At 39.3% G+C, this 144,179-nt stretch overlaps 5 protein-coding genes, 3 long non-coding RNA genes and 1 pseudogene across 13 annotated transcripts in view; 6 read left to right on the top strand and 3 right to left on the bottom strand.

Moving 5' to 3' along the window:
* The first annotated feature begins 16,221 nt into the window (after positions 1-16,221).
* LOC107767780 (leucine-rich repeat extensin-like protein 4) lies at positions 16,222-17,635 on the top strand. Its single transcript, XM_016586870.2, has one exon. The coding sequence runs from the start codon at positions 16,260-16,262 to the stop codon at positions 17,397-17,399; it is 1,140 nt and encodes a 379-aa protein (XP_016442356.1). The 5' UTR covers positions 16,222-16,259; the 3' UTR covers positions 17,400-17,635.
* Positions 17,636-48,768: 31,133 nt separating this feature from the next.
* Positions 48,769-51,388, top strand: LOC107767777 (L-type lectin-domain containing receptor kinase VII.1-like). The gene is made up of 2 exons (XM_075241497.1): positions 48,769-50,905; positions 51,006-51,388. The coding sequence occupies exons 1-2, from the start codon at positions 48,858-48,860 to the stop codon at positions 51,010-51,012; spliced, it is 2,055 nt and encodes a 684-aa protein (XP_075097598.1). The 5' UTR covers positions 48,769-48,857; the 3' UTR covers positions 51,013-51,388.
* On the bottom strand, positions 51,172-51,283 carry LOC142175616 (small nucleolar RNA U3; annotated as a pseudogene).
* A 579-nt stretch (positions 51,389-51,967) lies between the features above and the next one.
* LOC107767776 (transmembrane E3 ubiquitin-protein ligase FLY2-like) lies at positions 51,968-68,730 on the bottom strand. The gene is made up of 15 exons (XM_075241498.1): positions 68,118-68,730; positions 65,485-65,557; positions 65,076-65,203; positions 63,970-64,085; positions 63,138-63,198; positions 62,466-62,532; positions 62,310-62,387; positions 61,144-61,301; positions 61,004-61,063; positions 54,474-54,567; positions 53,879-54,046; positions 53,082-53,410; positions 52,842-52,958; positions 52,584-52,751; positions 51,968-52,349 (listed from the first exon to the last, which is right to left on the bottom strand). Exons 1-14 carry the CDS (start codon positions 68,265-68,267, stop codon positions 52,650-52,652), a joined length of 1,701 nt encoding a protein of 566 aa, XP_075097599.1. The 5' UTR covers positions 68,268-68,730; the 3' UTR covers positions 51,968-52,349; positions 52,584-52,649.
* Positions 68,731-70,694: 1,964 nt separating this feature from the next.
* On the top strand, positions 70,695-71,922 carry LOC107767779 (early nodulin-like protein 15). The gene is made up of 2 exons (XM_075242398.1): positions 70,695-70,907; positions 71,422-71,922. The coding sequence occupies exons 1-2, from the start codon at positions 70,736-70,738 to the stop codon at positions 71,790-71,792; spliced, it is 543 nt and encodes a 180-aa protein (XP_075098499.1). The 5' UTR covers positions 70,695-70,735; the 3' UTR covers positions 71,793-71,922.
* A 16,903-nt stretch (positions 71,923-88,825) lies between these two features.
* Positions 88,826-90,718, top strand: LOC107767778 (uncharacterized). The gene is made up of 2 exons (XM_016586868.1): positions 88,826-88,904; positions 90,018-90,718. The coding sequence occupies exons 1-2, from the start codon at positions 88,826-88,828 to the stop codon at positions 90,716-90,718; spliced, it is 780 nt and encodes a 259-aa protein (XP_016442354.1).
* Positions 90,719-96,062: 5,344 nt separating this feature from the next.
* Positions 96,063-108,533, top strand: LOC107767775 (uncharacterized). The gene is made up of 3 exons (XR_001643986.2): positions 96,063-96,202; positions 105,262-105,403; positions 105,807-108,533. It is a non-coding gene; the product is annotated as an uncharacterized LOC107767775 (long non-coding RNA).
* On the bottom strand, positions 96,465-105,251 carry LOC107767773 (uncharacterized). Of its 5 annotated transcripts, none has more exons than XR_012704536.1 (5): positions 100,182-105,251; positions 98,158-98,722; positions 97,954-98,068; positions 96,715-97,877; positions 96,465-96,624 (listed from the first exon to the last, which is right to left on the bottom strand). It is a non-coding gene; the product is annotated as an uncharacterized LOC107767773 (long non-coding RNA). The 5 variants fall into 5 exon arrangements; XR_012704537.1 differs by having other exon boundaries at positions 98,158-98,360; positions 98,655-105,251; XR_012704535.1 differs by having other exon boundaries at positions 98,158-98,375; positions 98,655-105,251.
* Positions 108,534-142,356: 33,823 nt separating the features above from the next.
* The window catches only part of LOC107811660 (uncharacterized), a 1,980-nt gene continuing 157 nt past the window's right edge, over positions 142,357-144,179 (top strand). Inside the window, exons 1-3 of one of the 2 annotated variants that reach the window (XR_001653957.2) lie at positions 142,357-142,463; positions 142,556-142,702; positions 143,927-144,179. The exon at positions 143,927-144,179 is cut by the window's right edge and continues 157 nt beyond it. This is a non-coding gene — a long non-coding RNA (uncharacterized LOC107811660). The remainder of the gene's footprint in view (positions 142,464-142,555; positions 142,703-143,926) is intronic. The other variant, XR_001653956.2, reaches the window with a different exon arrangement.

Genomic DNA, 144,179 nt, shown 5'->3' on the forward strand with positions numbered 1-144,179 from the left:
ATCAAAAGAAGACTTTATAATATCGAGATAGGTTCCAACGATGGTACGAACGAGCTTCAGATTTCAGGTATAGGTCAAACACCGAGTTCGAAGTCATTATCGAGCTCGGGTCCGAATCGAACTATGATGAGATGTTATAGAATCGAGCTTAAGGGGAAAAGGCCAACCGATACCGAGCCCGAGTCATTACCAGATCCCGAGTCGATATCGAGCTCAAGTCCGCATCGAGCTCTAAAAACAATACTGACCAGCACCGAGTCCGATCAAGATCGAGCTCACAGACAAGAGTCGTTGCAACCGCACTAGGGGAGAGAATCTCGGCGGGAATTAAGGAAAAGCTGATTTATCATGGGTTTCCCACTATGTATTTTTAATTATATCTAAAGTAGGATCCTCCACTATAAAGAGGATGGCTACATTTCTTTAAAGGGCAGTTTTTTTTATCTTACATTGTAACAAAAATATCATACATTCCTATATTGAAGGATTATTCTTTTTGGTTTCATAGATTGATTCATCTTGCTTAGTCCTTAAATCATCTTCTTTCCAACCTTGTGTATTTTCCATTCTTTACAATCCGTATTTGATAATTTTTATTTATCATTACGATTTGTGTTAAGTTATACCACATATCCTTAGAACTACGTACAAATTCAACTCTATCCGTTTTTTCGGGTAAATAATTATAGTATTCAATTTTGTGAATAATATCTTTTCTCGGGCATATTTTGGAACTGGAGATAATTGTGTAGTCTGTGATAATTGAAATCACTATCACGCTTTGGGTGCTTCTGAATGTTCCAAAATTATAAGGTCTCTTGTATCTCCTTTTGACTTTTCATCAATTTTTCGATGGCGTGACTTGCTGGATGCATTGCTCAGGTAATATCACTTCTTATTTTCACTTTGTTATTTTGCTTTTTGTTTGTTTTCGAATTATTCTTACTATTGGGATTTAATTACAAAGAGATTTGCATCAATTATTGTTTGTTGATAGATAATTGATTGAAGATATAAGTGTAAAGCACGTGTAGTTTACCAAAATATCCTTAGGATATTAATTGACAAATAATACCATGTAGGGTAAAACTGATATTTTAAACTATGCTTAATACTTCAATTTTCATGGACTTGTAATATTAATCAAATTCCAGTTTCTCGGCTATTTGAGATACCACATGTATACCGACCTCTGCACCCTTTACCAAACATATTAGGATTCTTTCAAAAAATTCACAAGAATAAAACATAACTAACATTACGATACAGTATTTTACAAGATGAGGGAAATAGAAGAGAATCTTTTTCTTCTAAAGATTAAAACATGACACGCACTATGATGCTCCTGGAATTTTTATTTTTGGCTTAATTGTTCCTCTAAAATTAAGTTGATTCTTTAATTAGCTTAATTATATTCTTATGCAAAATATTATTATGAATATTGAAATTAAAAATTTTAGTATTACTTTGAATTTTTGCCAATGCCAAGAATGTTGTTTGTTGTTTATTACAAAGTAAATTTCCTCCGGAAGAGTGCCAAAAACTTTAAGTTTGTACCATATAATATGTCAATGTCTATTGGTTTTACGTGCAAGGACGTTTTTTATTTTTAGGTTGGAGATTTGAAGAGTTAAAGCCGATAATATGGTAGCGAAATTTAAGATTATCAAAATTCTCACTACAGAAGGATACGAAAATCCGATTATAAAAGATCACGAAAGCTAAATATTACTTACACTATTCTTAACATAAATCTATACGATATTTTGGTAAATAGAATAAAAATAGATTTCTAAATAAATTCTACTTCCGAATTTAAATAAATTTAATGCAGTTTAAACTTGAATTCAATTTAGTCATGCTTTCTCTAAATTTGATGAAGTACCTTCTCCTGTTGAATAATAAAATGCTTGCAAGCTATATTATAGAATATTTTGTGTTTTTTGTATTTTTGTTGATATCAATTTGGATTATGTCCTTGGACAACTGATTTGGACGGTACTTATATCATTAATATAAATTAAATTGTGTGATATTTCTGTGTTGCTTCGACTTCTTCCACCATCATATGGAAATTTGCAGCGTCTATAAGGTAGAATGTTTCCCAACATTTATAATTATAATTTTTTACACTCTGAGTGTTGTTTTGTTTTAAATTACTTTCAGGTGTACATAATTACTTGGTATAATTTTTATTAGCACATTTATACGCACTCCAAGATTCAAGTAGGATAATAACATATAGATATACGGGAATCCATATTATTTTCTTTCCCCTAAAATTTTTGAAAGCTTTATGAACATAACACTATTGGTGAATCTGAATATTTATCTCCATAACACATCGAATATTTATAACTTTCAATGAGTAGTACACAAAAGCTATGGACATAAAATTGACCGGCTATGAGAGATAGAGCCGGTCTATTAAACTCTGTGGGTCCAACCTTTAATGTTTTTAATATGAAACGTGATATATTTTTAATTATGTCTTCGAATCTACTATGTGTGCAATATTAATAAATTTCTTAGTGTTAAATTCATGTCGTAATACTACATCCATCCCTTATTGGAGGTTTTATTTAAATTATGCGGGGTGGCCTTACTGCCATTCCTCGCTCTCTGAGGCCGGAACAAAGTGGGAATTTCTTGGTTCATTTTTGAGTAATGTGCTTCTTTTATGCGCTAGCAAATGTTTGAAGAATACAATGAAGAAAAACTCTACCCTAAACACTTCACATTTATTTGACCTCGCATAAAACTCTTTGATATTTAGCACATGCTTAGCACTACCATTATTTTTCATATATTATATTGATTTTTTTAAATTAAAAAGAGATTTTTGAATGTAACATAAATTATCACGATGTTTATTAGATGTGACATTCCTAACTAATATTGTTATCAAGTTGATATCTTCTTACTAATTTTAATATAACTTCAAATATATCTAATCAAAACAAATAGAACTAACAATAATGAAACTCTCACTATTTTTGTGCTTTAATTTATACTTATAATATTAGTATAATTTTAAAAATATTATTTAATTAAAACAATTAAAACAAACAAGATCTGGAACTCGCACTACCTATATGCTTTGGTTTTAACTTATAAGTTGAATAAATGTTTTTGAATGATATATTGTGCTAAAAGTTTATTATTTTTTATATATAAATTTAATAATAGGTGCAGGGATTACACGCGTGACATAGACTAGATTTAAAAAGTGGGAACCAGTGAGCTGGATCTTTTTAACAATTTGTGAATATTTTTGTATTGAATTTTTTTTTTATATGAGAATTACTATGAGTTTGTACGTTCTGTTATATAAAGGTAGAATTTAGGTATATTCTAATTGCAATTTTAGTTTAGGTATACTTCAATATTAGTGAGGAGAGGGAGAGAGTAAAATGGCGGCTGCCAGCTTGAAGAAAAGAAAAGTCCACACAGAAAGTTTGACTCTTTCTTTGGGTGAAAAAGTAAGCTTGTATTTTCTTTTCTATTTTTGTTCATGTAAATTCATTGAAATAAACAAGAAAGAATCCAAATAGTTGCGAAACAACATCTATATAGTCATTACACTAATATAATTATCCCATTTATCCCTGCAACTAAGTGCATACTAAAGCTTCATGTTTAAAGCTTAGATCTTTAAGGTTTGCCCAATGCAGTGTATTACCACTAAAATCAAACAGATCGTGCAAAAAAATGGAGATTCTACATAGCGTTCTGATGCAGACACCAAATTAACACAGAAGCGTAAATAACCAAGCTTAGGCACAATGAAATTTAAAGACCTAACTTCAACATATCAGTCTTCACAGTATAATTCTCCAAAAACACCTAAATGTCAAATCAAGCACCATTAAAAATATTTTCCCAATACCTTGATGAAGCCCGGATTTAAAGCGTTTGAATTTAAAATTCTAGTCCTTTTAAGTTATTATGATCTAAATTAATACGTTATACATATTCAATAAATTATTTAAGATAAATACAAAATTTAAATAAAAGGTACTCGATTCGGCCGAACCTTTAAACCATGATCTAGCTCAGTCCTGACAACTAGTACCAGCAGAGGAAGAATTTGGGTTTCATGCGATCCAAACATATTAGACTTTTCTGTACTAGATATATGGGTGCTCAAAGCAGATGCCCATTTAGGATTTTTATAATATTGGTGCACTACTAAAAATGGAAAAAATTAAAAGTATTATATGAGAATTGATAACATTCAACCAAGTGCACAATTTAACCTTTTTAGAGCATGAGTGCTAGTAGGTAATACTAAATCGATTTTAAAAAATATATACATAAAATATTTAATTTAACAGAAATTATGGGTTCACGTGTCCCATACATTGAGCTATATCCACCCCTGGCTCAAACTATTCATGGAGTGATTAAATACTATTCAACAAACTTGAGGTTTAGCTTTACTGTTGTGTATGGGCTTCACACAAATTCCGAGAGAAGCTCAGATTATTAGAAGGAATGCAACAGGGGCCATGGATGGTCATGGGAGATTTCAACATTGTTCTTAATGCTGATGATAGGCAGTTCGGGACTCCTGCACATGATACAGAAAGTCAGATAATTTAGTTAATCGGAACCAAAGTATTGCTTTTTTGGATTCAAAGTATAAAAATAGGTGAAAAAAAATCGATAACCATTTTATGTATAGCGCATGAATTACATGCGATATACCTTAACGACACGTTTGTCCGTTAAGGTAAAACGCATATAATATATGTGCTATGCCTGATTTTCAAAAGGCAGTCAAAGTACAGCTATATCGCATATATTAGATGCGCTATACCTGAAGTTGAAAAGACAGATTTGATGCGCTATACCTGTAATAAAAATGGCCAGTCTTCTTCTTCGGGACAGAAGTCAAGAAAACGGTCCCCCCTCCCTATTTTTAAAGCTTAAAGCTCCATTGGAGCCCACTCGTCCCCCAAAAATTGTGTCCCGTCATTATTTTAGCGAGCTAACACCTGATCCAAGACGTTGTCGTGTAGTGGAGCTCTTTTATTGCCCGTTTCGGTGGTCAAATCTTCATTCTTTCTCAATTCAAAAAACTCTAAAAAGAGTTATTCCGAATCACTTCTGTAGTATAACTCATGTATATAATTGATTAATTTGATATTTTGTGATTGTTTTTTGATAATTTATTTTTTTTGTTTTTTATCCGGATTAGTTTATTTATGTGCAAAAAGTTATGAAAATTGTATATTGTTCTTTTGTTGAATAATTAGTGTTATAGGTGACTTTAGTGTTGTACATATAATAATATGCGACTTTATTGTTGTTTAGTACCCTTTAGTGTTATGTTGTGCCTTTTATTGTTATGTAGTGCTGTTTAGCCTAGTAGAACTGATAATAAATTTTAATTTATGTTAGTTGATGTTGTTTATGGCCGTTTAGAGTAGTGTGACTTTAGTGCTCTTTAGGATTCTTTAGTGTGGAATAAAAACTACGTGCCCTTATTAACTAACCCGATTAGAGTACTCAATTATGGATCAAATGTTAATCAATTACTAAGTATTTATTAAATGTATTATTAGATAACAATCAAATATTAGATATGAATTATAAAATAATTAGTTGACAGTACAAAAGAGACGTTGCCGAATTTTTGTGTAAAATATAAAATTTAACAAACAAATCGTTATGAATGAAATAAATTGAATATTATTTAGTATTAAGTTTTTAGTATTTTTTATATGAATAATTATTAAAAATATCTTGATTAGTTAACCCAAAAATATCTGGAAAAAAATGGCAGTTCAAACATAACCTTGCCAAATTTTAGTCAAAAAATCGAAGAAACTAACATATAAATAATTATTTTTATTATCACCCTAATTAATAATATAGAAAATTTATCGATTAAATATTAATATAAAAGATATCATAATATATTTAAAGATGTTAAACGATTAAAGAGAAAAGTACTTTAATTAATATTATTCAATTTACAGACATCATCATGGATCCTCCCCCGTGCATCCTGGATCTGTTGTTCAAGAGTTATTGTTGTTCCAGGGTAGCCATAGGTCTTCACACATCTGAGATGGACAGTTGTTGTCCCATACCTTCCACCCCAAATGTATAGACGATCTTTGGGAGTTCATTAGGGACCACCCACTTCATCCCCGTATAGTTACACGCCTTGAGCGGACGGAATTTTACCGGATTATAGAGATCAATCGCTTGCAGTTCGACTAGTCCCTGATCACGGCTATGATAGAGCGGTGGTGACTCCCTTTTCATCTATCTATTGGCGAGACTACCATCACGCTAGAGGACATGTAGGTTCTATTCGGGTTGATCGTTGATGGTATGGATGTCAGCTAGGCTCTTAGGGATTATACAAGAGAGGACTATCTACATATGTTGCAGAGGCTCACCAGTTTCCAGCCTGCCGAGCTGACTGCTATGAGTGGTGCAAGTTGATTGCAGCTATCGCCCGTTAGGCAACATCTGGTGGCGCTGCACGTGGAGATTACTGATGACTCACCGGCAGAGGCTATCGAGAGGCAGACGAGGCTGTTGCTGCTGATGATGTTTAGTGGTATTCTGTTCCCGAACACTTCGGGAAACCTAGTTAGTTTGCGATTTTTGCATCATCTGGAGCGGCTAGATGAGTTACCTACTTACAGCTAGGGTATAGCTATTCTAGCCTACCTTTATAGGAAGCTGTCCATGGGCACCGTGAAAGACGCGACGGTTTTATTCTGCTGTTATAGGTGATAACATTATCAATTCTTTTCATGATTATAATAGAGATAGTACAAAATGACTTAAAATTTACGTCCACAATCAATATTAGGTTTGGGCATAGGAGCGGTTCATGTAGATCCAACCACCTTTCCCATCGATAGCTCTAGATGAACCACCTCCACCTTTTTTACTACTTGCCAGGAGGTGGGTAGATAGGCAACGCCGCCCCCGCGAGGTCGAGGCTCGACATCATCTCCCTTATTACAGGTATCTATTGGATTTGCTTGAAGACGCTCAGGTAAATATATGACTAAGTTTGTTTGATAATGCTTGATCTGTCTTGCGTCTACTCACAATTATTTTGTTTAATAAATAGTTCATATGGAGGCCATACGGCGAAGAGCTCATCGCTGGATTACTAGATTATTGCTCCCGCGATCGAGCTATGTGGATGTCTTCAGTCCCACTTATATGTCTCGATATAGTCGAGAATCATGCCACCAATTGAGTCCTTTGACAGTTTGGTCGACGCCATCTTATACCTATTCCTCCCAGTTGGCATTTCACACATTACGAGCGGGATAATCGCTGCAAGGTCGACCAGACATACTTGGCCTGGCTCGAGGCCCAGATAGAGGATTGGGATCAGAGATATGTCCTGATTACACCATACCCTCCACATGACCGTTTGGACAGTGGTCATGAGTACATGGTTTGGTATCGCCGTGTTACTTGCCTTCTGATCGGGAATCCCATTCATCACGACGGTGGTCGGTACGTTCCATAAGCTGGAAGGCATGAGACATTGGTATGTTATTTGATATACTTACTAATAATGTTACATTACTTTAACATCATTCCTTAATTAATATGTTATATGCTATGAAGGCTATTGGCTTACACCATTTCTACCAGTTGGGACTGGAGATGCTACAACATGCAAGTGACGGAGTGGCAATTGTGCACAAGTTTGGTCATCGGGTTGCTGATCTTGCTGCTGACACATTGAGAGCTGCCCGAAGGATGCACGATTAGTTTACGAGGCTGCATATGTGCTACCTGAGGAGTACCATCATGGGCCACACGTGGCCCCAATACGTGGTAGACGTGGCAGGCGTGGCCAGAGAGGAAGGGGTGGCCCACGTAGTCATGGTGGTCGGCGAGGATGGGGTCCCCAGCAAGGGGGCGTTGAGGCACCCGTAAGGGATATTGGAGATGATCAATCAGGTGACTACCCTGAGCCACACGATGCTCGTCATTATATGCCATCATTTAGCCTTCAGCTATCACTAGGGACTTCACAGTTGACCTCGTCAGCTCTAGTGTTGATCGCGGGCACCGCTATTACGCAGTATGATTGGGATTAGTATTTTCCTAGTGTCCAGAACCATCGAGGGTTGCTGAGGATAGTCCGATATGAGAGGTGCATAGTGGTCGATGACTGAGTTATGGCTCATCATTGAGGGCTGCTGAGGATCTTTCAGGCACAAATAGGGAGACATCACATCAGGTCAAGATGTCACAACCTTCATCTACTCCAGTGCACCTCGGAGTTCCCACTGAGCATTGTGTGGCTACTCAGGCGCAGGTTTGTTTGTATTACTATTACTTCAATTTTTTTTTACCTTATAGATTAGTCAGTAATATCTATATTGTGTATATTGTTTTAAAGATTTTATCATCACCCATCACGGAGGCCACATTGTGCGATACTCACATGCCGAAGACGGATGATCTTATTCAGTAGCCCGCTGAGACCATGGTTTGACCATTAAATTTTTTTGCTTACACGCACGTTAATATTCTATATTTCATATACTAAAATCTCTTATTATTTTGTAGGTTACTGATGGCCCAACGATTGCTTCTATTGAGCCTGCTGGCCTTCTTGACGATCATGCTGCAGTGCATCCTCAGATAAAGAGGCGACATGATGAGGATGATACCGATAGCGTAGCCGGGGGGATGGTATGCAACTCAGGCCAGCCAATGCTTTAAAGCATACAGGATGTCAGACTCATTGGTATGTATTTTGAGTTGTATATATGACATTAAATATCTAATAGTAAAATTATTGACGTTTTACATAATAAGCGCATGTGTTTTTATTTTTTGGGTTATTTATTAGTTTAAAACTAGAACATAAAAAAATAAGAGAGATTAACATAAATTTAAATTCGTTAAAAACTACACATAATACATGATACGTACAACATAAAAATAAAAAACTACACTTAACGCATCCATGAGTTTGTTTAGTGACTATCGCCTATTATTCTCTGCTTCAACCACTGAAATTTTTCTTCCAACCGATTATTTTCTTCTTCTGCCTCTTTAAGTTTTTCCTTTACTGCCACAAGTTGTTCTTGGAGTTTCAAGATCTGAAGTTCGTACTCACCGGCCAGATTCCAAATGTTTAGCAAACATGATTTGTAGTATTCCTGGTTAATGAATTCATCATGCCATTCTTCAAAACCACATTGATTTTTGTCCTACAAATGGGGATGACAACAAAAGACTATTAATTAACATGTTACAAATAATCTATTAACCAACATAACTTTCAATAATAATAACTTACCATGTCTACACATCCAACGTCTGCGACCTAGATTGCAATTTGACCAACATAGATTCAAAATTGCACGTTTGCCACAATAAGACCTTAGTACGTCATTGCGTCCAGACATGTCTTAATGCTCGAATTTGAAAAGTTTATGGAATGTTATATTCTTCGTTTGGTTAAGCCGCAAATAATAATGCAAAATGCACAGGAATTTTATAAGCAGATATGAGTGATTTTAGGTTACATAACGCATATTGTTGATGTGTTATGTTTCGCGTGCTAATGATTCTTTACGGTACAAGTCCGTACAGCTTGTTCAGGTCGACATGATAATACACATAATGCATATTATTGATGCGTTAGGTTTCGCGTGCTAATGATTCTTTACGGTGCAAGTTGATGCATCTTTTTTAGGTAGACAACTTTTTCAGGTAGACATGACAATACACATAACGCATATTATTGATGCGTTATGTTTCACGTGCTAATAATTCTTTACAGTACAAGTCAGTGCAGCTTTTTAAGGTCGACAACTTTTTCACTTCGGCATGACAATACAAATAACGCATGTTATTGATGCGTTATGTTTCGCGTGCTAATAATTCTTTACGGTACAAGTCAATGCAACTTTTTCAGGTCGACATGACAATACACATAACGCATATTGTTGATGCGCTATGTTTAACGTACAAGTTCGTGCAACTTAGTTTTTCTTAAATTGAACCAACATTCCAGTATTCAAAAACCATTTCAAAAACCATTTCAACATTTCAAAAATGCCACTAATATTTAATAAGTGATTTAAGAAGAGGCAAAAAGGTGAAGGTAGTTCAACATATCAACATGGAACATGTCATAACACAATCGATCCCTACCTTGAAAAACATATGCTAGGTTGCTATACTGATTTGGTGGATGATAAGTGGTATGGTGTTTAACGTCTCTTGGAAAATAAGTCTATCAATATACATACTGATCTCAAAGTTGCAGGGCACATTATTGAGGGGGAAGTACATTCTACAAAGCCTAAAGGTATGTGAATTTGGGGTAAAAAACTACAATGGGTTCCCCTTTACTCAAAAGGTGCGATTATGAATTACTATGCCATTGACATGCGCTAGTTGTACCACAAGCACTGTCTGCAATATTCCAAACAAACACACATAAAGATGAACCATAAGTGATTCGGCATTTGATGAAGGTAATTTTAGAGATGAAAAAGGCACTAGTCGTTCATCATGCACTAAATGATCTTAACTACATGTAAGGAATGGAGGATCAGCATTGGGATTTATTATAAAATGAAAAATTGCATAGAAACATTGATTATCTTGTATTTCCAACCGTTGTCGAGTAGGAGGGACTACTTATTGATAATAGCAATAAAATACGAGAAATGTGTGTCAACTGGGCATAGATTATGATGCCCTCGGTCCGGACGGATGCGTACAAGATGTTGAAGAAGAATATGAAGACAATAATAATGAAATAGTGCCAGCCAATGACGATAATGGCGAATGAAAATCGTTATTTATTTCTTGAAGTTATTTTTAATTGTTGTATTGAATCTTCAATGCTAAATGTCAATTATATTTAAAACTATTTGAAAATTAATTTTATTTCATAAATATTGCAAACAACACCATTACTGACATTTAGTACAATACAATTACTGTAACAAATCACTAAGTTTATCCTAAAAAATTGGGCACATTGGATGAACTGCCACGGAAGCTGAATTACCACCACTTCCCAAACCAACTGAAGGACATTTACGACGATCGTGTCCTGTTTGGGAACATATACCACATTTACGTGCATAAACGGTATCACCAACATCCATTTGGTTCTGTATCCGCGTTCTTTTTTTTACTTGCCGGCAACGCATATAATCCTTGTTACACACCATTTTAAATAATTCCGGCGGCCAATAATGCTCAGCTCCCACTGGTTGGAGTGGCCACTGTAGGTGTTTACGTATGCAACAACACTATATTCTTTATCAACGTACCTCGTCACCGCAAAACTATCATGTTAAAAGCACTTCATGGCATGTGAGTGATAGATCGATCATTTCTCACACGAACATAATTTTCTGGATTTATTGATGGTGTGGGTATTATTACCGCGGTTTTGTTGAAGACCAGTGCGAACTTCAAAAATATTTCGCTCGTTGCAATACTAAAAATATGCATGTCACTGTGCACACTTCCTATATTTCTCAAATCGTTTCATCGGCAGTGGCATAAATTAAACACCCATTTCCAACAAGGACGATGCACTTCAGGATCTTTCAACAAACCTCTCTATCATCTTCTTGAATGACATCTGCACCATGACAGTGACAAGCAATCCACGGGCAGACTTCAACAACTCGCTGAAAGGCTCTGACACGTTTGTAGTAAAAATTCCCCATCTTCTACCACCATCCTTATGAAAAGTTCACTTATCAAGCTCATGTTGCATCAACCAATGATAAGCTTCTGGGTCTTCCTGCCTAATCAATTTCACCTGCCTCCTGAATTTATACTCTTGATGATCTATTGCAGCCATCCACATTAAATTATGTATGCTCTTGTTTGGATGAGCCCGTTAGAAGTTGGCCTTCAAGTGCCTAACACAATAACGGTGGTAGGCATACGGTTCCTTCCATGCATCCAAAGTCTGTACAGAACTTAAAATCCCACCATGCCGATAAGATATTAGACAAATACCTGAACAATGTCTGACAACGTGCTCCTTCAAGTGGTTCAAAAACCATGTCCAAGTCTCTTGACTTTTATTGGCACAAATAGCAAATGCGAGGGGAAATATGATTCCATTAGCATCTACTGCAACGACAATCAACGTCTTAATATCATACTTTCCATAGATATGAGTGCCATCTATGGAGATTACCTGCCGACAATGTACAAAACCATAAATGACTGGTTTAAATGCCCATAACACATATCTGAATATAAATTCTGGTATTCCCGGATTCCGCTCAAACTTTCATTCAATAATAGTCCCGAGGTAAAATTATTGCAAAGCAGCCATGTACCTGGGTAGAGCGGCAAATGACTTATCCCAATTATCATAAACAATCTCAAACACACGTTTACGCCCGAGAAATGCCATTCTTTTGGTAATGGTACAACCATATACCTGATGGACATATGTTATACACTCTTTAATCCTGTACCTTATAGATGATTCAATGTGTGGAATCAAGACAAGAGAAATCAAGTCAACATTCAAGTTAAAATGATTCTCATTGAATGTGTCCATATCACAAGTGTGAGTGCCGATGTATTTTCCCACTATCCACATATTTGTTTTCAACTTTCTCGCACGCAACATCCATCTCTAACCTTGAAACTATCTAAGACAAATAACCTTATATACTTGTGTAGATGACGCATGAACCTCCAGCTCACAATACTCTTTTATGCTGTAAATTCGCACCACCCTGATAAGGCGCGCTTTATCAGCAAAAAGTCTATTCTTTGTTAGCACCGTTGGTCTAGATTCATCCCACATTATTGTCCGAATATCATCAAGATCCCTTGTGAGGGCATCTACATCCGACATACTGGGAAACTGATCAAGATAGGGAATCTCCGATGAATGAAATGACATATGAGACTCTTAAACTCTGGGTCTAACGGGAGGTGGAGTATGCATATATGGAGCATGCTCATTGGTGGCATCATGCTCCCTTGTCAAATCAGGTTGCTAATTCTCATTCTCATCAGCAAAGCATGTTTCCTCATCATCGCCGCCCTCATCAGGGAAGGATGTATCATCTCCAGACTCATCAGCATTGTTGTCATAATCACTATTATCTTCCTGACTCTGTGCATCTGCCAGATCCTGATTAAATATATCATCTTCGGGTAGCTGAGTAAGGACAAGACCTTTATGTTGCTCGTTTTCCCTGCACAATCAATAAAATAATGAGTTTCTCAAAGTCATCCCAACATTATATATTAACTTTATATCTTAACTTACAACTCATAATCTGTTGAAAGTCCATGATGCACATTATCGAGTTGCTGATGACTCATGGATGGATCAGCATGATTCAAACCACCAAAATTGGGCATATTCCAACTGTTTGTTGGTTCATAACTTATAAAATTCATATCTGGCCGGTACCCCCTTTATAATATATGAGTATCAGTATGAATATAATACATAAAAGAAATCATACTAATAAAAGAAAAATTGAAATTTACCATTTGGCGTGGGAATTATGTCCTCGCTCCTCATTCGCCCATGGGGATAAGTTTAGATCGGGCCAAACTCTTTGAAACGGAACCTGTTCGGATAACACTGCTTCAAAAACACCACCAGATTATTAAGGGTTATTCCTATTTTGTGGAACCTCAATATTGCAGACGTCTTCAGACTTGACGTACATTTCCAGCATTTTTATCACAAGAAGTTCCTAGTGTTCATCCGGAGTCAGCAAAAAACCTTTCAGAGTTTTATCGTCTTCGATGTTAAACTTAGCATAACAAGCAACCCCTTACGGAGTAAGAGAATATGGATATCTTCCCGTTACATTAATATTAATTGAACGTTTGCTCACACTCATTCTTTTACATATCAACGATACCAACCTATCGTACTCCAATGTAAGTGAAAACTTAACAATACACTGTGGAGAACAACTATAGTATACTGGGTTATTCTCCATGACAACCTCACCCCCCTCCAAATATAATGCAACCCTAATTTTTTGCTCTTCGGATATTATAGCAAAATACAGAAAAAGTTAAGTAAACAAATATTTCGGAATGAGTAAGGAAAATAAAAAGGATGCAGAAGATTGAATTTTTGGAAATGGATTTTTGAAGAAAGAATGAAGCTCCTTAAATAAGCAAAAGATCTGTGCGAGGGGTACAATGATTGGAGGGTATATCACATTTATTAAATGCGTTATATATATAGCGCAATTATTTTATGTGCTATACCCACCAATTATTGTGGGTCAGTCAATTAACATGTATAGTGCATGTAATACATGCGCTATACATAAAATGGTCACCAGTTGTTTTTCACCTATTTTTGTGCTTTGAGTCCAAAAACATAATACTTTGGTTCCGGACTCCTCCTTTCCTTCCTCAAATGGCAAGTACAAGGACGTCAAGTCTACTGCAATTTCATGACCATTTGTCCTACCTGGTTTCATTTGGCTTGGTTATTTAACGTTATTCAAGTGCGAGTCTAGTATTTGAATAATCAGAGCAAAAAAAAATATATGTCTCTTTGTTAATACTTCAAGTCTCGTCTTCGAATTTCGACAAGTTTATACCTTGTTAACCTTTGAAGCAAGGGACATCAAAATTTATTGGATAACGTCCATAAAATATTTTATTGAACGTAGCCAAAGTTAACATTTTCGTTCAATAAGTATGGATTTATTAAAGTTAAAATCAAATGATTTAATTTAAGTAGAGTTACATTTTAGGCTAGACATTAAAGTCGGGCCACTACAAGACAAGCCCAATCCATAGTCTTCAAGTCGAGGGATCCACTAGAATTACTTGGAGGCTATTCTATCTAAACCCTAGCTAACACTCATATAAAGGCCCTTCTTGGCTGGTGGAAGGAGAGGGCAAAAGGCTTTCCATATCTTCCTTTAGAAGTCTACGGCAAGAAGGAGAGTTCGCGAGAGGTCTTTCCCTCGAGAACAATCGGAAATGCTGCTAAAAGTTCTTGAAAATTCAACACATCACTGAAAGTCCATCCTTTGTTCGAGAAAGACGCTTCATCTGCCCTCAGATCAAGGCGAACAAATCGGGGATTATTATCGGGGGATACAAACAGAGTTGTTCTCATAAATACAAATCAATAAAATGATTATTTCTCATATTTGTTTTGTTACTGCAGTTATTTATTTTCTGTATGCAAAATTTGTGACGAACATATGCATCATTGCTTATTCGTAGATAATTGTAAAACAAAATGTAGTACTCCCTGATAAGATAAGTTTTGACGAAATAGACCTACCTGCATGATGACACTTTCGTATAACCATATGTACAAATATGAAATTCTTCCTTTAGAATAGGATCTTGATTGTCCTCGGAGTTGCTCAAAGGCTGGGAGCATATTGCCAGATTAGGCAGAGATGCAGTACTCATGATGTTGTAAAAGAAACCATTTGAATTATTCATACTTAAATGTGGATTCAGAATTTTAAGTCAGTGAGTTCGGAGTACCACTAAACTCATAACTCCTTGTATCAAGTGGTGCAAACCAAGTATACTTATGTATTTTTCTTAAAAATCATTGACTATATATATGTGTGTGTGTATGTTTCGAGTGAAAACAGTGAATGCACCTGCTGCAAGTACGTCGCATCCCTCCATGTTCATGCTTCAAATGGTATTTGACCAAACCAACACAAAAAGTTATTCCTAGTACAACTTTGATCTACTCAAGACCTTGTTATGAGACAAAGCTTATCCCTTCAAATTCAAGTCACCCCCTTCATCCATTTTGTCTTTCTCAAATCCCACTTCAAACAACTGAGAAAGGTACCTGTAAGGAGAGAGGTCCATCTCATGCACATCTTCTTCTACCTCTGTTTTGTCCACAAATAGCATGATCATTAAAATACATTTGAACTTATATGTCTCATTCTCAAGAAAAATTAGCTATCTACATTCATTTAAGGTTTTGCAGAGTCTAGAATTTTAGCAATTTCACATAAACCATCATAGAAAGGCATGACAACATAACTTAGTAATGTAAATGTGTTGTCAGTATTTTTGACAGTTAAGTGTCGCCATACAAGGTTGTTGCAGAATGCATTTTAGAGGTCAAATGGTTAGAGGATTATCATTTAAATTGTTCAGAAGCTACATGATTAACTAGAGGACTAAAATCTCTTTCCAAATGAAAGTAATTCACCCTATAAAAACCAAGACAGGCATATAAATGCTTGCATTGCAGACACTAATTAACAAAAATGGCTTCATTTTCCAATCCCATTACCACCACCACCACCTTTATTATCTTGATACTAAGTCTTACATCCTTGTTCAACAACTTAACAGCCAAAAATGGTCACAAAACCCCCCTGCACCATAATCGTCGTGGCCATTCTTCCTCCATTAAGGCTATAGCAAATCCAAGGCTCCATCAAGCCTACATTGCTCTACAAGCTTGGAAGCGCGTGATTTACTCTGATCCTAACAATTTAACTACCAATTGGATAGGTCCTTCAGTCTGCAATTACACAGGAGTTTACTGCTCAAAACTCCCTAATGACACAAAACTCCAAGTTGTTGCTGGCATTGATTTAAACCATGCTGACATAGCCGGTTTCCTGCCAGATGAACTTGGCCTTCTCAATGACTTAGCATTGCTTCACCTAAACAGTAATCGTTTTTGTGGAATCCTCCCGCTCACTTTATCCAATCTAACTCTCTTATATGAGCTTGATCTTAGTAACAACAGGTTTGTAGGTCCTTTCCCTTCTGTTGTCCTGTCTCTTCCTTCGTTAAAGTATCTTGATCTTCGTTACAATGAATTCGAAGGGCCATTGCCTTCTCAACTCTTTAGCAAGAATCTTGATGCCATTTTCTTTAACAACAATCGCCTCACGTCTGTAATCCCATCAAATTTAGGCTCAAGTTCAGCTTCTGTTATTGTTTTCGCGAATAACTTCTTTGGAGGTCAACTTCCACCTAGCATAGCCAACTTTGCAAACACATTAGAAGAATTACTCCTAATTAATACTAGTTTAACAGGGTGTTTGCCTCCTGAAGTTGGATTCTTGTACAAGTTAAGAGTGTTTGATGTGAGCTATAACAAGTTAGTAGGGCCAATTCCTTATACTATAGCAGGGTTAGCTCATTTGGAGATGCTAAATTTAGCACATAATATGATGAGTGGAATTGTGCAAGAAGGAATATGTGTTTTGCCTAATCTGTCAAACTTCACATTCTCTTATAACTATTTCTGTGAGGAGCAAGGCATTTGTAGCAACTTGACATCAAAGGGCATTGTGTCCGATGATCGTCGGAACTGTCTGCCAGATAAGCCTCTTCAAAGAAGCAAGAAGGATTGTGAAGCTGTGAATGAGCATCCAGTTGAGTGTTTTTAACTTCATTGTGGTTGTTGATGTTGTTATTCATAGTGGTATTGTTCCTCGTGATATTTGCTTCTGTCCTAGCTTTAAATTTTATTGTTTCTTTTTCTATTCAAATGAACCAAAAAAGGTAAGTGTGTTAATACAAATTATGGAATAATGTAAATATTGGTTTAAAGCAAACAGTGTAAATCTGGTGTGTGTTGAAGCTTGTACATATTGGTTTGAAATTTTCATTCTAATTGTTTGTATGTGGTACTAGCGGCTTGTCCAAAACAAAGATTTTTCAATCAATAAATCAACTAATCCTCAATGTCAAACTAGTTGGGATCAGTAATATGAATCCTCATATATTTCGTTCCGTCACATAATATGATTAACTCGAAACTGACTACCGACTTACTGCAACACTCCTTATTTATTCGAACTTAGATGGGCTGTGCAAAGTGTGAAGAGTCCCACATCTGTGCTTTAAGGGATGGATGATCTCCTTAATATGGTTTGGGCAATCCTCGACTCATGAGTTAGCTTTTGGACTTGAGTTAGGCTTAAAGTCTATTTCTTTAATATGATATCAAAGCATGACTCGTCCCAATTCTCGTTTTTAGGCCCAAGATTCATTTCTTTATTACAAAGCTCATCCAAGTTCACAAAAATGGGGTTTAAGCAAAATTCCTTCCCAAGCAAATTTTTTTTGTCAGGGTCGAATGTCAAACTTTGTGAAGTAAACAGAGATGGGGAGGTAACTGAAGAAAGCTTTCCAATTTTCCTGTTTCATTGTAAAGTTTTATGAGCTTATTTACTGGTCACCATAAGCAACACTGGCAACTTGATTTTTAAGCTCATCTATAGTTAGTCACTAAAGCTTTGAATAGTTTGGTTACGATAGGGGCGGCAAATGGGCTATTTGGGCTGGTCAAGATGGACTGACTCATTAAATAAGTCGTTACCCAAAGTTCACTTGAGTTAAGATGCGCTAAACAAAGGGTCGTAACCTAACCCGCACAAGATGACCCAAAATTTTGTAATATTATCAACTTTTAAACAATCATATATAAAAATTATCTTATGCTTTGGAATATATGGCAATTCATGCCTAATGATTTCTTTCTTCAATTTAGATTTAGAACTTTATTTGATAGTTCTTTATCTTATAATACTAACAAAGATCAGAATAATAAAAAGTAGTAAAATTAAAAATTTCCACCCACCCCAACCCCCACCCCACCCTGCATAGAAATATTATTTAGAGTACTTTCTTTTAATATTGTAGATAGAGTATTTTCTTTTTCATTTCAACAATATGAATATTTTCTTTTTACGATGTAGAAAAAGTATTTTTTTTTTGTTTCAACAAAAAGAGTACATTCTTTTTATGATGTAGAAAAAATATTTTCTTTTTCCCAAAATCAGTATTTTGTTTTCGCAATTTTTGTTTGTTATCTTATTTCCTTGCCATTGTTGTTGTTTGTCTATTGTGTCCTTTTCACTGTTCTTGAGCCGATGGTCTATCAGAAATATCCCCTCTTCCTTCACAAGGTAGGGGTAAGGTATACGTATACATTACCCTCCCAGACCCCACGCGTGGGATTGCACTGTATTTGTTTTTGTTGTTGTTGAGTACTTTTTTTCCTGTTGTAGAACAAATATTTTCTTTTATTTCAACAAAAAGAAAATTTTATTTTCATGTTGTGGAAAAGTATTTTCTTTCATTTCAATAAAATGAGTACTTTCTTTTATTGTATCGTGATAAAAATAGCCCAACACCCGTCCTTTATTTTATTGATATAAATTTTATTTGTTATTTTTTCTGTTGTGATAATGTGTTTCTTCTTTATTTTCAGATTTTTTTCATGTTTGATGAATACTTTTGTCAACAACAATTAGTTAAATAAATCATTCGACATCACGAAAAGAAAGTATTCATTTTGTTGAAGTGAAAGATAATACTTTTTCTACTTCACGAAAAGAAAATACTTATTTTGATGAAATAAAAGAAAATATTTTTTTTACATCATGAAAAGAAGGTACTCTAAATAATATTTTCATATATTTAGGGTGAGGGGAGTCGGGATAGGGGTGGGGGTGTGTGAGAGTGGGGGTGGGGATTTGGGATAGGGGTAAAGTAGGGGTTGGGTGGGGGTAGGGGAGGTGGGTGGGTGGGTTGGTGGGGGTTGGTGGAGATGGGAAATGTTGAAAAAACTTTTAAAAAATATTTTTCTTTCTCTTGATTGGGAAAACATTTTCATCCAATTGAAAAAAAATGAGTTCATAAAAAAAAAAATCAAACATTTAAACCAACTAAATATAGAAAAATTAGAAAATATTTTTCAGAACATGAGTCAAGGTAGAACTCTAAGATTGAGCATTTTTATGGGTCAAAGTTGGAAATCATCATGGGTCTATTTGGTCTGATGATTTTTTATGAATAAACTTGGCTAGCCCAAAACAGGCCATTTTCAAAGTGTTTCTAGCCCAAACCCATTAAAACTTGAGCGGATTGAATGGGTCAAATAAGTTTGGGTTAGTTTTGGCACCCCTAGTTCTAAACCAGCCACCTCAACTAGAGGAAGTGGGAGTACAAAGGAACACAACAGTGTTGTCAAATTTCTATTTGTGTGAGATGCCTTAAATATTGGAAAACAAAATCGAGATATCCTAACTCTAGTAGTATGCCTCACATGTACTCCTTCTGTTTCAATTTAGATGAGATAGTTTGACTCGGCGCGAAGTTTAAGAAAAATAAGAAGACTTTTAAAACTTGTGGTCTTGAAAGCTTAAGGGGTAAAAGTTTTGTGGGTTCATGACATTTATGTGGTTATAAAAACTTCTCATTAAGGATAAAATGGGTAAAATAAAGAGTTTAATGTTAAATTATTTCTAAATTTAAAAATGTGTTATTTATTTTTGAAACATACTAAAAAGGAAAGTACCCTGTCTAATTTGAAATGGAGGGAGTAGTTAATTCAAGTTAAAATCCCTTTTTCATCTCTATTTCTTTCTCTGAAAAATGGAATTATAGTGTTTGCCAACCATCTCTCATTTTCCGAATTGCTTTCGATGTCGATAGTGCGTCTATGTATTTACTTGCGAAAAAAGAGTTTAAACTATATACACTATCATATAATTTTAGGTTACTATATCAGACTTAATGTAAAAACTAGTACAAGTTAGAGTGTCTAACTTGATAATGTAGAACATAACTCCCTAAAATAACCCAAACCCATGTGACTGTGATGAACCGATATGTCAATTTTAGTTTTAACCTTCATTTATGTATTCAGAGACCTCAAATAGCTCCATTTAGCCTTCTTCGTTTTGCGTTCGTAATCCGTATCTTTTTCCGGAAAATTTTATGTGAAAAATCAAAGAAAATATGAAATTTTGCCTTTAAAACTCATTTGAGTTGATTTCAGTCAATGTTTTAAGCAAACGGATCCGGATCAGTATTTTTACGGTTTCAATGGGTCTGTATCATGATTTGGGACTTGAGCGTATGCCCGAAATCAAATTTGGAAGTCCCTAGCTTGGATTATCGCCATTTGACGAAAACTAGAAATTTAAAGGTTTAAAGAATTCTTAAATTAAGCCATAATTGAATTTTGTTGATACCTGGTCCCGATTTGGATTCCGAGAGTTCGATCAGCTTCGTAACAATATTTATGACTTATGTACAAAATTTGAAGTTATTCCAAGGTGCGTAGGCACGTTTTTCGTTAGTTTTAGAAAAAAATAAAAATAAAATAAAAGGCTTGATTTTATAAAACTTGAATTTTTAAAGTTTGAACGGAGTTTGACTTTTGAGCAAACGACCCCAGAATAGAATTTTGATGATGTCAATAGTTTCGTATGGTGATTTTGGACTTAGGAGTGTGTCCGAATATTTATTTGGAAGTCCGTAATTGATTTTGACTGAAATGGCGAAAGTTGAAAAATGAAAAATTTTTAGAATGTTTGACCGGGAGTTGACTTTATTGATATCGGGGTCGAAATTCAATTATGAAAATTGGAACAGCTCCATTATGTCATTTTTGACTTGTGTGCAAAATATGAAGTCATTCCAGATTGATTTGATATGTTTCGACACAAGTTATAGAATTTGAAAATTTCATAAACTCAAAAGTTTGATTCGAGGAGTGATTCGTAGTTTCGGTGTTGTTTGATGTGATTTGAGGCCTCGACTAAGTTCGTATCGTGTTTTAGGATTTGTTGGTATATTTGGTTGGGGTCCCGGGACCTCGGGTGTGTTTCGGGTGTTATCAGATCATTTTGGGCTACTTTGGATGCTAGTTTTCTAATGTCTGGTATTGTTCTTCGCATTCGCGAAGAAAGATTTCGCTTTTGGGATTTTGTTCTTCGCATTCGCGAAGAGACTCTCTCGTTCGGGAAGAAGGAATTCCTGTTGTCTGTCACTCGATTTCAGAAGCTTATTGCAATCTATAAGGAATTTGGAGATGATCCAAAAATAAAAGTTGTATACCTTTGTGTCTAGTTTTTAGAAATGTAAACCGTTTGAAATTTGGAGTTGTGTACAAAAGGTTATGGTGGATACACTACATGCTGTCTGGGAAGAGGTTAGAAATCGTGAAGAGGAAATTTCTGCTGCATAGGGTTGATTTTGGAAGCTTATATTTCGAAATATATAAGGAATTGGGAGATGAAAAAACACAAAAGTTGTAGCCCTTGATGTCTTGTTTTCAAAAAGTTATACCAATTTTCATTTGGAGTTTTATACAAAATGTTATGACCATTTTACTAGAAGCTGTCTGAGAAGAGTTTGGAAATGGATATGGAAGGATTAGTTCATCGCGAACGTGAGGGGAGGGTCACGAACGCGAAGAACAAACCCCTGGGCAGCAGAATAAAGTCCAAAAATGAGATTTCGTCTCATTCTTCCATTTTTGGAAGAAGAAAGCTCGGGTGAGGCGATTTGTCGAGGGTTTTTCAAGGAAAACATTGGGGGTAAGAATTCCTAACTCGATTTTGGATAAAATACATGAATCTACTGTTGTTTTTATCATGAAATTAGTGAATTGGGTTGAAAATGGTAGAAATTTTCTATACCTTAAATTGAGGATTTGGATGTCGATTCGTTATCGGAATTTGATAAAACTGATATGGTTGAACTCGTAAAGAAGAGTGTAAAGTACTAAGGGTGATGTCGTGCCATTTGAGAGTGTAAAGCACGAAGGGTGATGTAGTGCCATTTGAGAGTGTAAAGCACGAAGGGTGATGCCGTGCCATTTCAGTTATATTATCATGTGAGGAAAAGTATAAAGCACGAAGGGTGATGCTGTGCCATTCTTAATATGCATGAAGGATAATGACGTGCCATTTTATTTATATTATCATGTGAGGATGAGAGTAAAAGCACAAATGGTGATGCCATGCCATTATTTTTATATTATTATATGTTTATGTATACATTCATGCCTTTATCTTGAGCTATTATTGTGCACCTATGTTTTCTATGTGTCTTGTAGTCGTTGTTTCTTCCTGTGTGCCTCCCACTTTATTTCTTTTATTGTTATTGGCATTTCTCCCACCTAGTTTGTACTGTTATATCTATGCATGATGAGAAAGATATAATAAATGCACGAAGGGTGTTGCCGTACCAATTGATTTGATCTACATATATATATATCAGGTGAGAATGAGACAAGTGCACGAAGGTATTACCGTGCCATTCGATGTGATATGTTGAATATATTTCTCACACCCAGAAAGTTAAATCGGGTGTCACATTGTGAGTTTTACTTGAAAGAATTATATTCGAAAGGTATTTACTTGAACGAATTATATTCGAAAGATATTTACTTGAAAGAATTATATTTGTAAATATTTATTTGAAGGAAGTATATTCGGGATATATTTAATTGTACGGATTACATTCTAAAGAATTTTATTTGAAAAACTCATAGATAAAAGATGTATATTTTGAAGGACTTGATTAATTGGTTGTACTTTTATTTATTATTTGTTTGAGCAATATTTATGGTGTTCATGTTGCCTTGCTGTTTATGTCATAAGTTGATTATTGTTGCCATCACTGCTATTTGTTTTCTATTATTTTTGTATGCTATATTGCACAGGTTATTTGACTAGTGAGTATCTTGACTGTACCTCGTCACTGCTTCACCGAGGTTAGTCTTGATACTTACTGGGTACCGACTATGGTGTACTCATACTACACTTCTGTACATTTTTGTGCAGAGCCACGTATTGGTGATATCAGATTCGGGCAGAGATTAGTGTGTGATCGCAAGGATTCAAGGTAGGACTGCTTAGTCGTCGCAGTCCCTTGGAGCCTTTCCATTATATTGTATTATCAACTCTTATTCGAATAGCATTGTATATTCGATCTTTGAGATCATTGCATGTATTCAGTTAAAGTTCGCGACTCTGTATTACCAGTCTTGGGAGGTTGTTATAATTATATGTTTTTTTAAAAAATGGCTCGAAATGAAATTGTAATCGGCTTACCTAGTCTTAGAGACTAAGTGTCATCACGACGTCTGTGGTGGGATTTTGGGTCATGATAAGTTGGTATCAGAGCTCTAGGTTCATAGGTTCTACGAGTCACGAACGAGTCTAGTAGTGTCTTCTGGATCGGTACGGAGACGTCTGTACTCATCTTCGAGAGGCTACATAACTGTTACGAAATTTCTTCTTTTTTTATTCCTGTCGTGCGGAATTCGTTGATTTTAGAGTTTGAGACTTTGTATATCTATTCTCTCATGGATGGTGAGGAGACACGCTACCGGTTCAGCTAAGCAGACACCCGCGCATTCTGCTAGGGCCTCAAGAGGGCAGGGCCGAAGTAGAGGCCGAGGAAGGGCACGTACCGCAGTTAGAGCACTTGTCAAAGTAGCAGTTGAGGAGCCGCCAATAGCTCCGGTTGGGGGAGAAGTACCAGAGACACCTTGTGTTACCCCCGGACTTCAGGAGACTTTAGCATAGTTCCTGAACATGTTTGGTACATTGACTCAGGCAGGATTGATCTCCGTTTTGCCAAATATTTCACAGATTGGGGGAGCAGTTCAGACTCCTACCACCCGTACTCCAGAGCAGCAGGTTCACATTGGTCAGGTTCTGGGTATAGTACCGGTACAGTTTGAGTTCAAGCCAGAGGCTATCAAAAGAAGAACAAAAGAGACTTGAGAATTTAAGAGGTATAGTCCACTTACTTTCAGTGGAACAGCTACCGAGGATGCCCAGGGATTTCTAGAAAAAAATTTCATTGTATTCTCCGCACCATGGGCATTGTGGAAGTGAGCGGAGTTGCCTTTACTACATTTCCGCTGTCAGGAGCAGCGTATCAATGGTGGAAAGTTTATGAAGAGGATAGACCAGCCGATGTAATACCACTAACTTGGGCTCAATTTTCTGAGATGTTTTTTTTGAAAGAGTTTGTTCCTCAGACCCTCCGGGATGCGTGGTGCATAGAGTTTGAACGATTACGTCCGGAGATCTGACGGTGTCAGAATATGCCATCAGGTTCGGTAAGTTAGCACGTCATACTCCTACTTTGGTTCCTATAGCCAGAGAGAGAGTCCATAGATTTATTAAAGGACTCAATTATGATCATAAAATTTTGTACGACTCGGGAGATACAAGCTGATACTTCATTTCGTCTAGTCGTAGAAATTGCCAAGATGTTAGAACATGTTCGAAGTGGAGGACGGGCTGGTAGAGGGCGTCCTAGAGGTGGAGGCCCGACCCGTTGATATATTTTCTATGGTATGACTGAGGTCGTTACATCTGATGGTGTCGTTACAAGTACGATATCGATTTATTATAAAGGAATAATTTCCTTAACAAGATTTGGTTCTGAGTATCGAGGCAAGTCCTCCTATTATGCTCTACTTATGAGTGAGCTTCGTGATTTTATAATCTACTTATGTATTTACTCTTATTGGGAGATTCTATGGAAATAGCCATGTCTATCATTTTATAGTAGTCACTAAAAAGAGCTATGAGGCTGAAAGGGAGTTTCTGTTACTCATTACGGTGAGTTTGATGTAGTTTCCGGATAACTGACTACAATTTGTAAATTATATGCGCTACCGGTATGGAGGTTCATTATGTGTTGTGACCTTGTTTAACAAAAAATATTTTAAAGAAGAAAATGGAAAGATTTCGATTGGCACGATGTGCATATTACTTGTGATTCAGAGCTGAGGACGGGATCCTCGCATTTTAATATGATTTGATATGTTTAAACCTGGCTACAAACCATGGTGGAAGTTATATAAGGACGAAGATCCTTGTGGTTAAATTCATGTGTTTTAAATTCTCCCTTTGTGAAATTTAATTTGTAGTATAGTATTAATGGGGAGTCACGCCTGTTAGACTTATTTGATAATTCTTGTATATGTTTTTCTGTGCACATTTAGCCATATTCGTGTTGTAATTATTGAGTTTTAGCCTAAGATGTGAGTGCCCAGGTGGCGTTAAATGTGACTCGTTAATTCAGGTAAATAATTATGAGGTCTTCATGCCTCGTGTCTCATTGTTAGTAAGGTGAAGGTTTGAAACGAGATTTTTATTAACATGAGGTAATTGCCGATGTTATAATCGATTATGAGCAGCTATTAAGACCAGAGATGTGGTTATGGGCATACGTATGATGTGTGCGTAGGCACAAGTTGCTACCGCCAGTTGAGGATAATATCGTGCGTTGATATGAAAATCGGACTTTTTGAAAATGTTTGGAGTGTAAGAAATTTGATTTTAAAGTTATAAATGTGGATAAACGAAATAATCTCAATTGAGATGGTATGGTCAGACGTATGTTGATTGCGGTGACGTAGAATCACCCGCGAGTATATGTGTAAGAGAAAAACCAGCAATTTGATAACCTCAGAATAATTCTTGCCATGTTCGAGGACGAAAGTTTGTTTTAGAGATGGAGAATGTGATGAACCGATATGTCATTTTTAATTTTAACCTTCATTTATGTATTCTAAGACCTCGAATAGATCCAGTTAGTCTTCCTCGATTTGCATTAGCAATCCTTATCTTTTTCTGAAAATTTTTATGTGAAAAACCAAAGAAAATGTGAAATTTTGCCTTTAAAAATTATTTGAGTTAACTTCGGTCAATGTTTTGAGCAAACAGATCCGTATAAGTGTTTTGACAGTTCCGGTGGGTCTGTATCGTGATTTGGGACTTGAGCGTATGCCCGTAATCAAATTTGGAAGTCCCTAGCTTGAATTATCGCCATTTGACAGAAACTAGAAATTTAAAGGTTTAAAGAATTCTTAAATTTGGCCATAATTAGATTTTTGTTGATACCAGGTCCCAATTTGGATTTTGAGAGTTCGATCAGCTTCGTAACAATATTTATGACTTATGTACAAAATTTGAAGTTATTCCGAGGTGCGTAGGCACGCTTTCCGTTAGCTTTTGAAAAAAATAAAAATAAAATAAAAGGCTTGATTTTATAAAGCTTGAATTTTTAAAGTTTCACCGGAGTTTGACTTTTGAGCAAACGATTCCGGAATGGAATTTTGATGATATCAATAGCTTCGTATGGTAATTTTGGACTTAGGAGTGTGTCCGGATATTTATTTGGAAGTCCGTAGTTGATTTTGGCTTGAAATGATGAAAGTTGGAAAATGAAAAATTTTTAGAAAGTTTGATCAGGAGTTGACTTTATTGATATCTGGGTCGAAATTTGATTCCGAAAATTGGAACAGCTCCATTATGTCATTTTTGACTTGTGTGCAAAATTTGAAGTCATTCCGGATTGATTTGATATGTTTTTTGATTCCTTGTCATGCGAAAATTGTTGACTTCAGAGATTCTAAATTTCTGTATTTTGTTCTCTCACAGATGGTGAGGACACGTACAAGTGGATCTGATGAACAGGCACCCGCGCCCCCTGCTAGAGCCGCGAGAGGCCGGGGCCGGGGTAGAGGTTGAGGACGTCCACGTGGTGCAGCCAGAGCACCCGCACGAGCTGCTACAGAGGAACCCCCAGTAGCTCAAGCTGGAGGGCAGACACCTGAGATACCTGTTGCTGCACCAGCCCTCCAGGAGACTCTAACCCGGTTTCTGAGCATGTTCAGCACCTTAGCTCAGGCTGGATTGATTCCACTTGCTCCTGCCACATCTCAGGCCGGGGGAAGAGCACAGACTCCTGTCACCGGTACTCCATTGTAGCGGGTTCAGGTTGACCAGGTTCCAGAGATTGTACCAATGCAGCCGATAGCTCCAGCTCAGCCCGAGGTTAGGGCAGCAGCTTCTGAGGCGGAGCAGCTCAGACTTGAGAGGTACAAGAAGTACCACCCACCTACTTTCAGCGGATTGGCTACAGATGATGCTAGGGTTTTCTGGAGAAATGTCATCGTATTCTCCGTACTATGGGCATAGCGGAGACGAGCGGGGTTTCTTTTACCACATTCCATCTTAGAGGAGCAGCCTATCAGTAGTGGCGTGCTTATGAGTTGGCTAGTCCGGATGAGGCGCTTCACTTACGTGGACTCAGTTCTCGGACATATTTTTTAAAGAGTATGTCCCTCAGAGCCTCAGGGACTCATGGCGCACGGAGTTTGAGCAGCTGTGTCAGAGTGCTATGACTGTGTCAGAGTATGCAGTTCGCTTCAGTTATTTGGCTGACATGCACCGGCCTTAGTTGCCACAGTTCGAGAGAGGGTTCGACGGTTTATTGAGGGTCTCCATCCAAGTATCTGGAGTAGTATGGCTAGGGAATTGGAGATGGATATTTCTTATCAGCAGGTTGTGGATATTGCCAGGAGATTCGAGGGCATGTTTGCCCGGGATAGAGAGGAGAGGGAGGCCAAGAGGTCTCGAGAGGCTGGTTATTATTCTGGAGCTCGTGCCCCAGCAGCTCTTCTGGCCTCTAGCAGTATTCCAGCTCCTTCTAGACCCCAAGAGCCTTATTATGCACCGCCAGTATCTAGTGTGCCTCCTGCACGGGGTGTTCCTAGCGGCCAGTCTAGCAGACCTGGCCCGAGCCAGTCACAGCAGCCACGCCCTCCCAGATCTTATTTTGAGTGAGGCGACACTCACCACATGGTGAGGAATTGCCCCAGGATTAGGAGGGGTGCACCTCCACAGACTTTTCAGCCACAGCGTGCTCCACCGGGTCCTCAGGCTATGATTACAGCACCAGCTGCCACCCCACCTGCTCAACCAGCTCGAGGTGGAGGTCGGGGAGGTAGAGGTCGCCCTAGAGGGGGAGGCCAGGCCAGATATTATGCACTTCCTGCTTGTACAGAGGCAGTTTCTTCTGATTCTGTCATTACAGGTATTGTTCCGGTCTGTCATAGAGATGCGTCGGTATTATTTGACCTAGGCTCTACATATTCTTATGTGTCCTCTTATTTTGCTCCGTATTTGGGCGTATCTCGGGATTCTTTGAGTTCCCCTATTTATGTATCTACTCCTGTGGGAGATTCTCTTATTGTGGACTGCGTGTATCGGTCGTGTTTGATTGCTCTTAGTGGTTTTAAGACCAGAGCCGATTTATTATTGCTCAGCATGGTGGATTTTGATATTATTTTGGGCATGGACTGGTTGTCGCCCCATTATGCTATTCTTGATTGTCACGCTAAAACCGTGATGCTGGCTATGCCAGGTTTGCCACGATTAGAGTGGAGAGGTACCTTAGAGTATACTCCCACCAGAGTTATTTTATTTCTTAAAGCTCAACGAATGGTTGAGAAGGGGTGTGACGCGTATCTAGATTATGTGAGAGACGTCAGTATTGATACCCCTACAGTGGAGTCAGTTCCAGTAGTGAGGGATTTTCCAGATGTGTTTTCAGCTGATCTTTTGGGCATGCCGTCCGATAGAGATATTTATTTTGGCATTGATTTGTTGCCGGGCACTTAGCCCATCTCTATCTCTCTATATCGTATGGCTCCTCCTGAACTAAAGGAGTTGAAAGAGCAGTTACAAGAATTACTTGATAAAGGCTTCATTCGGCCCAATGTGTCACCTTGGGGTGCTCCTGTCTTATTTGTGAAGAAGAAGGATGGTTCTATGCGGATGTGTATTGATTACCTCCAGTTGAATCAAGTCACAGTGAAGAACATGTATCCATTGCCTCGTATTTGTAACAACACGGAAAATTTTAAAGTACTTAAGTATAAAGCCCGATAAAATATGCAAAGAAAATAATGTTTCATGGTGCCGGACTAGGCTTACGTGTTTGAGAAAATAATTCTGCGGTCCATTATGCGACCGCAGAATCACTCTGCAGGCCGCATAATGGCCGCAGAAGTGAGCAGGAGAAGGGCCAGTCCGAGGAAATTATGTGGTCGATTATGCGACCGCATAACAGTTTTGCGGTGCATTATGCTATCGCATAACAGTTATGCGGACCGCATAGTGACCGCATACACAAACATATTTTGTCCAACTTTGGACATCAATATGCGACCGATATGCGGTCCGCAGAACCTGTTCCGGAGCTTCATTTTTGGGTTTTTAAAACCCGACCCTACTTCGTTAAATACACGTTTTAGGCCCTTTTTGAGAGATAATCTGACATTTTAGAGTGAGAGAGGGTGCCCTAGAGTTAGAAGGTGTTCTCTAATAATTGTTATTCAATTCTTGCCCAAGTTTTGGAAGATTGAGAAGGGAAACTCACTAGGTCTTCATCCTAGAGGTAAGATTCTACACCCTAACCCTCAATTTCGAATTTTGTGTAGAAATGGATAATAAGCAAGATAATTTCTGGGCAAGAGGGTTGGTTATTGTACATGCATGTGTTATCAAGGGGTGTAGAAAGATTGTTGAGCTACAAATGGTAAAGGTTGGGTTGTGGGATGATAGAATCCTCCATAAAAGGATCTTGAAACCTTAATGCACATCTAGTATTTGATAAAATGCTCAAATAAGCTAGAACCATGATCGTCTTCCTAATTTTGGTTTAATTTGTATATTTCTATAATAGATTGAAGTTGCTAAAAATTTCGGAACATTTAGAGTGTAAGGAAGCTCAAGTGAGGTATGTTGGCTAAACTCTTCTTTAAGAATTGGAATTCTCATTATCCTTGTGAGTTTCAAGATGTTGATTATAAATCGAGTATTCCGATAAGTTTTGTGATGAAGATATATGTTCAATTTATATTTCAAATGCTCTTATCATATTGCATTATAAATTGAGGATGTGTCCCAAACTATAGATTATGTATCCACATGTTATAATTTCTAGTCGTGATTTATGTGAAAGTTATTATGCCAAGTTGTGTAGAGATTGTGATCGTGATACACCTCCACCCGCATACATTGGGGTGAGGCGGCATGACCGCTTTGTGTAGGGATTATGGTATAGAGAGTGTGATTGTGATACACCTCCACCCGCATATAAATTGGGGTGAGGCGGCATGACCGCTTTGTGTAGGGATTATGATATTGTGGGACTGCACCTCCACCCGCTTACATTGGGGTGAGGCCGTACGACCACTTTGTGTATAATTTTGGTAGTGTTGTGGCACCACCACCCAGATACATTGGGGTGAGGTGGCATAACCGCTTTGTGTAAGTTCTTAGTACTGTGGTTATATATCCACCCGCATACATTGGGGTGAGGCGGCAGGGCCGCTTGATTAGAGTTGTGGTATTGTATGTACACCTCCACCTGCATACATCGGGTGAGGCGGCGGGGCCTCTTTGTGTGAAGATGGTTACATAGGATCTCATCTTAAATCCTATAAATGTTGTTGATAGCTTTTAATAAGCTTTCTATGGTTGAGACAGTTATCTATATTATTCTACTGCCACACTGGTTCATCATAATTATCTTGTATTTATAAATTCTTAAATTGGTGTTTAGTTTTCATACTAGTACTATTTGACGGTACTAACGTCCTTTTTGCCGGGGGCGCTGCATCTTTAAATGGATGCAGGTGGTTCCACAGCAGGAGACATTGATCAGTGATAGCAGTACACCTTCTTCCCAGCTTACTTGATGACCCCCACTTCATCCCGGGGTCATGTATCTTTTGATCTTTATGTATTATGGTTGAGGTATAGTTGGGGCCTTATTGCTGGCATTATCATTGTACTCTTCTTTATCCATAGAGGCTTTGTAGACATAGTGTGGGTTGTGTATTGGTGTTGGGAAAAGACAAATTAGTTTATGTTGTGGTTGTATTACTTGTCCATTTGAGACTTTAAAAATGATGAAACTATTGGTAAGAAATTAGTAATTGCAGACATGACCACTTTATTATTTAATTAAGGAAAACATATATTCTCTTTATTCATGAATGAGTTTGGGTAGAAGGAATCTAATAGGCTTGCTCGGTTGAGCGCCGGTCGCACTCCTCGGTTTTTGGGGCGTGACAAACTTAGTATCAGAGTCTAAGGTTTTAAAGTGTCCTAGGATGTCTCGGAGCCGTGTCTAGTAGAGTCCTTATTATTGGTGTGTTGTCGACCACATCTATAATTAGGATGCTACATGGCCATTTAGGAATAATACCCTTCTTTCATGTTCTTGATCGTGCGATAAAGCTAGTTATAAGATTGTTCCTTCTTTAACTCCTGCGTTGCTCTAATTTTCAATACATGGCACCTAAGAAGAAGGCAAGAACTAGCCAAAGTGCCAATTTCACCCCAGGAGTGACAGTTGACCCTATAATTGATGATGCGGGTGAGCACCCGAGGAGTGAGAATATTCCTCCAGTTACTACACTGCCTGACTCTACTACAACTGATCAGACCGCATCTGTCCATGTACCTACTGAAGGTGCAACAGTCCCTCCAACTGATATACCAGTTCCACCTCCAGCTTTAGCTTCCGATTATGGTGTGTCTGATATTGATATTAGGGGAGCCATACAAATTTTGACACAGTTAGTGGCTTCTCAGGCCCAGAGATCGAGTGTTGGGCCTACTTCTTCTAGTCATCTAGGGGAATCTGCTTGTTCCAGGATGAACAAGTTTCTTCAGTTAGATCCTCCAGTGTTTACGGGTGCTGATCCCGAGAAGGACCCCCAGGACTTCATTGATGAGATGTACAGAACTCTCCGGGTTATGCATGCTACAGAGATGGAGGGAGTAGAATTGGCCTCCTACCGCCTGAAAGGGGTGGCCTACTCTTGGTTTGAGTTGTGGGAGGAATCCCGTGAGGAGGGAAGCCCTCCGGCAAGGTGGGGTGAGTTCACAGATGCCTTTATGGATCATTTCTTGCCTGTCGAAACTAAGGCAACTCGTGTCGCTGCGTTTGAAAGCCTAAAGCAGGGTAGTATGAACGTGTGGGAGTACCATATGGAGTTTGCGCGCCTGTCCAAGTATGCTATTCACATATTGCCCACTATGGAGGCTAGAGTGCGCCGGTTTGTACAGGGCCTTAGCCCCTTGGTTATCAATGAAGCCTCTACAGCTGCCTTAAATTCCGATATGAACTATGGTAAGATGGTGGCATTTGCTCAAGCTACAAAGACCTGCAAATTGAAGAATAGAATGGAGCGTCAGAGTAACAGCAAGGCCCTGTCCGCAGGCAACTTTGGTGGTTCTTCCGGTGGTGGTGGTGGTAGGTCGGCATTCAGGGGAGCATCATCAGGACCTTCCCAATCATTCGCCCAGTCTTCGATGGGTGCACAGTCATCTGTACCCGGTCAGGGCAACAGGGGACCCCACCAGCAGGGTCGGCCCGACAGAAGATTTCAGCAGCGGAGGCTTCCATGCCCTAAGTGTGGGAGGATGCACTTTGGGTCCTGCTTCATGGACCTACCAGTATGCTATGGTTGTGGTGTGAGGGGTCACATTCAGAGAGATTGCCGCTCATCCCGCCGAAATATGGGCAGAAGTGCGGCACAACCAGCTCATTCTGCAGCTACTACATCCACAGCACCTCCAGCTTGAGGTACCCTAACGCCCGCGGGGCGTGGTACAGCTAGGGGTAGTGCACAGAATTCGGGAGGACCCAGCATATTTTATGCTATGCGGAGACGTTGGGAATCAGAGGCTTCTCCAGATGTTGTTACAGGTATATTGACTGTCCAATCTCATGATGTATATGCTCTTATTGATCCCGCTTCCACTTTGTCATATGTCACTCCTTATGTTGCTATGGAATTTGGGATAGAACCAGAACAACTTCATGAGTCGTTCTCTGTATCTACTCCGGTTGGTGAGTCTATTTTGGCCGCACGGGTTTATAGGGATTGTGTTGTCACGTTGCGTGGTCGAGACACCGTGGCCGATCTTATTGAATTGAGAATGGTCGATTTTGATGTGATAATGGGGATGGATTGGCTTTACTCTTGTTTTGCCAAGCTTGATTGCCACACCAAAACTGTTAGGTTCGAATTTCCAAATGAGCCGATTATTGAGTGGAAGGGTGATGATGTAGTGCCAAAGGGTAGGTTTATTTCTTACCTTAAGGCCACGAAAATGATCAACAAGGGATGTATTTACCATTTGGTCCGGGTTACGAACACCGATGTTGAGGCACCTACACTTGAGTCTGTGCCTGTTGTGAATGAATTTCCGGGAGTATTTCTGGATGAACTCTTTGGGATCCTACCAGACAGGGAGATTGATTTTGGGATTGATGTGATGCCAGACACGCATCCTATATCTATTCCACCCTACAGAATGGCACCGGCAGAATTGAAAGAGCTAAATGAGCAATTGAGAGATTTGTTAGAAAAGGGTTTCACCCGGCCGAGTGTGTCGCCTTGGGGCGTACCGGTCCTTTTTGTAAGAAAGAAAGATGGGTCTCTAAGAATGTGTATTGACTATCGGCAGCTTAATAATGTCACAATCAAGAATAAGTACCCACTGCCAAGGATAGATGACTTGTTTGATCAATTGCAAGGTGCCAGGTACTTTTCCAAAATTGATTTAAGATCCGAGTATAACCAATTGAAGATCAGGGAGCCGGATATTCCAAAAACAGCTTTTAGGACCCGGTATGGGCATTTTGAATTTCTGGTGATGTCGTTTGGGCTAACAAATGCCCCAGCAGCCTTCATGGATCTTATGAATCGAGTTTTTAAGCCATTCCTCGACTCCTTTGTGATAGTATTCATTGACGATATTCTTTTATATTCACGAAGTCAGGAGGACCATGCTGATCATCTCAGGGTAGTTTTGCAAACCCTGCATCAGCACCAGTTATGTGCAAAGTTTTTAAAATGTGAATTTTGGCTTAAATCAGTCATATTCTTGGGTCATGTAGTTTCTAGTAAGGGAATTAAGGTTGATCCTCAGAAAATTTCAGCTGTGAAGAATTGGCCGAGGCCTACAACTCCAACAGAGATTTGCAGTTTCTTAGGCTTAGCTGGGTATTACAGAAAGTTTGTGGAGGGGTTTTCTGCTCTTGCCTCTCCATTGACTAAATTGACTCAGAAGGCAATTAAATTCCAATGGTCAGATGCTTGTGAAAAGAGTTTCCAGGAATTGAAAGCAAGATTGACTACGACACCGGTGTTGACTCTACCAGAGGGTATAGATGGATTTGTGGTGTATTATGATGCTTCAAGAATCGGGCTTGGGTGTGTATTAATGCAACACGGGAAGGTGATAGCTTATGCTTCTAGGCAACTAAAGAATCATGAAAAGAACTATCCAACACATGATTTAGAACTTGCGGCAGTGGTATTTGCATTGAAAATTTGGCGTCATTATTTATATGAGGTCCATGTGGATATATTCATGGACCATAAGAGTCTTCAATATATTTTCAAACAGAAGGAATTAAATCTGAGATAGAGAAGATGGCTTGAATTACTCAAGGATTATGACATTGATATTTTATACCATCCGGGGAAGGCTAATATTGTGGCGGATGCTCTTAGCCAAAAATCTATGGGTATCTTAACACACTTGGAGGCATACCAAGGCCATTGGCCAAATAAGTTCACCAATTGGCTAGTTTGGGAATTCGTCTTGCGGACTCTAGCGAAGGATGGGTAATTGTGCAAAATAGGGCTGAATCATTACTTGTAGTGGAAGTCAAAGAAAAACAATACAACGATCCATTGTTGGTGCAATTGAAAGAGGGGATTCATAAACATAAGACCATGGCCTTTTCTCTTGGCATGGATGATGGTACACTAAGGTACCAAGGGCGACTACGTGTTCCAAATGTGGATGGTCTCCGTGAAAGAATTTTGACTGAAGCTCACACTACTAGGTATTCCGTGCACCCAGGTTCTACAAAAATGTATCATGATCTTAAGGAAGTCTATTGGTGGAATGATATGAAGAGGAATGTGGCAGACTTTGTGGCAAGATGTCCGAATTGTCAGCAAGTGAAGGCCGAACACCAAAGGCCCGGTGGGTTGGCACAGAACATAGAAATTCCAATGTGGAAATGGGAAATGATTAATATGAACTTTGTAGTAGGATTACCGTGCACTCCGCTCAAGTTTGACTTAATTTGGGTGATTGTGGATCGACTCACGAAGTCAGCACACTTTTTGCCGGTTAAGTCTACCAACACAGCGGAGCAGTATGCCCAGTTGTATATCAAAGAAATAGATAGGTTGCATGGCACCCGAGTTTCCATCATTTCTGATCGGGGAGCACAATTCACTGCTAATTTTTGGAAGAATTTTCAGCAAGGTTTGGGTACTCAGGTGAATCTCAGTACAGCCTTTCACCCTCAAACTGACGGGCAGGCATAGCGGACTATTCAAACGCTTGAGGATATGTTGCGTGCTTGTGTGCTAGACTTCAAAGGTAGCTGGGATGATTATTTACCACTCATAGAATTTGCATACAACAATAGCTATCATGTTAGCATTCAAATGGCACCGTTCGAGGCTTTATATGGTAGGAGATGTAGATCTCCCATTGGATGGTTCGAAATTGGGGAAGCAGAGTTGATAGGGCCAGACCTCGTGCATCAGGCTATGGAAAAAGTTAAAATCATTAAGGAGCGGTTGAAGACTGCTCAGAGTCATCAGAAATCCTATTCGGATGTTCGTCGTAGGGATTTGGAGTTCAAAAAAGATGATCGGGTATTCTTAAAAGTTTCCCCCATGAAGGGTGTAATGCGATTTGGTAAGAAAAGAAAATTGGGTCCGAGGTATGTCGGACTGTACAAAATCATTCAGAGGATCGGTGAGGTGGCGTACAAGCTTGAGCTACCACCTGAGATGTCATTAGTACACCCGATGTTTCATGTGTCTATGTTAAAGAAAGTAGTTGGAGATCCAACACTCATTGTTCCGGTTGAGACTATTGAGGTAAATGAAGAACTGACTTATGAAGAGATTCCATTTTCTATTATTGATCGGCAAGTACAAAAGTTGAGAAATAAAGAAATTGCATCCGTGAAAGTGCTATGGCGAAACCAACAGGTTGAAGAGGCTACTTGGGAGGCCGAAGCAGAAATGAAGAAAACATATCCTTACTTATTTGAATAACCATGTAATTATGAGTCGTGCCTTATGAAAATACTAAGGGATATTCCTATGAAATATGTATGACTTGTACATTTGGTGTTAAGGGAGTTCCGTTCTGGTAATATAATTGCTTGTGAGGCCACAGTTGATGTAATTTTGTATTATGTTACATTGTTGGATTATATATATGTTGTTAGGATGTGTTTCTAGGGCTCTCTGACAGGTGGATAGGCCTAATTACAAAGGAAACTATGGCGAAAATTTTGAAAATTTAGGGAGTTAGTCAAATTTGGGGTTGTTGGTGCATGGTATGAAAGACTGAGTTGCATAAGATGCAAATAACAGAATTCGACCCTCATTCGAGGACGAATGATCCTAAGCGGGGGAGAATGTAACACCCCGAAAAAATTTAAAGTACTTAAGTGTAAATCCCGGTAAAATATGCAAAGAAAATAATGTTTCATGGTGTCAGACTAGGCTTACGTGTTTGAAGATTATAGAAATTCTTCGCAGCGAGCTTGCGAGCCGCGGCTCGGACTTATTGGGTTGAACAATGCACGAGAATGAAAAGGAAAATTTTTGGCAGAAAAATGTAATTCTGCGGTCCATTATGCGACCGCAGAATCACTATGCGGGCCGCATAATGGCCGCAGAAGTGTACAGGAGAAGGGCTAGTCCGGGGAAATTATGCGGTCGATTATGCGACAGCATAACTGTTTTGCGGTGCATTATGCGATCGCATAACAGTTATGCAGACCGCATAGTGATCGCATACATAGACAAATTTTGGCCAACTTTGGACACCAATATGCGACCAATATGCGGTCCGCATAACCATTATGCGGTCGCATATGCGACCGCAGAACCTGTTCCGGAGCTTCATTTTTGGGTTTTTAAAACCCGACCCTACTTCGTTAAATACACGTTTTGGGCCATTTTTGAGAGATAATTTGACATTTTAGAGTGAGAGAGGGTGCCCTAGAGTGAGAAGGTGTTCTCCAATAATTGTTCTTCAATTCTTGCCCAAGTTTTGGAAGATTGAGAAGAGAAACTCACTAGTTCTTCATCCTAGAGGTAAGATTCTACACCCTAACCCTCAATTTCGAATTTTGTGTAGAAATGGATAATAAGCAAGATAATTTCTGGGCAAGAAGGTTGGTTATTGTACATGCATGTGTTATCAAGGGGTGTAGAAAGATTGTTGAGCTAAAAATGATAAAGATTGGGTTGTGCGATGATGGAATCCTCCATAAAAGGATCTTGAAACCTTAATGCACATCTATTATTTGATAAAATGCTCAAATAAGTTAGAACCATGATCGTCTTTCTAATTTTAGTTTAATTTGTATATTTCTATAATAGATTGAAGTTGCTAAAAATTTCGGAACATTTAGAGTGTAAGGAAGCTCAAGTGAGGTATGTTGGCTAAACTCTTCTTTAAGAGTTGGAATTCTCATTATCCTTGTGAGTTTCAAGATATTGATTATAAATCGAGTATTCCGATAAGTTTTGTGATGAAGATATATGTTCAATTCATATTTCAAATGCTCTTATCACATTGCATTATAAATTGAGGATGTGTCCCAAACTATAGATTATGTATCCATATGTTATAATTTCTAGTCGTGATTTATGTGAACGTTATTATGCCAAGTTTGTGTAGAGATTGTGATTGTGATACACCTCCACCCGCATACATTGGGGTGAGGCGGCATGACCGCTTTGTGTGGGGATTATGGTATAGAGAGTGTGATTGTGATACACCTCCACCCGCATATAAATTGGGGTGAGGCGGCATGACCGCTTTGTGTAGGGATTATGATATTGTGGGACTGCACCTCTACTCGCTTACATTGGGGTGAGGCGGTACGACCACTTTGTGTATAGTTTTGGTAGTGTTGTGGCACCACCACCCAGATACATTGGGGTGAGGCGGCATAACCGCTTTGTGTAAGTTCTTAGTACTGTGGTTATATATCCACCCGCATACATTGGGGTGAGGCGGCAGGGCTGCTTGATTAGAGTTGTGGTATTGTACGTACACCTCCACCTGCATACATCGTGTGAGGCGGCGGGGCCACTTTGTGTGAAGATGGTTACATAGGATCTCATCTTAAATCCTATAAATGTTGTTGATAGATTTTAATAAGCTTTCTATGGTTGAGACAGTTATCTATATTATTCTATTGCCACACTAGTTCATCATAATTATCTTGTATTTCTAAATTCTTAAATTGGTGTTTAGTTTTCATACTAGTACTATTCGACGGTACTAACGTCCCTTTTGCCGGGGGCGCTGCATCTTTAAATGGATGCAGGTGGTTCCACAGAAGGAGACATTGATTAGTGATAGCAGTACACCTTCTTCCCAGCTAACTTGATGACCCCCACTTCATCTCGGGTTCATGTATCTTTTGATCTTTATGTATTATGGTTGAGGTATTGTCGGGCCCTTATTGCCGGCATTATCATTGTACTCTTCTTTATCCATAGAGGCTCTGTAGACATAGTGTGGGTTGTGTATTGGTGTTGGGGAAAGACAAATTATGTTATGTTGTGGTTGTATTACTTGTCCATTTGAGACTTTAAAAATGATGAAACTATTGGTAAGAAATTGGTAATTGTAGACACGACCACTTTATTATTTAATTAAGGAAAACATATATTCTCTTTATTCATGAATGAGTTTGGGTAGAAGGAATCTAATAGGCTTGCTCGGTTGAGCGCCGGTCGCGCTCCTCGGTTTTTGGGGCGTGACAGTATTGATGACTTATTTGATCAGTTACAGGGTGCCAGAGTGTTTTCCAAGATTGACTTATATTCAGGTTATCATCAGTTGAAGATTCGGGAGTCGGATATCCCAAAGATTGCTTTCAGGACCAGATATGGTCACTATGAGTTTCTTGTGATGTCTTTTGGGCTGACCAATGCCCCAACAGCATATATGCACTTGATGCACAGTGTGTTCCAGACTTATCTTGACTCATATGTCATTGTGTTTATTGACGACATTCTGGTATACTCCCGGAGTCGGGAGGATCATGAGCAGCACTTGAGGACTGCACTTCAGACCTTGAGAGAAAAGAAGTTATATGCAAAAATTTTAAAGTGTGAGTTTTGGCTAGACTCAGTGGCATTCTTGGGTCATATAGTATCGAGTGAGGGGATCCAGGTGGATCCGAAGAAGATTGAAGCAGTGCAGAGTTGGCCCAGGCCGTCCTCAGCTATAGAGATTCGGAGTTTTCTTGGTTTGGCGCGATATTACCGTCGCTTTGTAGAGGGATTCTCATCTATTGCAGCACCTATGACCAGGCTGACCCAGAAGGGTGCTCCGTTCAGGTGGACAGAGGAATGTGAGGAGAGCTTTCAGAAGCTCAAGACAGCTTTGACTACAGCCCCAGTATTGGTATTACCTATAGGTTCGGGGTCTTATACTGTATATTGTGATGCATCGCGGATTGGTCTCGGCGCGGTGTTGATGCAGGATGGTAGGGTGATTTCCTACACATCCATACAGCTGAAGGTGCACGAAAAGAACTATCCTATCCACGATCTTGAGTTAGCAGCTATTGTTCATACCTTGAAGATATGGCGGCATTATTTGTATAGTGTTCCTTGTGAGATTTACACTGATCATCGGAGTTTGCAGCATCTGTTTAAGCAAAAAGATCTTAACTTACGTCAGCGGAGGTGGTTGGAGCTACTTAAGGATTATGATATAACTATTTTGTACCACCCTGTGAAGGCCAATGTGGTGGACGATGCTTTGAGTCGCCGGCAGAGAGTTTGGGGAGTTTAGCATATCTACCAGCAGCAGAGAGGCCATTGGCGTTGGATGTTCAGGCCTTAGCCAACCAGTTTGTGAGATTGGAAATTTCTGAGCCGAATCGAGTATTGTCTTGTGTGGTCTCTCGGTCTTCTCTTTATGATCGTATCAGGGAGCGTCAGTATGATGACCCCCGTCTGCTTGTCCTTAAGGACACGGTCCAGCACGGTGATGCTAAAGAGGTTACTAATGGAGATGATGGTGCATTGAGGATACAGGCAGGCTATGTGTGCCCAATGTAGATGGTTTGCGTGAGTTGATTCTTTAGAAGGCTCACAATTCGCGGTACTCTATTCATACGGGTGCCGCAAAGATGTATCAGGACTTGAAACAGCATTACTAATGGAGGAGAATGAACATAGTAGAGTATGTGGCTCGATGTCTGAATTGCCAGCAGGTAAAATATGAGCATCAGCGACCAGGTGGATTGCTTCAGAAGTTAGAAATTCCGGAGTGGAAATGGGAGCGGATCACTATGAATTTCGTGGGTGGACTCCCACGGACTCAGTGGAGGTTTGATGCAGTTTGGTTGATTGTGGATAGGCTGACCAAGTCGGCTCATTTCATTCCTGTGGTGACTACCTATTCTTCCGAGCAGCTAGCTCGAATCTACATCCGTGAGATCGTCAGGCTTCATGGCGTACCGGTATCTATTATCTCTGACCGAGGTACGCAGTTTACATCACGGTTTTGGAGAGCTGTACAACATGAGTTGGGTACTCGGGATAAGTTGAGCACAACATTTTCACCCTCAGACAGATGGGCAGTCCGAGCGCACTATTTAGATATTAGAGGATATGCTCCGTGCATGTGTGATAGATTTTGGGGGTGCTTGGGATCAGTTCTTTCCACTTGCGGAGTTTGCTTACAATAACAGTTATCAGTCCAGCATTCAGATGGCACCGTATGAGGCTCTGTACGGTAGGCGGTGTTGGTCCCCAGTGAGTTGGTTCGAGCCCGGCGAGGCCGGATTATTGGGTACAGACTTGGTTCAGGATGCCCAGTCCAGACAGAAAAGTTATGCGAATCGGAAGGTTCGTGATGTTGCATTCATGGTTGGTGAGCGATTCTTGCTCCGAGTTTCGCCTATGAAGGGCGTTATGAGGTTTGGAAAGAAGGGCAAGTTGAGCCCAAGGTTCATTGGTCCATTTGAGGTATTGCATCGAGTTGGGGAGGTTGCTTATGAGCTTGCCTTGCCTCCCAGTCTAGCAGGAGTTCATCCAGTATTCCACGTCTCTATGCTCCGGAAGTATCACGGTGATCCGTCTCATGTATTGGATTTCAGCTCAGTTCAATTGGACAAGGATCTATCCTATGTTGAGGAGTCAATGGCTATTTTAGACAGGCAGGTCAGAAAGCTAATATCAAAGAACATTGCTTCCGTGAAGGTTCATTGGATGGGACAGCCGATCGGGGAGGTGACTTGGGAGGCCGAGCAGGATATGCGCAGCCAGCACCCTCATCTTTTCACAGTTTCAGGTATGTCTTTATACTCGTTCGAGGACGAATGATTGTTTTAAGAGAGGGAGAATGTAACAACCCGGCCGGTCATTTTGAGAATTAGAGCCCCGATCCCCCTAATATCTGCTTTCCCCACATTTGTTTCTACTTTTGGGATTTGCCGGAGTGATTCGTTATGGAATTCGGGGAGTTTTGGGACACTTAGTCCCTAGTTGTGAGTTTAAGCCTTAGAAATTGGACCGTAGTCGGAACTGTGTGAAGACGGATCTGGAATGGAATTTTGTCGACTCTGTTAGCTTCGTTAAGTGATTTTGAGCTTAGGAGCGCGTCCGGAATGTGTTTTGGAGGTCTGTAGTAGATTTAGGCTTGAATTGGCGAAAATTAGATCTTCGGCGATTTTGGCCGATAGTGAAAATTTTGATGTCGAGCTCGGAATGGATTTCCGAAAGTGGTTGTAGGTTTGTAGTGTCATTTGTGACCTGTGTGTAAAATTTGAGGTAATTCGAACTAGATTTGACGTGGTTCGGCGTCGTTTGTAGAATTTGGAAAATTCTAAGTTCTTAGGCTTGAATCCGTGCTTAATTCATGATATTTGGTGTTATTCGATATGGTTTGAAGGCTCGACTAAGTTCGTATGGTATTATAGGATTGGTTGGTAGGTTTGGTTGAGGTCCCAGGGGCCTCGGGTATGTTTTGGATGCTTAACGGAATGAAATTGGACTTAGGAAAATCTGGCGCTTTTGTTGGTTCTGCTGTAATCGCACCTGCGCAAGGCTACCCGCAGGTGCGAGCAAATTGGCGCAGAAGCGGGAAAATGGGGGAGTGCCATGGGTTGCAGGTGCGAGGTGATTTCCGCATTTGCGATGCCCGCAGATGCGTTAGGGGTCTTCGCAGGTGCGCAAGGTCCGCAGAAGCGGAAGGGAATTCCGCAGGCGCGCACGCGCAGATGTGGCCCTTTCATCGCAGGTGCGAAGGCAGAGGGGGCAAGTGAATTGCGCAGATGCACATAATTTATGCACAAGCGCACCCGCATGTGCGAGCCCAGGTTCCGCAGGTGCGGAAATACCTGGGCAGTGGTTAAAACCAAAGGACTTCGTGATTTTTGTCATTTTTGACTTTGCAAACTCGGTTTAGGGCGATTTTTGAGAGCATTTTCGAGGCATTTCTTGAGGTAAGTCCCTTGTGGTTATTTTTGATCAATAATCTTGCTTTGCCATATTTGTTTCCACGTAGTTAGTGTGTATTTAAGGTGAAAATTGGACATTGGAGGCTAGGGATTTGGAAGTTTGATTTGTGAATTTGGAGGACCATTTGGTATCGGAATTTAGTAATTTTGTTATGGTTAGACTCGTGGTGTAATGGGCTTTCCTATTTTATAACTTTTACCCTATTCCGAGACGTGGGCCCCACGGACAATTTTTGAGTTAATTTCGGGATTTTGTTAAAGTGTTGATTTTATTAATTAGATAAGTCTATTATTGTAGTATTTATGATATGTAATTGCTTTTGGCTAGATTTGGGCCATTCGGAGCCGGATGTTCGTGGGAAAGGCATTGTGACCGATTGATTGAGCTTGGTTCGAGGTAAGTGGCTTGCTTAACTTTGTGTGGGGGGAAATCCCCTTAAGATTTGGAACTATTGTGATATGTGAGCGTCGTGTACGTGAGGTGAGGAGTACGTACACGAGCTAGTTGTGGTAAAACCCGATTTTCTTACTGAGCAGCAACATGTTTTCCTGTTATTTTGAGTCATACCATTTTAATAAGTACTAATCTATTTTTATTCTTAATTGAGTTATTCCAATTTGTGTAGCTATCATGTTTGGTCTAATACAACATGTCTACGTGTCTTAATTATTTATATGAATTATGTGTAACATGCTTAGTGAATTTTCTGCTTCTTCCCTGACTGGTACTTAGTCTAAATTGTAAGAATTTCGTGATGTAGTTGTATTTCTATCATTCGCGCTGCATATTTACTTTGGGACTATGGAACGGTATTTCGGGAGATCCCCCTGTACTGCATATTTACTTTGGGACTACGGAACGGTATTCCGGGAGATCCCCCTGTCTTGCATATTTACTTTGGGACTACGGAACGGTATTCCAGGAGATCCCCCTGCATATTTACTTTGGGATTACGGAACGGTATTCCGGAAGATCCCCCTGCACATTTACTTTGGGACTACGGAACGGTATTCCGGGAGATCCCCCTCCACATTTACGTTTGGGACTACGAGACGGTATCTCGGGAGATCCCCTGTTGTGTTTTCTGTGTACTGAATTGTTACCTTCTATGATTTCATTGTTGTTAAATTTCAGCCTTTTTTTATTGCGGTATTTCACTCTATATTGTTTTATTATATATTTACCAGTAGGGCCTTGACCTGACCTCGTCACTACTCGACCGAGGTTAGACTTGGCACTTACTGGGTACCGATTATGGTGTACTCATGCTACTGTCTGCACATATTTTTCGTGTGCATATCTGGGTGTACCTTATCAGCCGCACTATCAGTGAGCCGGGATAGCTTTGGAGATTTCAAGGTATATCTACCGCATCCGCAGACCTCGGAGTCTCCTTCTACTCTTTCTCATGTCTATTATCTTCTGTATTATTCCTTGTTAGACTCTGATGTATAGAGACACTAGATTTTTCTTTCTATAGTTTGTGATTCACGATGTTCCGGATTTTGGGATTTGTTGTGTATTTTTGAATAATTGGTTAAATTTATATTTTTATTTTATTATTCCGCAAAATGTTAGGCTTACCTAGTTGTAGAGACTAGGTACCGTTACGACGTAACACGGAGGGAAAATTGAGTCGTGACAAGAATAATCCTTCAATATAGGAGTGTATGGTATTTTTGTTACAATGTAAGATAAAAAACTGCCCTTTATAGAAATGTAGCCATCCTCTTTATAGTGGAGGATCCTACTTTAGATATAATTAAAAATACACAGTGGGAAACCCATGATAAATCAGCTTTTTCCTAATTCCTGCCGAGATTCTCTCCTCTAGTGCGGTTGCAACGGCTCTTGTCTGTGAGCTCGAGCTTGATCGGACTCGGTGTTGGTCAGTATTATTTTTAGAGCTCGATGCCGATTCGGGATTTGGTAATGACTCGGGCTCAGTATCGGTTGGCTTTTGCCCCTTAAGCTCGATTCTATAATATCTCATCATAGTTCGATTCGGACCCGAGCTCGATAATGACTTCGAACTCGGTGTTTGACCTATACCTGAAATCTGAAACTCGTTCGTACTATCTTCGGAACCCATCTCGATTTACGAAGTCTTCCTTTGGTCCATTATGATCCCATCTCGATTAATCGTATGAAAGGTCGAAATCAATTTCGACAGTATACAATAATCGAGCTTGATAATGATTCTTTGTATTTATATTCTTTTTGAGACCTGACAAAGTATGGATACAGTCATACAGAGAAAAAGAAGATAAACAACTTTCACTAAATAGTTCATGAAATATTATAAATTGCAATTCGAAACCAAAAAAAAGGAAAAAAGAAAAGACAAACCTTCTTTATAGTATTTAGAGTTTATTTCAACAACAAAAGAGTGAATAGCTTTTTTTACTCTTATCAGTCCTATAAACCTAACATTTTTTTAACCGAAAGGAATACTTCTAAAATTAAAAGGGGTTGAAAGTTCTCGAAGGATTTAAAAATTAAAATATACAAACCTTCTTTATTAGCTTTTGTTTTAACAAATCTATAGTTTAAATAAGAAAGCATTTAATATGCAAAATTTTGCTGATTTTGAAATCGTGAACATTAAGAAAATTAAATAACTATTCACTAATATTAGTAAAATAGTTAAATAACTATTTTGTTCAGTGTAAAATTTATTTTTGTAATAGATCTATCCAAAGACCGTAGAATAATAACTTCTTCTATAAATGTATTTGTCTATATAATTCAGGAAAAAAATTATGTAAGGTAAAATTGTATAATTGAAATAGACAATCAAAAATAAAAAAGTAAGGACTCCTAATTCAAAAAGAATAAAAAAGAAATCTAAACTAAAGGAATAGAAAGTTCTCAAAATAAGAGATTCTCTTAACCGTAAAAGGAGTTGTAATAAGTTAAACTTATAAAGGAACTCCTAAAAACCGAAAAGAATGTAAATATTTAAGGTTATAAAAGTCGATCAATGTTTCGAGGATATTTTAGTCGTTCAACATTTAGCATAAATTATTCGTGCTTTTATAATGCAATACTACTTAGTTTGTTATTTTCTCAAGAATTGATAGTATTTTTCATAGGAATTTTTACATTCCTATACACTATTTGAAACTTTATTACCCTCCCTACTCAAGTTTCAATTTAATTACATCATATATACAAATTTACCAATTATATACACTTTAGGAATTAAATGAGTATCCCTTTATATTAGGAATCAATTATTTCTCATCCTTATCTCTCTCTCTCTCTCTCTCTCTCTCTCTCTCTCTCTCTCTCTCTCTCTCTCTCTCTACGTCTCTCTCTATCTCTCAATCCCTAATTCCAGTAATGTAGAGCAAAGGAAAAGAGAGAAGCAATTCCACCATTGACAGCCATTAAAAAGTTTTGAAGCTTTGAATTCGAATTTGGGTTTTTAAATACCATTATTTGTTTGGATTGGGTATTGTTGTAAACAATTAAAAATATTATTTGGAGCTTATATCTTAATTTTGAGGGTATTTTGGTAAAGATTAGACTTGATTTTGGCTGAATTTCAGATTGAAACTCGAAGAAGAAGAAGAAGAAGAAGAAGAAGAAGAAGAAGAAGAAGAAGAAGAAGAAGAAGAAGAAGAAGACATCACATACATTATACTTACGAAATTATAGTAAAGTTGTAGAAAAATTATAGTAAAATTGTAGAAAAATTATATTCTGTTGTTTATATTTTTTTATTTAAATATTGTATGAAAGTTGAACAATATTTGTATAAAAATTGTATTTAAGTTGTATGATATTGTAGTTGTATATAATTGGGTAGAAATAATGTATGAAAATTGTAGATAAGTTATATAATATATAATTAGTTGTATGAAATTTATTTTTACTATGTATAAATCAGATACAAAATATACAAAAGACATATTGTATAAAATTTGTAAAAAAATTATATTTAAGTTGTATAATATTGTAGTTGGAAATAACTGGGTAGAAATAATATATGAAAGTTGTAAATAAGTTGTATAATATATAATTATTATGTACTATATATTATACTTTTATACTTTATTTTTTCCATTAACTTCAACTAATTATTGTCCAAATACCTAGTAATGTATATTTCAGGTGTTGGATGGGCAGAAGGTGGTTCCATCGAGGGCCAAGAAGTTGGGTTTTCCATTCAAATACCGATATATCAAAGACTTTCTGAAAGCAATCATGTCATGACTCATGAGACCATCAATCATCAACTAATTTTCTATACATTTTGAAGTTGTCAACTTCATAGGGTCCAAAAGAATATTGAGCTAATGCATTTCAATGGCGTGGGAGAAAAAAGACGAAACAAATAATTGTTCTCTTTCTTGTCTGGGCGTAACACTTTTTCCTCATTTTTATTTAATTTGTAAACATCAAGCCTGTTTGAAAAGTATGTGCACCTTCATACCGGTCAACGCAAGTCCTCCATGCGTATTATAAATTGAGTCATTTACAATTAACTGTTCAAGAACTCTAGGGCGAATTCATAGTGGAAGTTGCATATTAGGCACAATTGAATTCGAATTTTTAACTCAAGCTATATACATCAGTTGAGATCTGAGGGATTAGATTCTCTAAATCCCTAAATATAAGTTCAATCTGGAGATGAGATCTAACAAGAAAATCAGAAAACACCTAGCAAGAGACGATACATGCGAGGGAAATGGACGATGAGTTTTTGTTTTAAGATGCAGTGATGTGTGAGAGTGGAGGTACAATCCACCAAAAAATGAAGGTTTTTGTCTTGATGTATGAAAATTGGTTTATTTCTACTTTTTCCTCCATGTTTACGGCTGGTAGTTTAACTAACTAAGGAATTTTTAACAAGGAAATCAGAAAAGGGGAGAGAAGAGGGGAGAGAGAAGAGAAAAAAGAAAAAGGGTGCAACTAAATCTCTTGATTGAAAGCACAAATAATGGATTGAGAGCCTTTTAAGGTGGATTGTATATATTTTGTAACTAAAATATGTTTAGGCCGGGTAAATACCAAAATATAAATATTTTCGTAATAAGATTTCAAATAGTGTATAAGAATAAAAAAATCTCAATATAGATATTGATAGATAGATATAGATAGATTTAACCATTTTAAGATTTAAATAGTGATTTATAGTGCTCATATCTACCTCATTTCTATGTTTTTTTTTTTGTTCGGCGCTAATTTTGAAAAATCACAAAATAAATCATTAGTTAAGTACCACTCATAAAAATATCCCACTATCTTTTCCTCTTTATCTTCACATCTGCATGTTGCAGCTTTTCTTTGTTGTCATTTTCTTAGTTCCTCGACTTTAGACACAGATCATTAAATTTTTCTTTTGGCTGAAACGGTCATTAAGAGTTCATTCCTTGTAATATTTCCATTATCCTGAAAAATCTTGGGATCTTTATACAAATACCATTATTTTTTTTAGCCGATATACACAAATTATATATTAATTCTATATGGTATACATATATAATACATGAATTATACATATATAATATAACTATTTTTAGTTGAAATGGTTTTTTTTTTTTTTTTGACCAAGTATTTTTTGTCAAATCTTTGACCAAGTATCCTTTCAATATTCCCCTTTCCCTATGTAACCACTTGCTTCTCATAATTTTTTCTTCCATGAGAGTTACACATGTGCTTCTTTCTGAGAATGAAGCAACACCTAAAAACTCTTCTTCTCTACCTACTAATAACCATACTTTCTTGTATTCAATCAGCTTCAGCAACTGATTTTGTCTTCAATGGCTTTAAACCATCAGATATGTCAGCTTATGGGGATGCTACAATTGAATCTGGAATACTTAGTCTTACCCTTGACGCAACTTCCTTTTCAGATGGTAGAGCTCTACACCCTTCAAAAATTGTCACTAAAGCACCCAATTCATCTCAAGTTCTTCCCTTTTCAACATCTTTCATTTTTGCTATGGCACCTTATAGGGACAGGCTGCCAGGACATGGCATAGTTTTCTTGTTCGTGCCACACACAGGTATCTACAGGGGGTCGAGTTCTTCTTCACAGAATTTAGGTTTCTTGAACTTCACAAATAATGGGAATCCAAATAACCATGTCTTTGGGGTTGAATTTGATGTTTTCAAGAATCAAGAATTCAATGACATAAATAACAACCATGTTGGAATTGATGTCAATTCTCTTGAATCAGTGTTTGCTCATGAAGCAGGCTATTGGCCTGATAAGTACAATAAGTATAATGATAATGGTATCCTAAATGAAGAGTTTTTCAAGACTTTAAAGTTGAATAATGGAAGAAACTACCAAGTTTGGATTGACTATGCAGATTTCCACATTAATGTGACTATGGCACCAGTTGGTATGAAAAGGCCTAAGCAACCTTTGTTGGATTTCCCTCTGAATCTTTCTCAAGTTTTTGAGGATGAGATGTATGTGGGGTTCACAGCATCCACTGGATCTCTTGCTCAAGGTCACAAGATTTTAGCTTGGAGTTTTAGTAACTCGAATTTTTCGATTAGTGATGCTTTGATCACACATGGGTTGCCTTCATTTGAGCTTCCTAAAGATCCAATCTATCAATCGAAGGGATTTATTGCAGGTATGACAATGTCACTCTTCTTTCTTGTTGTAGTCACTTCATTGTTACTGATTAAGAGAAATAGGAGAATGAAAAGGGAAAAGGAGGGTATGGAAGATTGGGAATTGGAATATTGGCCACATAGGATTACTTATCAAGAAATTGATGCTGCAACAAAGGGTTTTGCTGATGAAAATATGATTGGAATTGGAGGTAATGGGAAGGTTTATAAAGGGGTGTTGGCTGGGGGTTCAGAGGTTGCAGTAAAGCGCATTTCTCATGAAAGCAGTGAAGGGGCAAGGCAATTCTTGGCTGAGATTTCAAGTCTTGGTAGGCTAAAGCACAGAAATTTGGTGGCATTAAGAGGCTGGTGCAAGAAAGGGAGAGGCAGCCTGATTTTGGTTTATGATTATATGGAAAATGGGAGCTTGGATAAAAGGCTGTTTGAATGTGATAAGGGAAACATGTTGAGTTTTGAAGACAGAATTAAGATTTTGAAAGATGTGGCATTAGGAGTTCAATACTTGCATGAAGAGTGGGAGGCGAAAGTGTTGCATAGAGACATTAAGGCTAGCAATGTTTTACTTGACAAGGAAATGCATGCAAGAATTGGTGATTTTGGTCTAGCCAGAATGCATTATCATGGTCAAGTGGCTAACGAGACTCGAGTTGTTGGCACAGTTGGTTACCTGGCGCCAGAGTTTGCCAAGACAGGACGTGCCTCCACGCAAACTGATGTATTCAGTTATGGAGTTCTAATATTGGAGGTGATGTGTGGAAGGAGGCCAATAGAGGAAGGCAAGCCACCTTTAATGGATTGGCTGTGGGAACTAATGAAACAGGGCGAATTGAGTAATGCTTTTGATAATCAGTTAAGGAGTAATCAAGGATTCAATGAAGAGGAAGCCTTAAGGGTATTGCAATTAGGCATGATATGCGCGAGCCTAGACCCCAAAGCTAGGCCAACCGCGAGACAAGTGGTGAAATTCTTTGAAAGGAACTCTGAGGTAGCTGAATCTGAAGCTGAGGATATGGATTTTTACCTTCTGGAAAGTATGAGACCGAATACCATACTATCCAATTATTGTTCTTCCAGGCCTATTTCTTGGACAAATTCTCTAGTGGAGGGAAGGTGAGTTTAATTAATATCTCTGCAGACTGCAGAGAGGAATAAAATTGTTGGTTTTTGTTCATCACTCTGCTCCTTGTTACCTTCATCTCTATATTTCCAGGGCCTAGCGTTGGTTGAATTGGCAATGCTGCTTCCTGAACAAATTATATAAGATGGCTAAGGAAAAATGGTTGGTTTTGAGATATATATGTAATTTTTTTCTTTTTTTTTTGAAATGGTTGGAGCTAAAAACAATCATCTACGGCTACATGACCCGAAGGCGATGGGGGCTGGCCTAATGGCCATGATTCATCCACCAGACTTGGTTTCCTGTCTCCTTAGAACTCAAGGATATAGTGGTACGAGCCAATAGAACAGATCCTGTTCAAGTAAGGTTGTAGATATATATGTATTTGTTTTTTTTTAATACCTTAAGGGAACATTTGGTATGATGTATTAGAAAAAATAATCATGGCATCAAATTTTATACTTAATTAACTAGTGTTTGGTATTCCTTATTAATTTCTGCAAGTTACTCCTTGTATAAGTTATACATCAATTCATGTATTATTTCATGCAATATGAGATAACAATACATGTACAAGTCATACCATTATAAAGTTTTATAAGACAAAACTGCCCTTTATTTTAGGTTTTTTTCCTGATCAAACCATTTTTAGGATACTTAACTACAAATTTCTATTCGTTCTGAGTGTGTAAATAAATTGCAAATACGATCCAAGTAATAAATACCCAAATTTCTTTTGGGTCTCAAAGGTTAATCGTACTCTACGTAATATATAAATTTATATCAAATTTGAACTGGTAACTTACCCCAACATGGAAACACACACAAAAAAAAAAAAAAAAAAAAAAAAAAAAAACACTCAAAGCCAGAGACCCAAGTGGGAATAGCGAAAGAAAGGGAAGGGGAAGCAGCAGAGTAGAGGAATTGGTCGACTCATTAGGCATTAGAAATTTCTTTTGTTGTGCATGACATTGCCCGGGAGTATGTTGCAGGAATGAAACTCAAAGGAATTGACAAGAGCCCACACAAGCAGTGGAGCATGTGGTTTAATTCGATTGCAAGAATTCGACATTAATATACACATCACTTGTCCTTGAAAACCAAACATATATGCTATGTACCTGTAATTTACATCTGAAGATAGGACCCTGATCTTAGGCCTCCCCAGCCAAAGATATCAACTTTCAGTCTAGAATTCACAACTTGGAAATAACTACACATTTTCCCACATAATTTGCTCTAGATTCAAGTAAATGTATTTCTAAAGAAGTCTGTTTGTGTGGTGTAATACAAGAAAAGAATAGGCAGTTATCACTTAAACAAGATATTACATTACTAATGTACATTACAGGCCATCTGCGCAGCAGTCTGGTGAATCTGTGTTAATTTTTCAATAACTTAGTGAAGACTTCTTAAGTATGCTCTCAGTCTGTCAACCTGAAATAAAAAACAAAAATTTGTCAACACATTTTTTCCTTTTCGGTTATAGGAAAGAAAGGACCTTCAGATATCTAATTACAAGCATATAACATTTTACAACTTCAACCTTTTTAAAACTCCATTAGCAATGACTGCTGAATTTACTAAACCGACAGTGTCCACAAGAGCTAGCAAAGCAAAAGAGCGGTCATCGTCTGTTGTTCAAATATAATTTCATGCAAAGCCATTTACCTTTTTAAACAGGTTGAGCAATGTCAGTTGCTCTATATCAATGTGAATTCAAGAAATAATATCTATTCAGGCTGGTGGAAGAGGACGTCGACATGTTGGACACTCCATCTTTATGTCCATCCATCTTTGCAAACAACCGGAATGAAAGAAATGATCACAAGGTGTCACCTGAATATCAAGAAATTTTGTAGTTAAAATCACTTTCTAATAGGAACTCTAAATTAAGCGAGAAAATCTTTTTATGACTATATATATTACCATGCAATTATTTAAACGTTGAGAAAGATCAATAGCAGCCATACAAATAACACAATCAGCGGCACTATTGGCACCCTGATCAAACCTTCTGTTATAATTATACTTCTCGGGTAAAATCTGCAACACGACAATAAAGCTTACATAAGATTTGGTGAAAGGGCGGAATGAAGTATTTTCAGTTTTTCCTCCTTTCAACAATTAATCCTTTCGAGAGATTCAACTGATGGAGCAGTATCAAACCTGACGTGGAATGAACCAACGAGATCCAAGATAGTGCTGCAGAAGAAGAATTGCCGCCTGCAACGACATAAAAACTCCCAAGCAAATGCACCAATTCTTGTCAGGCTCTATACGCATGAAATTGTGAGGACAGCCAAAGACATATAATGGGATTGCCAGACGAGTTATACTCATTCCCAAGATGTAATGAGGGTGCAATGATTTTCTCGAGTCACGAATGACATTAGTTACAATTTGAGGTATCCAAAAAGAGTGTAAAAGGAGAAGAATAGGGCGTAGAAGCTTGTGAAACTCGTACATGACCAATATACCACCTAAAAGGATCCCATCTGCAAAAGATTCAGAAAATAATAAAAGAGGTTCTTATAAAAGAGCAAAAAAGAAAAAGGGAAAGTAAAAAGCGAGCAGATTGTTTATGACCAACTGCAAATACAACTCAAGCGGCCCAACTTTCAGAGGAGAGGGATCTGGGAAAGACCCGATGCAAATGCTTCAATGTTTCTTTAGGAAATCTTTCTCTTGTACTTGGTCAAAGTTCGTGGTGCACAAAAAAATATTGGGGGAAAAGTGATAGAACAAGAAAGCGGTTAATTCATTAGCCTGTCCACCAGCAAGTTGGACAAAGAAAGACGTAAAATGCTGGTGAAACCAGAAATGTTATTTGACTTTAACATCTAACTACCCTTTCAATAGCAGCATGCATATTGATAACAAAGGCAAGTGTACTAAACAAACCTCCCGTTGCTGATTCTGTTAACTATTTCTATTCAAGTCCACATTAAGTAAAAGATACTTACAGAAACGGCTGTAAAGTACTGAGAGTTCACGCCTCATTGCTTCCCAACCCTCTCCACTATTCATTGGCCTATTTGCTTTCCATATAGCAAGAAGATATCTCATCTCAAATATCGAGAAGACAACAAACTTGAAGAATGCAGCAGTTGCAAAAGCATTGAAAAGGGATTCTGCAAAAGAATTAAAGGGAGCGGCACACAGTACCATAAGAAAGCAGTGACCAGCTTCTACTTATAAGACTTTATTAACATAGCAAGAATTGGAATATAAGTTTGGAGAGACTTCTTTGAAGAAAAATTACATAAAAGTAATACTTGAGAGTCAAGGGTAGGGCTTCATTGACAATATACAACAACATAAGTTTGCTATCAGAAAAAATGAACATGTTAAGAATGTCATTCATTTGAAGAACCATCTACATAAACTTTTAACAGTGCTGCTTCCAAAGTGACAAATAAGACAGAAGAATATGTCATAGGTATGACTTATTAACATGCTCCTACAAGTCCATATGATATAGGTATGACTTGCATTCTGAACATAGAATGCCTGATCATAAGGCATGACACCAAGACAACAACTACTGATCAAACTTACCAACAAGTATTCCTGCGGTCAGATGCAAAAGACAAAGATAAGCATCCATGATAGCCTGTTGTCCAATCATCAGAATTGAAACTTTGGCAGCTCCCTACAAAAAGAATATCACATGTCAGTCTTCTACTTTATCACCAAAAAGAAAAGGGGAGAGAGAGAGAGAGAGAGAGAGAGAGCGCAAAATAGATATGCATGCTAACTGTCATGGGCGGCTTTCCAACCATGCCCCATGACCCCTTGGACGCGCCCCGTGGCGTCCTGGCCAGCCTCCCTACGCCCGTCGCCACGGTCGGCCCCGTGGTCTCGGCAGCTCCAAGTGACAAGCGCGCATGTGCCTCTGTCGCCCCACCGATAGCCATCGCCAGCGCCCAGCCACAGGCAGATGCCAACAGCGCCGCACGCGTAGATAATGTCGCGCGCGCAGACCCTGATGCTAAAGACAAAGTTGCTGCCAACGGACTTGTTGCTGCTTTGTAGAAGACTAAGTCCTTTTCATTGTAAATATAGAGTAGTTTTGCTGCATTTTCTTTAAGTGTGATTTTCCAGCTTTCATAGATCTAGTCATGTAACTTTGGTTTATTTTTTTTAAGCATTATTAAGGAGGACCAAGCAATCAAAACTTTCAAGCAAGCAAACAATTCTCTGTACTGGTGTCTCTACCCACCGACACCGTCTTGTTTTCTGTAATAGCTTTCACTCAATGCAATCAAGCTTTCTTTCATTCTCAATTCTCTTTTCTGCTCTCTTTCAATTGCTCATGACATTGGTTTTCCCGTACGGCACTGACAATCTAGTCTAGCGTACGGAGGGGACCTCAGTTGGCGGACAGCAACCGTACTGACATCGGTTGCTTAGCCTTACGTCGCCCTTCCAAGGAACTTCAGGAAGGCGCCGCATAACAGTTGGTATCAGAGCCTAGGCTCGACATCGGACGAGGGATTACATTGCAATTACCACCATTTCTGACCATGGTGAATTATGGGGATCGCATCGCGACCCTTGAGGGAACGGTTGACGCATTACGGCCCATCGTGGAAATGGTGCCCGATCTAAAGACCAGCCTAGTGCAAAGGTTGGACGACCTGGACCGCAGACTCATCCAGGCCGAAGTTGACATAGAAAACATCAGTCGCGACTCTGAAGGAGACCGGCAAACGGCAGCCACAGAGGCAGCTGAAATTTTTGGTAAATTTGAGGTCCTCCAGCAGGAGCGTGCCGAGGATTTAGCCAACATGGAACAAGAGGCAGACAGGGTGACTGCCATGCAACAAACTATAGACAACTTGACAGGCCAGCTCAACGTTGTCAATGCTGCTTTACAAGGCCTACTTCGAGGAGGCGGAAACCAATTTGGGGGTGGTGTGAACCTCGCCCCTATGGCACAAAAGCTGAAAATTCCTGAGCCAAAGCCATACAGTGGAGCTCGGAATGCCAAAGAAGTGGAAAATTTCATTTTCGACATCGAGCAATACTTCGATGCCGTGGGAGGCCTAGAAGAAGCTAAGAAGGTAGCAACTGCTGCCATGTATCTTCAGGGTGATGCCAAACTCTGGTGGCGGGTGAAGTACGAAGCCATCAAGGCTGGTGAAGATGCCCTCGAGACATGGGCGGAATTGAAGGCAGCCATACGCCTACAGTTCTTCCCCGAAAATGTTGAGTACAATGCCAGGAGAAAGTTGCGGGAACTCCGCCAGACCAAATCAGTGCGAGATTACGTGCGGGAATTCTCCGCGCTCATGCTGAACATCCGTGACATGGGGGGACAAAGACAAACTCTTCACCTTCCTGGAAGGGTTGAAACCTTATGCCCGGATGGAGTTGCAGAGACAAAGGGTAGACACGTTGCCTAAGGCAATCCAAGCAGCAGAGTGCCTTGGGGATTACCAAGTGGAAGCCCGGAAGGATAGTCCTCAACAGCCTGTCCGAGGAGGATACAAAGGGGGCCAACCAAACACTGGTGGCCCTAGCAGAAGTGGAGGAGACCGGAGTGCACCCAAATCTAAGGCTCCCTCTTCCGGCAGTACTAGTGCTGCATCTAACAACAATGATCGGGGGAGGAAGCCCCCCTCAGGATGTCGTCATTGCGGCGGACCACATTGGAATAATGAATGCCCACATGCACAGATGAACGCCCATCAAGCTTTTGAGGATGGGACGGATGACGACGCCGATGATGCGGACCAGACCGAGCCAGTAGGTGCATTCAATGCAATTGTTGGCTCCATTTCTGAGCCCTTAGCGGGAACCAGTGCCGGTATCCGCAAGAAGAAGGACCCCTGTCCAATTGTCAGGAAAGAAAATAAGAAGGCAAATTCGAGGACTCCTCCTCATCAAGAGAGGACCTTAATGTTCGTTGACATGAAGGTAAATGGCAAGCCCATTCGGGCAATGATAGACACGGGTGCCACCCACAACTACTTAGCCTCGACTCAGGTGGAGCGTCTTGGACTAGTTGTAGGAAAGGGCAAAGGTCGTGTGAAGGCTATCAACTCACCACCTCAACCAGTGGGTGGAATAGCCAAAGAAGTACCAGTGAAGCTTGGCCCTTATGAAGGAAAGTTCAACCTGCGCGTAGTGATCATAGATGACTTTGAGTTAATAGTGGGGTTGGAATTCCTGAGACAGACCAATACCATGCCCGCACCGTATGCAGACATGCTACTGATGATGGGAGCAAATGGGGCCAAGCCCTGCATTATTCCGTGCATTCCTATGAAGATGGCAGCCGAGAACATCTCGGCCTTGCAGTTGAAGAAGGGGTAAAAAGACATGAACCCACGTTCCTGGCTACCCTCTGCATGGAAGATATAGAACGCTCCTCGGGTCCCATTCCTGCACCCGTGAAGGAGTTGCTTCTGGAATTTGAAGACATCATGCCACAAGACATGCCAAAGCGCCTTCCGCCTAGGCGAACTGTGGACCATGAGATTGAGTTGGTGCCGGGTGCGAAGCCACCTGCCCGGGCACCGTACAGAATGTCACAACCCGAACTCTCCGAGCTTCGGAGACAATTGACGGAAATGCTAGACACAAGGATCATCGTACCCTCCAAGTCCCCATACGGGTCCCCTGTGCTATTCCAAAAGAAACATGATGGTAGTTTACGACTCTGTGTGGATTACCGGGCTCTAAATAAAATCACCGTGAAAAACAAGTATTCTATTCCGCTAATGGCAGACTTGTTTGATAGACTGGGTGGTGCGACGGTATTCACCAAAATAGAACTGAGGACAGGTTATTGGCAAGTTCGGATTGCAGATGGTGATGAGCACAAGACGACCTGTGTGACAAGATATGGGTCGTACGACTTCCTGGTTATGCCATTTGGCTTGACTAACGCGCCAGCCACATTTTGCACCTTGATGAACCAAGTCTTCCGAGAATACATTGATGAATTCGTCGTGGTTTATTTGGATGACATTGTGGTATATAGCCAGACACTGGAAGAACACCTGGAGCATTTGCGGAAGGTCCTAGCCCGATTGCGGGAGCACGAATTATATGCGAAGCTATCCAAGTGCTCCTTTGCTCAGAAACAAATTGACTTCCTCGGACATGTCATCGAGGAAGGGAGGATCAAGATGGACCAGCAGAAGATTCAGGCCATTACAGAATGGCCGCCTCCTAAGGATATACATGCCTTGAGGTCGTTCCTTGGTCTATGCAACTTCTATCGGCATTTTGTGAAAAGTTACTCCCTCATTGCAGTGCCGCTGACAGAACTTCTCAAGAAGGCCACCCCGTGGGATTGGGGCCCCAAGCGGGCAGAGGCCTTCGACGCATTGAAGATGGCTATGTCTAGTAGCCCAATCTTGGCCCTCCCTGACTTGGCCAAGCCATTCGAAGTGCAAACGGATGCCTCCGACTTTGCACTTGGTGGAGTATTGCTACAAGAAGGGCATCCCGTAGCGTACGAGAGCCGGAAACTGAAGGATGCAGAGCGACGCTATGCCGCCCATGAGAAAGAATTATTGGCAGTCGTTCATTGCTTACGCCCGGAAACTGAAGGATGCAGAGCGACGCTATGCCGCCCATGAGAAAGAATTATTGGCTGTCGTTCATTGCTTACGCCTTTGGAGGCATTATCTACTGGGAGCCCCATTCGTGGTCAAGACAGACAACACAGCCGTTAGCCATTTCATGACCCAGCCAAAGCTGAACGGTCGACAGGCTAGGTGGCAGGAACTCCTAGCGGAATTTCACTTCAACCTGGAGTACCGAAGTGGAAAAACCAATCATGTTGCTGATGCACTCAGTCGGAGAGCTGATCAAGGATCGATGTGTGTACTCGCCGCCCTAAAGGGAAGCGAAGTAACCACCACCATAAAAGACCAGATACAGATACAGGATCTACTCATCAAGGATCCTGCTGCACAGTATTTGGTTGATTTGGCAGGACAGGGCAAGACTCGCCAGTTCTACACCGAAGACGGTTTCCTGAAGGTGAAAGGGAACCGACTTTATGTTCCTAAAGGAGGAGATCTGCGACGGGCTCTTCTTGCAGAATGCCACGATACTTTGTGGGCCGGTCATCCCGGCGAGGAACGCACCATGGCATTACTTCGCCGTGCATATTATTGGCCTCAAATGGTCGATGACGTCGCTCAGTATGTGAAGACTTGTCTAGTATGCCAGAAAGACAAGTCAGACCGCTTGACGCAGGCAGGGCTCTTGGAACCACTAGCTGTCCCAAAAAGACCTTGGGAAAGCGTTTCCCTGGACTTCATCACCGGATTGCCCAAGGTCGGAGATCTCACAACTATCTTGGTTGTGGTGGATCGGTTTTCCAAGTATGCTACCTTTATAGCAGCCCCACAATATATATCAGCAGAAGATACAGCTCGGCTATTCTTCTCTCATGTCGTCAAATATTGGGGCTTACCTAAAGACATTGTTAGTGATCGCGACTCACGCTTCACTAGCAATTTTTGGACCCAACTCTTTAAGTGTCTCGGGTCAAAATTGAGTCATAGCTCAAGTTTTCATCCGCAATCTGATGGCCAGACGGAGCGATTCAATGGCATGCTAGAGGAATATCTCCGGCACTTTGTGACCGGATCGCAGAAGAATTGGGTGAAGCTTCTGGATGCTGCTCAACTGTGTTTCAATTCACAAAAGAGCTCAAGTACCAACAAAAGCGCTTTTGAAATTGTTACCGGACAGCAACCGCTACTCCCACACACAGTGAACGCACCAAACATGTCAAAATCTCCTCGGGCTGCTAGCTTCTCAAAAGAATAGAAGCAAAATTTGGAGATAGTGCGGAGCTATCTTGTCAAAGCCCAAAAGCGGATGAAGAGGCATGCTGATCAGAATCGCCGCTTTGTTGAATACCAGGTGGGAGACAAAGTGATGGTCAAAATCCCAAAGCGGTACTTGTTTGCAGGGGTCCATGACCCTCGCCTATTGCAAAAATATATTGGACCCTTGTCCATTGAAAGGCGCATTGGGAAAGTTGCATACCGGGTGGATACCCCAGCTTGGTGGAAAATCCATCCTGTTTTCCATGTCAGTCTCCTGAAACCTTTTCGGGAAGATATGGAGGATCCTTCACGAAGCCAACTCACAATACCAAGTATTCGAGGCCCCAATTCAACCGGGAAAAGGCGTGCTGAAGCTATTCTTGATGATCGAGTGATTCACGCCTCAAGAAAAGATCACCAGGAGTTCTTGGTGAAATGGCAGGGATGTGATGCAGAGGAGAATACTTGGGAGAGGGAAACAAACCTCAAAGCCTACAAGAGTCTGATTGATGATTACCTTGCAAGGAAGGCGCCGAGGACGTCGCCAACTCAGGTGGGGGAGAATGTCATGGGCGGCTTTCCAACCATGCCCCATGACCCCTTGGACGCGCCCCGTGGCGTCCTGGCCAACCTCCCAACGCCCGTCGCCACGGTCGGCCCCGTGGTCTCGGCAGCTCCAAGTGACAAGCGCGCATGTGCCTCTGTCGCCCCATCGATAGCCATCGCCAGCGCCCAGCCACAGGCAGATGCCAACAGCGCCGCGCGCGCAGACCCTGATGCTAAAGACAAAGTTGCTGCCAACGGACTTGTTGCTGCTTTGTAGAAGACTAAGTCCTTTTCATTGTAAATATAGAGTAGTTTTGCTGCATTTTCTTTAAGTGTGATTTTCCAGCTTTCATAGATCTAGTCATGTAACTTTGGTTTATTTTTTTTAAGCATTATTAAGGGGGACCAAGCAATCAAAACTTTCAAGCAAGCAAACAATTCTCTGTACTGGTGTCTCTCCCCCCGACACCGTCTTGTTTTCTGTAATAGCTTTCATTCAATGCAATCAAGCTTTCTTTCATTCTCAATTCTCTTTTCTGCTCTCTTTCAATTGCTCATGACATTGGTTTTCCCGTACAGCACTGACAATCTAGTCTAGCGTACGGAGGGGGCCTCAGTTGGCGGACAGCAACCGTACTGACATCGGTTGCTTAGCCTTACGTCGCCCTTCCAAGGAACTTCAGGAAGGCGCCGCGTAGCATAACACTTGTTATCATGTGAGTAAGATGGTGGTAGTCTTACTGATTGTGTGTTGCTGTGTTCCATTTGTCGAATCAAAAGGAGCACTTGCAGAAAAGATATCTGGTGGATCAGCAGTTAAAGAATCCAGACAAGTGCAGTTTATAGCAAAACTAATAAAAAAGAGAAGTACTTTAGGATACAAATGTGACCACCAATGTGTAGTTCACTGCTTTGTTGTAGTAAACCTCTATATTGACAGAGGTAGCATTCAATAGCATTGGTGAGAAACAGTCTCCGTCGGCATCCACTGACGGGCTCTCTATCAATCCTTCTAGGTGATAGTGATCGCGAGCACCATCTGAGGAAAAAATAATAAATCACTTCTTCCTGATATTTTGCAAATTTATGGATAAGTTCAATACAAGATTCCACTGAATTAGAGTGTGTGTGTGTGTGTGGTGGTTGGGGGGGGGGGGGGGGAAGAGAGAGAGAGAAAAGAAAACCACTCTCTCTCTTCCTGTTAGGGCAACTGTATCATGGTACATGTATAGATTGCAATCATTTGACGAACATGTACTTGCTCCGTTCTAATTTATGTAGCACTCTTTCCTTTATAGTCGGTCCCAAAAAGAATGTCACCTTTCCTTATTTAGAAATAAATTAGCTTTAGAATTCCTACTTTACCCTTAATGAATTGATTTACAGCCACACAAATATTTATGACTTATTTCAGACCACAAGTTTCAAAAGTCATCCTTTTTTTTATATAACCGTGGTGTCCCGGCCAGCTTGCACGCACCTCGACTAATTCCACGGGCTACCTGCCACCTCCCACCAGTAACAAGTACCAGGTAACTCGATCCACCAAGGCTTGGACAAATGGGAAGAAATCACCAAGTGTTTTTTTCCTCCGCTGGGATTTGAACCTGAGACCTCATGGTTCTCACCCACCTCATTGACCACTAGGCTCAAAAGTCATCCTTTCTTTCTTAAACTCCCCACCAGTCAAACACCGCCACATAAATTGGGATGGAGAGAGTACAAAAACATATGAAGATTCAGAAGGAATACAAAAGAAATTCTCTAGTAACACGGACATATTATACCTATGTTTTATGTCAATTAATTCTGTCAAATTAACTTTAGAACAACAATGGGCGTCAAAAACTAAAATACCCAAGACATGAAAGAGAAATAAAGAAAATCCTTTTTGTGAAGGATTCTGGGAGTTAAAATACTAAACAGAATTCATTAAATGATTGAATAGGCAGCAATAGATGGCATCGAAATGATCTGGAGAGGAAAGGTATGCTCAAGATGCTTGTATCATGTCAAAGGTGAAAGGTAAACAAGAAAACTGAAGTACCATTTGTGGAGGATGAGACACGAGCAATTTGTGCAGCAATTTCAATATTACACTGTTTCTCCATCTCATAAAACGGTGCTGCATAAACAAAAAGATACAGAGTTTAAGCCAGAAGTTAAAACATTAAAAACCGGATCGATGTTGAGTAAGCATTACAGTGTTTCTTTTTCCAAATCTTATCTCGAGAAGACTCCTGGAAGATCTGGGATGAGAAAACTCCAAGCTGTCAACAAAGATAATGGATGAAGCACGTCATTTTCAATAGACAAAAATCTTCTTAACTACTAAAAACTCAGATTATTGTCACTGGAAGAATGGACTTCCGAAAACATTTTTAAAAAACTAAAAAGAGAAATAAAAAGCAAAGGGTAAGGGGAAAGGAAAACAATCTGCAGGATATGAATCGTATTAGAAGTTCCATCTCATTATCCCCGCTTTTGAAAGAATTCTACTTATGGCTATCCAAATATGTGCTAAAGTTTCAAATTTTAATAAAGAGATATATCCTGCAATTTTCTTTAGAGAAAGAAAAATATAGTAGATAAAAGGAGCTCTACAGAAGTAGAAGAAAAAACTTTTGAAATTTGTTGTGCCATTACCAGAATATCATATAAATTCAAAGCGTGTCAAATTCTCAATGGAATTTAAGCATTGCGTTCTTCAAACATAAGGCATATAAATATGCGACACATCTGAAGAAGATTAAAGTACTTCAACCGATTCTAGCAGCAGCAGAACTCATTGTTATTGATGATCATAAGGTGACATATCAAAACTCTTTTCTATAATCCATGCTGAGGACAAATGACATATTGTTGTAATTAATACCAAGTGATACGGATTTGACAATAGATAATCATCTTCCTGCCCAAACTCACCATCTTTGCCACTGCAAATTAGAAACAGGACTGTGAGTTGATGAAGCATGTTAAGATAGCATTTCCAAGCATGTTATGTGATGTGTGAACCAAAATCTAAAGTTTAAATTCCATCTTCTGAAGAACACAAGATTTAGAAACTCTAAAGGTGAGTAAATGTCTTAATACAGCTACAAACTGCCTCGAAGTTAAAACAGATAGGATTATTATTGTCGCACTAAGAATAGCTTCGCTTTCAACTTAGTAAGTACAAGGAAGTAGTCAACTATAAGTACGTACACTGCTATTTGATTTGAACAACAAATCAAATTTAACATAGATGCACCAGTCATAACCATCCGTTGTCTTATGTATCATATTAAAGTTCTTATCTGAGTTCGTAAATACAACTTTAATCGCAATCCTCAAGCATGATAAAAGGACTCTAGCAATAAAAGTTGGAAAAAGTTGTTGTACACTCTTTTTATAACCGAGAAACCCCCAAGGGCTAGTGGTGCACGGTTCGAAGCTTGGTCGGATAATTGGCCCGCCCCTCTACCCTTCTCCACTTCAATTTCAGCAAAGACACCAGTCCTAACCATCCATTGTCTTATGTATCATATAAGAGTTCTTCTCGTTGGTTCTATTAAATAATACAATTTTTTACCAGAATTCTTCAGCAGGATAAAAGCTGGTTGCATTTCAAAGTTGGACAACAACTATTGTACAGTTTTGGCATGAGTACTAAAGCATATTTTTACATCAATTTCGTTCCGGAGTAGGTATCAAATAGCAACTAGTACCTGTAAGCTACCATTCGAAGTTGTCTGAATGGCCATATATATACACCTTCTACTCTGATTTGTGCACCATCAACTCCATGTTCATTGTCAAAAACATCATGGAAAATTATTGCACCCTGTTGTGTACGACATGAAGTTAAATCAAGATAAAACCATAGAAATGTGCAATTTCTGAATAAAAAGTATCATCATCTGAGCAAGATAAAACGCCTGCTAAATATCACTTTTAATAGGTAATCTGCAATAGAGAAAATATATTGGACTTCAATTTTCAAGAACCGGGTGTTTCACCACTTACGCAAAACTCATCAAAAGATAGCAAGACATTACAATAACGAAGCAAAGCTAGAATCGGCAAGTACATCAGACTATTCATAGTAAGGTGTTGAGCTTACAGCACTATAATTCACTGGTTTAAAATTTGCAGGTATTTTTGGATAAGTTACAATTTGTTAAGTGATTACCAGGAAGAAATTTGCACATTCAACAAACAGTTATTAGTTAAGGGTATGATAGAAATGCTAGGACAAATAAAAAGATGAAGAACAATTCGATTACACCACTACCACCACAAGCTATAGATTAATAGTAGCAATAGGCATTTGTTCCATAATACTGCTGGGATGAAATACCAAAGTGATTGTGGGGAACTTTGGGTAAACGACTGATGCTGTGTAAGACTTCTTCAGCTAAATAGTAGCACAGTCGTTTTCATATGACGGTGTTTGAATGGATGCAAAGTATAAAATGTTAAGTTGATTTATGTACTATATTAGTGGTAGTTGGACAAAATATTAAGGAAATTTTTTACTAGTTAGTTTGATAAAGAACATCACATCAAAGTTCAAAATTTTGTATAGCTAAATGAATTTGAATTCTTGAAAGTTGTAAACAATACCTGGTATGACTTATGAGAGAAGCTCTAATAGAAAGAGTGAGTAAACTACCCAAAACATCTACTTAAAATTAAGTAAACATATTGGGACACAATAACGTATACAACTTTATTTTTTTAACAGGTCAGAGAGAAGTACTAACATGAAAACAACGGAAGTTAGCACAACAATTTGTAAAGAAATTCACTTATTTAATGATGATGGGACTACCTGAACATAATGTACACCAGTTATTTTTGTTGGATTACTTATCAACTCAAGGACCGAGTTGCCATTGGACTTCCTAAAATCAGGAAACCTGGAAGAGCCATTTGTTGAATCTAGGAATCTCCAAGACCCTGCAGCTCAAATGTCCAGAAAAAAGGTATTATTAGATTCAAGACAGAATCAGCAACCGAGTTTTAGTAATTGATATGAGCATGAGATTTTCCTTTATGTTGTGTTTGATGAGTTCCATTCAATCACTTACAAAATTGGCTATAAGTTCTTAGCCCAGTCGGCTTAATAAAATAAATAAGGCGTTATTTTGAAAGGTAGAACAACAGGAAAGCATTCTTTCAAACTCATATGTAATATGAGCAATGCACTAAAATATCATATTTATCGCTAACTTACAAACCTCTATAAGTTCCTGTTATATTCCAAGCAGAAAATGGCCCCAATTCATTTTCATCCTTTCTCACAAGAAGCCACTGCAACAAACAATAAGGATATGATTAAAGGTTAGGCAGAAACAAAAAGATGGCCTATTCACTTTTGAAAATGATGTTATCTTCAGGTTCCATGTTCAGATGCAGGACTAATATCCTTTCCAGAGTTCCATACTCGTAAATGAGCTCCAAGAAGTCATAACTGAGTAGAACAATTTCATATCTCATTGACTGAATGCATCCATTAGAATAATTTCATATCTCATTGACTGAATTTATCCAGTCATTTCATCATTTCATCATCCCTGTGGAGGACAAAATGCAGAAATCGAGGCTGAGATGGTTGGGGCATGTTCAGAGGAGAGACATAGATGTCCCGGTCAGGAGGTGTGAGAGGTTAACCATGGTGGGTCTGAGGAAGGGTAGGAGTCGGCCAAAGAAGTACTAGGGTGAGGTGATTAGGCAGGATATATTATTGCTCCAGCTTACCGAGGCCACGACCATCGATAGGAAAGGGTAGAGGTCGAGAATTAGGGTCGAAGGTTGACAGGTAGTCGTTAGTTTCTCTTAGACTTAACGATAGTACTAGTACTATTCTTGTATTTTCTTATTCCAGGTTCTTTATTATTACATGTGGTGTCATTCTCTTCCATTACCCTATTTCATTGTTGTTGTTATTGTTTGTTGCTTTATTTTCATCGTTCCTTGAGCAGAGGGTCTATCGGAAACAGCCTCTCTACCTTCACAAGGTAGGGGTAAGGTTTGCGTACACATTACACTCCCCAGACCCCACTTTTGGGATTACACTGGATTTATTGTTGTTGTTGTAGTATGTAAACACCAGCTCTTTTATTGGTGTCAAGTGTTGATTGGAGAGGCAGATATATTGGTAGTAGGCATAAACATGAACAGTTCCAGAGAAAGTTCTACTTTATTGGGGAGTTTCTCAATAAAATTAGACAAGGTAATACTCATAAGACCAAGTTCCGTTTTAAAAATAGATAAGTAAAAGGAGATTATTCCTTCTTAGCTCATATAATTTTGTTACCACATCTCCTCAATGTACAATGTCCATGATGTAAAGACATCCTTGCTATTATGCATGCTAAACTTACATTTAGTAAGATTCAAATAGTATAAAGCACTAAACCTAGCAGCTGCAGGTTAACACAAATAGCTAAAATTCCTCTCACCAGCCTATAGTTGCCGCACCATGCCCACATGCGACATGTGAAAGAAACAAGGAATAATGTTTCTTTTAAATGGTACAAATGTTGAAGAATTTTTCATCATATACTAGATATATGCATTATTTCTATCATCAGATGTTTCTCCAATACACTACTCAGGCTCTTCATGTTTTTATTGGAGTAATCATCAGACAACAGATTTTTATAGCATCATTCATGAATTGGCAAGTATACAAAACTTTGTTCTAATTTCACATTTCACCTAGTGTTATCAAAGGCGAAAAGCATAAAAGAACGTTACCATCTGTTGAGACTTCAAAGACAAAGTATAAATAAAGTGTGGGTTAGTCAAACGTTTCACCTTTATATCATAGGGTTTTTTTTCCTTATTTTTTAAATCTATGTCATATAAAGTTCCATCAATGTTATAAAACGGTTCAGCCTTTGACTGACATAAGGTCAAGTTAGCTTAGACTTAACAAGAATAAAATGAAAAGTGAAATTTGCTCCATTAATCAACCCAATCAAACTTGAAGCATATGAACAACATTAACCACATTACATCTGCTACACCCCCACCCCACCCCCAATATATGCTGGTCATCACTAGCTTATCCAATTAACAACAAAACCGCATTGCTTTGACCCTCATCAGTCTCTTCTTCTTTCCTATCAATCAGCTTTCACAAAAGCCCTTTCGAGTTTCGGCCTAAACTTCAACCTTTTTCTTTTCAATCAGAAGCCTAAGGTTAAACTTAGGGACAGAAAATATTTAACAGAAACTCAGTGCCACACACCAATGTCAGAACTTTCCCATCAAGAATTCCAACAATAACAACAACAACTAGCTGGGGTAACTATATGAATCCCTAATATCTGTTCCATTTCACTACAGCCCATTTTATAAATATCCAATGTCAAGACAGTACATAGAAGAACCAATAGTTCTTTTCTTGCTCGCCAGGAGCCAAAGATATCAATTCCATTAACCACATAGCTCAAGCTACTTAACAGAAGGAAAAAGCAATTTAACATATCAGCAGAAATTAAACCATCCAAAGTCTTTCGAGTACATTTTTAAACACTGCAAAACTACACCAGCTAGCTAACATAAATTTTGCACTTAATGTTAGCTAAATTAGTAAAGCTTCATTTCTTAATATGCAATTCAGTATTAAAGTAGCAAACTTCACGGCGAGATACTTTTACAACATTAACCAATCCTGTTTTAGAACAGCAACAACAACAATCGACGATCAATCAATCAATCAACTGTGGCTACGCGACAATCGTAAACTAGTAAGAGCAGTACTTATTCCACTATTAGGGCACATCTCACTCCAATAAAAAATTATTTGTACTTACAGGCAAAAAACAAAGAAGAACAATAGAATATAACTCCAAATACAAACCTCATCGCCCCACGATCGATATCTTTCCCTGAGAGGCCTGAGGCACATTACTGGACAAAACCCACCAAAGATGAACCATAAACTGAATAAAACTCTAAGCAAAACCCCATCATTTTTCCTCAAAAAGATCAAATTTTTAGCCACACCCATTTTAAGATCAATTCAAAGTCTTCTCCTTTAAGCAATTCTTGAACAACCCAGATGAAGAAATAAAGCCCATTACAGTTACAAAGAAGAGATATTTAAGAAAAAGAAATTAAAAGAAGAATTACAGAAAATGGGGGTTGCTTAAAGTGAAGTCCAAACAACAAAAATCAAGAAACCAATCAACTTCAGAGAAAATGAGAGCTCAACATAAACAGAATCATTTGGTTTGTTGATTTGGGATTTACCAAGAATGCCTTCACTGGTCAATTCTTGAACCAGAAACTAAGAAAACCCCACTTGTATTTTTTTTATTCAAAAACAGTTATAAGTAAACATTTATCCCAATATTCTATTAATTAATTAAATATGTTCTAACACATGGATAAATAACATGGGGATACGGGGGGCGGGGGATTCAGTTCTGCAGAAAGTCTATTTAAGACTAAGCTAAAGAGCATTTGACAATAGTCTTCTCCTAATCTTCTTGGTAAATATGGAGTCTTGGTTCAGTGGTGTGGTCCCGTGTGGATGATAGTTTGACTGGTGGGTATGAAGCATAAAGCTACTGCCAACAGTTATGTGGCATTGGCCATGGAATCTTCAACGATTTTCTAAAGATCATTCTGAACGGTTGTGATTGAGCTGTCACCGAATGAAAGGGATGGAATCTGTTTCCTTATCTCTTATATGTTGTTCTGGACAGACAAGTTGTGGGCGAAGTGCACAAATAGCCGTTCCTAGAAACCCCATTTAGAGAGAGTAAAAATTAGCACAAAGTTTGTAAAGTTTAGCCTCATTAGAATTCCAATTAGAGTTTTTTTTACCCGCCATCCCTTTTTAACTATTATTTTAAAAAATAGCATCATTTATTATTTATTTCATAAATAACACTTTTTTTTCATTATTAATATATTATCAAAATTAGCCTCAATATTTAATAAGTTAACTGACTCACTAATCACATGAAATACTTTTTTTGTCCATCTCCATTCTCTTTTTCCAACATTCATCTTCTTCACTCCATTTTTGAAAATCTTATGCATATGTGAATGCCACCTAAATTCAAGATATATTGATTTATACGTCTTTTACATTTTGTATATCAAGTATCACTTTAATTCAAAATGTATTTTTATGTATATAATTTGGTATATTTATTTGTGAAGTGTCATCTTATTTTAAGATATATTTTTAATGTATATTACAAATATATTTTATATGTCAAGTGCCATTTTAATTCAGAATGTACTTTTTATGTATATTTATATGCCATCTTAATTAAATTTAAGATATATATTTTTATTTATATTTCACATGTCTAAGTGTCATCTTAATTGAAGATGTATTTTTTGTATATTTTATATGTGTTAATTCAATATATATTTTTTTATATATACGTTTTGTATATATTAACATATATTATTATCGAAGTAAGATCTTTGTGTTAAGAAAGGAAGAAAGAAGGAAGAGAAAAACTTAAGAAAGATAATTAAAAAGAAAACGAATGGAACAAATTTAGAAAAATATATTGACTTCGGCATAAAACAAAATTAAGAAGATGAAGAAAAAGAAGGAAAGCTAATAGATAAAGAGAAAAAAGGCATGATTTTTGTATAAAGAATTATTGGCTTTCTATTCAAATTGCTTATGTTTACGGATTAATAATTAATATTCCTATTTTAATGGAACTGTGTGCTACAAATATAAATTTTTTCCTGCCACAACTGTAATATTGGGTTTTATGCTAATAATTTGTTATATTTCTTTTAAACTGTGACAGTTATGTAAAGTTCCCATTTGCTTAGTCATACGGATGACCTGGGATCGATTCCCCCCTCAATGTCTTCTGGGTTGAACATGTCGCACAGGGTTTGCCTAGTGAGATTTACATCTCATGTGTGGTTTGCAGGCTATTACACAGGGGAGGTTTACCCAGTGCGCACAAAGTGCTCACCCGAAGGGCAGAGATTATGACAGGGATTGTAGCGGCCGCTGGTTTCCACTCTTACCCAAAAAAAAAAAAAAAAATCATCCAATTAGTTACACTCCTCAAAATAGCTTCTAACATTTGGACTATGACACACTAAATTCTGTAATTAGAACGGTGTTTTTCTTGTTTTTCTTATCTGTATAATTAATCTTTGAAGCAACATGCATATGATTTTGACTTTCAGATTATATGTAATTTAAATCTCCACAAACGGCCAGATGTCATTATTGATAGATGTAAACAGAAAAAAATACAGTTCAATGGTCAATAAAAGCTACTACCTCACTAATTTATGAGATTTTAACGTATACACAAATTACACAGCTAAGACTTACCATATATTCCCAATGTAACTCAACGGTAATCTCATACATTCTCTCAATAAATACTGCTAATCTTCCACTCATCAAACCCCAGTTTTCTCTTTGTGGTCATTTTTGCAAATTTCTTCTTTTGGCTTCTGAACTTTCTACTTTTCCTAATGGAGTCTTATTGGTCACCTAGCTCTTTCTTTCTGATTTTTCTTGGCTTTATGTGCTCATGTGAAGCTAATACATTCTACGCCGGTGGCAAAAGTGGCTGGGTTTTAAACCCTTCTGAGTCTTACAGTCATTGGACCGAAAGAAATCGCTTTCAAATCAATGATACCATTAGTAAATAATCTTTTCCTCTTCTTTTTCTTCTTTAAAAAATAATAAGTACAATTATATCTCTATTTGCAGTGACAGAGTTGCATGTTATTCTTGAATTGAATCCGCTTTGTCAGTAAATTATACGGTAGAAATAGGTTAAAATCAAATAATTTGTATAAATATAAACTTTTGAATTTTCCTAACATAAAAGAGTTAAACTATTAGTGTAGGGGTAAAAATGGTTCGGAAATCGTTTTTGAATTCTAGGCCGGACATTCTTTTGTTTTCTTAAAGGGGTCTTTATATAAATAGCCTGTTATATTCACTATTTACTTTTCATACTCCATATACATCGATTATACATATATTATATGAACTATATATCCGTCCACTATTTTAGTTTAAGCGGTTGGATGAACGACTATTTATGCTGATACTTTTTTTTAAAATCTCCTTGTTAGAATTTCTGGCTCAGCGACTGTCTAGGTGTTTTAAATGATTTGACACTTGGTATTTCTTTTTTTCAAACTTGCAGTTTTCAAGTTCAAAATTGGGTCAGATTCTGTTCTTATAGTTGACATAGATGATTATTCCAAGTGCAACAAGGACAAGCCAATTCGTGAACTAAAACATGGTGATTCAAAAGTCAAGTTTTACAGATCAGGCCCATTTTATTTCATCAGTGGACATGAAGATAATTGTGAGAAGGGCCAGAAGCTTAAAGTTGTTGTGTTATCTCCCAACCACAAAGCCCACAATGCCTTGAGCCCAGTCTCTGAGCCCATTGGGCCCGTTTCACCAGCCCCGGCTCCGGCCCAGTCTGCTGCAGGGTTTAGTGTTAGTCCAAGTGGTTTTGTTTGGGGCTTTAGTTTGATAATCGCGGCATATTTCTGCATCTTGGTCTAATTAATTCTTTCAGTTATTTTTTTTATTGATTCTTTCAGTTAAATGTGTTTTGAACAAAATGGTATATTGAAGCGTCATTGGTGTATTCTGAAAGATGTTGAGAAAAGCAAAAACTGGAAAAAAGGATAATTCGAACTTTTTAACTTTGGGTTTACTAAAAATTTAGAACATTTGTTTATCATCTTGTCTTGAAGTAACAATAGTAAAATAATATTTTTGTTAAAAGAATATAGTCCAACTATATGTCAAGCCACGCTAATAGTAAACTATAAATAGCTAATAAATTTTGAATTTCAATTTTGTTAGGACTATGAAATAATTGGTCTTTATTACGTTATATGCTTAGCAAAATTGCATTAATCTTTTACTTATTTGACGAATGTTGTGGATAGTTATAATCATGTTAATCATGAATGTAATCGTCTCCTACTGTATTCTAGATAATCGCAGAATTAACTTTATTTATAACGAGTGAAAATGAGACATGATGACCAAATAATGATAAATACTTGCCCCTACATGGGTGTTTACATCTAACTAAACAGTTAATCATAAGAATTAACAAATCAAAATGAAAATGCATATTACTTAACTATAGTTAAACATTAAAAAGTTCATATACAAAACATGTGTTTTACATATTTATTGGCGTGGTGTAAGACGTGACCAAATAACGTCTTTTTTTAAAAAAAAACTATGCCTAAGCGGAAGAACAAGAAAAGTTGTAATTTGTTTAGTGAAAAATAATTTTGCGGACGTCAAGGAGGTTGAAGGCTCTGAAAAACATAGCATGTATAGAGGAAATGGTCGTGTGTTATGTTGAGTTGACTCGCCTTTACGAAAATTTGAAGAAACCATGTGTTTTGCCCTTTAACATGAAGCCTCTTTTTCTTTTTTGTTTTTTCCTCAAAAAGATGAAACCTCTTGTTAGGGCCCATCTGGACATAAAATTTGATTGGAAGATTTTTTCAAAAAAATTTCACTTTTTTCGAAATCAACGCTTGTTCATAAAATTTCAAATTTTCACCTGAAAATGCATTTTGGAAATTTTCGAAAATTTGAAAAACTGAAAAAAAAAAAATTCAAAATTTTCACTCAAATCACTCACAAAAACTTCAAAAACAACCCAAACTGAAATTTATGTCCAAACACAACTCTAATTCTAAATACCATTTTCACTTGAAAAATTTTTTCACAATTTTTTTTCGAATTTTACAATTCTTATGTCCAAACGCCTACTTAGTGCGAAATAAAATGTAGTACAACCAGATCTATTTATAATAATTATTACTGTAATATATCTATAATAATATTTGACATTGAAATCTCATTTGACTAATTGTTATATACAAAAATTATTCAAAAAGGCAATATTTCATTTCTTAAAGTTATAAAAGATAAAAAAAATTATTTAAATTTAATGAAAATATTTTTAATTACCAGGCACGTATCGATATAATATTCTTTGTCAAAACTAATGTACTATAATACCTATTTCAACATATTGGATCAAAATACTAGACCTATTATGGTTAACTTAGACTTATAAATTCTATTTCAATATGTGGCTTTATGACAACAAAGCATTACAAGTGTTTTCTTTTAATTTATGAAAATAAATGACTTGCAATAGAAGAGAGGTAATTTTTACAAATGTTACTTAATCCTATCTTAATGTCAAGAATTTTTTCTGACTCGATAGAAAATCTTATAGAAAATTTTATATTGAAAAACTTTGTCTTTCATACCCCGCAATTATAAACCATCCGTGCATGGATAATTCATTTCAGAGACTAGAGGTCAAAAATTAAGGAATTCACCTTATTGCTAAATAATTTCATCTTGAATGTCCCTAACGTTGTAAATCATTGTCGTATTAATTGACTTGCGAACGTTACTTTATTATATTTCTATTTTCAGAATTTATATGCTACTAAGACGACAAAAGTTCAGAATTAGAGTACGAGAATGAAGACATTTAAATGAGTTTGCGGCGAATAAGTAGAGAAAAAAAATCTTACGAGATTAATAAGAAAATTAAACCGAAAATACATATTGAACAACAATTGTAAAATTCAAATTTTAAGTCTTAACTTAATTTACATCTCACGAAAAAAAAAAAAACAATTAATTAACAAAAGCTAGCACACACTTCGGAATGATCACTATGACTACGCCTCAGATCTACCAATCCAGGCCGCAACAAAAGGAAATAAAAACACGAAAACAAAAATACAAGACTATCTCCTTATCGAACAACTTGTGTAGGTAGATGTCACTGTACCGTGGAACAGACGTGACAAAATAAGACCCTTTTCACCTCCTAGTACAAGAAAAGGATCTAACTAACTACTCTTAACCAAAGTTCTGAACAAATTAAACAATTTCTTTTTAATAAAGCAGTCGAGAGATTCAAGAGTTACTCCTAGCACAGCGTGTAATTTGACTGCAACCACGGCGATAAGGATTAACTCTCTGTTGAGAATGACAATTGTAATAAGACGCACCTCGTACATTACAAGGTATATTATTTCTGGACATTGCTGCATAACTAATATGGCCATTTTGTCCTCGTAAAATTCGACGACTAATATCGGACTCCATCATCATTTCTTCTTCCTCCTTTATGCAATTTCCAATAAGGCCATTGCATTTCCTCGTTGAAGCTGCAGTTGCATGGCCGCCATGCATAATCGACAGTTGATCGAAGTTCTTGTACAGATTCTTGAAATCATTATAAGACGATGATATTGGATTAATTGTCATGGCTAGTGAGAAAAAGAAAAGTATACATAGGCGGAAATTCATATTTTTTTTTGTTTTGGAGGGGGGTGGGGGTGGGGGACTAGGGTTATGGGAAGAGAAAATGAAGTTGTGTCTCAGGCTATAGGTATTTATATTATTGGTTTCTTGGTATGTGGGGTGGAAAGTGGAAAAAAATGGGAATTATTTACTGGTAGGATAGGGTTATGGTTTTAGATAATTTTGGTTCATCTCATGTTATACGTGGTTTGAAGTGATTTACGCATAGTAGTACAGTAACGTCTGTTTTGAAATGCCCGGGTCTTGCTCATTATCTTGCTTGGATTCAGGACTTTATAGCTCATCCATTACTTCTATTTTTGGTATGCGGTGAGTATGGTCACAATTTGAAATTTATGTGTTCGAGATTCTAGTTCTTTTAAATTAATGAGTTCTAAATTAATAATTTGTATATATTCAATAGAATTTTTTTAAGATAAAATAAGGTTTCAATAAAAGCTATTGGGTTCGGCCGAATCCGTAAATTCTATGCTAACACCGTCCCTGCGGTGGTGGAAGAGTACAAATCTATTCGAACCTCGTATTTATGTCAAACCAAACTAATTACCATGGTTAAGTTATAAATTTATGTACTATTAATTAACTACGGTTTAGTGATTAGCGTATATATAAAGATATGTGTAATATCATTGAATTGGTGAAAATACTGGGTGATAAAAAAAAAATCATGGTGTAAGTTACATAATGATAATACAATAAAAAAAAAATTGTGACACAACCCTTAATTATAACAGCGTTTAGAAATTTGTTTTCTGACTCAGTGACTCTAATCACAATTTTATCTAACTTGTAAATTTTCTTTTATAATTTAATTAATGATAAAAACAAATAATGGAATTAATGATAGGAATCACCCTTTGGTCAGTACTAATTAATTTTTTGTCTGGAGGATATATGAGGGATCTAATTCTGATACATCTGGAACGGGCAGGAAGAAATTAAGCCAAGAAATGAGCGTGAATATGGGGCTATCAAAGTGTTATTTATGATGAAGAATCAAACACGTTATCATTTTTCATGTTCTTTGTTTAAATATTCTTATTATATATCATGAGCATTTATGACTAACAAAGCACTCTGCCAATGATAAAAAAATAAACAAAAGTTAGAAAGAAAGAAAGAAAGATCTCCTGCCGATAATTAATTATATCTGTAAATGTCGTTTAGTTATTTATATTAAGTTTAAATTATATGCATTGCAAACGTAAAGAATTTTTATATTTAAACTAGTTACCACAGGCTATTTACTATATTTTCTAAGTTACGCATCAAATTTTGTTATAAACATATTTATTTATGGGATTTTCACACAAAATAATCCACCCCTACAATAAGCTGATAAAAGTATATTTTTGTATATTAATGCATAATGTATGAATCAAAATCTATCTCTAGAATATTTTTAGTCGAAAAGGTATTAGTAAAACATTCAAAGGCCGCCATGTGTCGAAGTGATCTAATTAACAACGAAGTCCATGGTCGAAGAGTCAGCAAAGACTGAAGTCGAGGAGTCGTCAAAGATCGAGGCCGAGGTCGAATACCCTTGACAGAGTTATAACGGCTAGTTTCAAGATAGGACATTAAAGAGAATATTCTAGTGGATATTTTCTGTATTTGTACTATTAAAGTTTTTAGGAACATGTTCCCTATAAATAGAAAGAGACACAATGATAGGGAACATAAAATATTCATTTGAAAAATATACTTTGACTTTAGAGAGAGAATCTAATCTTATTGCAAGCCTACAAAAATAACATTTTCACTAAAATTCTTGTCCACACTTTTTCACTAGATCAGAGAATAACTCGAATATTCAAAGGCTTGTCCATCATTCATCATTGTCACAAAGAACATACATTGATTTCATCCTTTCTCGGGTGACTGATTAGTTCTATTTATATAAATGTCATTTATTGTTATTCATCACTATTTAATGCTATATTACTTATATTTGAGTCCTTAAATATTAATTATTGCACACCGTCATAGCTTTTGGAATAGATCTACGTGCTATTTATCTTTCACGACTTCAATTTCCTCTGTAGTATGTCGTGACGGTACCTAATCTCTAAGACTAGGTAAACCTAACAAACACGCGGAATAACTGAAATGATAATTTAAATATCAAAAACATCAACAACTATATGAAATAAAATCTGCAACTCAATATGTACATCTCCCAAAACCCGGTGAAAGTATAAGTCACAAGCTCTAGATACAATACTGAACACTCATATACATCACTATCTATAAGGATGCAAAGAAATAAGAAAATAACATGGTAGAAGGGGACTCCGAGGCCTGCGGACGCGGGCAGGTGTACCTTGAAGTCTCCAAAGCAAGCAACTCAACGCGCTAATACCGAGGCTAATAAGATGTACCTGGATCTGCACAGAAATATTCATTTGAAAAATATACTTTGACTTTAGAGAGAGAATCTAATCTTATTGCAAGCCTACAAAAATAATATTTTCACTAAAATTCTTGTCCACACTTTTTCACTAGATTAGAGAATAACTCGAATATTCAAAGGCTTGTCCATCATTCATCATTGTTAGAAAGAACATACATTGATTTTATCCTTTCTCGGGTGACTGATTAGTTCTATTTATATAAATATCATTTATTGTTATTCATCACTATTTAATGCTATATTACTTATGTTTGAGTCCTTAAATATTAATTATTGCACGCCGTCATAGCTTTTGGAACAGTTCTACATGTTATTTATCTTTCACGACCCCAATTTTCCTCTGTAGTATGTCGTAACGGTACCTAGTCTCTAAGACTAGGTAAGCCTAACAAACACGCAGAATAACTGAAATAATAATTTAAATATAAAAAACATCAACAACTATATGAAATAAAATCTGTAACTCAATATGTACATCTCCCAAAACCCGGTGAAAGTATAAGTCACAACCTCTAGATACAATACTGAATACTCCTATACATCACTATCTATAAGGATGTAAAGAAATAAGAAAATAACATGGTAGAAGGGGACTCTGAGGCCTGCGGACGCGGGCAGATATACCTTGAAATCTTCAAAGCAAGCAACTCAACGCGCTAATACCGAGGCTAATAGGATATACCTGGATTTGCACAAAATATGTGCAGAAACATAGTATGAGTACACCATAACGGTACCCATTAAGTGTCAAGCCTAACCTCGGTAGAGTAGTGATGAGGTCAGGTCGAGACCCTACTGGAGATAATAAGCAAGAAAGAAAATATAATGATATACTGAAATAACAATAAAGGGAAACAACAAAGAAATTACATAAAGTAACAATACGAAAATCAAGGAAGCTAATAAAATCATGAAAGGAAAACAAGGATTTTACATGTTAAGGAAATAACACCCCAACAATACAACAAATAGAGAAGATCAAAAGGGCACTCTTGAGGTACCAACTCGTAGTCCCGAATCATAAAAGTAAATCACAGTCTTTCCTTACATCACCGCGGGGGCCTTTACATTTAGTTTTGAAAATAATTTTTCCCAAAATAGCACCCCACGTTTTAACCCATCTTATCACACCGCATGGCTTCTAGTAATTCCCCTACTAACCACGCGTATCAAGCCCACTTTATCTCACCGCATGCATTTCATCACCTAGATCTTATACCACCGGATGCGTATTAATAATCACAACGGTACGACAGAAACCTTGTGCAAATGGTAACAACCGCACGGCAAAAATCTCCTGCAAATAATAACAGCAGCATGACAAAAAACTTATGCAACAACCAAAAAATAACCTCAATAATAACACGAAAACCAAAGCATAGCAACTAATAAAATAAAATTTCAAAACTTACACCTTGCCTTAACGGGAAACCACAACCTTTGTGCAACTCAGCGCCAAACTTAACATCAAGATACTTTAAGGATAGCAATTTCAAGTAGAGAATCCCACAGTTAAGTAATGAATACGGAATTGAGAAAGCAAATAATTCAACTAAACATGTAATACAAGTTGCAAATAAGAGATAAGACAAGTATACATGCGAAAATAGACTAAATATGGTGACTTTAACATGCTAAAGTAACTCAATTAAGGCATGAAAAAGAAAACTACATAGCTAAAATTGGAATTTTAATATTTATCCCATGTACGCACTCGTCACCTTGCGTACACTGCCTTCACATATCACAAACTATCACAACAATACCAAATCCTAAGGAAAATTTTTCCCACACAAGGTTAGACAAGTTACTTACCTCAAACCACGCTCAATCAATCAATTAGAAGGCCTTTCCCTCGATTTTTCAACTCCAAACGGCTCGAATCTAGCCAAAATAATTTCATACTATAAATATAACTATAGAAAACTAATTTAAATAATGAAATAATGATCTTAGCTAAGAATTAAAAAATCACTCCAAAAAGTCGAACCCGCTCCTCGGAACCAGATCAAAATTATAAAATCCGAACACCCATTTGATATCGAGTCCAACCATACAAGAATTACACAAATCCGATACCAAAATCTCGCTCAAATCCCAAAATCCAGCCTTAAAAGTTTCCTCCATTTGCCCCCAATTGTTCAACCCAAATCCCTAATTAAATGATGAAATCAATGATAGATCAGTGAAATTTAATCAAAAACGATTTAAAACATCTTACCCCAACAATCCCTCTGAAAATTCCTCGAAACTTCGCCTTAAACCGAGCTCTCAAAGTCCCAATTGTGAAATAATAAAATAAACCCTTGTTTTGAAATTTAAGTCTGTTGCTCAGTTATTTATGCTACGCGATCACGGAAATTCCTACGCGATCGCAAAGAACAAAAACACCAACAGCTCAAAAACCTACTGCGCGAACGCGGAGGATCGCACACGAATGCGGTGAGAAACGTTCCAGGGTTACGCGATCGCGTGAACCAAAACGCGACCGCATAAAGTAGTGCACTCACATCCCAGACCTCCCATTCCTTCTTCGCGAACGCGGCACCACCCACGCGTTCGCGATGCACTGAGCTACTCAGCCTCGCGATCGCACAAGCCATCTCGCGATCGCACAAGCCATCTCGCGATCGCATAGCACCAAACCACGCTTGCCAAATCGCAGAGCTTCGCGATCGTAACCCCTCTTCCACGATCGCATAAGAGGAACCCAAAATTGGGAGAACCAGAATTTTTGCAATTTCACAATGAACCGAAAAGTGTCAAACATGGTCTGAATTACACCCGAGGCCCTCGGGACCTCAAACAAATATACCAACAGTCCTAAAACATCATACAAACATGCTCCAAGTGTCAAATCACATCAAACAACGCTAAAATCATGAATTAGTCATCGATTCAAGCCTAAGCACTTATGAACTTCTGAATTCCGAAACCAACACCTATTCATACCAAAACAAGTATGATTAACCCCAAAATTTGCACACAAGTCATAATTGACATTACAGACCTATTCCAACTTCCAGAATCGAAATTTGAGTCCACTCCCGATCAAACTTTCCAAAATTCTACCAATTTCCAACTTCTGCCAATTTACGCCAAAACGACCTACAGACCTCCAAATCAATATCCGGACACGCTCCCAAGACTCAAATCACCATACGGAACTATTGGGACTGTTGAAACTCCATCCTGGAGTTGTCTTCACACAATTTAAACTACGGTCAACTCCTACGACTTAACCTTCCAATTTAGGGACTATATGTCCCATTTCACTCCGAAACTCCCGAAACCAAAACCAAACATCACGGCAAGTCACGTAACCACAATATAACACAGAGAAGGCAATAGATAGAGGATCAGGGATAATACACTCAAAATGACCTACCGGGTCATTATATGATCCCCCTCTTAAAGCAAACATTCATCCTCGAACGAGTATAGAGACATACCTGAAGTGGTGAAAAGATGAGGATAACGGCTACGCATATCATGCTCGGTCTCCCAAGTCGCCTCCTCAACTGGCTGACTGAAGAAATGTTCTTCGACCTTAACTTTCGGACCTGCCTATCCAAAATGGCCACCGGCTTCTCAACATAAGATAGATCCTTATACAACTGGATTGAGCTGAAGTCTAACACATGAGACGGATCGACATGATACTTCCAGAGCATAGAAACATGGAACACTAGATAAACTGCAGTTAGACTAGGTAGTAGTGCATGTCTGTAGGCCACCTCTCCAACCCTCTCAAGAATTTCAAAAGTTCCAATATACCTAGGGCTCAGCTTTCCCTTCTTCTCGAACCTCATAACATTCTTCATGGGCGAAACTTGGAGGAAGACCCGCTCCCCAACCATGAATGCAACATCGCGAACCTTTCGATTCGTATAACTCTTCTGTCTGGATTGGGCTGTACGAAGTCGATCCTGAATCAATTTAACCTTTTCCAAAGCATTATGAACCAAGTCTGTACCCAATAGCCTAGTCTCACCCGGCTCAAACCAGCCCATCGGAGTCCGGCACCGCCTACCATACAAAGCCTCATACGGGGCCATTTGAATGTTCGACCGATAATTATTGTTGTAGGGAAACTCCATAAGCGGTAAGAACTGATCCCAAGAACCCCCAAACTCCATCACACACGCTCGAGGCATATCCTCCAATATCTGAATAGTACTCGAATTGTCCATCCGTCTGAGGGTAAAATACTGTACTGAACTCCACCCATGTGCCTAATTCATGCTGTACGGCCCTCAAGAACTGCGATGTAAACTACGTACCCTGTCAGAGATGATAGATACCGGCACACCATGAAGCCTGACAATCTCACGAATATAAACCTAAACCAGCTGCTCTGAAAAGTAAGTAGTCACCACTAGATTGAAATGAACTGACTTGGTCAATCTATCTACAATCACCCAAACTACATCGAACTTCCTCTGAGTCCATGGGAGCCTAACAAAGTAATCTGCTCCCATTTCCACTCTGGGATCTCTAGCTTCTGAAGCAATCCACCTAGCCGCTGATGTTCATACTTCACATGCTGACAATTTAAGCACCGAGCTACATATTCCACTATGTCCTTCTTCATTCTCCTCCACTAGTAATGTTGCCTCAAGTCCTGATACATCTTCGCGACACCTGGATGAATGGAGTACCGCGAACTGTGAGCCTCCTAGAGAATCAACTCACACAAGCCATCTACATATGGCACACATAGCCTGCCATGCATCTGTAATAAACTGTCATCCCCATAATGACATCATTGGCATCGCTGTGCTAAATTATGTCCTTGAGGATAAGGAGATGGGGGTCATCGTACTGACGCTCTCTGATACGATCATAAAGAGAAGATTGAGAAACCATATAATCCAAAACTCGGCTCGACTTAGAAACATCCAATCTAACAAACTGGTTGGCCAAGGCCTGAACAACCAAAGCCAATGGCCTCTCTACTACCAGTAGATATGCTAAGCTGCCCAAACTCTATGCCTTGCGACTCAAGGCATCGACCACTACATTGGCCTTCCCGAGATGATATAGAATGGTGGCATCATAGTCCTTAAGAAACTCTAACCACCTCTGCTTCCACAAGTTAAGATCCTTCTATTTGACCAGATACTGTAGACTCCGGTGATCGGTGTAGACCTCAGAAGGGACACCGTACAAATAGTGCTGCCAGATCTTCAAGGCATGAACAATAGTGATAACTCGAGGTCGTTGACATGATAGTTCTTCTCATGCACCTTCAGCTGTCTAGACGCGTAGGAAATCGCCCTATCATCCTGCATCAACACCGTGCCGAGACCAATACGCGATGCATCACGGTATACAATATAAAACTCCGAATCCGAAGGCAACACCAATATTGGGGCTGTAGTGAAAGATGTCTTGAGCTTTTGAAAGCTCTCCTCACACTCCTCGGTCCACCGGAACGGAGCACCCTTCTGGGTTAATCTGGTCATAGGTGCTGCAATAGACGAGAAACCTTCTACAAATCGACAATAATACCCCGCCAAACCCAGAAAACTCCGGGTATCCGTAGCTGAAGACGGTCTGGACCAACTCTACATTGCTTTAATCTTCTTATGATCCACCTTGATCCCTTTACTCGATACTATATGACCCAAAAATGCCACCGAATCTAGCTAGAATTTGCACATTGGAAATTTTGCATATAACTTCTTTTCTCTCAAGGTATGAAGCATAGTCCTCAGGTGCTGCCCATGATCCTCCCAGCTCCGGGAGTACACCAAATGTCGTCAATAAATACAATGATGAATGAGTCAAGATAGGGCTAAAATACACTGTTCATCAAGTGCATAAATGTTGTTGGAGCGTTCGTCAGCTCAAAAGACATCTCAAGGAATTCATAATGTCCATTCAGAGTCCTGAAGGCAGTCTTTGGGATATCTGGCTCCCGAATCTTCAACTGATGATAGCCTAAACGCAAGTCAATCTTAGAGAACACTCTGACACCCTTTAGCTGATCAAATAGTTCATCAATACGTGGCAATATAGACATGTTCTTCACTGTAACCTTGTTCAACTAGCGATAATCAATACACATGCGCATAAAACCATCCTTTTTCTTTACAAATAAGATTGGAGCACCCCAAGGCGACACACTGGGCCGAATGAAGCCCTTATCAAGCAACTCTTGCAACTTCTCCTTTAATTCTTTCAACTCTGATGGGGCCATACGATAGGGTAGAATAGAAATGGGTTGAGTGCCCGGTAACAAATCAATACCAAAGTCAATATCTTTGTCGGGTGGCATGCCCGAAAGATCCACTGAAAATACATATGGATAATCCCTCACTATCGGAACTGACTCCATGGTAAGAGTATCAACACTGACATCCCTCAAGAAAGCTAAATAAGCATTACACCCCTTCTCAAGCATACACTGAGCCTTTATAAATGAGATAACTTTGCTAGGAACATAATCTAAAGTACCCCTCCACTCTAACCGCGGTAAACCTGGCATAGCCAACGTTACCGTGTTGGCGTGACAATCAAGAATAGCATGATATGGCGACAACCAGTCCATGCCCAATATAATATCAAAATTTACCATACTAAGCAACAATAGATCGGCTCTGGTCTCAAAACCACCAAGACCAACTAAACACGACCGATACACACGGTCAACAATAATAGAATCTCCCATAGGTATGGACACATAGATAGGAGAACTCAAAGAACCACGGGATACACCCAAATATGGAGCAAAATAAGATGACACATAGTAATAAGTGGAGCCTGGATCAAATAAGACTGATGCATCTCTATGACGGACCGGAATAATACATGTGATGATAGAGTCGGATGAAATTGCCTCCGTCCTAGAAGGAAGAGCATAATATCTGGCCTGTCCTCCCCCTCCAGGGCGACCTCTACCTACTCGACCTCCACCTCTAGTTGGCTGCGCAGATGGGGTGACAACTGGTACGGCGACCATGGACTGAGAAGCTTGAGGACCCGATGGAATATGTGGAGCCTGAGTAGTCGATGGAGGTGCACCCCTCCTGAGTCTGGGGCAATCCCTCACCATATAATGAGTGTCACCACACACAAAACAAGCTCTTGGGGGACGTGGCTGGCTCGAGCTTGATCGGCTGGACTAACCTCTGAAAGCACCCCGTGTAGGAGGTACACTAGATAATGGCGGTGCATAATAGGGAGCCTGAGGCCTAGGAGTGGCTGGAATACCGCTGGAAGGCGGGAGTGCTGAATGAACATGGCGACTTACATAGCCCCTACCATGATGAGCTGCAACTGTGGCATGGGTACCACTATATGTGCTAGAATCTCGAAACCTCTTGGCCTCCCTCTCCTCTCTCTCCCGAGTCAACATACCCTCCAATCTCCTAACGATACCCACTACCTACTGGTATGCGATATCTATCTCCAACTTTTGGGCCATGCTAAATCTGATATTGGGTTGAGCCCCTCGATAAATGGACGGATTCACTCTCTAACAGTAGCAACCAAGGCTGGTGCATGCCTAGCCAAATCACTACACCGGATCGCATACTCCGACACGGTAATAGAACCCTAGTGCAACTATTCAAACTCTGCGTGCCATGCATAGCTGAGACTCTGGGAACATACTCCCTAAATAACATATCTGAGAACTAAGTCTAAGTAAGCAAAGCTGCCTCGGCTGGACTACCCTACTCATATGCTTGCCACCACTGATAGGACGCTCCCTTAAGCTGGAACATAGTGAAAACAACCCTACTAGACTCCACAATACCCATAGTACGAAGGATACGATGACACTCCTAAAGAAAACCCCGGGCATCTTCTGACGCCAAGCCACTAAAAGTAAGAGGGTGGTACTTCTTGTACCTCTCGAGCCTGAGCTGTTCCCTCTAAAAAAACTGTTGCCCTATCCTCGGGATGAACTGGGGCTACCGGCTGCATTGATATGACCTCTAGGACCTGATCAACCGAAACCTGCTGCTTTGGGGTACGGGCGGCGGGAGTCTGTGCTCCTCTCCCAGCCTGAGATATGGCAGGAGAAAGTGGTATCAACCCTGTCTGAGCCAAGGTACCGAACATGCTCAGAAACTGCACGAGAGTCTCCTGGAGGGCTGGTGCAGTAACAGACGTCTCAGGTGCCTGCCCTCCAACTGGAGCTACTGGTGGCTTCTTTGTACCAGCTCGTGTGGGTGCTCTGGCTGCACCATGTAGACATCCTCGGCCTCTGCCCCGGCTCCGGCCTCTCGCGGCTCTAGCAGGGGGTGCGGATGTCTGGTCATCTGATCCAGCTGTACGTGTCGTCACCATCTGTGAGAGAATAGAAAGACAGAAATTTAAAATCCGAAGTCAAAGATTTCACACGATAAGGAATCAAAGAAGTGAAGCTTTTCCTAACAATTCCATAGCCTCCCGAAATAAGTACATGCGTCTCCATACCGATCCACGAGACTCTACTAAACCTGCTTGTGACTCATAACACCAATGAACCTAGAGCTGTGATATCAACTTGTCATGACCCCAATTTCCCTCCGTAGGATGTCGTGATGACACCTAATCCCTAAGATTAGGTAAGCCTAGCAAACATGCGGAATAACTGAAATGATAATTTAAATATCAAAAATATCAACAACTATATGAAATAAAATCTGCAACTCCCCCCAAAACCCGGTAAAAGTATAAGTCACAAGCTCTAGATACAGTACTGAACACTCCTATATATCACTGTCTATAAAGATGTAAAGAAATAAGAAACGAACATGGTAGAAAGGGACTCCGAGGCTTGCAGATGTGGGCAAGTGTACCTTGAAGTCTCCAAAGCAAGCAACTCAACGTGCTAATACCGAGGCTGATACGATGTACTTGGATCTGCACAAAACATGTGCAGAAGCGTAGTATGAGTACACCACAATGGTACCCAGTAAGTGTCAAGCCTAATAGTGATGAGGTTAGGTCGAGGCCCTACTGGAGATAATAAGAAGCAAGACAGAAAATATAATGATATACTGAAATAACAGGGAACGGAAATAATAAAGAAATTATAGAAAGTAACAACACATAAATCAAGGAAGCTAATAAAATCATGAAAGGAAAACACTGATTTTACATGTTAAGGAAACAACACCCCAACAATACAACAAATAGAGAAGATCAATAGGGCACTCCCGAGGTACCGCCTCGTATTCCCAAATCATAAAAATAAATCACAGTCTTTCCTTATATCACCGCGGGAGCCTTTACATTTAGTTTTGAAAATAATTTTTCCTGAAATAGCATCCCGCGGTTTAGCCCACCTTATCACACTGCATGGATTCTAGTAGTTCCCCTACTAGCTACGCATATCAAGCCCACCTTATCTCACCGCATTCGTTTCAACACCCAGGCCTTATATCACCGCATGCGTATCAATAATCACAACGGCACGGTAGAAACCTTGTGCAAATAGTAACACCCGCACGGAGAAAACCTCGTGCAAACAATAACAACAGCACGGCAGAAACCTCGTGCAACAACCAAACAATAACATCAACAATAAAGCGAAAACCAAAGCATAGTAACTAACAAAATGAAATTTCACAACTTACACCTTTCCCTAGCAGAAACAACGAACTTTTTGCAACTCAGCACCAAACTTAACATCAAGATACTTTAATGATAGCAATTTCAAGAAAGAATCCCACAGTTAAGTAATGAATACAGAATTGAGAAAGCAAGTACTTCAACTAAACATGGAGTACAAGTTGTAAATAAGAGATAAGACAAGTAGACATGCGAAATTAGGCTAAACATGGTGACTATAACATGCTAAAGTAACTCAATTAAGGCATGAAAAGGAAACCACGTAGCTAAAATTGAAATTTCAACATTTAGCCCGTGTACGCACTTGTCACCTTGTGTACCCGACCTTCACATATCACAAATTATCATAACAATGCAAAATCCTAAGGGGAATTTCCCCCACACAAGGTTAGACATGTCACTTACCTCAAACCACGCTAAATCAATCAATTAGAAGGCCTTTCCCTCGATTTTCCAACTCCGAATGGCTTGAATCTAGCCAAAATAATTTCATACTATAAATATAACTATAGGAAACTAATTTAAATGAATAAATTATGATCTTAGCAAAGAATTGAAAAATCGCCCCAAAATGTCAACCCGGGCCCGCACCTCGGAACCCGACCAAAATTAGAATATCCAAACACCCATTCGATATCGAGTCCAACCATACAAGAATTACACAGATCCGATACCAAAATCTCGCTCAAATCCCCAAAATTCGGCCTAAGAAGTTTCCTTCATTTTCCCAATATTTCAACCCAAATCCATAATTAAATGATCAAATCAATGATAGATTTGTGGAATTTAATAAAAAATGAATTAATAACTCTTACCCCAACCATCCCTCTAAAAATCCCTCGAAACTTTGCCTTAAACCGAATACCAACAGCTCAAAAATCTACTACGCAAACGCGGTGAGAAACGTACCAGGGTTACGCGATCGTGTGAACCAAAATGCGACCGCATAGAGTAGTGCACCCATCTCCCAGACCTCCCCTTCCTTCATCGTGAACGCGACACCACCCACGCATTCGTGATGCACTAACCTACCCAGCCTCGTGATCGCATAAGACATCACGTGGTCGCATATCACCAAACCACGCCTGCCAAATCTCAGAGCTTTGCGATCGCGACCCCTCTTCCGCGATCGCATAAGAGGAAACTAGAACTAGGAGAACCAGAATTTCTGCAATTCCACAATAAATCGAAAAGCATCGAACATGGTCCGAATTACACCTGAGGGCCTCGGGACCTCAGCCAAACATACCAACAATCCTAAAATATCATATAAACACGCTTGAAGCGTCAAATCACATCAAACAACACTAAAATCAAGAATCGCACATCGATTCAAGCCTAAGCACTTATGAACTTCCGAATTCCGAAACCAATGCCGATTCATACCAAAACAACTCCGATTTACCCCAAATTTTGCACACAATGAATAATTGACATTACAGACCTATTGTAACTTCTGAAATCGAAATCCGAGTCCACTCCTGGTCAAACTTTCCAAAATTCCACCAATTTATGCCAAAATGACCTACAGACCTCCAAATCAACATCTGGACACACTCCTAAGACTCAAATCACCATACGGAGCTATTGAAACCGCTGAAACTCCATTCCGGATTCGTCTTCACACAAGTAAAACTACGATCAACTCCTACGACTTAACCTTACAGTTTAGGGACTATATGTCCCATTTCACTACGAAACTCACCTGAAACCAAAACCAAACATCCCGACAAGTCAAATAACCATAGTATAACACAGAGAAGGCAATAAATAGGGGATCGGGGCTATTACACTCAAAATGACCAGTCGGGTCGTTACATTATCACACTGCAGAGAGTTTCATCTTTAGGATTCTATTACTAACTAAGATTAACCCTCATTTGTATAAATTTAATTAGTTTAACCAAGATCTATATTTTTGCTCAAATAATTTGGAACAGTCTATGGGGATTTCTTAGTTAATTTTTTAGTTTCCTTTAGATCTATAGCTAACACAAGTCACTAACCTCACAAACCTCAAGATCTCTTTTATTCTTTGTACGTACAAAAACCTACATGGCAGGTATCCAAGGAGAGAGGAAGAAGGTAACAGGTGATCTCGCTAGCAACCTCATGAATGCTATCAATGAGAGCTATGAAACTCTAGGCGAAGACATGATGCCTATTGCCTCCCCTAGGCGCGAGAGGTCTCCTCCCCCCATTGTAGTATAACAAAACCCAACGAAAAATGAGCTCTCATGTCCACAGAAGAAGGAACACCACCAGCCCTGAAGAAGCTCCTCAAGGCATGGCTGACAGATACACTGGTGAGCATGCTCAACATGCCCACTCCAAGCACGACTATAGAAATTGTAAGAGCATACATGATATAACAAACAAACAAACGATGCAACCGACCAAACCCTCCGACAACAGGTATAACACTAACAATATTACTCAAAATGCAAATGATATAGTGCCATCGCTGCCGTTCTAAATAGGATGGAGGAAATGGAGAATGAAAACAAAGCACTCCAAGACCAGATAAAAGAATACTTTGAATGAGTCGACAAGATACCGGACGCCCCTAAGTTACTGCCAGAAAAGGACACATGTAGGTTCGTAGAGCATCCATACAATGACAAAGCAGCCCCGTATGCCATACCAAAGACCTTCAAAATGCCAACCTACCTCAGGATATATGACGGAACAACCGATTTTGAGGATCATGTGACCCATTACGTCACCAACGTGAAAGGAGACGACCTCGCCAAGGAACAAGTGTCCTCTATTTTGCTGAAGAAGTTTGGCAAAACCCTTAGGGAGAGGTATTAACATGGTACTTACCGCTACCAGCCCGCTCCATAGAAACTTTAGAGGAAATGGCCGATAAGTTCGTAACTTCCTATGCCGGAGCCAAGAATGCCGAAGCAAGAGTAAACGACATATTCACTATCAAGCAGTCCTTGGGAGAGGGACTGAGGGACTTCCTAAGTCGATTCAACAGAGTAAGAATGACTCTGCCGAATGTGTCCGAAGGGATGACGATTGCAGCTTTCCAAAACGGGTTGAGTAGAGATAGTTCGAGAGCAACTAGAAAATTATTGAGCCGGTTAATAAAATATCCTCTAACCACTTGGGACGAAATCCATAATGCTTATGATGCCGAGGTCCGAGCAGATAAGGACAACCTTAACATACCAACTAATCAGCTAATCTCGGTACACACCAAATCCAGATAAGAACGAAGAGACAACAATATGAGGGATCACCCGGTCTCGCGACCCAATAGGGAATGACACCAGCCATACGTCAGGGCGCCCGCCGCACCTTCCCTCCGCTATGAAGAAGGTCCATCCAAGCCAAGAACAAGGACTCACCGAAACGAGAGAGGAATACCCCCTTATTATCTACTCACAATTTTTGTGTGTCACCTACAGAAATAGTCTATGCTCTTGAGAAACTGGGAACAAAGTTAAAGTGGCCGCCAAAGATGAGATCCGATCCGAACTCTAGAAAATCCGACGCCCTCTGTGAGTTCCACCAGGAACGTGGGCAAAAAATAGAAGATTGCATTGCCCTCAGACAAGGAGTCGTAAACATGTTACGACAGGGGTACCTCAAAGAGGTATTAAGTGACAAGGGGAAAATCACCTTCGATGAGTCAGATGCCGACATTTTGACTTTCCCTTATAATGATGCCCTCACAATTACTTTACGCATTTTAGACACTGATGTCAAACGTATCATGGTGGATGATGGAAGTGGAGCATGCATTATCCATCCCCGAGTCCTCACCCAAATAAAACATGTGGATAAGTTAGTGTCGCGCTGTATCACACTAACTGGTTTTAATAATGCAGTTGAGCGGATGGCAGGGGAAGTTACACTCCCCATCTTGGCCGGCGACATGACTATGGAGACGACATTCTACATCATGGATCAGGCCACCGCGTACAATGCCATAGTGGGACGACCATGGATACATCCCAAAAGAGCCATCCCCTCCAGCCTATACCATCTAATTAAATTCCCAACACCATGGGGAATATTCAGCATAAGCGGAGAACAACGCACGTCCAGGGAATGTTATTGCATTTCCTTAGAGAGTACGACAACCCAACAGAAAAAAGAAGCATAGCAATCAACAAGGCTGAGGTCGACGCAAGAAGAGACCAAGGACGTCATCATGGATCCCGAAATGTTCGAGGTAGCATATTCGACCATAGAAGACCTCGACCCCGTTCGATTGGACCTCAAAGACCATAGCAAAAAGGCCTACATCGGCTGTAAACTCCGGGAGCCAGGTAAATTCAGTCAATTCTTAATAACTAATGCAGATTTGTTTGTCTTTAGCCATGTAGATATGCCGGGTATACCCAGGGAAATCGCTACACACAAATTAAATGTCGACCCGTTCTACCCCCTCCACCCTAGTAAGGCAAGTCAGGCATAAGTTCAACCCCGCCATCAACGACGCAGTCCGCAAGGAGGTGGAGAAACTTTTAGAAAATGGCTCTATCAAGGAGTCAAAGTACCCCAAGTGGATCGCCAACGTAGTGATGGTCAAAAAGAAAAATGGGAAATGGAGGATATGCATGGATTTCACAGACTTGAACAAAGCATGTCCGAAGGATTCATTCCCATTACCCGACATCGACCAGATCATCGATGCAACGGCTAGGCACGAGGTATTAAGTTTCTTGGACACATACTTAGGCTATAACCAAATACTTATGAAAAAAAAGACCAGGAAAAGACCACGTTCATCACCCATCGAGGAACGTATTGTTATAGGGTCATGCCGTTTTGGACTAAAGAACGTAGGGGCTACATATTAAAGATTGGTCACAAAGATGTTCAAGGACCATCTCGGCAAGACCATGGAAGTATACATAGATGACATGTTGGTCAAGTCCGTAAAGGCAGAGGATCACATCGATCATTTGAAGGAAGCTTTCGACATATTAAGACAGTACAAAATGAAACTAAACCCAGAGATATGCGCATTTGGCGTAGCCTTAGGAACGTTCTTGGATTTTTCAATATTCAGAATTGAAGAGTTACTACATTTTTTGAAGCAGAATTAATTGTACACAAGGTAAGTTACAGTTTATGGTATTTTCATTGAAACGGATGGCCATGTGAGGCCAAAGAGATATTGTTTATTGTTTATGGCATGTGTGTTATACGGTATGTTTCTAGCTATTTGACAGGTATGAGATAGTGCTGTTTACCGAGGAGACTCTGTCAAAATTTTCATAAAATCCATAAGAGCTAGTTTCTCCTCTAAGAAGCATTTACATTCGAGGACAAATGTTCCTAAGGGGGGAGGACGTTACACCCTGTACTTTCATATTAGAATGAGTCTTAAGTGAATTAATATGAGCCGAAGAGTTAAAGGACCTTATAAGACTAGGTGCCATCACGACATCCTACGGAGGAAAATTTGGTTCGTGACACCAACTCCCCAATCCTTTCGTCAAGCCGCTCTTTTCTAAGCTTTGCCGTCGACAAATCATTTTCTCGTTCAGAGCGAAGAGTTTGGTTTGCCACTTCAAGAGATTCTGCCCTCCTATGAGCCTCTGACCGAGCGAACTTTGCCTTCTCTAGCTCCTCCATCTTCTCGGCAACCTCTCCACTAAGAGCCTCTGCCCTGAATTGTCATTCCTCAAGCTGGCCTCGCAGAAAGACTACCTGATCTTGGAGATCACTACACTAGGATTCTATCCCCCCGCTAAGCTCGATCTCTTCCTCTTTGCTCCTCAACGTCCCTTCCAGGACGCTGCACTTCCCCACTACCCGCACCATCTCCTTGTCTCTTTCCTTCAAGTCCTCCCTTAGTTGGCGCACATCGTCACTTTCACAGCACCGACATCGAAGCTCCCGGTACTTCTCAAGGCATTTGAAGTACTTGTCCTACAAATTTACATAAATATCTTTACATCTTTGTTCCTTATGGGCACTTTCAATCTCCAGGACGACCATATGAAAAAGTACGAAAAAGCAAAACGTAAGGAAGATAATAGACATCAAATGTACTTACTTGAAGGACGAGACCAGTAATATTATTTGACAGGGTGTTGTCGTTTATAGTCTCGAGGGTCGTACCCTCAATTTCAGAACAAAGAGGCCGAGGGAGCGGACTATCTCCTCGGTGTTCACAAGAAGTGTAGCGGTCGCCTTTCTGAAAGAGGGCACCGGTGTCCGGCTCCTCCGAGAACCCCTACCTGAGAAAAGACACCATTAAGTTAGCAAAACGAATCTGCACATAATCGGAAATGGAGTGACCTGATTAAAGAAAGGAAATTACCTATCGAAGTGAGAGCAGACCTGAATTTCTTGAAAAAACTTGGCCAATCACGGATCCCTATGATGTGAGGGAGGAGCCGCTTGACCCAGTCAGAAATATGAGCGTCCAAAGGAGAAGGGGAGGTCTTTTCTGCAAAAGAAGAAGGCAATAAGTCCGAATTTAGGACCGAACACGGGGGAGAAACCGGGTACTTACGAGTATAGTTCCTAGCCTCAGGAAAGCCGTTGATGTTGGCCACAATATCCTCGGTTTTGACAAAAAAGAAGTTTAACCAGAATTGATGACTGACCTTGCCATCCATCTTCACCACCTAGCATTTTCCCCCTTGGTGGTGAAGGTTCAACATCGTTCCCCTATAAAAGCTAGGGGAGAATAGATGTATTAATTGTCGTAGTGTTAGTTTGACCCCGGTCAGTTCAGCAAACTTAGTGAGCATCTTTATAATTTTATAGACATACGACACGAGCTGAGCAGGACAAACACCGTAGGGGCGACAGAACTCCTCCACCAACGAAAGGAGGGGGAAATAATAGTCGACTTGGAAAGGGTAGGTGTAGAGGGCGCAATACCCAGGATGGTGGACCTATACCGTGTCCCCCTCAGTAGAGATCAACTCGATATGATTGGGAAGGCCAAATTTGGCCTTGAGCTCTGCAATTCCTTCACCGTCACCACAGATCGAAAAGTTCTAGGCACGGCCTCTGGTGATTTGGTGACATCGGATCTGGAGTCAGGGATATGTGGGATTATTTCCTCCACCGACGGGAAGGTTTCATCCTCAATGGTGGCGTAAACGATCTCCCATGGGAGGGAAACACCACTGCCAAGGGAGCAAAACGACTCCCCTCACTAGTATTAGAAGACACGTTAGACATGATTTAATATAGTGGAGGAGAGTAACAAATGAGAGGGAATAAATAACAATACAGGCCAATGAAGCAAAGAAGAAATTCGGAGAAGAAAAGAGCAATAGAAAGGTATGGTGCTTCGAAACCTTAGAGGGTTTAAACTCCAAAATCAGGATCAAGGATCTCTATTTATAAAGGTCATGGCACCAAAACCGAAAAATAATTCATCATGACTAGCACCGGAACCGAAGCGGCAGGTCTAATCAAAGGTCACACGCGAAATGAAGTGACGCCTCGAGAATATGCATCATAATGACGCATGGCATCATGACATCATCCCAACCCGTGGACAACAGAACTCCAGCGAATCACCCGGGAAATTTGAATTATTTGAAATGCGCGGCCCACAAAGGGCCATGTCGCCTGCTCACCGCAACAACAAGAACTTGTTTAGTCCATCTGATTAGCTCGGCCACCAATGACATGATCCGCTCATCGAACCCGCTCGCGAAGCCGGACTTAATAAGCAGAGGGACTAACTGTATAAGTCAAAATCTATCTCTAGAATATTTTAAGTCGAAAAGGCATTAGTAAAACATTCCAAGGGTGTCACGTATCGAAGTGATCTAATTAACAACGAAGGTCGTGGTCAACGAGTCAGCAAAGACTGAATTCGAGGAGTCGTCGAAGATCGAGTCCGAGGTTGAATACCTTTGATAGATTTATAACGGCTAGTTTCATGATAGGACATTAAAGAGAATGTTCTAGTGGATATTCTCTACATTTGTACTATTAGAGTTTTTAGAAACATGAAATGGCATCGGGCGAGGGCACCGCTATGCCCCTTAATGAATCGAATGGCTCTTCGACCTTCTTTTGATTCTGACGGCCGGCATTGATCTCATGAGACCTGCCCACTATTACTATGAAAAAAGCCCTACCCCTTCCTTCGCTACTAGGAAGAAAAGCAACTTCTATTAGCGCCGGACCTTGAGCGAAGCAAACCTACACCCTAGTTGGCTCCAGGCCAAAGTGATAAAAAGGCGAACAATCGTATGTTCCCTATAATAGAAAGAGACATAATGATAGAGAACATGAAATATTCATTTGAAAAATATACTTTGACTTTAGAGAGAGAATCTGATCTTATTGCAAGCCTACAAAAATAACCTTTTCACTAAGATTCTTGTCCATACTTTTCCACTAAATTCGAGAATAACTCGGATATTCAAAGGCTTATCCATCATTCATCATTGTCAAAAAGAACATCAATTGATTTCATCTTTTCTCGGATGACTCATTTGTTCTATTTACATAAATGCCATATATTTCTATTCATCACTATTTAATGTTATATTACTTCTGTTTGATTCCTTAAATATTAATTATTGCACTTCGTCATAGCTTTTGGAATAGATCTACGTGCTATTTATCTGTCACGATCCCAATTTCCCTCTGTAGGATGTCGTGACGGCACTTAGTCTCTAAGACTAGGTAAGCCTAACAAATATGCGGAATAACTGAAATGATAATTCAAATATCAAAAACATCAACAACTATATGAAATAAAATCTGCAACTCAACATGTACATATCCCTCATTTATATAAATTTAATTAGTTGAACCAAGATCTATAATTTTGGTCAAACACATAATACACATAAGTTATACTTAATCCGTATATATTTTTATTTGGATAGCACCTATAAATATTTTTGGACGACAAAAATTTTGGGATGCGCTCCTGGAAATCGCCAAATGTTTTTATATGATGATCACTAAGATATGCCTCAAAACAGGACAATCGCTGAATTTTTCATATGGTGATACCTAAAATTGCCCCAAAATATTTCAAAGCCAGAATTTTATATGAGAACAACAACTCTTCCCAATATTCTGGCCGGAGGCTATTTTTCCAAGAAAGCTTTATCAAGGCTAAACTTAAACGGTGGTCCTAAAAAGTTCTACCCAACATAATTTGGGAAAATACACAAACAAAACCATTATTAGAGTTGTTATTTAAAATTTAGCCAATACTTATTTTATCCTAAAAATTTGAAATAAAATCTTAATTTCAGGACAATTTTGAATTTTTCTTTCCTAAAAAATTAAACTAAAAAATTAAAATTCAAGACAAATTGGTTAATTTTTAAAGCAGCCCAATATAGTGGCTACCTGGTGTCAATTCTACTCATAATTTGTACTGATGACAAGAGTTGCCAAAAAAGCTCAGTCCAACCTAACTCAGCCTCGTTGGTCTGTAGGCTAACTTGGGTGATAAAAGGCTAGCCCAACCCAACCTAAGGTGGAACTTTGTTGTGGACCAATTCATAAATAGATTTTTTTACCGGATGTCCTCACTAAGATAATAGATTTTTCTTGACTCAGATCGAATTCAAAGCAAGAAGAAAGTTCGATGTTACAAACTTACAATGAGATCTCGAGAATGGTTAAGAGTTGATAGGTTTGCTGATTTGTTCTATTGCTTTATATTACAAAGTTCTAAATCTGATGCACAATTAATGCTTGAAATATAGAATCGATGTGAAGTTCTACATAAAGATATATCTGCATGTTTTGTATGTTGGACCCGAATGGTTATAGACCATAGTTTGTGCATTCAGTTAATTGGCTATTTCGATGTAATTTTATGAGTAAAATAAAATAATCAATGTCAGGAGTTTTCAAAGTGGTGTCAGGTGACACCGTTTTGTATCACAGTCTAACCAAATTAATAAGGAAATGAATAAATGCGAAAAAAAATTGGGACAATTTTAGGACAATTTTCTGTTATATTGAAATAAAAGAAGAACTAAACTACAAGCTAAGGAGAAGAGAGTTGAAAAACTAAATGAAATAGTAAATCTCCATGACTGAACTCTAGACCTGCAGAAGAGAGAAGGGACTGCGTTAGAGGAGAAAGAGAAGGGAATCAGGAAGAAGAGAATTTGGGAGGAAGTGAGAGAAAGGAAATACCGTGTAGTCATTGCTCCTCTATGCAGAGTTTGTTAGTTAAATAACAAACTCCTCGCCATCTAGGCTGGTAGAATCTAGTCCCTTGAGTTTCAATAAGTAACTAATTATCTGAGCCCTCGATTATGTGATTAGTTAAACCTACCATGCTAATTCAAGATCGAACTCCGTTAGCTAAACTTATTTAGTTAATAACTTCTGGATCATAACATATCCTTCCCCTTAAAATAATCCTTCTCCTTAAGGATTAGAAACAAAATTAGGAAACTTAGCCTTAATGAAATCATAATCCTCCCAAGTCGCATCCTCAGGTGGAAGATTAGACCATTGAATAAGCACCTTCACAGCAACCACATTGCCCTTTCTGGTGAGCTGTCTCTATAAAATTGCGACTGGTTTGACTAAGAATTACCCTTCATTACTAGTCATAGGTAAGGTAGTTTGCACCACAGCCTTGGTGTCTATCTTTTTATTCAACAATTATACGTGGAACACTGGCTGAACCTTGGAGGTATGAAGGAGTAACAACTTATAAGTAACTTGGCCAATCTTGTCAAGCACCTGATATGACCCATAGTATTTGGAACTTAGCTTCAGGTTCTTCCTGAGAGCTAATGAGGTTTGTCTATAAGGTTGAAGCTTTAAGTATACCATATCACCAGGTTGGAATCCTGTTTCTATCCTTTTATGATCAACAAACAATTTCATCCTTTCTTAAGCCTTAAGGAGATTATCCTTCAGTAGTTGCTGCATTTGTTGCCCCTGCATAACTATATCTTCAGCTGCTGGCACAGTAGTGTCTAAGAGTCACCCCATTGAGATTTGAGGAGGACAATAACCATATAATGCTTTGAAAGGGCTTCACTGAATAATGGTATGGAAGTTTGTGTTATACCACCATTCTGCAAGGTATAACTAGTCCTTCCATTGTGTCGGTTTGTGGCTAGTCATGCATCTTAGATAGTTCTCAATGCATCTATTTAACTTCTCTGTTTGACCGTCAGTTTGAGGGTGATAGGATGAACTATACAGCAATTGATTACCTTTTAACTTGAAAAGAGCCTGCCAAAAGTTACTGAGAAAGATTCAATCTCTATCAGAGACTATCGACTCAGGAGTGCCAAGCAATGTATGAACTCGTTTCCAGAACTTATTAGCCACATCAACTGCAATAATGAGATAGTGACATTAAATGAGCTGATTTAGTCATTCTATCCACCACTAAAAAAATGACATCTTTACCTTTGGATTTAAGCAATCCTTCAATAAAATCCACCGAGATATGTCTCCAAACTTGATCAGGTATAGAAAGGGGTTGTAATAACCCAAGATAAGCTACATATTCCTCCTTACTTTTCTGGAAAACATCACATTCAGACACATAACTTATAACCATTTGTTTCATTAAAGACCAATAGAATAGTTGAGCTAATATTTTGAGTGTACCTAACTGCCCTGAGTGCCCACCTGTTGAAGAATCATGTAAAACTTGAACCAACTGATGCCTCAAGTTACAAGTTGTCCCAATGCATATCTTCCCTTTTCTTCTTAGCACTCCAAAAGTGAATTTCCAGATTTGTGGTCCTTATACATTTACTGATAGTTGTTGTCACGAACCGAAATTCCCACCTTCGGGACCGTGATGGCGCCTAACATTTCACTTGCTAGGCAAGCCAACGTTAGAATAATATTATCCATTTTAAAATAATTTTTAAATTTATTAATAACAAAGGAACAAATGCAGAAGTAAGGTCTGAAATATAGTGAATAATCCATTAAAACAACGGTGTCTAAATACCATCCCAAAATTGGTGTCACAAGTGCACAGACTTCTAGAATAATAAAAATAAAGGTCTGAATAAAATAAAGCTGTCTGAAAACAAACACACAGCTAAAGTAGAGTAGATGGAGACTTCAGAACTACGGGCGCCGTGCAGTTATACCTCAAGTCTCCTCTGGTAGCTGAAATCCGAACAAATTTATGGTGCGTCGCTGGGACCAACTCCGAAATCTGCACAAGAAGTGCAGAGTATAGTATCAGTACAACCGACCCCATGTACTGGTAAGTGCTGAGCCTAACCTCGACGAAGTAGTGACGAGGCTAAGGTGGGTCACTTACATTAACATGTACGCAATATTAGTAACAACAACAAATAATAGAAATAAATCAGGTAAATCATTTATAATAGTTGAAGCCAACTCAATAGTCATAACCAATTTCCGTTGCAGCGTGCAAAACGCTCCCACAATATATTCATTTTCAATCCTCCAATATATTTATTTTTAATCAATTATGTATATAGACTTTTAAATAAGTCTGTTACGACGTGCAATCCGATCCCCCAATATAGACTTTTTAATAAGTCTGTTGCTGCGTGCAATCCGATCCCTTAATAAGTCTGTTGTGGCGTGCAATCCGATCCCCCAATATATTTATTTTTAATCAAGTATATATATAGACTTTTAAATAAGTCTGTTGCGGCGTGCAATCCGATCCCCCAATATAGACTTTTTAATAAGTCTGTTGCGGCGTGCAATTCGATCCCCCAATATATTCATTTCAATCAATTCTGTTGCGGCGTGCAACCCGCTCCTCCAATATATCCATTACCAATTCTTATAGAATAAATTACCCCAATAAATGCAACAATTAATATAAAATCTTTAAGACAACAAGCATACAATAATTATAATTTATTTATGAACAAACAATGGCAATTAGCAATTAATTGTGAAAATCGTGAATAAAATAGGCATTTTAATATTTAGTATGCTAAATGTCAAATAATAATTAAGACACATAAATCAAATAGCATGTAACAATTATTGTAGGAATTCAAGAATTAATATTTGATAAATAATAGGAGAGAAATAATTATTATAACAATTAATTAGTGTCTTAGAACAATTTATGATTTTTAAATAATTATGCAAACAATTAATTTGACGACGTATAGACACTCGTCACCTCGCCTATACGTCGTTCACATGTATTTCACATAACTAATTTAAGGGTTCTATTTCCTCAAGTCAAGGTTAACCACGACACTTAACTCGCTTTGCAAATTCCAATAAATTATTCGACCACAATGTTTCCTTTTGAATTTATCTCCAAAAGTATCAAATCTATTCACAAACAATTCGATATACTCAATACGAATCATTGGAATTAATTCCATATGAATTTACTAATTTTTCAGATAAAAATCCGAAATTTATTTAAATATTTGACAGTGGGACCCACGTCTCAAATCCTGGAAAAACTTACGAAATTCGAACACCCATTCCGCTATGAGTTCAACCATACAAAAATTATCCAATTCCGATGTCAAATGGACCTTCAAATCTTAAATTTTCGTTTTTGGAAGATTTTATAAAAATCTAATTTTTCTTCCATAAATTCACGGATTCATGATGTAAATGAGTATGGAATTATGAAATATAATCGATATAGGATAAGGAACACTTACCCTAATATTTTCCATGAAAATGGCCCAAGAATCGCCTTACCCGAGCTCAAAATTTGGAAATGGTTAAAAATAGGCCGAAATCCTATTTCCAGAACTTAAGTTCTGTTTTTCAGATTTTTATTATCGCGATCGCGGAAATTCGTTTGCGATCGCGTAGCACAATTTTTGCCTAGGCGCAATTTACTCTTCGCGATCGCGGATAATTGTTTGCGATCACGAAGCACATTTTGGCTGCCCATTTTATTATCTCTACGCGATCGCATAAATGGCCATGCGATCGCACAAAATATTTTCTCAACCTTACGCGATCGCGTACAGGCTTATGCGATCGCGCAGCACAAATTTAGTGCTTTGGCTTCTGCCTCATTTCTTCAACGCGATCGCAACATTGCCCACGCGTTCGCGGTGCACTGGGAGTTAGCCTTCCGCGATCGCGTGACTATCTTCGCGAACGTGAAGGGTAAAACTCATGACTCATAATTTCCTCTTCGCGGTCGTAGGAATGGCTTCGTGATCGCGAAGCACAATGCACCAGATGACAGCAGAAGCTCAAAAACCAGATTTTCTAAGTTCAAAATCATCACGTAGCCTATCCGAAACTCACCCGAGCCCTCGGGGATCCAAACCAAATATGCACACAAGTCCTAAAACATCATACGAACTTGATTGCACGATCAAATCGCCAAAATAACACCTAGAACTATGAATTGAACCCCAAATCGAATGAAATTTTCAAGAAAACTTTAAAACTTATATTTTTACAATCGGATGTCCGAATCACGTCAAATCAACTCCGTTTCTCTCCAAATTTGGCAGACAAGTCATAAATATTATAGTGGACCTATACCGGGTTACAGAACCAAAATACGCATCCGGTGTCAATAAGATCAAGCATCGGTCAATTCTTAAAATCATCAAGCTTTCAAACTTTTAATTTTTCATCAAAATTCTATATCTCGGGTTAGGGACCTCGGGATTCGATTCCGGGCATACGCTCAAGTTTCAAATCATAATACGGACCTACCGGAACTGTCAAAATACTGATCCGAGTCTGTTTGCTCAAAATGTTGACCAAAGTCAACTCAGTTGAGTTTTAAAGCTCTATTTCACATTTTAATCTATTTTTCACATAAAAACTTTTCGAAAAATTTTACGGACTGCGCACGTAAGTCAAAGCGTGATAAATAGTGCTTTTTATTTTGGGTCATCACAGTTGTGCCATCAAGTGAGAAGCCAAAGTATCACCAATGTAGCTATCACTGATTTCCTGCATCCAACTTTGGACTGTCACGCTTATAGAATGAAGTGAACCTTGAGGGTAGTTGTTATCTGGAACCTGCAAGCCTTCATATTGTCTTGAAAGGGAATCAACCACTATATTCTCATCCCCTCTCTTGTACTGGACTTCACAGTCCAGTCCCAACAACTTGGTCAATCCTTTCTGTTGGATAACTGAAATGAGTTTCTATTCAAGAAGGTACTTCAGACTATGGTGATCAGTCCTCACAACAAAATGCCTATATGGTAGATAGTGTCTCCATTTGTCTATGGAACTAAGCAATGCCATATACTCCTTTTCATAAATGGATTTGTCCCTGTGCCGATGTGCCAGCAACTTGCTGAAAAAAGCTATTGGCCTTCCCTTTTGCATTAGGACAACACCAATTCCTGAGTGGCTAGCATGTGTCTCGACTATAAACTCTTGAGTGAAATCTGGCAAGGCAAGTACTAGGGCGGTTGTCATGGACTTCTTAAGTGTTATGAAAGCTTGTTCTTCCTCTTCATTCCACTTGAATGCATCCCTTTTTAAGAGGTCTGTTAATGGTGTAAAAATTATATCATAGTGAGCTACATATTTTCTGTAATAACCTATTAGGCCTAGGAATCCCCTGAGAGCCTTAAGGGTGGTTGGTCTAGGCCAGTTAACCATGGCTTCCACCTTGCTAGGGTCAGTTGTTACTCCTTGAATATTGATGGCATGCCTAAGGTATTCAACTTGAGGTTGGCCAAATGAACACTTAGACCTCTTAGTATAGAGAGTGTTCTTTTTCATAATGTCAAAAACCAAGGATAAATAGCTCACATGATCAGACAAGGATCTGCTATAGATTAATATGTCGTCAAAGAACACTAACACAAATTTTCTGAGAAAAGGCTGAAAAACTCGGTTCATTAAGGCTTGAAAAGTTGCAGGAGCATTGGTAAGCCCAAAAGCATTACTCTAAACTCATAGTGACCCATGTGAGTCCTGAATGTTGTCTTAAAAACATATTCTGCCCTCATTCTGATTTGGTGGTACCCAACCCTCAGATCCACCTTAGAGAAAATCATAGACCCTTGTAATTCATCCAATAAGTCATCCACAATAGGTATAGGGTATTTGTCTTTGACTGTAATGTCATTTAACTCTCTATAGTCCACACAAAATCTCCATGTTCCATCATTTTTCTTCACTAGTAAGGTTGGAGATGAGAGTGGTGATTGGTTGGGCTAAATGATCCCACTCAACAACATCTTTGTTACTTACCTCTCCAGCTCTTCATTTTGATAATAGTTGTATCTGTAAGGCCTCAAATTGACAGGAGTTTCCCCAGGTTTTAATGGAATTTGATGATCTAATAATCTGGCAAGGGGCAAGGCTTTGGGCTCTACAAAAATTTCTTGATAGTCACTCAGTACCTTCTGTATAGGGGCAACTATTTCATCCTCATGTGATTGGCTCAAACTGACCATAAACAGATGGACCATGAGTGTGTGTCCTTTTTTTAATAATCTCACCATTGAGCTGCTGCTGATCATATTTAGTCTTCCCTCTTTAGTAATGGAATGTAAGACAGTCTTATTGCATTTTCTTCCAATTGTCACCGTATTCGTTTCATGATCAAACTTGGTGGGGTTGTACTTTTTCATCCAATCATTGCCCAATAGCAAGTCACGACCACCTAAATTGATGATCCTCAAGTCCTCTACAAATGATTTTCCTCCCATCTTTTAGCTGAACCCCATGCAACTAGCATTGCACATCACATAAATTCCATCTGCAAAAGTTACTCTCATTTGGGAACTATAACCTGGTGCATATCCAGTTTCCTTCACAGCTTGTTCATCAATAAAGCTGTGAGTACTCACAAAATCTACTAGAATTGTGAGAGTTTTATTTTTAATAATCCCCTTGACTAGTATCGAGTTCACTCCAGAGTTGTTACCAGCTAATGCACTGAGGCAGATAGCCTCTAAAACCTCCTTTTGGATCTCACCCTCAATAACAATATTGGCCATTGCAGGATTTTTTTCTTGAGATTGTGGACTTGTTATCACTGCGGTAGGGCTATCTTTATCTTCACCCACTAAACAATTCAGCTGCCTAATTTTGTATTGGTGCCCAGGTACATATTTTTCACCATATCTAAAACATAAGTGATTGGATTTTCTGTATTCAGATACCTCTGGACTCAGTCCGTAAGCTCCAGTCCTGTTGGATGCTTGATTTGAGGTTCTGTTGGTAGTCATAACCCCAGTTTGTGAAACACCTCTCCCCATTTATCTGTCCTTCTTATGCACAACCTCAATAGCTTTATCCTGTATTCTAGCTTGCTCGATGGCTTCACTCAAGGTAGAAGGTTTGAACAGCTTTACGATGTATTTGATTTCTTCCTTAAGGGCCCCCATAAAGCTGGATAGGAAGTGAGACTCATTCAATACAGGGTTCCTCATTATCATTTGTGCCTTAAGGTCTTCGAATTTCCCCAAGAATTAACCTACAGATCAAGTTTGAATTAACTTGTTGAATTCTTCTACTATGTCCTCCACTAAGGTTTCACCAAATCTAATACACAGTTCATCTTTAAATTCCATCCAAGTTATCAATCCCCTACTCAAAATGAGTGAGTTATACCAAGTTTCAGCTACACCATTCAGGTATAATGCAGCATCATCTTCCTTCATATTTTCAGCAGTCCTATACAATTTAAAATACCTTTCGCATTTTCTGAGCCATACCTTAGGTTCAGCACATTCGAAACATGGAAGTTCCCATTTGGGAGGAGGTATTGTCCACCCTGGAATCCTGTTAGCCCTAGCGTAATAGCCAGGTACTGGTAGCAGACCATCGCCAAGTGGATTGACATTTTCTACTGCTCTAGCAGGCCTAGGTAACAAGCCCTAGCTATTAAGATTAGCCTCGTCCCCTGCTCTCACAGGCCTGGTAATAGTCCATCACCTTGAGGATTTGTATTTTCAGCTACTCCAGCAAGTGCTCTTTCAAGTGCAGTCAGTCAGTCCATGATCTGCTCTAGAGCTCCTCGTATAGCCATCCGCGTCTCGTTAAGTTCCCTACATGTGGCTGTAAGTTCCTCCATTGTTTCATTCTATTTTGCAAGTTTTTCAACCATCAACTTCATTCGAGTACCTTTCGCCATTATCGGGCCAAAAGGTATAGGTTCAGGCTTTGATACCAAATGTCACAGTCTAGCCAAATTAATCTGGAAATGAACAAATGCGAAAAGGAATTGGGACAATTTTCTATTATATTGAAATAAAAGCATAACTGAACTACAAGCTAAGGAAAAGAGAATTGGAAAACTAAATGAAACAGTAAATCTCCATAACTGAACTCTAGACCTGCAGAAGAGAGAAGGGACTGGGTTAGAGGAGAAAGAGAAGGGAATCAGGAAGAAGAGAATTTGGGAGGAAGTGAGAGAAAAAAAATACCGTGTATACATTGCTCCTCTCTGCAGAGTTTGTTAGTTAAATAACAAACTCCTCGCCAGCTGGCAAAATCTGGTCCCTTGAGCTTCAATAAGTAACTAATTATCTGAGCCCTTGATTATGTGATTAGTTAAACCTCTCCTGCTGATTCAAAATCGAACTCCGCTAGCTAAACTTATTTAGTTAATAACTTTTGGGTCATAACATTTTACCAAAATCTTTTACTAAATATGTTAGTATAAGTAATAAGTAAAATGAAAATATTTGGAATAAATATAAAAAAATAACAATGTTTATCATCATTGTGATTTGTTTATTTTTCAAATGTTAGATATTGCTTACAATTATTTTTGTACATGCCACTGATGAGCAGATGAGGAAGTTGTATGTGTTACTATCTGACTTGAACCACGTAATAAATATTGCAACAAGAAGATTTGGAATTGCAATGATGTCTACACTGATGGCAAACCCACCCAAGGTGGTTTTGCTAATTCCATGGTTGTTGATCAAAAGTAAGTCTCTTACCCTCCATATATATAGAGAAGTACCTTTCTTTCGATTACGAGTTTATCTTTTAGTTATATGCTGACAGAGATTAATCAAAGTATTAAGTTATATCTAAACATACTTGTTTATAAAATAAGATTTTAATTTATATGAAGTGACATTGTAAATTTTTTAATCTATAATAACATATAAATATGGTTGCTCTGTTGATGAATCATTTAATACCATTACTCTACAAATATGGTTGTAGAGTAATTCTCACCGTTGTTTGTTCTTTATATATAGTTGAGGCCTTGACTTTACTTCTTTTTTTGTGGTTAAATTAAAACTAAATGCTTTAAAATGAAAATGACAACTCATTGTGCAACACCTTATTTATCTTTACTTTGTCGGTGATGTGCGATAAAGCAAGTAAACAAAAAAGAAGTGGTTGAATCTGGAGTGGGTGATCGACTGAGAGAAACTGGCAAGGAGAAATAATAGAAGTAAATTTAAATTCTCCTATGTAAGATAAGAATTTGGACATTTTAGAGAAAGACAGAGGCATGAATTCCTGTCTCATTCTGTTGTGAAAGGTTTTGACTTAGCTTCAATTCACGTGCTTAAGATCATTGTCACGCGTTGAATTATTTTTTTATTTTATCCCAACCATTCACCTCAAATCAATAAATGCAAACTTTGTGGTACTATCTCAGTCTAAGGCTTTGGGAGCCTGTATTTGTGGGAGCTGAGGCCACATTCACTACCATCGCAGTCTGGGTCCAACTAGGACTTGAGAGGCTTGCTTCGGTAGGAGTAAAAAAAAAAAGGCTCAAGAAGGAACCGCACTCGAAGATATATATATTACAAATACAAAAATTTAGGATTTGAACTTAATTCTAGATTCCACTTCGCAATTTTACCACGACCTATTTGATTATTTGAGTTTGTAATCAATTATTCATACTTATTTACTGAACTTTTTAGCACATATAGAAGGTCTGAGTCAACACTATTATGTTCGGATAAACCCATCATTTACACTCCACATCTTTTGAACACAGAAAACAATTATAGGATCAACTCCTCAATTTAAGAAACTGATCATTCCATACCTCAAGCGTGTAATCTCATTTGTGTGGAACCTGATTTTTTTTCGGTCCTAAACTCTCTCTTGAATACGTATGATAACTTGGGCAGGGTGATAAATGAGTCCTTTTATTTATATCTTCATCGTTGGCTATTTGTAAACAAAGTCCGGCCCGCATCACAAGTAGAAAGAAAATGGATTACTTATAAGGGATTTGATACTCTTAGGGGTCATTTGGTAGAATACATTAAAGAAAATATTAATGCATGCATTAGCTTTTAGTATTACTAATCCCTTATTTGGTACACCTTTTCAATCTATGTATTACAATTGCAAGTATTAGTTATACAATTTATTTGGTATTATCCTATGTATAACTAATGCATAACAAACCATGGTATTAGCAAAAGCAAGACTATTAATGCAAGCATTAGCTTGATTAAATACAAAATTGTCCTTAAAGTCCCTTAAAACTAAAGAATATGGAGGGCATTTTTGTAAGAAACTAATTTTCTTAAAAATTATGTAATGCCTTTTTATTTTTAATACACCACACCAGAGGATAAGAAATAATCTCTAGATAACTAATGCTTGCATTACTAATCGCTGCATTACTAATACACCTTATGCAACACTATTCTTATACACCCTACTAAACGACCCCTTAATGGTGTGGAGCCTTTTGGGAAAAGTCGTGCGGGCTTAACCCAAAATGGACAATATCACACCATGTTAAGAACATCTTCAGTCATTTTAGCCAAAATATTAATATCAGAACCGATAGTTTGGCGGGATTATGGAGATCATGGAGTGTAGTGTAGGGGCCCGGCTTAGTGCCGTCTTGGGGGTTTACGGCCTTTACCCGTGTAGCTTTGAGAATGCGCACACAACCTTTGGGCTTCGATAATCGTACCGTAAATACTCAAGATCTAGTGGGTGTCATATAATTAATCTCCAAATTAGCTCATGCATAGTGATGGGTCATGTGAAACTTAGTTCATGGAGGAGACTGTTGAGTGTGTGAACAAATCCCACATGAAAAATAGAAAGGAAAAATATTTTACTTATAAGGAATTCAATACTCTTGATGGTGCGAGACCTTTTGGAAAAATCCGTACGGACTTGACCCACATCGGACAATATCACATCATATTAAAAGTATGTTTGAACTAATATAGCCCAACATTCACTTTAATTTTTAACTCTTATTATTTGATACTATTAAAATACTGATTGTAAATAAGTATTTTCTGTCATGCAATATTTCTTCCCATTTCATTTGATTTGTAATTCTCCCTTCGATTCCCCCATCCCCAGTCTTATCTTCCTTACGCCAACTATAGCAAGTCTGATTCACCAAAATATGGGTAGCAAATCAATGCCATAGCATATCAATCCATTATCGGTATCATTTTTTTTTTCCTATTTCACTCGCCAAAATAAAACTAGTTATAATGATCATATCTAATAACCAACGGCTGGAAAGACCAAGAATACACATGACGAAACAACCAACAGCTTTAATTGAGAAGATAGGTGTAGACTATCAACTACCATTGCTGTTGACATATTTATTGTAGTATCATGTTGATATGTCTTGTAGCCAGCGGGTTTTTAATCTCTTCCCCATTTCCAATAATCGTAGACGGTTAATTAACTTCTAATGGGTTTTATATACGATTAAAATCGAGCCTACCCAATTTTTCTATCTGATCGGGACGAGGGAGCTGCATCGAAGGTCGGCCCCGTAGTGGATCAGGCCAAGGTACGAGGACAAGGTACCAAGTTCGGGATTCGAGGTACCTGTCGAGATCGAGGACAACAGCGATCGAGACCGAATGAGACAGACATCGAGAAAGATCGAAGATAACATAATAACGGAAAGACGAAATATCTGTAACTGGTCGAAGATTATGGCGGAAATCTTGAAACGGATCAAATTAGGAACGGTTAATTAGCTAATCATTGGATTTCCTTTTGTAATTAGAGTTATATCATAAGTAGAATGTCTCTACTATATAAAGGGGAGTATTAACCATTTGTAAGATATATTGTTCTCGCATAAAAAAGCCAATATAATGCTCTCTCTTTAGCTTATACTCTCTTGTTCATTATCTTGCTGTATTTTTAGCTGTTTTGGTATCAATCAGTTCGAAGGCACCCTAGCTCGAGGGTTGAATTCCGTTTCAACACTGGTTTACTTTACTTTATAGTTCATTTTTGTTATTAATCTTCACATTTATCAATAGATATTAGGTGAAATCATGTGTCCTTAAAACTACATTATAAGTTTAATTGTTATCCAATTTTAAGGGTAAACAGTTTGGCGCCCACTGTGAGCTAAGGATAATAGTGATTACTTAATACTGATTCCGATAACACACACTGCTTTACATTTATTCTTGTAAGAATCTTTGTTTTCAGGATAAACATGTCAAACTCACAAGCAGCGTCCACACATGGTGACAACGACCTCGGATTTCACGGGAAAAATGACAATATAGTTGTCCCATGGATCGAGGTGCCTCAGGCTGACCTCGAGGGAACACCAACTGCAAATCCCATCGATGTCAATTCACATGTCGCCCTAAATGCAAATTTGGGCGTTGATCCCGAAGGTAGCATATGCAGGGAATTTCGATCAGGTGGTCGAGGTACGCAGGGCGGAGAAGATGGTGGAGTTAGCCTCCAATTGATATTCGAAATATTACAGGCTCAACAAGCCGCTATAGCACAACTACAAAATCAGCACCGAACACCGAGTAGGATCGAACCAGAAGTCGTCCACAGGACCGAGCCTGTGCCGGAAAGGACGAACGCCAACGAATCGGGGACTAACTCCGCCATTATGAAAATGCTCGAGGAGCTCACTAAATGGATTGAATCGGGAGAAAATAAAATCAAGGCAAATAACAAGAAAGTAGAGACATACAATTCCCGGGTTGACCAAATACCGGGGGCACCGCCGATTCTAAAGGGTATAGATTCAAAGAAATTCGTACAAAAGCCTCTCCCTCCAAGTACAACACCGAAACCCATTCCGAAGAAATTCCGAATGCCAGAAATTCCTAAGTACAATGGGAACACCGACCCTAACGAGCATGTCACTTCTTATACATATGCAATAAAAGGGAATGACTTGGAAGACGATGAGATCGAATATGTTCTACTAAAGAAATTTGGAGAAACCTTGTCGAAAAGAGCAATGATATGGTACCACAATTTGCCGCCTAATTTTATTGATTCCTTCGCTATGCTTGTAGACTCCTTCGTAAAGCCACATGCCAGAGCAATAAAGGTTGTGATTAGGAAGTTGGACCTCTTCAAGGTGAAACAAAAAGATAACAAAATGTTGAGGGAATTCGTATCTCGGTTCCAGATGGAACGCATGGAACTACCACCGGTAACAGACGATTGGGCTGTTCAAGCATTTACTCAAGGTTTGAACGAACGAAGTTCGGTGGCATCACAACAGCTAAAGCAGAATTTAATTGAATATCCAGTGGTAACCTGGGCCGATGTACATAATCGGTACCGGTCAAAGATCAGGGTCGAGGATGATCAATTGGGGACCCTTTCCGGTTCCGTTTATCCAATCTGGCTCGTCGGCAGAACTCAAAGGGATATCGACAGAGAACCCCGGTCGAACAGAGATCGGTATCAACAATACAACGTAGATTGTAGAAACAACAGCCCATGACTCAATCCCATCCGAAATGATCGAAGGAACGATCGAGGACAGAGCTCTCGAGGGCTTATGAGCAAAAGTGGCTTCGATAAACATGCCAATTCCACAGAAGCATCACGATTATCAGAATACAACTTCAACATCGACGCATCAGGTATTGTGTCAGCCATTGGAAGAATCAAAGATACTAGATGGCCCAGGCCCAACAAACCAATCCATCCCAAAGAAACACCAATCAAATATGCAAATACCATGGTACACAAGGTCATAGAACCGAAGACTGTAGACAACTTAGAGAGGAGGTGGCCCGTCTATTCAACGAGGGTCACCTTCGAGAATTCTTGAGCGACCGAGCTAAAAACCATTTCAGAGACAGGGATGCAAACAGGAAAAACGAACAGGAAGAACCACATCACGTGATTCACATAATCGTTGGTGGGGTCGATATTCCACAAGGGACCGTGTTCAAATGCACTAAAATATCAATCACCAGGGAAAAACGAACTCGAGACTATGTGCCAAAAGGCACTTTATCATTCAATGATGAGGAAGCAGAAGGGGTCTCTCAACCCCACAATGATGCTTTGGTAATCTCTATCCTTATGAATAAACTTTAGGTTAAACGTGTTTTAATTGATCCAGGAAGCTCGGCCAATATTATTTGATCGAGGGTCGTGGAACAGCTCGGCCTACAAGATCAGATCGTACCAGCAGCTCGGATTCTCAATGGATTTAACATGGCGAGTGGAACAACTAAATGTGAAATCATCCTACCAGTAAATGTAGCAGGAACTATTCAAGAAACAAAGTTCCATGTGATCGAGGGTGATATGAGATACAACGCACTGCTCGGAAGACCCTGGATTCATAACATGAGGGCGGTCCCCTCAACCCTTCATCAAATGCTGAAGTTCCCAACATCGTATGGAGTAAAAACGATATATGGGGAACAACATGCTGCCAAAGAAATGTTCGCGATCGACGAAGTAACACCGGTATCGGTGCTTTCGTCAATAAAAGGGATCAGAGTCCAAAGGAAAACAGGAAGCTAAATAGCAACCACAACCACCAGCCTCGACTCAATCGGGGAAGCAGGGAACAGATGAGGACGATGACTATTGGATCCCAAGATCCTTCATAATCCCCGAGGATTCCGACACCACCAAATCGACAGTCGAGGAACTAGAGAAAGTCATACTGATCGAGCATCTACCCGATCGAAAGGTATACCTGGGTACGGGGTTAACCCCCGAGCTCAGAGAAAAACTCATTAAATTTCTTATCAATAATATTGAGTGTTTTGCTTGGTCCCATCTAGATATGATAGGGATTCCGCCGGAGATCACTACACATCGACTGAGCTTGGACCCGAAGTTTCGCCCGGTAAAACAAAAGAGAAGGCCCAGTCCGAGGTAAAACATGCATTAATCAAGGACGAGGTAACCAAACTTCTGAAAATAGAATCCATTCGGGAGGTAAAATATCCCGAATGATTAGCAAATATAGTTGTAGTCCCTAAAAAGGGAAATAAAGTTAGAATGTGCGTAGACTATAAAGATTTAAAGAAAGTATATCCTAAAGAATTATTTTATTCTGCCGAATATCGATCGCATGATCGATGCCACCACAGGCCACGAGATCGTTAGTTGTTTCGATTCCTAGTCCGGGTAGAATCAAATACAAATGAACCCGGAGGAATCGAATGTTATAATGTAATGTCGTTTGGAGTAAAAAATGCTGGTGCCACTTATGAACGCTTAGTGAATCGAATGTTCGAAGAACAAATAGGTAAATGAATGGAGGTTTATATTGATGATATGATAGTTAAGTCCCTGCGAGCAGAGGGCCATTTGACACATTTGTGGGAGACCTTCGATATACTAAGGAAATACAACATGAAGCTCAACCCAGAGAAATATGCATTAGGGGTCGGCTCGGGCAAGTTCCTCGGCTTTATGGTATCAAATCGGGGGATCGAAATCAACCCCAATAAGATCAAGGCAATCGAAGACATCACAGTCGTGGACAATGCTAAGGCCGTACAAAGATTAATATGGCGCATAGCCACCCTAGGCCGATTCATCTCGAGGTCTTCAGATAGAAATCACAAGTTCTTCTCACTACTTAAAAAGAAGAACAGTTTTGCATGGACCCCGGAATGCCAACGAGCATTGGAAGAATTAAAGCAGTACCTCTCGAACCCGCCACTGCTTCAGACCCTGAAAGTGGACCAGCGACTCTACTTGTACTTAGCAGTCTCGAAAATCGCGGTAAGTGGGGTCCTAGTTCGAGAAGAGCAAGATACGCAATTTCCTGTTTACTATATTAGTCGAACTTTAGGTGAGGCCGAGACCCGGTACCCACACTTAGAAAAATTAGTGCTTGCCCTAATAAGCGCCTCTAGGAAATAAAAATCATATTTTTAGTATCACCCGATCTGTGTGGTGACTACTTATCCCCTTCGCAATATTTTGCATAAGCCCGAACTTTCGGGCCTATTGGCCAAATGGGCCATCGAGATTAGTGGGTACCATATCGAGTATGCCAGATCTCGTACCTGAGGTAAAAAAGGAACTATTATTAAAGTCAAGTACATCATCGGGGGTGTGGACCCTTTTCACAGACGGCACTTCGAACCTGAAGGGGTCCGGGCTAGGCATCGTTTTGAAGCCGCCCACGGGTAATACAATTAGACAAGCTATCAAAACTTCTAAGTAAACTAACAATGAGGCCGAGTATGAGGCCATGATTGCAGGTCTCGAGCTAGCTAAAGGTTTGGGAGCAGAGATCATCGAGGCCAAATGTGACTCGCTGCTTGTGGTAAACCAAGTCAACAGAACCTTTGAGGTTCAAGAAGATCGAATGCAGAGGTACTTGGATAAATTACAGGTGACTCTATGTCGGTTTAAAGAATGGACCCTACATCATATGCCCCGAGAACAAAACAACGAGGCCGATGCCCTTGAAAATTTGGGGTCATCAGTCGAAGACGACGAGATTAGCTCTGGGACTGTCGTACAACTTTCAAGGTTAGTAATCGAAGAAGGCCACGCCGAAATCAACTCCACAAGTCTGACCTGGCATTGGAGGAACAAATACATCGAGTACCTAAAGAATGGGAAGCTTCCATCGGATCCTAAGGAATAAAGGACTCTATGTATGAAGGCCGAATGATTCACATTGGCCAAAGATGGAACACTATATAGAAGGATGTTCGATGGACCATCAGAAATATGTTTGGGACCAGGAGATACCGACTACGTCCTACGAGAAATCCACGAGGGCACCTGCAGAAATCATTCCGGTGCCGAATCATTGGTTCACAAAGTCATCAGAGTTGGATACTATTGGGACGATATGGAAAAGTATACAAAAGCATTTGTTCAAAAGTGCGACAAATGGCAAAGGTATGCGCCGATGATTCGCCAACCCAGAGAACAACTCCACTCAGTCTTATCCCCATGGCCATTCGAGAAAATTAGAGAGAAAGAAGTCATAGACTTCATCTGGGACCACATTATATGCCGATTCGGGATGCCTGCCGAGATCGTATGCGACAATGGAAAGCAATTCGTCGGCAGCAAAGTGACAAAGTTTCTCGAAGATCACAAAATAAAAAGGATCCTGTCAATGCCATATCATCCTAGTGGGAACGGACAGGCTGAATCGACAAACAAGACCATCATTCAAAATCTAAAGAAAAGATTGAACGACGCTAAGGGATAATAGAGAGAAATATTTCCCGAAGTCCTTTGGGAGTATCGAACAATGCCAAAATCCAGTACGGGGGCAACACCGTTCTCTTTAGTATATGGCGCTAAAGCTCTGATCTCGGTTGATGCCGGGGAACCCAGCGTCAAGTTTTGATATACAACGGAAGAGTCAAATCACGAGGCTATGAATACAAGCCTTGAATTGCTAGATGAAAAACGGGAAGCCGCTCTCGTTCGAATGGCCACACAGAAACAGCGGAACGAAAGGTATTACAATTGAAGAGCCAATCTTCGACACTTTAAAATCGGGGACTTGGTTATGAGGAAGGTCACCCTCAATACTAGAGACCCAAACAAAGGAAAGCTTGGCCCGAACTGGGAGGGACCGTATCAGGTCCTCGATATCATCGGAAAGGGATCCTACAAACTTGGCACGATGAACAGCGAACAATTACCAAACAATTGGAACATATCACTCCTCAAACGATATTACTGCTAAGGTAAGACCTTCTCCACTTTCGTTTATATTTTATACTAATAATTTGCAGGTGTTTAATTGAAGACATCAAAGGATTCTTCAAACACAAAGTCCTTAGGTCTGAAAGCACGCGTTGCACTCTTTTTTTCTTAGACCGGTTTTTGTCCAAATGGATTTTTTCGGCGAGATTTTTAACGAGGCAACCATTGTTCGTGCTAACTTAGAGCAATTCAACAGTATCCGAGGCTCTTTTACAATCAACCTCGAATACTGGGGGGTATCACCCTCGGATAGTTACAAGAAAAATACTTCGTGCCGACAGGGTCTCGATAGGTAAATTTTGTATAGGTCAAAAAGTCGAACGAACCATGCCCATATAGATTACTCGAGCCCTAATGGAAAACATGTACGCATGTTAATCTATTGAAAAAAGTATTTTTCCTTACCAGATATTTCATGCCTTAGAGAAATTTTTACTCTATAATGTCGTGTTTGTGATCTATTATGAAAATTGGATTAAGGGCCGGTCACAACTAAAGTTCGAACAATTGACCCTGCACTTGGGGACTGCCATCCAAAAAATCAACATGATCGAATTACTAAAACTTCAAGATCGTAAGACCTTAAAAAGGCAATCCTTGATTTTATAGGCCATGGCCACCCCACTCGGGGACTGATACTTCGAACAAGTTCGAAGTATAACAGGGGAACAAGCCCAAAAGGCGAATCCCAAACTAAGGGCTACAACCAAATTAACACGGTTCGGAGACGTCCGATTTTTGTTATAAAACAGGCCTTCGAATATTTTCATAAACCAGTTAAAAAAGCTACCCTCGGCTGAATTACTAAGGGTCTCGATAATATTGACCCTCGAAAACCCTAATGGGTACAAAGTCGTTCGAACTCTCGAACAAATTCATTATTTTATGCTAAGGCATTACAAAATAAAGGGTCTCGATAATAACGACCCTTTAAAACCCTAATGGGTACGGAATCGTATGAACTCTCGAGCAAAACCCTTATTTCATGCTAAGGTACAACAAATTTTATATGATTAAATAATATACTTTTCAAGTCAAAAATGAGGATAAAGCCATTCTTTTTACTATGGCTGTATCGGCCTAATTCAAAAGCCTAAAGGGCGATTTTATTTTTGAGTTCAAGAAATCATCCTCACTCAATTAAAATCTAAGGGTCACCCTACTCCGAGTTCGAGCAAGTACTCACTCGATTAAGACTACACTAGTCCGACTTTGATCAAGTTGCCTAAGCGTCGAACTTATGAGCAAAAGTTTCATAAAGTATGAATGAAACAGAATTTTCATGAGGCAGGAAATAGAATAAAGACAAGTCAAAGAGAAAAAAGATCTTTTATATATACGAAGATATTTACAAGGACCGATCAGGGTCCCGCACAAAAAATCAAAAAAGAAAAAGCCTAAGATTCCTAATTTTTCTTAGGGGCAGCTTCTTCTCAATCGAGGTCCTCCCCATTCTCGGACCCGCTCTTGCTGCCATCATCATCATCATCATCATCGGAAGAGGCCAGCGCTTAGCATCAGCTTCATGCTCTCTAGCCTTTATTATCTTGTCGGTAAGATCGAAACCTTGAGCATGGATCTCCTCGAGGGTTTTCCTCTGAGATTGGCATTTGGCGAGTTCAGCAATCCAATGTGCTCGAGTTTGAGCGGTTTTGGCTGTGTCTCTCGCTTGGACTTGAGCGGCTTCAGCATCGGCCCGGTAGACTTCCACGATCGCATCTGCCTTGGCCTTTGCCTTTTCGGCTTCAGATTTGGCCTTTGCAAGTTCGGAAGCCAACCGAACCTCGAGCTCCTCTATTTTCTTTGCCTGAGCCGAGCTCTTCTCCTTTATGCCTCCAAGCTGACTTTTGACTGATGAAAATTGGGCTAGAGCAGTCTCTTTTTCTGTAGCAAAGCGGTCCATACTTTCTTTCCACCCCAAGGTCTCCGCCTTCATCATGTTGACCTCCTCGACGAACTGCTCGATCCTCTCGACCTTCTACTATAGTTGTGAGATTGAAATGTTAGCCACCGTTCTCGAATCGAGCCCATGAGCTTTTTAGATTTTCATTACCTGCTCGATCAGGTCGGTGTGATCTTTGTGAGCCATGGCCAACTCGGCTCGAAGGTCCTTGATCTTTTCTTATTTTTGCCCATCGAGAAGGTTGAGGGCATTCCTCTCCTCGGTAAGCCTTTGTATGTCAGCCTCATACCGACTCAGCTCAGCTCGAGACCGAGAAAATGCTTCCCGATGAAGCGCTGAGGCCTATGCAGAATAAAGAAAAGAAGTTAGACAGGAAGAGAAAAATGAACACAAGGGTAATAACAACAAGGGGAGTTAAGGCTTACCCGATTCAGAGCATGCTGCGCTTCGTTGAAAAGGCTCGATGCCTCGCCGGAGTCCTTCCTCGAGACCTCCAAGTCGCTCAGGCCGGTAGCATTTTAGACCCCAGTAAAGTAATCACGGAAGGGGTCATCCCTTCCGTGGGCCCCTTCAATGGAGGGGGTCTTCAAGGCCCGAGCCTCTTGAATCATCTTCTCAGAAAACGATGGGAGCAGCGGGGAGCCTCCAATTTTTATTGCCCCAAGTGTATCACTTGGGGCGTTATCTCTATCTCAAGGGGCCTCGAGACCAGCCCCTACAACCATACCCACCATTGACTCATTATGGTGGGAGGCATCTTCAATCCTCGATGACTCGGGGACTTCGCCCAAGTCTCTTCCCGAGACCCCATCATCTCGAGATGGAGTCTCTGCATCCTTCACCGATTCAGTGGCCTTTGGGGCCTCGGTGCTCATTCCCACTCGGGCCACCAGCCCGGAGTCGTCTTCTTCGTCTTCCTCCCTTAGACACCGAATAGAGTATTCGGTCAGAAGGATGATGTTCTTCTTCGGCATATGAGTCTTCTTCTTCTTAGGTTCTGGATCCTCGGAGGTTGAGGTCTTTTTTCCCTTTTTGTCCTTCATCGGTTTCGATGCTCGGATCGAAGTCTCTTCTTTACCAAATAGGGGCCTCATGACAGCATCTTTGCCAAGGCACGTATGAAAGGAAATTAAGTAAGAAATGCTTTAACAAAATCATAAAGGACGTGGAAAATGGGCTTACCATAATTTTTGGCCTCCCATCGGCCCTTGGATAAATCGCGCCATGAGCGCTCGACGTACGTAGAGGTCGAGGCCAGTTTCCGAACCGAGCTCTCGAGGTTAGGAATTGCACCGGGAATCTAATCACCCGCTACATCACGGAAAAGGATATCGATGAGAAGAAGCAAATGAGCAAAACAATAAATAGGAGCTAACAATGAGATTGTACTTACGCTTCATATTCCATTTATCGGGACATGGCATCTTCTTGGCTGGGATTAGGTTAGAAGTACTCACTCGAACGAACCGTCCCATCCAGCTTCGGTCCTTGTCATCATCTATGCTCGAGAACAATACCTTGGTAGCCCGATGCTGAAGTTTTATTAACCCGCCTCGATAGAGGCGGGGGCTGTACAACCTGATAAGGTGGTCGAGGGTGAAAGGCATCCCTCGACTTTGCTCACGAAAAATCGGAGCAGAATAACTATCCGCCAAAAGGAGGGATGGATTTGACCTAGGGTTATTTGATACTTGCGGCAGAAATCGACGATAATGGGAACGAGGGGGCCCATCATGAAAGGGTAAGTGTAAACACTCAGAAATCCTTCCACGTGGGCAGTGATGTCTTCCCCGGGGGCCGGAATCACCACCTTTTTGCCTTCTCAGTTGCAATCTTTCTTCACCTGGTTAAGGAAGCTCTCAGTTATCGAGCATATATACCTCGACATTGGCTTGCATCGACCAGGGACCGACGAAATTTTGTTGGTCTTAAAGTCAGAAGTGAGGACGCACCCTGGGAACACACTTCTCAGGGCGCGACTCCACCGGTGTTTTGTCGCCGGCCGACCTCGATGAAGAAGCGTTTTCCTTTTGAGGAATAATTTTTGACGTTTTTGCCATTTGGATTTGAAGTTAAAAATATATGGAGATGAAAAGATTTGGTGTTCTAAGAAGAGGTTAGCAGTGAAAATCGTAGATTTGCATATGAAGAACTTAGAAGATGTAAAAGGCTTTGGAGATTAGAAAAGGTTGAAGGTAAAGTTTGAAAAAGTGTAAAAAGAGGCCTATTTATGGGATTCACGGCGACGGTTCAAGGGCACTAGTGGCCGACCACCAACTGATACACATTAATAACTTAGGGAACTGTGCCAACGGAACGTTTCGGTCACTTCAGTTGCTTACGTCACGACAGTGACATCATGGTAGGTCGAGGTAAAAATCGAAGGCTCAATTCGTTTCTTGTCATTACACTCCAAAAAATGAGGGGACTATCTGTATACGGTTAAAACCGAGCCCACCCAATTTTTCTATCTGACCGGGACCAGGGAGCTGCATCGAAGGTCGGCCCCGTAGTGGATCAGACCAAGGTACGAGAATAAAGTACCAAGTTCGGGATATGAGGTACCTGTCGAGATCGAGGACAACATCGATCGAGACTGAATGAGACATGCATCGAGCAAGATCAAAGATAACATAATAACAAAAAGGTAAAATATCCGTGACTGGTCGAATATCATGGCGGAAATCTGGGAACATATCAAATTAGGAACGGTTAATTAGCTAATCATGGGATTTTCTTCTGTAATTAGAGTTATACCATAAGTTGAATTCCTCTACTATATAAAACGGAGTATTAATCATTTGTAAGATATATTATTCTCGCATAGAAAAGCAATAACGCTCTCTCTTTAGCTTATACTCTCTTGTTCATCAACTTGCTTTATTTTTAACTGTTTTGGTATCAATCAGTTCGAGGGCACTCTAGCTCGATGGTTGAATTCTGTTTCAACACCGGTTTACTTTCCTTATAGTTCATTTCTGTTATTAATCTTCACATTTATCAATTGGTATTAGGTGAAATTACGTGTCCTTAAAACCACATTATAAGCTTAATTGTTATCCAATTTCAAAGGTAAACAGATTTATTTGAAGTGCTGAGGAAGAGATACATGGCGTATTACTAAAATACGTTGATCGGGTATACTATATAAGGATTCCCCATTCAAATAATAAATAAAAAGATAAAAAGAAAAGTAGATCATTCCATTCGACAAAAGACCCACATCCAAGTTTCATAGCTTTTGGTTCGCTATTCCGATTGTGATTTTCCTACCCCCGATTCAATTAATCGAGCATTAGTTTTGAAAAATAAGATTCTTACACCGAAAAATGGTAGTAAATTTAAATTCTCCTATGTAAGATAAGAATTTGGATATCTATTAATATAGAAAAGGAGAGGCAAATCCTTTATATTATACCAAGTGTCAAAACGAAATATCAATACGTGTCAAGTTTTATGACAAAACTCCAATAAATTTGGAGATTCAAAAAATTTTGAAAATAAAAAAAAAACTTACAAATTTTTAAGGAATTAACCTATTTGGTATTCACATCTTTGGTCCCACGTTTTTGAGCAGATCTCTTTTTAAAATTGAAAACTAAAAAATTATAGTTACTCCAACTCCAAAAAGTAGACTCCAATTCCAATTCCAATTTCCACGTTTTTTCATTCCAAAAACTAACGTTTTTTCATTACTTTTTTTTATTTAATTTATTAAAAACCTGAAAATTCGACTAAACTTTTTTTTACAGATAATTTTATATAGAATCTATTAATATAGAAAAGGAGAAGCAAATCCATGATATTATGTCAAGTGTCAAAACGAAATATCAACACGTGTCAAGTTTTATGACAAAACTCCAAAAATTTTGAAAAAAAAAAAAAATTACAAAATTTTAAGGAATTAATCCATTCAGTATTCACATCTTTGGTCCCACGTTTTTGAGCAGATCTCTTTTTAAAATTAAAAACTAAAAAAATATAGTTACTCCAACTCCAAAAAGTAGACTCCAATTCCAATTCTAATTTCCACGTTTTTTCATTCCAAAAAGTAACGTTTTTTTATTACTTTTTTTTTATTTAATTTATTAAAAATCTGAAAATTTGACTAATATTTTTTTTTACAGATAATTTTACATAGAATCTATTTATATAGAAAAGGAGAGGCAAATCCATGATATTATGCCGAGTGTCAAAACAAAATATCAACATGTGTCAAGTTTTATGAGAAAACTCTAATAAATTTGGAGATTTAAAAAAAAAATTAAAAAAAAAAAAACTTAAATTTTTTTTAAGGAATTAACCCATTCGGTATATTCACATCTTTGGTCCCATGTTTTTGAGCAGATCTCTTTTTAAAATTGAAAACTAAAAAAATATAGTTACTCCAACTCCAAAAAGTAGACTCCAATTCCAATTTCCACGTTTTTTCATTTCAAAACTAACGTTTTTATTACTTTTTTTATTTAATTTATTAAAAACCTGAAAATTCGACTAAAATGTTTTTTTACAGATAATTTTACATAGAAATAAAAAGAAAGAAAAAAAAATACTCCACGATACTCTTCCCAAACGCGGACATTAAAACCTAACTCCATAACTTATTCTCTTTTTCATATGCTAGAAATTTGCAATATAGCTACAACACTTCATGAAATCAGTCAATTTTCAAGCAACTCGAAGCAATCTCAAAGTTAGATTTGTTCTAATGGGGGAAATTCCGGATCGTTTCAAGCCTGAAATACCATATTCCATAGAGTTGATTTTACAAGATGGAAAGCTAACATATCCAACTGGTTTTAGGGATAAATTTGATAAGGCTAAATGCACATAGTTTATCTTGATAGGTCTCTGTATTTAAAATTGTAACAGATTATATTTTTTCTTATTTCTAGGATTCTCCTATGTATAATAAACTCTCTCATCTACTGCTATTGTACGTATTTATACAGCTTTGTTGTACTCAATAAGAATAGAAGCCTTTCACAATTCAATCTCTTATCTTATATGGTATCAAGAGCCTTCTAAAAACTCACACGAGTTGCTCTTTTTTTTCTTCCAGAATGGGTGATACACAGACCCACTCTTCAGCCACCTCGTCTACTTCCCCCACCGTCATAATCAATCATGGGAACATTGCTCAGTCATCCCAACTAATTTCATTCAATCCAGCATCCCAACTCCCCTTGAAATTGCAAGGGAGTTCCAATTACTCTACCTGAAAATCACAAGTCATAACTCTTCTCTTTGGTTATGATCTTCTTGGGTATGTGGATGGGCCACTTCCCCCTCCATCTGTGCATATCCAAGATGGAGCAAACAATGAATATCCCAACCCCGTGTTCAAGCTTTGGCAGAGACAAGATAGCCTTGTCCGCAATGCTATCATGGCCTCAATCGATCCTACAATCGCTTCTCTAATTGCACATGCTGCCATTGCCAAACACGCTTGGGAAATTCTTCAAACTACTTATGCCAACAAATCCCAGTCACGTATCTTCAGTCTGTGTGAAACTCTTGCTAATCTCAAACGAGACTCACGCTCCATTACTCGCATTCAATGGCTCACCTCTCTCAAACGAGGAACTTGTCATCAAAATCCTAAGTGGTCTAGGATCTGAGTACAAAGAACTATCTGCTGCGATAAGGGCTCGAGATAACCCAATATCGTTTGAAGAGCTCTATAACAAATTGCTTGTGCATGAGATGTTTATTAAAAACTCGGAGCCAAAGCTTGAAACCCCAATCATCACTACCCAGTTTCATAAAAAATCAGCCAACACAAACTCAAAATCCAGGAACTATAATCCAAGCAACAACCGCAGGGTTCCCATTCCGAACACCCCAACCAACCAACGCACCAACTCCTACCAGAATTCCAACTCCTTCCACCCCAATAACCGTAGCAACCAACAGAGTGTCCAACACCAATTATGTGACAAATTTGGGCACATCACCAAAGTCTGTCGCTCAAAATCACATAGTGCACTTGAGGCTCAAGCCAACTTCACCAATCGCATATCCTATGCATCTAATCCCATAAATAATTGGATTGTTGACTCTAGAGCATTACACCATATCACAAATAATTCACAATCTCTACAAGTTGTAACAGAATTCCCTAGCACTGATGAAATAATTGTTGAAGTTGGTAAAACTATTCTGATTGCTCATATTAGTCACACTATACTTTCTTCATCCAATAATTCTTTTAAGTTACAGAATGTTCTTTGTTACCCTTATATAAAGAAGAAACTAATCTCTGTTGCTCAATTTTGTCGTCAAATCTAACATCCATTGAATTATTTTCCTTACACTTTTTTTGTGAAGGATTTGAGCACGGGGCATGTCTTCTGCAAGTGTCACGATCCAAAATCTCACCTGTCGTGATAGCTCCTATCTCAATACTAGGCAATCCGACAATCTCAGTAAACCACCATATCTTTTAAGTTTGAAAACATAATATTTAAATTTAGCGGAAGAAATCTCACAAATACAAATATAAATACTCCCAAAACCCGGTGTCACTAAGTACATGAGCATCTAAATGAATACAAAGTCTAATTGATAAAATCACTGTCTGAAAATATAGAATAGTACAATAACTAAAAAGGAAGGGAGTCAAAGTCTACGGGCGCCAACCAGCCACATTGATAGTCTCCAACAAAATAAACTCTGAAATCTAACAGTCGCCGAATCTGGGAGCACCTGGATCTGCACACGAGGTGAAGAGTATAGTATGAGTACAACCAATTCAATAAGTAACAAGACTAACCTCTGGGCTGAAAGTAATGACGAGTTCTGCAGGTACAGTCCAGTATAAATAATGGTATAGAAATGTAGGCATGCTTTCAAGTTCAACAGTTAAACTCAGTACAAGTGAAATAGATCAATACTGCATGATATGAGGAATATGTCATCTCAGTGGAAAGACCTCATGTAATACTGGTCACAAATCATTCGGTCACTCGGTACTGTTTATGGCCAATCCAGCCCAGGGATATTCCATTACGTATATATACACACATCAACTGACAGTCAGTCACTTAGTACTGTATAAGGCCAATCCAGCCCCGGAAAATTTATCCCCAATGTAAATGATACTGACAAGATCCATGTCCAGGGAAATTCATCACAATTTAAACAAGTAAGGAAAGTACATGCCCTGGGAAGTCCATCCCAAATATATAATCATCTACGCTCACTAGGGGTGTGTATAGACTCAGGAGGGGCTCCTTCAGCCCAAGCATAATATAAAACTGATATGGCCAACTGCAGGCGGGCAGTCCCGATCCGTATAATAAATAAGCCTATAAGGCCTACTACAGGCGGGCAGCCCCGATCCATATAATAATAATGCGTATAAGGCCTGCTGCTGACGGACAGCCCCGATCCATATAATAATAAAGCCAATAAGGCCTGTTGCGGCGTGTAGCACCGATCCAGAACAATAAGCCAATTTGGCCTGCTGCGGCATGCAACTCGATCCCATAATAATAATAATAATAATAATAATAATAATATATAAAACCAATATGGCCTGCTGCAGGCGGGCAGCCCCGATCCCATAAATATCCTTACAATGGATGAACATGACTTGAGTATGAAATGTATATTTTAAAATAATTAATTCAACAACAACACGACCATGTGGCTCCCAAAATATCGCCACGTAGCCTAAACGTGATCTTTAATATGAGTCTCTGCTAAATTTCTCTAACACGTGGAGAATGTGCGAATAATAACATGATTCTTAAATTTTACAACTTTACAGAATTTATTCAAATCACAACTTCTATGGTGCACGTCCACACGCTCATCACCGATCGTGTGCGTCACCTCCAATCAATTTATATAATACTAAATTCGGAGATTCATACCCTCAGAACCAAGTTTAGAAGTGTTACTTACCTTAAACCGTGCAATCCTTTATTCCAATATGTCTTTGTCTCGCGAATCGACCTCCGAATGCCTTGAATCTAGTCACAATAATTCGATACAATCAACACAAATTTTAGGAATCAATTCCATATGAAAATTCTACATTTTCCAATAAAATCCGAAACTCAACCCAAAAATCGAAAGTGGGGCCCACGTCTCGAAACCCGATAAAAATTACGAAATATTAACGCCCGTCCAACCACGAGTCCAACCATATAAATTTTATCAAATTCCGACATCAACTCGACCTCTAAATCCACAATTAAACTCTATGAAAATTTCTACCATTTTCAACCCAATTCACTGATTTAGGAATAAAAACAACAATGGATTCAGGTATTTTAACCAAAGTTGAGTTAAGAACACTTACCCCGATATTTTTCTTCAAAATCTCCTAAAAATCGCTTCTCCCCGAGCTCCAAATAGTTAAAAATGAAAAATGGGACGAAGTCCTATTTTCAGATCTTAAATATTCTATCCAAGTTCGCATTTGCGGACAAAAACTTCGCATTTGCGAATGAACAATACCTCCCATGAACAGTGTTAGCAATTGCGAACTGCACAAAAATCCAAAATCATCGCAATTACGATAAATTGTTAGCAATTGCGAGTGAACAATAATCTCCAATGAACATTGTTCGCAATTGCGTTAAATTGTTCCCAATTGCGAATGAACAGTACCTCACTAGAAATCAGCAAACTCAAACTTCTCCGAAATGGTGTGAAACCACCCTGAAACTCATCCGGAACCTCCTGGACACAAACCATATATATGAATTTCAATCATAAAATACGCAACACACCTGCTCGCTCACTCAAAACACTGAAAAGGGGTCGTCTTGACCCGATATTGACCATGGTCAAACTCTAAATCCTTAACTTAACTAGTTTCTCAACCAGTGATCCAAAATACACCCGAGCCCCTCGGGACCTGTCAAATCATACCAACAAGTCCTAAAACATCATACTAACTTAGTCAAAACTTCAAATCACGTCAAACAACGCTAGAACCATAAAGCATACATCAATTTAAGCTTAATGAAACTAAGAAATTCCAACTTCTACATTCAATGCCGAAACCTATCAAATCATGTCCGATTGGCCTCAAAATTTTCACACAAGTCATAAATGACATAACGGAGCTATGAAAATTTTTAAAACTGGATTCCGACCCGATATCAAAAAGTCAACTCCCCGGTCAAACTTTTCAAAAATTCAACTTCCGCCATTTCAAACCAAATTCCACTACGGACTTCCAAATAATTTTTCGGACACACTCCTAGGTACAAAATTACCATACGGAGCTATTGAAATTATTAAAACTCTATTCCGGGGTCGTTTACACATAAGTCGATATCCGGCCATTATTTTAACTTAAGCTTTAAACCTTGAAACTAAGTGTTCCAATTCATTTTAAAACCTTACCAGACCCGAACCAATCACCCCGGCGAGTCACATAATAATTTTAAAGCATAAATTGAGCAGTAAATATTGAAACAAGGTTGTAATACTCAAAACGAACGACCGGGTCATTATAGCAAGGTCGGAGTAAAGGTGATCTCTATGAATGGCCACCAACCAGTGTCTCACCCCCTTCGCCACAAGCCAACTTTGCTACTCGAACATCACCGTCCCTGAACCTTTGGCATGCTCGTCTTGGTCACCCTCAACCTTGTATCACCAAAGCATGTGTGTCCACATTCAAGCATCCAGTGTCAAATAATGATCCGTTTACCTTTTGCAATTCATGTCTATGTAATAAAAGTCATAGTTTACCATTTGGTGACAACTCTGTCTCTAGTTCTAAGCCATTTGATATTATTTATTCAGATGTTTGGGGTCCATCTCCAATTCCCTCTTTTGACAACTTTCGATTCTATTTTATATTTGTTTATCACTATACAAAGTATACCTGGTTGTTCCCGCTCAAAAATAAATCAAGTGTTAAAAGTGTTTTTATCAACTTCATTCGAATGATTCATAATCAGTTTAGTGCATCCATCATGACACTATACACTGATGAAGGAGGTGAATACATTGGTCTTAAATCTCTCTTACTGGAAATGGGTATTCAACATCTCATGAGTCCTCCATATACTCCTCAAATAGTTGGAACTGCTGAAAGAAAACATAGACATGTCATTGATACTGGCCTGACCTTACTTCATCATGCCTTGGTACCACTCAAATTTTGGTCCATTGCATTCCAAACTGCAGTATTCCTCATTAATCGACTACCAACACCTTTGCTCAACTTAAAATCACCATTTCAGTGTTTATTCAATACCACACCTAATCATCACAAGCTTGGTTTTTGGTTGTCTTTGCTATCCTTGGCTTAAACCTTACTCTAGCTCCAAACTTGATACAAAATCAAAACCTTGTGTCTTTATGGGTTACTCCTCTGTCACTAATAGTTTTACTTGCCTAGATCTCTCTATCTCAAAACATTTTCTCTCGCGACATGTTGTCTTTGTCAAACATATTTTTCCATTCAAGTTGAACTTTCCTTCCCTTGATCGTGCTTCAACCTCCAACGTGGAGTCTTGGCACTGTCCAGTAGCTTCCTCCTCCTCCTCCGTTTCCCTACCTTGTACCAATGAATAATGCATTCTACCTCCTATACCTCAAGCCATCGACCTGGTTGTCCCAAGGACTACTCAAGAGACCACTGCAACTCCAACTACTATAGAAGACGTGTCATCCAGTACCACTGTAAGTACCTCAGCTAATTCATCCTCACCCTCTACTTCAGGAATGCCCAACACTATGTCTCCTGTTGCACAATCTCCTTTGTCTCCACCACAACATTTTCCACATGTTCCTACTCTTTCTATGGTCACGAGATCCCAGAACAATATCTTCAAATCAAAAGTTATCTTTGACTATCTTGCTATCTCTTCCACCAAACTGCTTCCTCTTGCTCCGACAACTTTTGCCCCCACAAACAAGTATCCTGAATGGAAAACATGCACGAAGGATGAATTTACTGCCCTTATGATAAATTTCACTTGGACTTTGGTTCCCCCATCTCCATCTCAAAATGTAGTTGTTTGCAAGAGGGTTTATCGTGTCAAGCATAAACCTGATGGGTTTGTGGATCACTACAAATCGAGATTAGTTGCAAAGGATTTTCATCAACGACATGGCGTAGACTTTCATTCCACCTTTAGTCCTGTGATCAAACATACTACAATACGTTTAATTCATGCACTTGCGGTATTGTTCAAGTGGCCCTTGCGACAATTAGATGTGAACAATGCCTTCTTACAAGATATACTTCATGAAGTTATCCACATGAATCAACCACCCGATTTTAAGCATCCTAAATTTCAACAACATGTATGCAAGCTTCATAAGCCAATATATGGCCTTCGTCAAGCACCTAGGGCATGGTACAACGAGCTCAAACAGTACCTTATGTCATGTTATTTTCAAAGGGCTAAATCTGATGACTCTTTATTCCTGAAATGTACTACCAACTCATTACCTTTTGTGATGGTCTATGTCGATGATATCGTTGTTAGTGGTTCCAATTCTTCTCATGTCCAAACTACCATCAAACTACTAGGTGACAGGTTTTCCATTAAAGATCTTGGTTCTTTACATTTTTTCCTTGATGTTAAAGTCTTGGCAGCATGCTCATGGTTTGGTTCTCACCCAAAGCAGCTTCATCGCTGGTCTTCTGGAAAAATTCAGCATGCTTGATGCGAACAGTGTCAGCACTCCGATGTCAACCAATGAACCTCTTTCACTTGATGACGGATCATCATCTGCAGATGCCAAGTTATACAGGCAGATTATTGGTTCCTTACAATATCTAACATTCACTCGTCCAGATATATGTTTCGCAATGAACAAACTTGCTCAGTTTCAACATCGACCAAGCCTGAAACATTGGCAAGCATCCAAGAGACCTCTACGCTACTTGAAGGGTACCATTACTTATGGTCTTCACTTTACGTCCACCACCTCTTTCAAGTTGCTAGTTTACTCAGATGCTGATTAGGGTGGTATACCAGACACCACGCACTCAACTTCTACCTATGTTATACTTCTTGGCAATAATCCAATATGTTGGTGCTCCAAAAAGCAACACACAGTTACTAGATCGTCTATTGAAGCAGAATATAGGCATGTTGCTTCTGTTATAGCTGAGCTTAATTGGATCACAAAATTATTGAAGGAATTGCACGTTTCCATGTTCAGCCATCCTAAGGTACTCTGGGACAATATTAGTTCTACCCTTTTAAGTCGAAATCTAGTCTTTCACAGTCGAATGAAGCATGTGGCCATTGATTTCCACTTTGTCTGTGATCAAGTAGAAAGAAATGAGCTTTTAGTGAGTCACATACCTACTGGGAATCAACTTGCTGATGCTTTGACAAAGGCACTGCCTAAACGATCATTTGGAAAATTCATTCACAAGATTGGCCTCAAGGAGATTGAGCCCATCTTGAGGGGGCATGATAAGGCTAAATACACGTAGTTTATCTTGATAGGTCTCTGTATTTGAAATTGTAACAGATTATATTTTTCCTTATCTCTAGGATTCTCCTATGTATAACAAAATCTCTCATCTACTACTATTGCCTATTTATATAACTCTGTTGTATTCAATAAGAATAGAAGCCTATCACAATTCAATCTCTTATCTTATAAAACTGTCCACAATAAACTGTACTAATTAAACGATTATGTGTAGTACTAGTATTCTATTTCTGTTTCTGAAAGTTTATCATCGGAAAGTTTGTTATTAATTTCTTTAGGACGAACACACAAAAAATATTTTGCTTATATATGAAACGATTATGTATAGTATGAGTATTTCTCTATATGTTTGTTAAAATTGGATTCACAATTGTGTTTCTCAATTGTCTAAGAAAAACGCCAGTAACTCAATGCGGTCTTAAACTTTACATGCTGCAAAAATCATAAATTAATAATTTTTCACTCTCTTTGCAGATTATAAAGGCCATGAATCTCTGTTATTAGTTATTACATTCTTTTCATTTATTTGCCTTGTATGGTGTACTAATTTAGGGTACTGGTCTTTTCGTTGCCCTCGAAATAAATCAGGTGAAGCATATATACTTCTTACTTCTTAGGTGGCGTTGCTTCTGCTAAGTGCTTCTTACTCATATTTTAAATATATCTTCTCTTTTATTTTATAAGGTTAAGAATATCTACCCTTAAAGCACTTTCCTTTTAGACATAGTAACTGATCCCAAAACTGACAATCATTTTAGTACGCAACACCGAATTCTGGCTTAGGTTTCCCTGGAGCTTATGAACTTGTCTCTCAGGTATGTGGCGTGTGTTGCAACTTGGCTCTATGTTCTTTCTCTTTCTTCTTTATTTATTGCTTTTCATTAATTTAGGGATATGGTACAACAGTGTAAAAGCAATGGTCTTAAAGTTGCTGTTGAATCTAATGCTGATAGGATTAAAGTTGATGGCAACTTGGCTGCAGCAGGCTTACCAATAATGATGTGAGTTAATGTAGTGCGCTTTAGCTGTGAATAGTACTATCATTCTTTCTATAACCACTATATAAGAGACACTGAATTGTACTGAATGAACACATGGTGAGATCTCATTTTATTTGAAATTATCAGTATAGATATATTTTATTGCAGCATCTTACCTGATATCTATTCATGAGACGCTTGGCTTTGTGAGTATAACTACTGTTGTGGACATTGCTGGAGATAAACTGTTTGTTGAGATAATGAATCTTTAAGTAATGGAATCAAGAGCTCAGACTCCAAAAGAAATTAATATGCTTGGATCTGATCCCAAGAGATTTTTGTGACTATTTTATTGTTCTATATCATGATAACTATAACTTTAAAATTGCTTAATAAGTTCGACTTGTCTGTTAGTACTAATCTCTTGGTTGTATGTATTTAGGAGTTTATTTATGGGCTGTTATTCTTATCAGACAGATAAATGAAAAATGGTCCTAGTTCTAAGACAAAAGTATCAAAAGGGTTGTATGTCTGGGCACATAATAGTGTACATGCATTTATATGTATGAAAACACATGATCTATGAGTTGGTTGGTAAGAACATAGTACTTTATTGTGGTTTAAAAGTGGGAGTTTACACTTGTGATGAGAATGACGGGTTTGCAGTGAAATAATTGAAAGCCCCATCGCCTTTATCTTTAATTATCTTTTTATTTATATTTGACCTTATTTCATGTTTCTTTCATTGACAGGTTTGTTGCCTTTATACTATGACGCATTCTTCCATCCATTGTGCTATATGACTTTTTACTGCTTCAAATATAAGAATAAATTATTCTACAACATCTTTCCTTTAAATTATATTATTTTAAGAGTTTGGAGATTGAAGAAAAAATAAAGAATACTCACTTGTGTTTGATTGGTCTTTCAAAGGTTTTAAAGGAAAGACCAATCGATGATTGAAATTCTCATATTTTAAAAATATCTACTCTTTTTTTTATAATGTTAAGAATATCTACCCTTAAAGCACTTTCCTTTTAGACATAGTAACTGATCCCAAAGTTGACAATTATTTGGTGCAGCAAGGCTCATGAGGCATATTGAGACGGAGCATATGGCTATGAAATATATTAAGAGAAAGGAATTTATCTAACTAAACATTTTCAAACTGATTTAAATTTCTGATGCTCATTATCTAATTATTCTGTTTTCATAAGTTAAACATGTATCTGATATCATGTAATGTTCTCAGATTTCATTGTACATTTATGAGAATGCAGCAAGAGAGATCGTTAATCAAAAATCGCTTCGACAACCAAATATAATTCGATTCAAAGATGCAATATTGTTAGCTTATATTTTATTTTTATTTTTATGAACCTGGTATATTTATTTGCGGGGAATATATAATGTAAGTTGAAATTCTCTGGTAGGAGAGCCTCCAGGCTTGGTGGAAAATGAGCTTGGAGCCTGTTTACCCGAAAAATCGGATAACGTTAAATTTAAATATGATTCTAAGGGTATGCAAATTTCTTTGATATAAAATGACAATACAGGTATTTTTGCTGTGAAAATGGAAAATGATGGAAGGGAAGACTGAAAAATATTAGAAGAACAAGCACAATGAAATCTTCATCCCTTGCCTATTGCAGTCTATCTCCCCTTGTATAGTAGAGGGTCATTACTGTATTTGTAACAACATAAAATAATACATATAGTGGAGAACCCATGATGGTTTGTCTCTACCTTGATTCTCACCAAGATTCTCTCCCTTGGTGCGGTTGAAAAGGCTCTTGTCTTGCGAGCTTGGCACTGACTCGAGCTTGGTGCTAGATTAAATCCCCAGTCTTAGTTCGAGCTCGGTTCTGCCTTGGAGCATCGATATTCGGGGCCTGTGTCGGTCGTCGTTACCATGTAGTCCAATCCGGATGCGGGTTCGATAATGATATCGAGTTTTGCGGTTGATTGGTCTTATGGCTCGAAGCTCGACATCTCCACTTCGAATTTGTCTGAGCTCGCCATGCGGATACCCTTCGACTGAAACGTTATTATCTCGACCGGTCTTTATGACTGAGAATCGGTTTTGACCGTATACAGATAGTCCCCTCATTTTTCAAAAAGGATGTGGCGAGGAACGATATGATTTCCCTGTTGCTCGATCAAATTTATGTTGACGTTTCTATCGAACCCGATCTCGATGTATGTGATGGCTATCCCATCGGCTCGGTTTTACCGAGGCATTTAATGTGTGTCAGACAGTGGCCGGCCACTGCTGATACCGAACCGTCAGGCCTTAGTCTATAAATAATCTTTCCACACAACTTTTACCATTTTTGCGCCTTCTCTTCCTCCAGACTTCCTTATTTATCCTCTCTACTTTGCTGCTGCGGGGCCGTTCATACCAAAATTTTGGTGCTGTCTATTTCTTCCCTTGCACTCTTTCTCTTCAAATCTATGGCGAAAACTTTCAAAACTGTACCTCAGAAGGAAAAAGTCTCTTCCTCACGACTGTCTGATGATAAGGCACCGGTGGAGCCGTCAGTTCATGACTATGTTCCTGGCCCGTGCATTTTGAAAACCGATTTTAAGGTGGAGAACCCTTCTTCCGTTCCGGGTCGATGTGAACACGTATCGATGTATATATGCTCTATAATGGAGGATCACCTCGTGGCCGTCCGAAAGGACTGCAACTGGGGTTCCGAGGTCGTGCTGCAAATTCTGTCTTCCGACGAGGATGTTACCACTTACGTGGAGGGTTTTTTAAGTGTTTACACTTATCCCTTCACACTCGGACCCGTCGACCCGGTGATTATTGATTTCTGCAAAAGGTATCAAGTCACCCTTGGCCAAATCCATCCCTCTTTATGGCGTATAGTGATCTTATTGCGCTTTTTCTCTACCAAAGCCGGAGGGTTGGATTTTTCTCTGAACCACCTCATCTGACTGTATCGGCCTCAGATCTTTCGAGGACTAATCAGACTTCATCGTCGGGCATCGAAGGCATTGATGTCGAGCATCGATGAAGACAAAGATCGAGGTTGGATGGGTCGTTATATCCGAGTGAGGACCCGTGATATCATTCCGGAGGAGAAGATGTCGTTCCCTGAGGAATGGAATTTTGACCGTAAGTGATTTTTGTTCACCTTTCAGGTGCTTTTCCGATTTTTTCTAATGTCCTTCCCTGATGTTCAGCTGCCCCTTGGATGCCACAAGCGGTGCCCGACCTCGAGGACTAGGTTCGGAAGTTGGCCTCGACCTCCTCTTACGCCGAGCGCGCTTGGCGTGATTTGGCAAAAGGCAGATGGGAGGCCAAGAACCATGGTGAGGTTTGCTTCTTGTTTCCTTCGAAGTATTCTTTGCGTTCTATTCATTATCGATTTCCTCTTGTGCAAGTGTAACCAAGGATGCCGTTTTGAGGCCTTTGAGCGGCGAGGAAAAAAACAAGTCCCTGGTCCCTAAACATGGGGAGGATAAGAAGCGAAAAGCTTCCTCTCGGTCAGAGGACCCCAAGCCCAAAACTCACAGGGTGAAGAGAAAAATAATTGCCCTTTCGATTGACTCGGTCCAACGACTGAGAGAAGAAGAAGAAGAAGAAGAAGAAGAAGAAGAAGAAGATAGCTCCTCGGCTTTGGTAGTTCGGTCTACGGAGGCCATCAAGGTTGCCAGAGCTCCCGAACCGATGGCGGTTATACCTATCGGGGTTGTTCCCGAAGACCAGAATCTCGACCGGAGTACTCCGAGCGATTTGCTCGGGGCTATGACAATGGGTGATTCGCCTTCTCTTCCATCTTTTTCTGAGGAGGCGCTGAAGGAAGCTCGAGAATTGAACACTCCTAATATCCGCGCAGGCTCTGGTGTAGGGGATCCTTTCGGGGATTGCTTTACTGGAGTCGACGACGGTTCCGATATCGGTGACGCTTCTCTTTTATTGGAGGAGGCTCAGTGTTTCATTTTCCTCGAGTAATGATTCTTCCATACTTCGTTTATTTGTTCTTTTCCATACTTGACTTCATGTTTCTTATTGTGCAGGCCATTGGTAGGTTTCAAGTTGATTCTATCCATTGTGAGGCCGAGCTCTGGAAGGTCTCAGGTGAGAGAGATGCCCTGCGACTTCTTTGCAGCCAAAAGGACGAGGCTATAAAGGACCTCCAAGCGGATTTGGCTAAGGTCCGTGAAGAAGGGATCGAGCTTGATAAGCAGGTGAGCCTCGTTCTGTTAAAGTATGGGTCTGACTCAACCATGGAAGTTAATCCTTCGTTGTCTCAGTTGCAGCAAAAGATCGAAAAGATCGGGTTACTTCGAGAAGAATTCGATCAAATCCGAGCTGAATGCAATCAGTGGAAGGAGACCCTCGACCGCCTGGCAGTGGAAAAAGAAACCATCTTAGCAAAATTATTATCGGCCGACGTTCAACTTTGAAGTGTCAAGCAAAAGGGATCGGTTCAAGCTAAGAAGATCGAGGAGCTTGAAACACGACTTGTTGAGGCTAAGGCGGAGGTTGAGTCGTCGAAAGTCTTGGCAGATAAGTTCATTGCTGTATATCGGGCTGATGCTGAGGCTGCTCAGATGGAGGCCCGGGAAGCGGCGAAGACTACCGATACTCGAGATCATTGGGTTGCCGAACTTGCTAAGTGTAGGTCTCGGAGGGAGATCCTCGAGGAGATACACGCTTGAGGTTTTGACCTTGCCGAAGAGGTAAAAAAGGCAAAAGAGCTCGAAGCGGAAGCTGAAGCCTTGGCTTCTGACGACGATGATGATGATGGTAGCGAAAGCGGATCCAAGGACAGGGTAGAGCTCGACCAGGAAGCTAAGTTTCTATTTCTTGATGTTCGTACTTTAATCTCGTAGGCAAATTTTATAAATACATGTGTAATCAGGTCGACTTGTTTTTGTGAAGATTTTTAATTGAATGTTGGCCTTGTAGTTTCTCCGATTGATCAGATTTGTAGCCCCTGGGTTTGCTTGTTGAGTCGATGATTCAAACTTTGAAGGAACATAATCCGTAGGTGTAATGTAATGGTTGAGTTAATGTAAACTCAAGAGTAAAAGTAGCTTATTAGCCGTCGAGTGAATGTTTTGAACTTGAGATCATGTGGCCCGTATGCTTAATATTCGAGTGATTATTTCGAACTTGGAATGAAAGTAGCCCGTAGGCTTAATGGTCGAGTGAGAGCTTGCTTGAACTCGGAATAATAGTAGCCTGTAGGCTTAATGGTCGAGTGAATATTTCGAACTCGAGATAATGTGGCCCGTAGGCTTAATGGTCGAGTGAGTGCTTGCTCGAACTCGGAATAACAGTAGCCCGTAGGCTTAATATTCGAGTGAATGTTTCGAACTCGGAATATAAGTAGCCCGTAGGCTTAATAGTTGAGTGAATCTTAATTCTGGTTGAACAATAAATCTCAAGTCATTGCACATGTGTTTATGTTTGGGCCAATCTAAGTAGCCCGTAGGCTTAATGGTCGAGTGAGTGCTTGCTCGAACTCGGAATAACAGTAGCCCGTAGGCTTAATATTTGAGTGAATGTTTCGAACTCGGAATATAAGTAGCCCGTAGGCTTAATGGTCGAGTGAGTGCTTGCTCGAACTCGGAATAACAATAGCCCGTAGGCTTAATATTCGAGTGAGTGCTTGCTCGAACTCAGAATAACAGTAGCCCGTAGGCTTAATATTCGAGTGAATGTTTCGAACTCAGAATATAAGTAGCCCGTAGGCTTAATGGTCGAGTGAGTGCTTGCTCGAACTCGGAATAATAGTAGCCCGTAGGCTTAATAGTTAAGTGAATCTTAATTCTGGTTGAACAATAAATCTCAAGTTGTTGCACATGTGTTTATGTTTGGGTCAATCTATATAAGCATGGTTCATTTTGACCATTTGGCTCTTACAATATTTCATGTTGGAACCCTATTGTTGTGAGATGACTTTCTTGTATCTGAACTCGATGTATTTGAGGGCCCTGATGCCCCCTCAGTATTCGAGGTATGTCAGAAAGAGGCCTCGGATATTGTTGAAAGCGTAGCACGATCGATGGTTGCCTCATTAAAAACCTTGCCAAAAAACACATTTGGGAGAAAACCGGTCTAAGGGAAAAAGAGTGCAACGCATGCTTTTGATTGGAAGATCTTCTTCAGCTCTCGTTCGGACTTCTGCATGGGTTAGTTAGACGAATATGGAAAGGCCGTGCCTTAGCAGTAGTACCGTTTTAGATGTGATACATTCCAACCGCTTGATAGCTGTTTGCCGTTTATGATGCCAAGCCTGTATGATCCTTTTCCAACGTTCTCGAGCACCTGGTATGGTCCTTCCCAATTTGGTCCCAATTTTCCTTCGTTTGGATTCCGAGTATTGATGGTGACCTTTCTTAACACTAAGTCCCCGGGCTTGAAATGGCGGAGTTTAGTTCTTCGATTATAGTACCTTTCGATTCGTTGTTTTTTGGCAGCCAGTCGGATGAGGGCAGCTTCTCGTCCTTCGTCTGATAATTCAAGGCTGGTGTTCATGGCCTCGTTATTTGATTCTTCTGTCATGAATCGAAATCTGGGACTAGGTTAACCGACTTCAACTGGTATCAATGCTTCGGAACCATATACTAAGGAGAACGGGGTCACCCCCGTACTGGATTTTGACGTTGTTCGGTATGCCTAAAGGACTTCGGGCAGGATTTCTCTCCATTTTCCTTTCGCGACGTTCAATCTCTTCCTCAGGTTTTGAAGAATAGTCTTGTTCGTTGATTCGGCTTGACCGTTACCACTGGGGTGGTATGGTGTTGATAATATCCTTTTTATTTTGTGATCTTCGAGGAATTTTGTGAATTTGCTCCCAACGAATTGCTTCCCATTGTCGCATACTATTTTGGCGGGTATCCCGAATCGGCATATGATATGATCCCAAATAAAGTCTATGACTTCTTTCTCTCTTATTTTCTCGAACACCTGTGCTTCAACCCACTTAAAAAAATAGTCAGTCACAAATAAAATAAATTTGGCTTTACCTGAGGTCGACGGCAGAGGGCCAACGATGTCCATCCCCCATTTCATGAATGGCCATGAGGATAGGACCGAGTGAAGTTGCTCCCCGGCTTGATGGATCATTGGCATAAACCTCTGACATTTATCACATTTACGAACAAATCCTTTCGCATCTTTGCCCATATCGATCCAATAATACCCCGCTCTGATCACTTTTCGGGCTAATTTGTCGGCGGCGGAGTGATTGCCACAAGTGCCCTCATGTACTTCCCGGAGGATATAATTGGTATCTCCTGGACCCACACACACCGCCATCGGTCCATCGAATGTTCTTCAATATAGTGTTCCGTCCGCAGCCACCATAAATCGAGCAGCTTTAGTCCGTAGGGCCCTGGAATCTTTAGGGTCTGAAGGGAGCTTTCCATTTTTTAAGTACTCAATATACTTGTTTCTCCAATCCCAGGTTAAGCTAGTAGAATTTATTTCGGCGTGCCCTTTTTCGATTACCGATCTTGAAAGTTGGACGACAGTCCCCGAACTCAAATCACCTACCTCGACCGACGATCCCAAATTTGCTAGAGCATCGGCCTCATTATTCCGTTCTCGGGGGACATGCTGTATGGTCCATTGTTTGAAATGGTGTAAGGTGATAAGCAGTTTGTCCAGATACCTTTGCATCCTACCTTCTCTGACTTCAAAGGTTTTGTTTACTTTACTCACCACCAGCAAAGAGCCACAGTGCGCCTTAATGACTTCTGCTCCCAAGTTTCTAGCTAGTTCGAGACCTGCAATCATGGCTTCATACTCGGCCTCGTTGTTAGTTAACCTGATAGTTTTAATAGCTTGCCTAATAATGTTACCCATGGGGGTTTTTAAAACTATGCCTAACCCGAACCCCTTTATATTCGAAGCACCATCCGTAAAAAAGATCCATACCCCAGACGATACGTCTGATTTCAAAAGGAGTTCCCTTTCGACTTCGGGTATGAGGGTTGGCGTGAAGTCGGCCACGAAGTCTGCCAAAATTTGAGACTTGACGGTCGTGCGGGATTGATATTCGATATCGTATCCACTGAGTTCGATGACCCATTTGGCCAATCGGCCTGATAGTTCGGGCCTATGTAAGATATTTTGGAGTGGGTAGGTGGTTAATACGCTTATGGGGTGACATTGGAAAATACAACCTTAATTTTCTAGACGCGCTTACCAAGGCAAGCACCAATTTTTCTAAGTGCGGATACCTAGTTTCAGCTTCTCCTAAGGTCCGACTCACGTAATAAATGGGAAATTACGTACCTTGCTCTTCTCGAACTAGGACGCTGCTTACGGCGACTTTTGATACCGCCAAGTACAGGTAGAGCTGCTCGTCCACTTTCGGAGTATGAAGCAGTGGCGGGCTCGAGAGGTATCGTTTCAATTCTTGTAACGCTTGTTGGCATTTCGGCGTCCAGGCGAAGTCGTTCTTCTTTTTGAGTAGGGAGAAAAAGTTGTGACTTCGATCTGATGATCTTGAAATGAACCAGCCTAAGGCTGCAATTCTTCCCGTTAACCTTTGTACAGCTTTCACGCTGTCCATGATGGTGATGTCTTCGATGGCCTTGATTTTGTCGGGGTTGATTTCAATTCCCCGATTTGAGACCATGAAGCCGAGGAACTTACCCGAACCGACCCCGAAAGCACATTTTTCGAGGTTGAGCTTCATATTAAATTTCCTCAGAATTTTGAACGTTTCCTGCAAATGGGCCAAATGGTCCTCTGCGCGTAGGGACTTAACCAGCATGTCATCAATATAAACTTCCATCGTTTTACCTATTTGTTCTTCGAACATTCTGTTTACTAGGCGTTGATAAGTAGCTCCTGCATTTTTTAGCCCGAAGGGCATTACGTTATAACAATATGTTCCATATCGGGTCACAAATGAGGTCTTCTCCCGATCGTCCAGATTCATCTGAATTTGATTATACCCGGAATAGGCATCGAGAAAGGTGAGAATCTCGTGGCCGGTCGTGGCATCGATCATACGATCGATGTTGGGCAGTGGGAAGGAATCTTTGGGACATGCTTTGTTCAAATCCTTATAGTCTACACACATTCTAAGTTTGTTTCCTTTTTTCGGTACAACAACCACATTGGCTAATCATTCGGGGTATTTTACTTCCCGAATGGATCCTATCTTGAGAAGTTTGGTTACCTCGTCCTTTATGAATGCGTGCTTTTCCTCGGACTGGGGCCTTCTCTTTTGCTTCACCGGTCTGAACATAGGGTTCAAGCTTAGCTGGTGCACCGTTATGTCCGGCGGGATCCCTGTTATATCTAGATGGGACCAGGAAAAACAATCGATATTATTGATAAGAAATTGAATGAGTTTCTTCCTGAGTTCGGGGCTCAACCCCATTCCCAGGTATACCTTTTGTTCGGGCCAGTGTTCGATCAGTACAATTTGCTCCAGTTCCTCAATTGTTGATTTGGTGGCATCGAAATCATCGAGGGTTACGAAGGATCGAGGGATCCATCGATCATCATCATCCTCTTCAACATTTTATTTACCTGGGCGGGTCGAAGTCGATGTCTGTGATTGCTATTTGGCGCTCAGCTTTGAACCTGATCCTTTCATTGGTGAAGGCGAGGATATTGATTTTGCTTCTTCGACGGAGAACATTTCCTTTGCGGCCGGTTGTTCCCCGTACACTATTTTGATACCTTTCGATGTTGGGAATTTGAGGACCTGGTGTAGGGTCGAGGGTACGACTCTCATTCTGTGGATCCACGGCCTTCCGAAGAGGGCGTTATATCTCATATCACATTCGATTACGTGAAACTTTGTTTGCTGGATGGTTCCGGCTATGTTTATCAGTAGGGTGATTTCGCCTTTAGTGGTTTCACATGCCATATTAAATCCATTTAGAACCAGAGTTGCGGGTATGACCTGATCCTGCAGGCCGAGCTGTTCTATGACCCTTGATCTGTTGATATTGGCCGAGCTACCTGGATCAATTAACACACGCTTAATCTTAGTTTTATTCATGAGTACGGATATTACCAGCGGGTCATTATGGGATTGGATCATTCCCTCTGTATCTTCATCACTGAAGGATAAAGTCCCTGCGGGTGCATGAACTTGGGTTCGAGATCGCTTCACAATCGACGTTTTAGCGTGTTTAAGCATCGGTCCCTGGGGGGCATCGACGCCGCCGACGATCATGTGGATGACGTGTTGCGGTTCTTCTGGCTCGTTTCGCTTACCGAATTCCTTGTCTCTAAAATGGTTCTTCGCCCTATCGCTCAGAAATTCCCGAAGGTGCCCTTTATTAAATAAGCGGGCCACTTCCTCTCTTAGTTGCCTGCAATCTTCCGTTTTGTGACCATGGGTGCCATGATATTCGCACATTTGATTGGGATTCCTTTGGGCAGGATCGGTTTGCATGGGTTGAGGCCATCTGGTGTCTTTGATGCGTCCGATGGACGATACGATGGCGGATGTACCAATGTTGAAATTATACTCCGATAGTCAAGGGATTTCTATAGGATCCGTATATTTATCAAAGCCGATCTTGCTCATAAGTCCCCGAGAATTTTGCCCCCGATCAATCCTTCAGTTTTTTCGAACCGTGTCACGTGCTGAACTGTTGTTCATCCGATCCGTGTTGACGGTTGGTATCGATCTCTGTTCGACCTTTGCTCTATGTTGGCTTCCCTTTGATTTTTAGTGGTTTTATGGTTCTGTCGTACGGGCCCATATGGAACTCCCAGTTGATCATCTTCGACCCTGATTTTTGATTGGTACCGGTTGTGTACATCTGCCCAAGTTATTGCAGGGTTCTCGATCAAATTTTATTTCAGCCAACGTGACACTGTCGAGCTTAGCCCGTTCAGTCCTTGGGTGAAAGCTTGTACGGCCCAATCGTCTGTGACCGGTGGCAAGTCCATACGCTCTATATGAAATAAGGATACGAATTCCCTCAGCATCTCGTTACCCCTTTGCTTTACTTTGAAGAGGTTCGATTTTCTTGTTGCAACCTTTATTGCACTAGCATGTGCTTTTACGAACGAGTCCGCTAATATGGCGAAAGAATCAATGGAATTCGGTGGTAAGTTGTGATTCCAGATCATCGCTCCTTTTGCGAGGGTCTCTCCAAACTTTTTCAACAATACGGATTCGATATCATCATCCTCCAAATCGTTGCCTTTGATGGCGCATGTGTAGGAGGTGATGTGTTCGTTAGGATTGGTCATACCGTTATACTTGGGAATTTCGGGCATACGGAATTTTTTGGGGATTGGTTTTGGGGCCGCGCTCGAGGGAAAAGGCTTTTGTATGAATTTTTTCGAATCGAGCCCTTTTATCATTGGCAGAGCCCCCAGAATTTGATCGACCCTAGCGTTATACGTTTCCACTTTTTTGTCGTTGGCTTCGACTCACTTCGTGAGTTCCTCGAGCAATTCGGAAATTTCAGGAGCAATCCCCGATTTCCGCTCGTTTGATTTCACTACGGCGGGTTCCGTTCTGGGTGTGACTTCTCGAAGAAGCGGATTGGAGTTCGGCCCACTTTGCGTATGGGTTCGGCTCTGCAACTAAGCTATTGCTACTTGTTGGTCTTGCAACATTTCGAAAATCATACGCAAGCTGACCCCGATTTCCCCCGTGCTGTAGGTGTCTCGGGATATAGATCGAGCGCCGCCCTGAACGCTCCTCTCTTGTTCAGAACGCTGATTCGCTTCTAGAGCTATTTGCGAATTGATATCCAGTGGTACTTCGGCTCGAATTTTGGGTTCTTCGATTCGAGCCTCGTTACCGTTGTTAGGTAGCCTTCCGGCCCCAGGCACCAAGTTGTTGGTTTCATCTTGAAGGCCGGCTTCGAGGTCGATAGGTAGAGCCATGGCTAATTCGAAGTTGTAAGCTGAAGTGTACTGTAGATTTATATCAGAAAATCACCGTTACCCTCAGCCCCACGGTGGGCGCCAAACTGTTTACCTGAAAAATCGGATAACGTTAAATTTAAATATGGTTCTAAGGGTATGTAAATTTTTTTGATATAAAATGACAATACAGGTATTTTTGCTGTGAAAATGGAAAATGATGGAAGGGAAGACTGAAAAATATTAGAAGAACAAGCACAATAAAATCTTCATCCCTTGCCTATTGCAGTCTATCTCCCCTTTTATAGTAGAGGGTCATTACTTTGTCTATAACAACATAATAAAATAATACATATAGTGGAGAACCTATGATGGTTTGTCTCTCCCTTGATTCTCGCCAAGATTCTCTCCCTTGGTGCGGTTGAAACGGCTCTTGTCTTGCGAGCTTGGCACTGACTCGAGCTTGGTGCTAGATTGAATCCCCAGTCTTAGTTCGAGCTCGGTTCTGCCTTGGAGCATCGATATTCGGGGCTTGTGTCGGTCGTCGTTACCATGAAGTCCGATCCGGATATGGATTCGATAATGATATCGAGTTTTGCGGTTGATTGGTCTTATGGCTCGAAGCTCGACGTCTCCACTTCGGAATTCGTCCGAGCTCGCCATGCGGATACCCTTCGACTGAAATGTTATTGTCTCCACCGGTCTTTATGACTGAGAATCGATTTTGACCGTACACAGAGCTCTTCTACCATTATCAGTGTGAGACTGCTCGACCAAATCTAAATCATAATATTTATGCAGATGCTAATATATTATATCAAATCTGTTGTGGGGAATATACTTAATAGTGTTTATTTTTCCAATTGCTGTTGCACAAGGTTGCAATAAAACAAGAGTAACTCTGAGGCAACACCTTGGCAGATCTTGGCCTCGGCATGTTAGAATACTACAAACTTTATTGCATCTTTCCTTTTCAATATTTGGTGTCCATTCAACTCGTACTGATGAATTTGTTTCTTTTTATCCTAGGCCACTCTACAATGCATATACCACTACAACAAATGTACTTTGGACTGGCCTACCGATGATCACCCTTCCCCTTGAGAATTTAGCAACTACAATTACTGGTTCGTTGTGTTTGGCCACAAGGGTTACTGAGGAGATGATTGTTAGCAGGTAGGTATTTCGGACTTAACGGTTTCTATGATAGATTTTATCCTGACAAACATGTTTCTTTCTTAAGATGATATTTCTATTAAATTGTGTTTTAGAAGCTCTTATTCTTAATGCATGTGTACATCGTGTTGTAATTCTTGCGATTTATACAGAAAGGTAATTCTTTTACAAAACATAAAAAATATAAGATCTTACAGCTTTAACTTTTTTTAATTCAAGTAAATCCATACTCTAATATGCTAATGTAGAAATTTTATATTGAAACTTAACTATAAAAATCAAAGAAGGATTTACCAAAAGCCTCAAATGGTACGTTGATTTAGCAATACATGTTTGATGAATACAAATAAGCCTATCATTTGGCTAAAAAATTATGGTGTTGGAACTTCCTCAATATTTTTTCAAATGTAGTTCTCCCAAATTACATATTCTTTTTTTTTTACTTAGTTCTCCCTGATTTCCTCATTTCTTTTTTGAATAATCATGTATTTTTTATGCATTATTTTATTTATCATGGTGGAAGTCAAAATCACTTGTGCCGTTAAATAGAACTTCTGAACCTACAATATACACAAACATCATGTTAAGATTCTTTTTAGATTTATTCGGATATGCTTTTGAATTTATTTCTAATTTTATGGTAGTCTGCTTTTTACGGCTTTGTGCGCCCTGATTAAAATTATTTTATCTTTCTGCTGGCAAATTAAAAAACTGATCTACTTGTGCCGTTGAAAAGAGAACTTCTGGGGCTACAATATATACAAAAATCAGGTCCATATGTCTTATATATTTATACAGAAATGCTTTTGAACTCAATTATGATATTCTGCTATTTACAGCTTTGTGCACGCTATTAAAAAAATTATATCTTGGTGCTGGCATATCGAAAGTCGAAACCACGAACCTCTTATGTCTTTATAAAGATAACTTCTTGAACTACAATGTATACGAAAATAAGTTTTAGATTCTTTGCAGATTTATATAGATATTCTTTTGAACTTACTTTTGAATTTCTGTCATTCTACTTTTCAACGCATTGCACGCCCTGAGTAAAAGGATTATATCTCTATGTAGACATGTCAAAACCGAGATCTGCTTGTGTAATTACAAAAAGGACTTCTTGAACTACAATATATGCAAAAAATCAGGTCCGGATTCTTTGTAGATTTATACAGATATTCTTATGAACTCATCTCTGAATTTCTGTTATTTTGCTTTTCACAGCTTTGCGAGTTGTGACGAAAACATTTATATTTTCCAGGCGCATCGTCTTTTTTTTGCAGCATGATATTCTTTATTTAACACTTAGAGGTGACATCTTTTGAAATGTAGGAGAAGTTTAATTGGCCACAGTATGCCATTTCAAGTAGTCATTGTAAAACGTGCATTGAGCAGCTACAATTGATTCTGCCAAATGCTCTAAAAGGAGAAGGACCTCATGTTGTGGCAAGTGGTCTGAAGTTAATAATGTTAGAGC

This window comes from Nicotiana tabacum, chromosome 21 (genome assembly GCF_000715075.1).
Source record: "Nicotiana tabacum cultivar K326 chromosome 21, ASM71507v2, whole genome shotgun sequence".
Lineage (NCBI taxonomy): Eukaryota > Viridiplantae > Streptophyta > Magnoliopsida > Solanales > Solanaceae > Nicotiana > Nicotiana tabacum.

Excerpts from the sequence above, each read along its gene's own strand:
- LOC107767780 (XM_016586870.2), top strand. The coding sequence starts at position 16,260 with ATGGCTTCATTTTCCAATCCCATTACCACCACCACCACCTTTATTATC.
- LOC107767777 (XM_075241497.1), top strand. The coding sequence starts at position 48,858 with ATGTGCTTCTTTCTGAGAATGAAGCAACACCTAAAAACTCTTCTTCTC.
- LOC107767776 (XM_075241498.1), bottom strand. The coding sequence starts at position 68,267 with ATGGGTGTGGCTAAAAATTTGATCTTTTTGAGGAAAAATGATGGGGTT. Across the intron at positions 64,086-65,075 it reads CTGGTGTACATTATGTTCAG|GGTGCAATAATTTTCCATGA; the intron begins GTAGTCCCATCA and ends CGTACACAACAG. Across the intron at positions 63,199-63,969 it reads CTTCGAATGGTAGCTTACAG|TGGCAAAGATGGTGAGTTTG; the intron begins GTACTAGTTGCT and ends TCTAATTTGCAG.
- LOC107767779 (XM_075242398.1), top strand. The coding sequence starts at position 70,736 with ATGGAGTCTTATTGGTCACCTAGCTCTTTCTTTCTGATTTTTCTTGGC. Across the intron at positions 70,908-71,421 it reads TCAAATCAATGATACCATTA|TTTTCAAGTTCAAAATTGGG; the intron begins GTAAATAATCTT and ends TCAAACTTGCAG.
- LOC107767778 (XM_016586868.1), top strand. The coding sequence starts at position 88,826 with ATGAGCTCTCATGTCCACAGAAGAAGGAACACCACCAGCCCTGAAGAA. Across the intron at positions 88,905-90,017 it reads CATGGCTGACAGATACACTG|AAATAGTCTATGCTCTTGAG; the intron begins GTGAGCATGCTC and ends TGTCACCTACAG.